Source organism: Dendronephthya gigantea, unplaced genomic scaffold (genome assembly GCF_004324835.1).
Source record: "Dendronephthya gigantea isolate DGI-Jeju-01 unplaced genomic scaffold, DenGig_1.0 000255F, whole genome shotgun sequence".
Classification (NCBI taxonomy): domain Eukaryota; kingdom Metazoa; phylum Cnidaria; class Anthozoa; order Malacalcyonacea; family Nephtheidae; genus Dendronephthya; species Dendronephthya gigantea.
Genome location: NW_021163265.1, coordinates 74,175 through 207,623, shown reverse-complemented (window position 1 = coordinate 207,623; position 133,449 = coordinate 74,175). Strand labels below are relative to the sequence as shown.

Sequence of the window (133,449 nt, the reverse complement as noted above, 5' to 3'; positions counted from 1 at the left end):
ACAGTTGTAACCATTGCCTTCATAGCCCATGTTGCAAGTACAATTATATGAGCCATCCAGTATTGGTACCAATTTGCATTTCCATCACAAGGATTTGTTTGACATTTTCATTGATATCTAGAAAAATATATTACAGATGACGTTGGCAAGGACTCCATTAAGATTCATTTTTATCATCGTACAATTTTTTCTTTTTTTTCCGGTTAATAAATATTATTATTAAATATTAACAATCTGATTTAGCGGAGTATATGGAATGGCGAACAATTGTTCATGAAAAGAGAATGTAAAATGTTCTATTTTTTTGTAACATAGGCACGTTGGAACGAAGATAAAGACTAATTAATGTTCTAATTATTCAACTATTAGAGCAAACAAGGAACTAAATAATCCTGTGAGCTAGATAGCTGTCGGAGAAACAACAATAAGAAATATCGCTTGGGGTTCACAGCTTGGATTTGCGATATGAGAAAGCAAAAAAAAATAAATATAAGTGTTGACAGTGGACATAACAGATAATTTTGTGTATGCCGAGTATTCTGTGTTCACCTTACCTGTACAGTTGTAACCATTGCCCTCATAGCCCATGTTACAAGTACAATTATATGAACCATCAGTATTAGTGCAATTGCATTCACACAAAGGATTTGTTTGGCATTCTTGATATCTAGAATATTACAGATTAACGTTCGCAAGGCTTATAAATATTAAGTTTGATTTTTTTGATAATCTGTAGAAATCTTTTTCTCTACTTTTCCCCAAAACAAAGTATATTTTTGAAAAAACTTTTGACAAGCTGCGTATGATGACATGGTGAACAATTAGAAATGAAAAAGAATCTAAAATCCTCTTTCCAACTTCAACTTAGGCATTCTGGAAGGAAAAGCTAATTCATGGGTATAATTATAAATACAACTACTAATGCAACAAGGAAATCAAACTGATCCTGTGAACTAAATAGCTGTCGGGGAAAAAGCAGTAGAAATATGGCTCGGGTTCAGAACTTGGATTTGCGATAAAAAACCAGAAAAAAATAATGTTTACTGTGGACATAACACATAATTTTTCTATGCCGATATTCTGAGTTCACCTTACCTGTACAGTTGTAACCATTGCCTTCATAGCCCATGTTGCAAGTACAATTATATGAGCCATCAGTATTGGTACAATTTGCATTTCCATCACAAGGATTTGTTTGACATTCATTGATATCTAGAAATATATTACAGATGACGTTGGCAAGGACTCCATTAAGATTCATTTTTATCATCTGTACAATTTTTTTCTTTTTTTCCGGTAATAAAATATATTATATAAATATTAACAATCTGATTTAGCGGAGTATATGGCATGGCGAACAATTGTTCATGAAAAGAGAATGTAAAATGTTCTATTTTTTTGTAACATAGGCACGTTGGAACGAAGATAAAGACTAATTAATGTTCTAATTATTCAACTATTAGAGCAAACAAGGAAACTAAATAATCCTGTGAGCTAGATAGCTGTCGGGGAAAACAATAGAAATATCGCTTGGGTTCACAGCTTGGATTTGCGATAGAAAAGCAAAAAAAAATAAGTGTTGACAGTGGACATAACAGATAATTTTGTGTATGCCGATATTCTGTGTTCACCTTACCTGTACAGTTGTAACCATTGCCCTCATAGCCCAAGTTACAAGTACAATTATATGAACCATCAGTATTAGTGCAATTTGCATTCACATCACAAGGATTTGTTTGGCATTCATTGATATCTAGAAATATATTACAGATAACGTTCGCAAGGCTTATAATATTAATTGATTTGATAATCTGTAGAATCTTTTTCTCTACTTTTCCCCAAAACAAAGTATATTTTATGAAAAAACTTTTGACAAGCTGCGTATATGACATGGTGAACAATTAGAAATGAAAAAGAATCTAAAATCCTCTTTCCAACTTCAACTTAGGCATTCTGGAAGGAAAAAGCTAATTCATGGGTATAATTATAATACAACTACTAATGCAACAAAGAAATCAAACTGATCCTGTGAACTAAATAGCTGTCGGGGAAAAAGCAGTAGAAATATGGCTCGGGTTCAGAACTGGGATTTGCGATAAAAAACCAGAAAAAAATAATGTTTACTGTGGACATAACACATAATTTTTCTATGCCGATATTCTGAGTTCACCTTACCTGTACAGTTGTAACCATTGCCTTCATAGCCCATGTTGCAAGTACAATTATATGAGCCATCAGTATTGGTACAATTTGCATTTCCATCACAAGGATTTGTTTGACATTCATTGATATCTAGAAATATATTACAGATGACGTTGGCAAGGACTCCATTAAGATTCATTTTTATCATCTGTACAATTTTTTTCTTTTTTTTCCGGTAATAAAATATATTATATAAATATTAACAATCTGATTTAGCGGAGTATATGGCATGGCGAACAATTGTTTATGAAAAGAGAATGTAAAATGTTCTATTTTTTTGTAACATAGGCACGTTGGAACGAAGATAAAGACTAATTAACGTTCTAATTATTCAACTATTAGAGCAAACAAGGAAACTAAATAATCCTGTGAGCTAGATAGCTGTCGGGGAAACAGCAATAGAAATATCGCTTGGGTTGACAGCTTGGATTTGCGATAGAAAAGCAAAAAAAAAATAAGTGTTGACAGTGGACATAACATATAATTTTGTGTATGCCGATATTCTGTGTTCACCTTACCTGTACAGTTGTAACCATTGCCCTCATAGCCCATGTTACAAGTACAATTATATGAACCATCAGTATTAGTGCAATTTGCATTCACATCACAAGGATTTGTTTGGCATTCATTGATATCTAGAAATATATTACAGATAACGTTCGCAAGGATTATAATATTAAGTTTGATTTTGATAATCTGTAGAAATCTTTTTCTCTACTTTTCCCCAAAACAAAGTATATTTTATGAAAAAACTTTTGACAAGCTGCGTATATGACATGGTGAACAATTAGAAATGAAAAAGAATCTAAAATCCTCTTTCCAACTTCAACTTAGGCATTCTGGAAGGAAAAAGTTAATTCATGGGCATAATTATAATACAACTACTAATGCAACAAGGAAATTAAACTGATGCTGTGAACTAAAAAGCTGTCGGGGAAAAAGCAGTAGAAATATGGCTCGGGTTCAGAACTTGGATTTGCGATAGAAAACCAGAAAAAAATAATAATATTGACTGTGGACGTAACAGATAATTTTTCTATTCCGATATTCTGAGTTCACCTTACCTGTACAGTTGTAACCATTGCCTTTATAGCCCATGTTGCAAGTACAATTATATGAGCCATCAGTATTGGTACAATTTGCATTTCCATCACAAGGATTTGTTTGACATTCATTGATATCTAGAAATATATTACAGATGACGTTGGCAAGGACTCCATTAAGATTCATTTTTATCATCTCTACAATTTTTTTCTTTTTTTTCCGGTAATAAAATATATTATATAAATATTAACAATCTGATTTAGCGGAATATATGGCAAGGCGAACAATTGTTTATGAAAAGAGAATGTAAAATGTTCTATTTTTTGTAACATAGGCACGTTGGAACGAAGATAAAGACTAATTAATGTTCTAATTATTCAACTATTATAGCAAACAAGGAAACTAAATAATCCTGTGAGCTAGATAGCTGTCGGGGAAACAGCAATAGAAATATCGCTTGGGTTCACAGCTTGGATTTGCGATAGAAAAGCAAAAAAAAAATAAGTGTTGACAGTGGACATAACAGATAATTTTGTGTATGCCGATATTCTGTGTTCACCTTACCTGTACAGTTGTAACCATTGCCCTCATAGCCCATGTTACAAGTACAATTATATGAACCATCAGTATTAGTGCAATTTGCATTCACATCACAAGGATTTGTTTGGCATTCATTGATATCTAGAAATATATTACAGATAACGTTCGCAAGGCTTATAATATTAAGTTTGATTTTGATAGTCTGTAGAAATCTTTTTCTCTACTTTTCCCCAAAACAAAGTATATTTTATGAAATAACTTTTGACAAGCTGCGTATATGACATGGTGAACAATTAGAAATGAAAAAGAATCTAAAATCCTCTTTCCAACTTCAACTTAGGCATTCTGGAAGGAAAAAGCTAATTCATGGGTATAATTATAATACAACTACTAATGCAACAAGGAAATTAAACTGATCCTGTGAACTGAATAGCTGTCGGGGAAAAAGCAGTAGAAATATGGCTCGGGTTCAGAACTTGGATTTGCGATAGAAAAAAAAAATAATAATATTGACTGTGGACGTAACAGATAATTTTTCTATTCCGATATTCTGAGTTCACCTTACCTGTACAGTTGTAACCATTTCCTTCATAGCCCATGTTGCAAGTACAATTATATGAGCCATCAGTATTGGTACAATTTGCATTTACATCACAAGGATTTGTTTGACATTCATTGATATCTAGAAATATATTACAGATTACGTTGGCAAAGACTCTATTAAGATTCATTTTTATCATCTGTACAATCTTTTTCTGTTTTTTCCGGTCATAAAATATATACATTAAGATTCATTGTTATAATCTGTACAATTTTTTTGTATTTTTTCCGGTAATAAAATAAATATATCATTAATATAAATCTGACTTAGCGGAGTATATGGCATGGTGAACAATTAGAAATGAAAAAGAATCTAAAATCCTCTTTCCAACTTCAACTTAGGCATTCTGGAAGGAAAAAGCTAATTCATGGGTATAATTATAATACAACTACTAATGCAACAAGGAAATCAAACTGATCCTGTGAACTAAATAGCTGTCGGGGAAAAAGCAGTAGAAATATGGCTCGGGTTCAGAACTTGGATTTGCGATAAAAAACCAGAAAAAAATAATGTTTACTGTGGACATAACACATAATTTTTCTATGCCGATATTCTGAGTTCACCTTACCTGTACAGTTGTAACCATTGCCTTTCATAGCCCATGTTGCAAGTACAATTAATGAGCCATCAGTATTGGTACAATTTGCATTTCCATCACAAGGATTTGTTTGACATTCATTGATATCTAGAAATATATTACAGATGACGTTGGCAAGGACTCCATTAAGATTCATTTTTATCATCTGTACAATTTTTTCTTTTTTTTCGGTAATAAAATATATTATATAAATATTAACAATCTGATTTAGCGGAGTATATGGCATGGCGAACAATTGTTTATGAAAAGAGAATGTAAAATGTTTTTTTTTTGTAACATAGGCACGTTGGAACGAAGATAAAGACTAATTAATGTTCTAATTATTCAACTATTAGAGCAAACAAGGAAACTAAATAATCCTGTGAGCTAGATAGCTGTCGGGGAAACAGCAATAGAAATATCGCTTGGGTTCACAGCTTGGATTTGCGATAGAAAAGCAAAAAAAAATAAGTGTTGACAGTGGACATAACAGATAATTTTGTGTATGCCGATATTCTGTTTTCACCTTACCTGTACAGTTGTAACCATTGCCCTCATAGCCCATGTTACAAGTACAATTATATGAACCATCAGTATTAGTGCAATTTGCATTCACATCACAAGGATTTGTTTGGCATTCATTGATATCTAGAAATATATTACAGATAACGTTCGCAAGGCTTATAATATTAAGTTTGATTTTGATAATCTGTAGAAATCTTTTTCTCTACTTTTCCCCAAAACAAAGTATATTTTATGAAAAAACTTTTGACAAGCTGCGTATATGACATGGTGAACAATTAGAAATGAAAAAGAATCTAAAATCCTCTTTCCAACTTCAACTTAGGCATTCTGGAAGGAAAAAGCTAATTCATGGGTATAATTATAATACAACTACTAATGCAACAAGGAAATTAAACTGATCCTGTGAACTAAATAGCTGTCGGGGAAAAAGCAGTAAAAATATGGCTCAGGTTCAGAACTTGGATTTGCGATAGAAAACCAGAAAAAAATAATGTTGACTGTGGACATAACCGATAATTTTTCTATGCCGATATTCTGAGTTCACCTTACCTGTACAGTTGTAACCATTGCCTTCATAGCCCATGTTGCAAGTACAATTATATGAGCCATCAGTATTGGTACAATTTGCATTTACATCACAAGGATTTGTTTGACATTCATTGATATCTAGAAATATATTACAGATAACGTTCGCAAGGACTCCATTAAGATTCATTTTTATCATCTGTACAATTTTTTTCTTTTTTTTCCGGTAATAAAATATATTATATAAATATTAACAATCTGACTTAGCGGAGTATATGGCATGGCGAACAATTGTTTATGAAAAGAGAATGTAAAATGTTCTATTTTTTGTAACATAGGCACGTTGGAACGAAGATAAAGACTAATTAATGTTCTAATTATTCAACTATTAGAGCAAACAAGGAAACTAAATAATCCTGTGAGCTAGATAGCTGTCGGGGAAACCGCAATAGAAATATCGCTTGGGTTCACAGCTTGGATTTGCGATAGAAAAGCAAAGAAAAATAAGTGTTGACAGTGGACATAACAGATAATTTTGTGTATGCCGATATTCTGTGTTCACCTTACCTGTACAGTTGTAACCATTGCCCTCATAGCCCATGTTACAAGTACAATTATATGAACCATCAGTATTAGTGCAATTTGCATTCACATCACAAGGATTTGTTTGGCATTCATTGATATCTAGAAATATATTACAGATAACGTTCGCAAGGCTTATAATATTAAGTTTAATTTTGATAATCTGTAGAAATCTTTTTCTCTACTTTTCCCCAAAACAAAGTATATTTTATGAAAAAACTTTTGACAAGCTGCGTATATGACATGGTGAACAATTAGAAATGAAAAAGAATCTAAAATCCTCTTTCCAACTTCAACTTAGGCATTCTGGAAGGAAAAAGCTAATTCATGGGTATAATTATAATACAACTACTAATGCAACAAGGAAATTAAACTGATCCTGTGAACTAAATAGCTGTCGGGGAAAAAGCAGTAGAAATATGGCTCGGGTTCAGAACTTGGATTTGCGATAAAAAACCAGAAAAAAATAATGTTGACTGTGGACATAACACATAATTTTTCTATGCCGATATTCTGAGTTCACCTTACCTGTACAGTTGTAACCATTGCCTTCATAGCCCATGTTGCAAGTACAATTATATGAGCCATCAGTATTGGTACAATTTGCATTTCCATCACAAGGATTTGTTTGACATTCATTGATATCTAGAAATATATTACAGATGACGTTGGCAAGGACTCCATTAAGATTCATTTTTATCATCTGTACAATTTTTTTCTTTTTTTTCCGGTAATAAAATATATTATATAAATATTAACAATCTGATTTAGCGGAGTATATGGCATGGCGAACAATTGTTTATGAAAAGAGAATGTAAAATGTTCTATTTTTTGTAACATAGGCACGTTGGAACGAAGATAAAGACTAATTAATGTTCTAATTATTCAACTATTATAGCAAACAAGGAAACTAAATAATCCTGTGAGCTAGATAGCTGTCGGGGAAACAGCAATAGAAATATCGCTTGGGTTCACAGCTTGGATTTGCGATGGAAAAGCAAAAAAAAAATAAGTGTTGACAGTGGACATAACAGATAATTTTGTCTATGCCGATATTCTGTGTTCACCTTACCTGTACAGTTGTAACCATTGCCCTCATAGCCCATGTTACAAGTACAATTATATGAACCATCAGTATTAGTGCAATTTGCATTCACATCACAAGGATTTGTTTGGCATTCATTGATATCTAGAAATATATTACAGATAACGTTCGCAAGGCTTATAATATTAAGTTTGATTTTGATAATCTGTAGAAATCTTTTTCTCTACTTTTCCCCAAAACAAAGTATATTTTATGAAAAACTTTTGACAAGCTGCGTATATGACATGGTGAACAATTAGAAATGAAAAAGAATCTAAAATCCTCTTTCCAACTTCAACTTAGGCATTCTGGAAGGAAAAAGCTAATTCATGGGTATAATTATAATACAACTACTAATGCAACAAGGAAATTAAACTGATCCTGTGAACTAAATAGCTGTCGGGGAAAAAGCAGTAAAAATATGGCTCAGGTTCAGAACTTGGATTTGCGATAGAAAAAAAAAAATAATTGACTGTGGACGTAACAGATAATTTTTCTATCCGATATTCTGAGTTCACCTTACCTGTACAGTTGTAACCATTCCTTCATAGCCCATGTTGCAAGTACAATTATATGAGCCATCAGTATTGGTACAATTTGCATTTACATCACAAGGATTTGTTTGACATTCATTGATATCTAGAAATATATTACAGATACGTTGGCAAGACTCTATTAAGATTCATTTTTATCATCTGTACAATCTTTTTTCTTTTTTCCGGTCATAAAATATATACATTAAGATTCATTGTTATAATCTGTACAATTTTTTTGTATTTTTTCCGGTAATAAAATAAAATATCATTAATATAAATCTGACTTAGCGGAGTATATGGCATGGTGAACAATTAGAAATGAAAAAGAATCTAAAATCCTCTTTCCAACTTCAACTTAGGCATTCTGGAAGGAAAAGGCTAACTCATGGATATAATTATAATACAACTACTAGAGCAAACAAGGAAATTAAACTGATCCTGTGAACTAAAAGCTGTAGAGGAAACAGCAGTAGAAATATCGCTCGTGTTCAGAACTTGGATTTGCGATAGAAAACCAGAAAAAAATAATGTTGACTGTGGACATAACACATAATTTTTCTATGCCGATATTCTGAGTTCACCTTACCTGTACAGTTGTAACCATTGCCTTCATAGCCCATGTTGCAAGTACAATTATATGAGCCATCAGTATTGGTACAATTTGCATTTCCATCACAAGGATTTGTTTGACATTCATTGATATCTAGAAATATATTACAGATGACGTTGGCAAGGACTCCATTAAGATTCATTTTTATCATCTGTACAATTTTTTTCTTTTTTTTCCGGTAATAAAATATATTATATAAATATTACCAATCTGATTTAGCGGAGTATATGGCATGGCGAACAATTGTTTATGAAAAGAGAATGTAAAATGTTCTATTTTTTTGTAACATAGGCACGTTGGAACGAAGATAAAGACTAATGTTCTAATTATTCAACTATTAGAGCAAACAAGGAAACTAAATAATCCTGAGCTAGATAGCTGTCGGGGAAACAGCAATAGAAATATCGCTTGGGTTCACAGCTTGGATTTGCGATAGAAAAGCAAAAAAAAAAATAAGTGTTGACAGTGGACATAACAGATAATTTTGTGTATGCCGATATTCTGTGTTCACCTTACCTGTACAGTTGTAACCATTGCCCTCATAGCCCATGTTACAAGTACAATTATATGAACCATCAGTATTAGTGCAATTTGCATTCACATCACAAGGATTTGTTTGGCATTCATTGATATCTAGAAATATATTACAGATAACGTTCGCAAGGCTTATAATATTAAGTTTGATTTTGATAATCTGTAGAAATCTTTTTCTCTACTTTTCCCCCAAAACAAAGTATATTTTATGAAATAACTTTTGACAAGCTGCGTATATGACATGGTGAACAATTAGAAATGAAAAAGAATCTAAAATCCTCTTTCCAACTTCAACTTAGGCATTCTGGAAGGAAAAAGCTAATTCATGGGTATAATTATAATACAACTACTAATGCAACAAGGAAATTAAACTGATCCTGTGAACTGAATAGCTGTGGGGAAAAAGCAGTAGAAATATGGCTCGGGTTCAGAACTTGGATTTGCGATAGAAAAAAAAAAAATAATATTGACTGTGGACGTAACAGATAATTTTTCTATTCCGATATTCTGAGTTCACCTTACCTGTACAGTTGTAACCATTTCCTTCATAGCCCATGTTGCAAGTACAATTATATGAGCCATCAGTATTGGTACAATTTGCATTTACATCACAAGGATTTGTTTGACATTCATTGATATCTAGAAATATATTACAGATTACGTTGGCAAAGACTCTATTAAGATTCATTTTTATCATCTGTACAATCTTTTTCTGTTTTTTCCGGTCATAAAATATATACATTAAGATTCATTGTTATAATCTGTACAATTTTTTTGTATTTTTTCCGGTAATAAAATAAATATATCATTAATATAAATCTGACTTAGCGGAGTATATGGCATGGTGAACAATTAGAAATGAAAAAGAATCTAAAATCCTCTTTCCAACTTCAACTTAGGCATTCTGGAAGGAAAAGGCTAACTCATGGATATAATTATAATACAACTACTAGAGCAAACAAGGAAATTAAACTGATCCTGTGAACTAAAAAGCTGTAGAGGAAACAGCAGTAGAAATATCGCTCGTGTTCAGAACTTGGATTTGCGATAGAAAACCAGAAAAAAATAATGTTGACTGTGGACATAACACATAATTTTTCTATGCCGATATTCTGAGTTCACCTTACCTGTACAGTTGTAACCATTGCCTTCATAGCCCATGTTGCAAGTACAATTATATGAGCCATCAGTATTGGTACAATTTGCATTTCCATCACAAGGATTTGTTTGACATTCATTGATATCTAGAAATATATTACAGATGACGTTGGCAAGGACTCCATTAAGATTCATTTTTATCATCTGTACAATTTTTTTCTTTTTTTTCCGGTAATAAAATATATTATATAAATATTACCAATCTGATTTAGCGGAGTATATGGCATGGCGAACAATTGTTTATGAAAAGAGAATGTAAAATGTTCTATTTTTTTGTAACATAGGCACGTTGGAACGAAGATAAAGACTAATGTTCTAATTATTCAACTATTAGAGCAAACAAGGAAACTAAATAATCCTGAGCTAGATAGCTGTCGGGGAAACAGCAATAGAAATATCGCTTGGGTTCACAGCTTGGATTTGCGATAGAAAAGCAAAAAAAAAATAAGTGTTGACAGTGGACATAACAGATAATTTTGTGTATGCCGATATTCTGTGTTCACCTTACCTGTACAGTTGTAACCATTGCCCTCATAGCCCATGTTACAAGTACAATTATATGAACCATCAGTATTAGTGCAATTTGCATTCACATCACAAGGATTTGTTTGGCATTCATTGATATCTAGAAATATATTACAGATAACGTTCGCAAGGCTTATAATATTAAGTTTGATTTTGATAATCTGTAGAAATCTTTTTCTATACTTTTCCCCAAAACAAAGTATATTTTATGAAATAACTTTTGACAAGCTGCGTATATGACATGGTGAACAATTAGAAATGAAAAAGAATCTAAAATCCTCTTTCCAACTTCAACTTAGGCATTCTGGAAGGAAAAGGCAAAATCATGGGTATAATTATAATACAGCTACTAGAGCAAACAAGGAAATTAAACTCATCCTGTGAACTAAATAGCTGTCGGGGAAATAGCAGTAGAAATATCGCTCGTGTTCACAACTTGGACTTGCGATAGAAAAGTAGAGAAAAATAAATGTTGACTGTGGATATAACACATAATTTTTCTATGCCGATATTCTGAGTTCACCTTACCTGTACAGTTGTGACCATTGCCTTCATAGCCCATGTTACAAGTACAATTATATGAACCATCAGTATTGGTACAATTTGCATTTATATCACAAGGATTTGTTTGACATTCATTGATATCTAGAAATATATTACAGATGACGCTCGCAAGGACTACATTAAGATTCATTTTTATCATGTGTACAATATTTTTGTATTTCCCGGTAATAAAATATATTATATAATCATGAACAATCTGACTTAGCTGAGTATATGGCATGGCGAACAATTGTAAATGAAAAATAATGCAATATCTAGAAATATATTACAGACGACGTTGGCAAGGATTGCATTGAGATTGAATGTGATAATCTGCACAAATATTTTTGTACATTTGTTGATAATAAAATACTTATTAACAAGTTGTTATTAACAAGCTGCGTTTATGGCATTGTGAACCATCGTAAATTAAAAAAGAATATAAAATTGTCGTTCCTTCTTTAAATTGGGCACGTTGGAAAGCAAACACTAATTCATGTACAAATAAGACATCTACTAGAGCAAACAAGGAAATTAGAGTAATCGTGTGAGCTAGGTAGCTGTCGATACAGCGGATAAATATCGTTCGGGTTGAGATCTTGATTTGCGATAGAAAACCAGAGAAAAATAAATTTTAACACTGGATATAACAAATAATTCTTAATATGGTTATATTATTATGGTTATATGGTTATATTCTATGTTTACGTTAGCTGTACGGTTGTAACAATTGCCCTCATTACCCATGTGACAAGTACAATTATTATGCATTACTAATGCAATCTAGATTGTGATTGGCTAAAAACCTACAGATAATTCTCAATGTCTTGCCACCTACACGAAATTGAAAATTATCCGTAGGTGACGTAATTTTTTGCCGCTAGTTTGTTGTCAATAATGGGACAGCTTCCTCTCTAAAAAGGAAATACATAATAAAACAAATATTGAATTCGGTTTTCGCATGATATCAAGAATTATCAAGCCTCAGTTTGCGTTATACGCCTCAGCTTCGCTTCGGCAAATAACGCAAACTTCGGCTTGATACTTCTCGATATCACACTAAACCTCATCCAATAATTGTCAATTATTTCAACCATAAGTATTGTTACATTTGCATTTACATGAGAAGGATTTGTTTGATATTCATTGATATCTAGAAATATATTACAGATGACATTCGCATGGATTATATTGACATTCATTTTCATCATGTGTACAAACCTTTTAGTTTGTTTTTCCCCCATATTAAAACATTGTTTCTACATAAATTGACATCCAAGGTCGTCTATTAAACCTTACCCATGCAGGTGAATCCGTTTTATAAAAAAATTATATACTCTTACCTGTGCGATTATTTTATAATAATTTAATTTGATGAAAACTTAAATTTTTTAGCATATTTCGCATAGGTTTAAATCCGAAATCGTTATCTGCCCATGTGTGGGCAGATGTAAGATCCGTATTTGTTTTTGCATGTCGCATTGTTTTGACATGGAGAATCTGTTTCGCATTCATTTATATTTTAAAATTTTAATTTCATTTCATGACGTTTCTCGTACGTTTGGTTACAACCTAATGCATGTTAATTTTCAGTGCAGTTGAATGAGGTGCAGAATGGAGGTTTGTATTGTTATTTTTAACCATGGTGTCGTACATAAGCCGTAATAAAATTTCCCACAGCTTCGAGTCTTGCAACTTTCTGGCTTGTCATAATCCTTAACCTTTGTTTTGCTAACAAATGGAATTAAATTAAAACTCAGCGTACCTTCACAATTAGTTCCTGTCCCAGTATAGCCTTCCTTGCATGTGCAGAAATAACTTCCTGGTGTGTTTGTACACGTTGCATTATCGTGACAATAACCGCCAACACAACATTCATCCAAATCTGAAAAAGTAAATTGTGAGGTGCGTCAGTCAAGAATCTATTCTTCCTTCTAAACTTGTTTAGGACCGAGTTACGGATTTTGATATGGATCATACCAGGCTTATAATTTCTACACTTATTACTTTCCAAAATACTTAATGATTATTGTTTAACTGTTAAATTTTTATAATATTAATATATATACAGTATATATATATATATATATATTATATATATATATATATATTTTATATATATATATATATATATATATATATATATATATACACCCATTTGCAAAAACGTTGGCCGCAGATAGATAGATAGATAGATACTCGAAGTCTAATTAGAATTGCATATGATTACATTTGCATGGGATTTCTATAATATTGCACAACATATGCAATTCTAATTAGATCTCGAGTATCTATCTATATATCTATCTGCGGCCAACGTTTTTGCAAATGGGTATATATATATATATATATATATATATATATATATATATATATATATATACACTCATTTGCAAAAACGTTGGCCGCAGATAGATAGATAGATAGATACTTGAAGTTTAATTAGAATTGCATATGATTACATTTGCATGGAATTTCTATAATATTACACAACATATGCAATTCTAATTAGATTTCGACTATCTATCTGTATATATATATATATATATATTATAATATTATATATATATATATATATATATATATATATATATATATATATAGTATATTAATAATTTTAATAATATTAAAATATAGCCATACAGGTTACATGTTAAAATATTCAATATAACCAGCGTGGCAGCATTTTCAAACAACTTAGCATCAAATGTGGTAAAACAATTATTGATTGTGGGCTAAGAATAGCCCGCAATGAGGGAAGCCTGATCAGCAACAAAAACATAATACAGGGTGATCAGGCTTCCCTCATTGCGGGCTATTCTTAGCCGACAATCAGGCGCCTCTTAGGCAATGTAATGTATTCCCATTTGTTTTGATTTTTTGTTTTCTATTGGCCCATTTTTATCACGTGTTTTGCCCCCACACAAAACATGTATTCTCCCCTATTCGTTTTCATACAAACTCTCCTGAGGAAGGCCCTCAGGTCGAAACGTCGAGAAGTGTTTTGTCTATTTACGCAGTTGTTATAACACATTTGATGCCATGTTAAAATATTATGTAACTCGATTTATTGGCACGAAACAACACGGCTAAATAGGTACCGGTATACATTTCATCCTAGCTTGCGACCTTTGTATTAGGAGCCTGAACGCTAATAAAATTAATACGGCACCCATTTAAGACGCATTAAATTGACGGTAGTGTAAATGGATTTTTCCGTGTCTATATAACAAATGAGCCTGCCGCAGTTTTTTATACGAAGTTTCACTTGCCTTCAACAACTGTAATTTCTTGTGGCGAATCACTGAGTGAAAATGAATCTTGGAAAGTAGCAGTGCGTCTGTCAAACACATCTATACGTTTCCTTGTGCTATCCATTACATAGAAATTATCTTTCCCTTTTGCAACATTTACTGAACTTGTTTGATCAGGGTAGAACTTGACTTGAGACGTTGAACCATTGAAATAAGTCTTCATAAGGGAATACCTATCGCTAGAATCGATATAATCAATCCAATAAATAACTTCATACTGAGGATCAACTATCAGGTATTTTGGTGATGTGTCGTTATGGTACACAACTTCATTTGTGTCTTTGTCGAGAAAATAACGAACAATGTCTCCTCTGGTGGCGTCAGCCAATACAAGGGAACTAAAAAAGAGAGACATTAATGCAAATTTAAAAGTTATGGTAAAAGGCATGTAAATCCTAGCTATGTGATTATGATAATCACAGTATTTCTTTCTTTTCATTGAAGCATTTTAGTAAATTATGAAATTATAAGCCTATCGGACGAGTTATAGAGCTACTCGCTGAGCAATATATCGATACAGGACACAATATATATATATATATATATATATATATATATATATATATATATATATAATATATTATATATATATATACATATATAGTGTCCTGTATCGATATATTACTCAGCGAGTAGCTCTATAACTCGTCCGATATAGGCTTATAATTTCATAATTTACTGAAATGCTTCAATGAAAAGAAAGAAATACTGTGATTATCATAATCACATGGCTATATATATATATATATATATATATATATATATATATATATATATAACCAACAAGTATTCCCACACTGCTCGGTAGCAAAGACATATAAAAAACAATTGTAACTACCACGGCCAGAAGTAAAACTAAAAGATTTTATTAAAAATATACTATACTTAAATTTTCGGCCACATGCCGCAGCCTTCTTCAGAAATTAACTAACTAATACAAATAAGTCCAATATATAAGGAGAAAAACATGCATAATACATAATACAGATATAGCCTATTGTTGAGAAAAGTCATGAGTGCTATTCAAACCACCCAAATTAGTCAGTAACATTCCTATCCAAAAGTTCTCACACTTTCTTAAGTTTATGTTGATTGATCAAAACAAAGAGGATTTAAGAAAGTGTGAGAACTTTTGGATAGGAATGTTACTGACTAATTTGGGTGGTTTGAATAGCACTCATGACTTTTCTCAACAATAGGCTATATCTGTATTATGTATTATGCATGTTTTTCTCCTTATATATTGGACTTATTTGTATTAGTTAGTTAATTTCTGAAGAAGGCTGCGGCATGTGGCCGAAAATTTAAGTATAGTATATTTTTAATAAAATCTTTTAGTTTTACTTCTGGCCGTGGTAGTTACAATTGTTTTTTATATATATATATATATATATATATATATATATATATATATATATATATATATACACCCATTTGCAAAAACGTTGGCCGCAGATAGATAGATAGATAGATAGATAGATACTCGAAATCTAATTAGAATTGCATATGTTGTGTAATATGATTGAAATCCCATGCAAATGTAATCATATGCAATTCTAATTAGACTTCGAGTATCTATCTATCTATCTATCTGCGGCCAACGTTTTTGCAAATGGGTGTATATATATATATATATACCTAATGAGTTTGGCAAGCCTAACGATATATATATATAAATATATATATATAAATATATATATATATATATATATATATATATATATATATATATATATATATAATATTATACAACAGCACAACGACTATATACAAGAGACGCATAATTAATTAGGTCATGTTACATGTAGGTTATACGTTACTAGGTGTTACTTAGCAAAAACTTCTTTCGATGCCGGCATGTGGAAACAAGTTCATTACGCTTGTTCAAAGAGCTTAATTCAGGATGGCATATGACTATAGATCCTCGGATAGGCATAAATTACAGCGTTTAGTTTTGTTGCAGTACGGTTGTGATTTCTTAATGATTTTCCAACTGATAGTGTACGGTGTATTAGAGTCCTTTAATTTCCAAATATGTTTGCTTAACTCGGCGGCGTTTTTCTTTGATTTTTTGCGGAAAGAGCAAGTATGGTTGAGGTAGCGTGTCTTACACGTGTTCTCAGTAAGGCCAACGTAGGTTTGGGGTTTTTTGGTGCTTTAATTCTTCACTGTCGCTTGGTAGACTATAGCTTTTGTTAGGCATTCACCTTGCAGGGGACAGGAATCTTTCGCGCGGCAGTTGCAATTCTTTTCTTTGTCGGTATTGCTGTTGGCTTCATTACGTAGGATAGATTTGTTGTTTGCGGAAAAGTGCTCTGGACGCTTGGCATACAAATGTAACTTAGCTTCAATGTGTTCCGGTTGAATATTTTGTGTAGTGGGTGGTCACGGGGAAAGGAATCGTCTGCGGCTTTTAGAAATTTATGGCCGATGTTAGTTTTTGCATTTGAGGTGTACGGGGGATTATACCAAGTGACATTACAGGATCTGTGGCGGTTTTTTTTGGGTGGGTTGAGGATCATAGTGTAAGTTGTAATTGCAGCCGCTCTCTTTCTTTTTGGCACGGCTGCATGTTTACTTGAATCGAATGCTTGCATGCTCATCTGAGGAGATTTTTGAAAGGTGTTGGTTGATGGCTTCCGGGATTCTGCGTAGGATAGATGGGGGTGATTACTTTGGACCTGCACGTACTGCGGGACGTTCCCTGGCTTCGTGTACGGTCGATATGTGCCGGTCCTAAGGTCGAAAGTAATGTCCAGGAAGTTGACGCATTTCTTATTGGCCTCGATCGTTAGCTCTAGATTGTTGTCGCTGAATACTTTGCAGATTTCTTTCTTTACTCTTTCAATTTCTCTGGATCGGACGTTGAATGCGCTGAGGCCATCTTCTCGGTAAAGTCCAATGTCCTTTCGGTATGTGGTTGGAAGTTGGGACAACAGGTATCCACCCACCAATTCGCATGTTTCCGCGCCGTCAAAACTGCCAATTGTAAAGGCTGCTTTCCACTTTCGCGTTTTTAGCACGTACGTACACGCACGTAAAAGTTTAAGTGCTTTTAAATTTTTATTATTTAACATCCAGGTCAGAAAATGCATACTAAGCTACGCGGAAAACTAAGTTCTTTCGATTTATTCATTTCGTTTTTTTAAAGATAACTTATATAAGCATTTAGACTTTTACGTGCGTGTACGTGCGTATGAAAAACGCGACAGTGGAAAACAGCCTTAACATGGAAATTCGAGCTTGAGCACATTCTGCACCAAGCTTCACTTTCGCTAAAGAGCAAGGAGTTCTTAGCTTGAATTACAATGTGTCTTTCTTCTTCTGTGACGTTATCACACTCTAAAGCGAATGTAATAGCTTTGTCGTCGCTGTTCTTCCATTGCATGACCCCTGTAGCTGAAACTATGTTCTTGTTGATTCGTTCGAGGATTTATTTGCTTAGAATTCCGATTTCGGATTTCGCGGGGTTGATGAGGCGCGATGATGGGTTGTTATTAAAGTTCGGTTAATGATATTTCAGTGTAATAAAACATTCCTTCTCAGCCACTGTGTCAATTCTGTTGTCTAACATCAGATCTCTCGCGCAAAATTCAATGATTTTGGCAGTGCTGTTTGCTGGCGTTTTTTTGCAGGTTTTGGTGATGTTGTTGCGGAGTAATTGTTTTTAATGGTTCGGGTTTCAGTCGGTAGAAATTTGTTGTCTTGTCTGCGGGTACGAACAGTTCGTTGTCTTTCTTTATTTTCTTGATGTCTTTGTTTAGTTTGGAAGGCGGATGTTGTCGGTTGGAATTCGATGTTCTGGATTACCTTTAGTATTTTATCTTCAAAATCGTTGAGTTCGACAATTGGTGGTGGCGAGTTTGTTGTCTTGAATCCAAATGTTTGTCTCGTGTTTGATGTGTGGGTTGGATGAAGGTAGTGGTATGCTTTCCATCTTAAGCGCTGTAGAAAGGATTGCGTCTTTTCAATTAGGCATCTAAGGTACATGTTCGGTTGTGCTGTTAGGATATTCTTCGTGCAGTAGCCAAGGGTTGATTCCATGTCGACTTTGTTAGAGTGCTCTTTCCGCAATCAATCAAAGAAAAACGCCACCCAGCTAAGCAAACATATTTGGAAATTAAAGGACTCTAATACACCGTACATTATCAGTTGGAAAATCATTAAGAAATCACAACCGTATTGCAACAAAACTAAACGCTGTAATTTATGCCTATATCCGAGAAATCTATATAATCATATGTCATCCTGAGTTAAGCTCTTTGAACAAGCGTAATGAACTTGTTTCCACATGCCGGCATCGAAAGAAGTTTTTGCTAAGTAACACCTAGTAACCTATTACATGAAACATGACTAATTAATTATGCGTCTCTTGTATATAGTCGTTGTGCTGTTGTATAATATTATATTATTTACCTGATGAGTTTGGCAAGCTTAACGCTTGTCATACGAATTATATAATTTGATTTATAAACTCCGTTTTCATATAATTCAAAAATCAAATCAAATTATTCGCGTGCAAAAACCAGTCGAGGCGTAACATAAAACTTCTGAAGTTGTATGAGACGTCTGATGTTATATTTCACGTTAATTAATATTTAAAATAAGTAAATGTTACCATAAGCATATAGTTGAGTGACTTAACTTCCAGAAAAAGGTAAGAACATTGTCGTAGTTTTGCCATTTTTTCACAAAAATATGAGGGTAAACTTTGATTCTTTGAAAATATACGGCCGTTGCGAGTCGCTATGACTACAAATAACAGTGCTTCCACGCCCAGAAAAATATTTTCATACTTCTTTTCTCACATACCACGTACCCTCCAAACCCTCAACCCACACAAATTTTCTATCATGTTCCCATCCCTATGCTTAACTAATTTCGTTCAACTGAGGCGAGGGGTTAATTGCTGCATGCATGTATTTCTAGTTAATTTATCTATTAGCTGATTGCCGACAAGACGCGTAACACTGACTATAAAGTGACGAGCAACAAATTTTGAGCGAGTATATCAAAATTTATAGAATTTTTTATTTATTCACGTGTTAATTATTTGCGCACCTGTTATCTGGATCACTATCCAAGTCGTCAACATTAGCAATATTGGTTGGATTAAGCTCCGCTGTATTTCCAGTATTCAAGTCAATAACATGTATTGATTTGAATAGTCCAGTAACGTAGTAGACCTTTCTTGTTATATGATCTACTGTAAACCTAGAGATGGTCGTGAGAGATGCTATCGTGGTTGCATTACTTCCGTCCAGTTTAACTGTGGTAAGACTGGTGCCATCGTAGTAGAGGAGTCTTTTAGTCCCAGAATCATAATTTAGTTTCACGTCGGTTGCTGATAATATGGTCACAGTCGTGTTACCGTCAGAGAATACGCCTTTGATAGCATCGGTTGTTGCATAGTATATGGCTTCCACTTTGCACGTCAACACTACCCAAATTACAAAAAATAATTATTATAGAGAATACATAGGCAAACCCTCACTGTACTCTTAAAATACCTACAACACTCGCCGTTAAACGTTAAAAAGACTTTAATAACCCATATCTATAATTATTATTCACTATAATTTGTATACAATCTCTGCTTTGATATGTTAGCCATCTAGAAATAATTATGACGTCAAATTTGCAAATTATTATAACTCCCAGTATTTGTAACTATGACTATGTAATTTTGGCGTCAAATTTACAAATAATTTCTGGCATTCTGTAATTATTAAGTCATAACTACAAATAATAGTTTCTAAAATCAATATTAAATCAATAAATAAGAAAATAATCACTGAATAAAATAGTTTTACCGTATAAAGGCAAGCCCCCCAGGTTAACGGGATTCAGGGCTAGGCAGAATAAATTACCAAACTTTGAAAATTGTAATCGCATTGGCAGATTATTTTAAAATATTTTGAATTTAAAATTAAGTCTTTTAATTCATTCTGCCTAATCCTAGATCCGATTAAATCTCAATCTCACGCTCAATCTCGTCCAATAATTTTCTCATAAAATTATGCATTTTACATTATTCCGAGGATACCCCTAGATCACATGACAGCTGAACATCGGCCCTTATGACAGCTAAACCCTTGCGATTACCTTCACAAAAGAAGCCATCACCACTGTAGTTTGCTTTGCAAGCGCAGTAGAAAGATCCAGGAACGTTTGTGCAAGTTGCATTTGTATGACAGGAAGCATTTCGTTCACATTCGTTGATATCTATATTCGATATAATTGTACAAATTTACGAAATGATCCCCTTGAATAAATAAATCCCATTAAATTAACCTGTATTTCTCTCTTGAAGAAATAAAAAAAGATTGAAGCAGATATGACTGTGTAGCTAGTTAATGGATTTAGCATTTTAACATCGTATAATTATCATACACAATGCGGACGTTTATAAAGTGGTCTGTAACATCAATCTTTGTAATGTGTTCTAAAACTTTGATGCAATTGAAAAATGTTCAAAATATGACCACCCTAGAACTTGCCTGTGCAATTTGTTCCACTCCCTTCAAACCCAGATAAACACTCGCACGTGTAAGAACCATTAGTGTTCATACAATTCGTATTGAAACCACATGGATTACCCTCCGCACATTCATCGATGTCTGTCGAAATTTAAAATGATGAAGTTAAATTAGGTTGATATGAATGGCAATACATCCTTCTTCCCCCCAATCAATTTTTTCGTATTTAAGACATTAATAATGCTATTATCTAAATATTTAATTTAACGTTATTGATAATTTTTACTTACTATATATATAATTCCACAGTAAAGGGAGTTCTAGGCTAGGGATGTATCCCGATGGAAAACCTGTGAGTTTGTAACGTGCCCAATGATATCATTTAAATTTTACTATTGCGAATTTGATATTTTCTGTCAAAGCGTCACTTTTTGAACTGCACATGCATTATAGGTGTAAAAACAACCTATTTTCCGTTAGAACTGCTCACTTCGGAAAATAGGCGGCGCGCTAAGATTTCTGGGTGTCCAAATATTGCAACAATATGAAGCTTCGAGCAGTGACAAACTGACACTGACTGGCGATCTCTTTTTGCATTCTAACCTTATATCACAAATCATTATGACGAAAATGACGAAAAAATTATGTTAATATTATCTAATTATAGGGAAACGTCGCTTGAACATGTACGAGACGTACAAATCGAGACGATTTGCATCAATTGCGACAGACATACAGTCATGATTATACAGTGCCAAACCAAATTTATCTCTATCAGGGCTTACTGCACGCTAATTTAATTCAGATCAGTGCCTGTGATACTTTAAAAGGTATAATGGTACTCTATTATACTACATCGAGTACATTAACGTGACTGACCGCATTTCGTACACATGTAAAATTATTTAGGTGTAAGTTGACGCTATAGCATTGAAATCTTCAACAAGATGATTACATAAAGATACACATAAAATTAAAGTAATTCCAAAAAATGAAAGCATAATACATTTTATTCTGTATATTTCGAATCAAGAAATCTGCTTTCATTTTTCGGAATTACTTTAATTCTATACGTGCTAAAACTATCAGCTGGTAAAGGATAAAAATACACCTTTAGCAAGTAAATTTACAATGATTTTGCTGTTTATACCCGAGTGTTTACTTTGCACCAAGTGCACCAGATTTAGGTATATTGACATACTTTGGTATTTGATTCAGATTCAGGTATGTTGAGTAATCATACAACAACTTATGTGTAGATTTTCACTGTTCGAGTGTAAACATATCTACCCTTATGAAAATTTCACATAATGATTTCATATATGAAATGTTTCATATATGAAACCTTATGTGGAATTGAAACACTTCATATATGAAAATTTCACATGTGAAATTGTTTCACATAATTTATATGATTTTTATCCAAGAATATTTCATACATGAGATGATTTCAAATATGAAATGTTTCACATATGAAATAGTTAGAAGATAATAAAATGGCTGCATGAGTGAATTTCAATGTATGGATTGAAAATTTATTGGATTAAAACTTAAGAGGTTCTTTATGATAAAAATTTAAATACAAAAGATAACCATTTTAAATACATAGACATATCAACCTGTAAAATTTAAAAAAAAACAATTTAGCTATAACATTTCAAGAACAACACTTATCAAGTTCATTTTTATTTTTCTTTGCATGCCATTTTTCATGATTTCATCCTTTATCTGTTTGCACATAGCATTCCTTTTCACTATCTTCTTTGCTCTGCTCTGCCTGTCTGCCTCACCCATTCTAATAAAAAGTATAAATATATCAGTTTATTCAAATGCACTCATGTTATCTCACTTTCATTATTATAAATTAATTTCATCATACAAGGATATAATACTACACAAAACTTTATCGCATTTTTATCCATAAAAATGTGGGTACAAAATCTCTTTTTTTTAGGCACATGTTAGGTTGATTTTGTCTATTTTGTTACAAGGTATAAAGTTTAATCTCCAATTGACAAATTTAGTGACCTTTTAATAAATGTTTGGACAGGGTTTTAAACAATATTTGAATTTAATGATACAGATGAATCATATGGTGTTTTTGAATATCGTGTTGATTATCATGTTGAATGTTGTGTTGAATGTGGTGTTGAATGTGGTGCATACTTCACAGTAGTGATTAAGTTGTTTGTCTTTATTTTACTTGTCAGATGATTCCTGGTCTGTTTCAAAATCGATGAATGCCAACAGTATATTTGTCTATTTTTATTCATTTTTGGCTCTGTCCATCTCAACCAAAGCAGGTAGTGTTGGCGTGAGGCGTCAACTAATAGCAGAAAAAAGAATTGCATTACTTTTCTTCTCAACATTATTTTGCAATAACAGTACTCTGGTCAGTTCATATTGACCAAATCTTAATTTTCAGCTAATTGAGAACCACAAAATTTTAAAAATCTTATTCCACTGATTGTTAATCGGTTAATCCATTGGTTAATCCTGGTCCTGGAGATTGATGACTGTATGTAATGTAAATAATTTCAAGTCAGTCTGAGTCAGACTCAGACAAGACAGTCATATATATGTCACATAAGGAAAATTGAACAATATAAATTCCCTCCTATTTTCATATTACTGTTATATAAAAAAGAAATAAGATTATAAGAGTAATCAATATAAATTGAACAAATTGCCCGTGATTCATCTGCGATTATCGTGATTTTGAGCGACGAGTTATAAGAGCGAATATATATAAAGATTAGCACAAACAATATTAATTAAATACCTGACTAACTTCTTTAATTAAAACCATTCTTTGCTAGACCACATGAACACATCATCAGCACAGAATGCTTCTTAATCCACAGATTTATATCCATATTTCGACTATTCCATACGGATGTATATTAAATGTTTGATACAGCCAGCAGAACGTTTGACTGTTTGAGACGTGTTGTAATATGAGATGTTCTTCCGAAGCACAGACCGTTTAGAAGCAATACCGATTATACCGATCGAGCACTCACCGGGTAGCAACGGACTGAGGGTCCATAGCATAGCTATGGCTAAGGCAAATCTGTGCCCATAGTAATGATAGTATCCGAAAATGTGTTTGTTTTTTCATGGCATTAATCCAAAATTAGCATTTTGATCCGTTATAATTTGCATTACATAAAGTAGCTCACGCACTCATAATTAAAAAATTTCAACTCCTATTTCATATGTGAAATGTTATGTGAAATTTTTGTAAAGGGTAACACTGAATTTGTTTCAGTGTTACCCTTTACAAACAAGGGAAACACTAAGTTTGTTTAGGCATAGACAGCCCAGACATGTTTTCGTTCTCCTGGCGCAAACATGTCTGGGCTGCCTATGGTTTAGGTAGAGTATTTCTCTTTTTACACCAAGAAAGTGTTATAGGAATGCTTGCATGGTGTATGCATAGCACACTCTTCATAACACTTCGGACAATGCAATTCCGGATTTTTAATGAAATAACCAAGTTTTTAGTTGTACTGATATGCTCTCGTATATCCCAAGGTTTACCTGTACAGCTAGCGCCGTTTCCAGAATAACCTTTTTGGCAGGTACATACATATGAGCCATCTTTATTAGTACAATTTGCATTTCCATCACAAGGATTTGTTTGACATTCATTGATATCTATAGGGAGATACTGAATGATTTTAGTGCAAGAAGCCATTTTTAATAATCAATCATATAAATATGTCTCCGTAAAAACAATATAATCGCACAGGCCGAGGGAAGTTCTTTCCACATTGTGCATGAAATGTTAACTACATAATTGTACAAAAGGCAATGCACCTAGCTTATAATTATATACCTGTACAATTTGTTCCATTTCCTGTATATCCAGTCTTGCACTCACACTCATAAGAACCAACAATGTTGGTGCAATTTGCATTGTAACCACAAGGGGATGACTGACATTCATCTATGTCTGAAAAAAAAAAATTCTTTAAATCATGCAGTTTTTGCGATACCTTGTAATTACACATTGTATATATTCATTGAAACGAGATAATTTTTTGCCTATCCTGCATATGTAAATAGCTCTGCATCAAGTAGCAAATATGCTGCTGTCTTTAAACGTCAAGAAGTGCATTGTTTTGCCTTACTTTAATCGGAAAGTGGTAAAAACATGGCAATAACCTTACCCGTACATCAAAACCTTTAATAAATCATGTGAATAAAGTCTTACCGGTACAATTTATTCCACTTCCTTCAAATCCAGTTTGGCATTCACACATAAACGAGCCATTGGTGTTTGTGCAGTTGGAATTAAAACCACATGGATCCATTTCACATTCATTGATATCTGAGAAACAATGTATCACAAGATGTAGAAAATGCAGGCATTTCAGCAGTTACTTATTAACTTAACGCTACTTTTCACATTAAAAGTGGCTTCTGCGATAATGAAACCGTTTTGAATTGTTTTGCCTCTATCACCCTTTCCCCCCTACCAATGTCTCTTTTTCTATTTTACTTCTATTCGCTTTTCATCATGTTTCACTGTTTGTATAGTTCGAGCGTCGATCTCTTCGCTTACATCTTTGGACTATTCTTATACCGAAACGGCGTCTCTAGTAATAGTATCCTGATTTGCTTTTAAAAGATTATTGGATGAGGTTTTTGTGCAGTATGCAGAGTTATCATGGTCGAGGTAAGCGTTATCAGCCGAGCCGAAGGCGAAGATCTTGATAACTTACCGAGACCTTGATAACTTTGCATACTGCACAAAAACCTCATCCAATAATTAACTAATTAAAAACCACGTGTTAATTGCTCTATGAGGGAAGATAATTACAAATAATATAGAATGTATAATAATAATAATGTATCACTTAGAATATAACTCATTAATAATGCATAAGCATTTAAGCCTCTGATTTGAACCATAAGAAGGTCACGCGAGGTGGGCTGATAGATGGTAAAGCATTATATATTTTAATTAAGATGACACGTCATATAATTTGCCACGCTCATTAGTATTCTTTATACAATGTTTCGTCCTAATAAGCATTTGTATACAACACATGGAGCAAATTTATTGCTCGACAACAATGTGGCGTATAAATATGATAAAACGTTCTTTTCGTGTTTTAAATATACATACTACAGAGTAAATTATCGAGTTATATCGCGTTGTAAAGTATTGTATTTCATCCTGTCTGAAAATAGTTTGAAATAAAGTCGAAAATTTACAATCTCAACCTGTGTCTTGTTTGATTCATATTTTGACTCACAAGATATCCCGCTTATTCGGAATTTGTTTTTTACTTTACTTTTCGGCTGGTTTATGACTAAAATGGTGGCTGAATAATTACTGAATGCACCCCGGGACATGTCGCAGTGCTCGGACGCTTTCGTCCAATTCGATAATGCTTTCCTCTGCTTTCTAAAGAACGAAGCTATGCTATTGGTTGAAACAGAAATGTATTGTAAAGTTCAGCCAATGAAAATCATTCTTGCGAGGAGCTGCGACCCTACCCTGGGGCGAATGTACGTATAAAGGCCGGCGTACACTAGAGCAATGCGGTTGGCAAAAAGCAGATAGCTTTCATTTAGACGCACACGGAAAGATTTCGGCACGCGAGGCGGAGATTATCAAACATCAGTAGATATTTGTCGTAAGTGGCGCGAATAACCAAAGTCGCCCGATTATCAGTGATAATCTAAGATGCGTATACGTGACAACCCTAAATTTTAAAAACGGTACGGGGGAATTTGCTGACAGAGAGAAAAGCTCAAGAGATTATTTAAAAACGCATCAAAAGGTAGAAAGGTCACCGCAACCTCTTTGAGATTTTTGTAAAGTCTGCCCTTTTCTATATAACATTTGCCAGCATTGGTTTTTTATCAAGTTTTAAAATGATTTACCTGAACAAATTGTGCCATTGCCTTCGTATCCCACATGACAAGTGCAGTCATACGAACCATCGTTATTGGTGCAATTTGCATTAACATCGCAAGGGTTTGCCAGACATTCATTAATATCTGTAAAATATTAATATCTGCTTTAATATAGCTTGGGCGCATATAAACGTGCGCAAGTGCGCTTGGGCAGTGCGCTCTCATTGGCTGGCGTCAAATGTAATCGGAATCGGATTTAGAAAATCGCAATTGTTAGCCAATCAGTGTTGACTATCCGACAAAAAATAAACAATTGTTGGCCCAGGACGTAATGAAATGTTGCACTAATATGGAGACGTATAAATCCGAGCCACAATTACGTCCTCTACACCCGCGAGGGCTTTGTTACGTACGCGCCTTGTTTTTATGAAGTGGGTGGTAATGGAGAATCGCCTTTATCCTCTAGACGTGTCAGCGCGCGTGCAGGATAGTTTTGGAAGGCCATTTAACTATATGTCGAACATAATAAATATTTTTGTGATAGTGAATGCCACTTAGCAGGTGGTCGCGACTTCCATCTAAGGGTTTAATTTAATGCGAAAATAATTGCAAATTACTTTCTGTTTTCATACGACTCAGTGCAATAAGAATACCATTTTTCTTGTTTTTTAAAATTTTCGGCTTGGTTTAGAAATATGGGTGTTCAGGAATCATGTGAATAATTGTTGAAGAAGAATACACTGAACTTGCGCATAAGCTTTTTAAAGAAAAAAAGTGGCAATGAACGGCATACCTGAAAATGCCTACTAGTAAATGGAAAATATTAATTGATAACCAGATCTTACCTGTACAATTTGTTCCATTTCCTTCATACCCGGATATACATTCACAAAGGTACGAACCACCAGTGTTTGTACAGTTTGCGTTGAAACCACATGGGTTAGCCAAACATTCATCAATATCTTTAAAAAGGAAAAAAGGACGAAATTATTAATCGCTTACTTTAAATATTACTCTACTAAATCTATTTTTCAGCCTACACGCCATTAATCAAACGATGTCAGATAGTCCAGTCCTGGAATTATACGAATTTATCTGGATAATAACTGATTATTGACCGAGCGTGAGGTGTGATTAGCCTTGGTCTGATATTTCATAGTACAGATCGAACAAGCGAGGGCAATAATCTGTTTATTATATGGCTGAACCGCATGAGACATCCGGGATATTGGTTCAAATACGGAATATACGGACCACGGTCCGGATATGGGTCTTTACGCACCGCTTGTCAACCAATCAGAATAGAGGACTTAGAAAAGCCATATAATATAACCTGTTATACAGAAATTGATATCATCAAAATTGCCAAGCAAGTCTGTTAGATTTTCATTAATCACTGGTCTTAAGGTAACGCCAGTGTTCGGACGACTTGAAAAGTAGTTTGTTTTCATTCAGGAACAGCTTTTAGATGTTGATGTCTTGATCACTTCACTCATGAAAATGCTCTAACCACAAGTTCCGTAATACGTAGTTACAATTTCATTTCAATAATCCTAATTATTTCTCTTGTTTGCAAGTATTTACGAACCAGCAATTACATATGTTAGTCACAGGTGTGGATGATATTCGGCTGATCATTTTGGTTTATTAATGGCCCTTTTGCATAATAGACCAACTTTTGATTTAGGCAACAAAAAGGAAATTTCCGAAAAATGTACTAAATTTAGTAAAATTGCCAAGTTTGGCTGCAAAATATTGTAAAGTACCGAAAATATAGCCATGCGAGGTTGGCAATTTTGTATACCTTTTTGTATACAAATTTCGGTATGTTCTTTCTAGCTATGGTGATTTATTTCCTTCTTGTTACATAGATCGCAAGTTGATCCATTAATAATCATGCTACATTGCTTCAACGAAGATGAGTCTCAGTGTTGCAATGCTGATTCCATACTCTTGCCTCTGAGCCACAGAGGTTGCTGAACTGTTATTCATTGAAGTTATGACCCTTAATGACCTTTATTCTACATGGAGTGAAGTGTCACATAATCTTAAAAGCCGTAAAGGTGCGGCTGAGTATTATGTTAAATGAATCTCCACAGAAACTGGTGCTATACCTGTACAATTTGTTCCATTTCCCTCATATCCTGTTTGACATTTACAAATGTAAGAACCAAAGGTGTTTGTGCAGTTTGTATTGTATCCACATGGATTATTTAAACACTCATCGATATCTAGGAAGTTTGGACAAAAATGCGATGATTAATTTATAAGAAATAACGAAATCACTTCCGTTCAACTCTAAAAACAACCAATATGTTCCTCATTAATTAAAACGCGGCTGAAAATGTTGTGCTGCTCATGGACTTGAGCGTCAACAAGTAGCATAAACTAGTAGAACTTTAGGCGATTTTTGTAAGGTGTTAACAACCGTGCGTAAGGGTGCATGCAACTGACTCATTTTTGTTACCGAAAACAACCTTATATTGAAATCAGGGTAAGGTAAGTCATAGTGATCATGTAGTTCTAATCCTTGCTGCAATTTTGGAAATTTCAAAAAATTAAGACTTGTCGTCTAATGGAAACTCATATAGAGAATTCTTGTAAAAATAGGCTGGATAGAATTTCCATTATAATCGGTATTGTCTGGTGCATTCCAACTTCCACTTTCTGTATACCTTGGCAATATGTTTGATTTCCAGTGAATCCAGTGTCACATGAACATACAATGGTGCCAGGAGAGTTCGTACATGTCGAGTTTGCAGGACAGGAATTATTCAAAGCACAATGGTCTTTATCTAAAGGAAAAAAACAATTCAGGTCCTGTTTACATGAGCCCAGTTACCCAAGTTGAGCAAAACGAAAGATAAAGGTTATTAAAATAAGTCCATTTATGAAACCAAACAAGCGCATGAAAACTTCCATGATTGCATGGTTATTTTAGAGCCTAAAAACCATCTCAGGCTTCGTTTTGGAAACGCAATTTGCTGAAAATTTGGAAATCACCTAAAATATTATAATTTTATTCCTCTAGATATACCTACTCGTCACGCAAACGCCATTTTCAATCACAAATAGTTGCACGTAAATGAAAAATTATAGAATTTTAAATTGGAACGGGCAAATAGCTGCTAATTTCCGAAACAACGTGAGCTAGAGGTAAGCGAAACTCGTTATCAGTTAAAAGACAAAAATACTTGCAAAAGCGCGTGCAAAATCATATACTATCATTCTATCAAAATTAGTCGAAAAAGAACTCAAAAGAATATATATGGAGTGAATTTCTGCGGGAACTTACCAGATACAACAATAATTCTTGTTGCTTCAGTTGAAAGTGAAATCGTAGTAGCCAATGTATCTGTCGATTTATTATATTTATCAATTTCTGATGTTGTTTTTTTATCGAGAATATAAAAATATCCATTTCCAACTGCAATGTCCACTGTTGTAATACTTCCTGATTGATCTGTTCCTATCTGTGTAGTCTGACCATCGTACGTTGTTTTTAATATCTTGTAATCTTCCTCAGCAGTAAATAGAATCCAATATACGGTTTTATTCACGGTATCGAGCGCAAGATGAGTGCCTATTCCAGGAACACCAGAGTGAAGAGTTTGATCAGTTCCATCAGCGAGACTGTACCGGATGAGATTTCGACTGTTCGTAAGATCAGTGGTGAAAAATATTGATCTAGGTTGAAAAAATTTTGACATCAAATTATTTGATATTGATGCATTTATGATCCAGTTATGTGATCATTGTTACGCAGCTCTAAAATTGCTACCTACATACATACACACATATTATATAAGACGCACTAACGTATTTATATTATTATATCATAATTATATAAGACGCACTAGTCTCATCAGCATAGTTGTTTTTCATAAGGGGCGTGTTAAAAGATAGATAATCGTTACATAAAAATACAAAAAATTACAAGCGGACAGGATATATACAAAAAACAATTATTAGTAAATATCATCAACGAATAAAATCAGCTTCATCTCGCCGTAGATTTTATAATTCTCTTAGAGAAATGAACCTAATCAGCGTTTTTTGTATCAATAGGCAAATTATTCCAATGAATAGCTCCATTATATTGGAAATTTCTTTTAAGAAATTCCCTCTTTGGTTGTAGTAGTATTAATGAAGTCAGTTTCACGACTCCTAAGATCATAAGGGGAATCACCTTCATTAAAAATCATAGAAATAACTGTTTTAACTATTTTATACATGTAAGTAGATTTAGAATAATTGCATCTATATATATATATATCTATATATATATATTGCAAATTGGTATTGAATATTTATAATGCCGAAGATCCTAGAACGTGGAAGTCTATATGTTTGTCTTGTAACGTGTCTCGTAACCTGTCTCGTTCGACTTCATCTTGCTTAATCTCCTGTAAACGTGTCTTGGTTTTGTCTTCTGTGTTGTATTATTGTCAAGGGCCGCTGTAATTGACGTAAGCTGTAGCGTATACACTATCATGTAATTGTCGATCATTTGTGCTTAATATTGTACTGTATAAGTTTGTGTGTATCTTACAAAGCATACAAAATAAATGAATATATAAGTAAATAAATAAACGTCCTGACTGATTAAGAGATTTTATATTGAGAACGTCAGCACATTAGGTCAATGTTTTCTTATTTTAAAGATTCAATTTTTAACCATTACTCAAGTAACTATTACTTTAACAATTGCTCGGAATAAATAGTTATATTAAATTGAAAATGAAATTTAATTTACCTGTCATGGGTGTCGATTTGCAAATCCCTGAAATCATTGTCTGGTGATACACCAATATCTGGTAAGTCGTTCCCATCATAGTCAAGCAATTTAAGGTTAAAATCAGACTTCGTGAGATAATAGACACTTTGATTCGCTGCATCAACAGCAAAGGGACCGAAATTTGATGGAACCGAAACATTTTTCAAATCACTCCCATCCAAATTTGAGTTGTACAGTTTCTCACCGTCCTTATAATACCAAAGACGGTAGTTAAGTTTGTCGTAAGAAAGGGTCGCGCTTGGTGTCTTCACCAAGGCTTTAGATTCTCCACCATCAATAGAAACATAGGAAATGTGAGTGGCGTTTGAATAGAAGATGTATTCAATTTCCTCTCCATTGTTTCCTATAAAAAGTTAATTTTATGCATCATTTCAAAGAAAATTGGGGCAAACTGGAAAAGTACAGGTTTATCCGATTTCCTTATCTAGCGTTTGAATTACATTCGACGCCACCAAAATGCGACGTATAACTTGGCAAACAGCAGAATATATCAGTTTCGGTAACGTGTAAGTTTAGCAAACAGAAAAGCAATTCCTTGTAGGCAAAGCATCTTTTAACCTGTAGGCAAACTTTGCCGATTATAATAACTGCAGCAACAATGCTTTATTATACGCCCAAGGTTTAAACATTTGTTTTGCGTGAAATAGAAGTGCGTTTTTATTGCTTTGGTTATTCGAAGGCTTAATCAAATCAGGCAGCGGTGTTTCTAGATTTCGCAGTGATATTGCATTATAATATCACTGGTAGCAATTATTTGATGAGGCTGAGCATGATGTCAAGAATTATTAAGACCGAGGTCAAAGTTATCTGCCGAAGTGAATGTTTATTATACAGTTTAATTTTTCCTCGCTTAATGTGGCGAGTCTACTCAACGCCATACGTTATGATTTGGTTTTGTAATTCTAAATTCTTAACGTTGCATTGCATTCATTAAAAACATAAATTGGGAATAATATATTCGCCTATAAGTTGTTAGTATGAGTATTTTTCGCATACATGTCAGACCCTTTCTAGCTCAGAATTTAGCCTGATATTTGGTCACGAATATTCAAATCACGTCGTAAAATTTCTCTCTGCAATATTTTTTTTCCAATGAAGCGTGAAAGCTTGTATTTTTCATTCATCTTTGGAAATTTGAAGCCCGTTTTACACAATATAAACGTTTCTGTGTTCACAGTTGAAAATTTAAATTGGTCAATCTCAAGTTCTTAATGTTTTGCAGAGAGTATCAAGGCTCAAATTGTTGTCACGTATAATCGCGTGCTCGATTTTGTTAGGATTTTATAACAACCCTGGGCTGAAACTCAGTCCGCGCTGAAAACACTGGATGCAATCAGCCCCTAAATGTTTTGCATGTTTTGAATATCAGGATTATTATTTAACTCAGTGTTAACCACTGTTTTAGTTCCTTTGAATATTTCTACCAAATACTTTCAAACTTGGGGCATTTTTCCACTGTCCTGTTTTTTGTACGTACTTATGCGCACGTGAAAGTTTAAAATAACTTAAATGATACTTAATATGAAACAAGCGATTAAATAGCTAGAGATGCCTATGTTGGCATTATAATAAACTATATATACCGCAACTTAAAAAGTTTTAGGCTCTACGTGCGTGCAAAAAACGCGACAGTGAAAAGCAACCCTTTGGATCTGTCGTTAAAAAATGCCAACTGCATGCATGTGATAACAGAAAACTTGACATTGTAAACTGTGTCTTAAGCCACGATTTTTATTCTGTAATGGCAAAATGAAACACTGATTTCATAAACAACACTGAATTATTGAAGAAAAAGAAATATTGCAGAACTGTGTGCAGTGACGTGCAATAGACTTGCGATATAGATGTAGCTACATCGACTAATATGTATAATTGTATTGTACGTTACCTTCTACTGGAGACAATTGCCAAAGAGTGACGATGAGTAGGGTGAAAACCCCAACACCGCGCATATCTAAAAAAAACAGGGGATATATTTATATTTGTCATCACTCTCTTGCATTAAATGGCAATTGCTTGCTGGCACAATACTGTCTTCTGCAATATGTTTTGCGAAATATTAAGGTAAAAATATTACTCGTAAATGGTCGTACCGTAACTAGACCACTTAATAGACACTAAGAGGTACTACTTCACACAAGTTTCAATCCATGAAAAATGAGGTTAATTTTTCCTACATTTTTTTCCACATTGCATTGAAATTTATTGTTTGACAGTCGCGTGACGTAAGCACCTCTAAGGTCTATTGGGGAGGTTTATATTCATATATTTTTGTTAACATATGATAGGAACAATAACGTGCAAAGGGAATAAGTCCGGCATAAGACGAATGTATGAATATGCCTCCCCCACAATTAAGCTTTTACAATCTTGGCCAGAAGTTGATTGGACTGCATGTGCAGACTAGCACTATTTCTCATAAGGTGATAACAATCCTCCCCCTTCTCCTTTGTAATGTTGGTCTCTAGTAATGCTTTAATACATTATTGTCATTAATGGACGACTTGCGACTTCTTTATTTCTTTCCTTTTTTGTTCTTTCGTTGTCTCGAGCTTCTTTGTGTCTATTAATGACTTTCTTCCGCGTTATCACTGGGATCTTTCCTTTTACAATTCCATTAAATAATAGTTCTGATGGTGGTACACCTGTGGTACAAAACGGGGTTGTCCGATATTGAAGGAGAAAACGATATAAGTCATATAACTCTTGTTTCCATGGTCGTCCTTCTAGCTTTGCTGTCTTTAATCCCTTTCCCAACGGTTGCATGAATCTTTTTAAGGTGTCGTTCCCTTGAGGCCAATAAGGGGTTGAGAACTTGGTTTGAATGCCAATGATTTTCATATATCGTGCATATTTGTTTCCATTGTAGTGATGTCCATTGTCAGATATGATTGTATCTGGTATTCCATGGACAGAGAAAATCTTGTCCAGTTTCGGAGTTACAGTTGAAGCTCGTATCGAATGAACAATCTCTACTTCCGGGAATCTTGAGTATCTATTCACTGCGACTAAGAGATATTCCGACGTAGGTCTAGGTCTAGGAAAGTCTACGTGTACGACACTCCCTGGTAATTCTGGCATTTCTGTCATGCGAAGAGGTTCCGGGTGTTTTGGTCTACCTGCAGCCTTGCATGCTACGCACTGATCGATTGTGTCCATTACTCGATTATCAATTTGGGGAAACCATATTTTCTCGCGAATTAGTGATTTCTTCTTTTCAATGTCTAAGTGCGTCTCGTGTGCAATGTCTATTGCCCGTTGTTGCAAAGTAGCAGAGACAACAATTCGCGTTCCTCTCAATGTTATGTCTTGTGTGGCGGTTATCAATTCATTCTTCACTGTTTTGAATCGTTTGATTACGTTTTGATTACGTCAAGCAATTCTTTTAATGCCTCGTCAGCATTAGTTGTATCAAGTATTTCCTTTAAGGTCATTGCCTTAGGAACACTGTTTTGAGTTACGAAATTGATGTACGGTTCTGTCATCTTCTCCCGTTTTTGCTACTTTCGTTAATTGGATGACGAGAAAGATAATCCACTGGATTATTTGCACCTGATTTATGTATTATCTTGAACGCATGATTGGAGACGAAGAACCCATCTTTCGATACGTGCCGATGTTTTAGCTGTCCGCTGTCTATATACTGTATAATTTCTAAACGTTTATGGTCTGTTTACTAATGTAAATTCACTACCAAATAAAAATAGATGAATTGTTCAACTGCCCAAAATATCGCTAACGCCTCTTTTTCTATTTGAGAATGTCTTTTCTCAGTATCGGTCAACGTGTTGAAAGATTTTATTTTCTATTTACGCGAGGTTGTAGATCTTTACAATAGGTTAACTAATGTTCTTAATTTTCTTTCCTTGGTCTTCTCTTGCTCTCGAATCTTCGTTGCTTTCTGTCCTTTCGGATTCTCGTTGTTTTCTGCCCTTTCTTTCGTCGTTGGTTCAGTAATGTTGAGCTTCTCTAACGTTTCATATGGTTTTTACTCCGCTAGTCCACTGAAGGTTCGGGTGTTGTGCACGTCCTTTTATAGTTGAGGGAACGGTTGAGAGAGACTTGCACACGTCATCAACCAGAGTGAGCTGATCTTTATCCAACCAATCAGCGTTGTAAGTTAGAAATGTGGGTTGGTCTTAGAAGCTCGCTTCAACTCTTATATCTTGTTTGTTAAAGGCGTTGTCGTACTAGCCGAGTTGGTCTTCTGCTCAATCGATTAATACTTAAAAATGTTCACAACTTAAAATATTTACTATCAACAAGTAGTAAAATTTACAAATAATACCTCTGTGAACAATATCTTTCAACTTAAACTATTTTCACTCTTATTTTATCGAATTGACTTTTGTTGACGTAATCTGTTACATGCATGACCGTGCAACATTTTTAACACAATTGATTGACATAAGAACTTGAATTGCCTACAGCACGCACGTTTTGTTTAAAAAATGCGAGAATTGAGATAAGTGACAATTAAGACTGTAAATACTTTCACCTTATTACTCATTTAATCCCACGATATGTCATACATGAAAGGGAAAAGCGATTAATGATGGCGAATGGGCCAAAATTTTATTTACTCGTCTTGTACGTGGCGTCTGGTTGCAAAACTGAATCATGTAACTAATCCCGGTCATGCAGTTGATATTCCTATTATTACAGCTATTTTTATATGTATAAACACAATAAAGCCTTGTGTAACAAAAGCTTGCCTGGCGTACGCAATGATCTGCTGGTTGTTACTGTCACCGTTTTGGGTTTTTTTGGACAAAATCGCCGAAACTCCAACTGGGATTGCATTAACGACCATAAATGTCTCCATCGTTTTGTCGATGTATGCCATACATGGCGCAGTGGTGAGTGTGTTCTTTAGCTTTTTAAATGCTGTTTAGTGTTTTGCGTCCACTCAAATCCAGCGTCTTTTCTTGACAGTTCACGCAGTGGAGCGGTCAGGGTTGCAAAATCTCTAATGTATTTACTAGAATAGTTAGCCATACCAAGAAGGCTTCTGGTTTCATGCGCATTAGTTGGCTGAGGTGCGTTTAGTAAATCACCAACTCTCTTAGGATCAGGGCTCGTTCCTTCCTCCGAGAAAATTTGTCCGAAGAATGACAATGTGTTTCTTAAGAAATCGCACTTGCTTTGGATTAGTCCCAAACCTTTTTTTTGCAAGGCGTTGCAGACATCTATCATGATTGGCGTCGTGCTCGGCCCTTGTCGACCCAAAGACAATGATATTGTCCGTTATGTTTTTTACGCCTTCAAGTCCTTGAAGTGCAGTTTGGAGAGTGCAATTGGAATATTTCCGCGGCAGGGTTTCTACCGTAGCCGAGTCTCTTGTATCGATATAATCCTACGTGCGTGCTGAATGTGTATCGAAAGAATTTAGCTCCGTTTAAGGCGAAACTCACGTCATTAACTGTCGGTATCGGATGACGTACTCGTCTTATAGCCTCGTTTGCGAGTCTCATATCAACACCTATTCTAGCCTGCCCGTCTTTTTGGGAACTGCCACAATGGGAGAAACCCATAGTGTTGCTTTGTTTTTCGGAACTTTCTCATTTATATCTTTTTTTTAAGCTCGGTTAGCGCGTTTTTCACTTTTTCTCTAATATGTTATGTCGTTGTGAATGGCGTATGTGAATGATTTGAAAATCTCTCGCATTTGAGGTCCGGCGTGGTGAAGTAACAATGCTCGTTTTCTAGTTGGATCCGTAATGCCACTTGCCCTTAAGCACTTACTAAAGCCAGTCGGATGCACTGCATATAGACAGCCCCATCTGATTTTAATCATACCACACTTAAAACAGGAGGGGAACTTAATTTAACTAGATTTGAGCAGGTTTGGAACAAATGAAATTATCACCATAAGTTCATTACCTTGCCTAATTAGAAGAAAGAAACCAAAAGCCAGCCTATAACAATGTTTGTCCATGAATTCCTCGCCCAAATTTGAATCCCTTTACACCCATATTAAATTAATGTGACAGTTCAACAACCTTAGGGTTTGTTGTATTGTTGACAGTTGAAATGTCATATATACAACAAAGTGAAGACTTGTCAACATGTTCGGAAAACAAATAGCTAGTGACAAACCAAGTGCTGTTTTTTTAACAAAAGGCCATGGTAAGTGCTGGATAAACAAGCTAAATTAACATTGTTATACGTAGGCCTTTGATTTCTTTCTTCTAAAGAATTGTTAGGGTAATGCCATTAGGCATTAAAATGGTAGTGCAGGGGAGGAAGGGTTTCAGTGTTTTTCAGTTTATACTAGAGCTAGAACTGAGTGCTAGCTTCTCCAAACTACTCTCAATAATAGTAGTAATACTAGGTTTCGTTTTATAAAACTTACTTTTTATCAGCTTTAATCACAGAAGATATGATGCCCGTGACTACACAAAAAGATGGTTCAGTTTGTAACGTTTTTCATGGCTGTGGACATGTATTCATTTTATAATTCGATCGTATTGAATGACCTCTGCCACTTAATTGTCTTGTATTCCAATGCGGGTGTAAAACCAACACAACAATATCATAAATTGACTGTTTTTTACGCATAAAAGTGATATCGAATGACACAACTTGCTTAATATATTTATAGAATGAGATATTATTTTATCAGTAAAATATCACTCTTTCTGTTTACATGTTTCTCATTCCGGGTTTTAAAGATTCCGGAGATTCTCGTTCCGAGTTTTAAAGATTCCGGAGATTCTCATTCCAGGTTTTAAAGATTCCGGAGATTCTTGTTCCGGGTTTTAAAGATTCCGGATATTCACATTCCGGGTTTTAAAGATTCCGGAGTTTCTCATTCCGGGTTTTAAAGATTCCGGACATTCTCATTCCGGGTTTTAAAGATTTCAGAGATTCTGATTCCGGGTTTCAAAGATTCCGGAGATTCTAATTCCGGGTTTTAAAGATTGCAGAGATTCTGATTCCGGGGTTTTAAATTCCGGAGATTCTGATTACGGGTTTTAAAGATTCCGGATATTCTTTCCGGTTCCCTGTTCCTGGTTCCCCATTCCTGGTTTTAAAGATAGCTCGAAAGTGAAATATTTATGACTTTTTTTTTCGTCGACGGAATTTTTCCCGTAAGCAAACTGGTAATTGCATATCTTCCATGGCGCTCAACGGGCCTACCTCGGTAACTCAGCCTTACCCCTTTCCGCTCGCTCGACTATTATCTGGAACTCAGAATTCAATTCTCAGAAAAACAAACATGTTTATTTGTTATTAGCCGTATCCATTGCAGACTACACGCATCATTTATTATAATCGGCATCCTCCCCCCGCAGAGGTGAACAATGTCAATGTTGATTCATTTGTACATTTTAATTTGCAAATATTCATTTTGTTTGGGCATAAATGAAATATTTCAACGATTTTTGAACAAACTTTAAAGTAATTATTTTGATAATATATTAGGCTTTAGAATATGGTAGGTACCTTATTCTGCTTTTAAATTTTCCCCTGCGTCAGTTGAGTTTTATCAAGCAGGAAGACTTTACGTCATGCAGCTCGTCATGCACGCTCTCACTGAGAAAGAGAGTCATAATAAATTTATACATTTCGACCGTTTGAGTCAAAAGAACGAACCCTGAATCAGAGTACAATTATTAACTGTAATTGATGAGCATTCGGCAATTCAAATTTCCTAATTCCTTTACTAAACAAGACGCAGTAATAATCGTTTTAAAAAACCGACGCGGATTCCCTACTGGTAGTGCTAATTGTTATTTAGTTAAGTGCTAAGCTTTTAAATGAAACCTCAAAATATATTTGGTTGCCATAATATTAAAAAAGATTTTAGTAATATAATTATAAATATTAAAATCAAAATTATAACTTCCACTGCGACTATGAGTACGAAATTTATCATTCCTGCCAAATCCGGTTCTGTTTAGTTCGAAGTTTATCGAAGTTGATCAACAAACTTGTTCAAAAGACGTACGTACTTCTATTCGCATTTCTAGTCATCGATTCTAGTCGTCGATTCTAGTCATCGACAAAAATTTTTACCAATTTCCGTTCATACCGTTGATGCAATATTCGGTCCGATTTTTTTCTTTTGAAATCGCAATCTAGCGAGTATAATTTAAGATGCTCTTAAATGCACACGCCCCTGTAAATTTCCGTGACTTTTTTACTCGTTTACACCGATCAAAAAGGGAAAATTTCGAAAAGATTGCGAGTGTAAACGAGCAATTAGCTTTTATACACATTACTGGCAATTCAGAGTAGTATAAATGTTTTCGTTCTGTTCTGTTTATGTCACAATAACAATTAATGCGAGTGAACCGTACACGCAATATAATATACTAAGTTATCTATTTGGAGCATTAAACTCGTGCTGGTTTCGTTTAAAAAGGAGGTTACAGACCTCTAACTAATTGGTTATGATACAAGCAGTTTGAAAAATGACCTACCTTTCTAATTTCTTTTATCGCTGTTTTTAATCTTTGATTCAAGTAAAACACTGCACAGCAAAATGAAGACTGCACACGTACTTATTCATTTTATTGACTATTGTGCACGTATATCGAAAGCAAGAATCCCCTGCTGGTTCATTTTATTGTTTGCATGGTATCCATGGCAAAATATAAACATGTTGTGATTTCAAATTTCTAAAAATACCCCATCTATATAATTATATATTTATACGTAATTATGGTCGATTACTGGCTTTCGCCTGGCGCCTGCGTTTTTAAAGTTGCTTGCCATATTGCATCTTCTAATGGCTGCTGTGATCTGGTTACGAAGGTAAATAGTGATCTTGAAAATATACATAAATGGATGATACAAAACAAACTTCAGATCCATCCCAATAAAACCAAACATATGTTCATTGGATCTTCCCAAAATCTCAAGAATAAAGTATGTAGTAATCCTATTTTAATTGCATGATAATAAACATGCAAGTACCGAAATATTTAGGCCTCGGCGTGAGCCTGGAAGAAAGATTGTCCTGGTGTAAGCATATCGAATCTATTTGTTCCAAGGTTAGTGCCGGCATTGGTGCAATCCTTTATCCTTAATTAACCTTTTGTGCCATTGTCGACTGCAGAAATGTTATATATGCAATGCTATAATACAGCCATATTTCGATTATTGCATGCAGTCCGACTTTGCGCGACTGATCTTAAAAATATAGGTTGTAAAAATACCAAAATCGTGCGGCAAGGGTAATTGCTGGGGCAACTTAACGATACTCGCTCTTTTGAATTACTCGAGAACCTAAATTGGAAATCTCTGGATGAAAGAAGAAACAATCTTAAAGCCACTTTTATTTATAAAATTCTGAATGGTCACAGCGCTCCCAATGTAAATGAAATATCTCGATTTAACAATGAAAGAAGTAATACATACAATCTCAGAAATAGGAATGCTGATTTAGCATGCAGTACGAATGCCTAAAAAATAATTTGGCAAAAGGTGCTTTAGATATAATATGGCGCCTTGCATTAAAATAAATAAATCTTCCTCAAGAAGAAAAAACTGCGGAGTCTATAATCTCCTTTAAAACAATTTTGAGACAAAAAAGTTGAAACAGGCATGCTATCAACTGACTTGCAAATTAAAATTCTTAAAATAGTTTTTTTGTATGCCACATTTCTTTTGTAAACTTTCCCCTTCCTTATGGAAATCAGCCCATGCAATCGGGTTGTCTAGGCTAGCGTGATTAAATAAATTGTATTGTTGTATTATGGTATTCCAAACATTTAAATTTCGCTTTGTTGCAACTCTAATAATCAATACTATCTTAGTCTGTTTAATTGACTGACAAATATCATATAAATCTCGTTATAACATGCAGCCTCGTTCAACAAAATCGAACCAGGGCTGCCAGATTTCTAAATAAATTAGCCAAATATTATTACAATGCATAATCCTTGCATGTTTTCTCTTAAAGATGTCTGCCTTTTTTATGCAATTATCTGACAAACCTGACCCGAACGAAAATCGGGTTCCTGAATAAAGAATTTGAGAGAAGAAGCTATTCCAAAGTGAGTTTGTTAACATTCACTGGTGGAATCGAATGACGAATGGTGGCGAAGAGAATCAACTTAATTTGCTTACTAGGAAGTTTACAATTCATAGCGAAGCAATGCAGCTCGATGACGCAGTTGCAAAACAAAGAAGCTGGTATGCATAACTCGTGGTTTAATAACAGCGTTGTGATTCTTACGACGCCTTCAAATGAGGCATTTTCAGGGCCTCTCGATGACCTGAAAGTAGCGAGAGCGTGATAGCTGTTTGATAGCTTATATGAAACTGCGATATAGCACAATATTTTTGTTAATTTTTTTCGAATTTTTTAATTTTAATTTTTTTAAATTTACAATTAAAACATTTGTATAATTATTTCAAACTGCTAGCAGCGTAATTAATTTCCCGCAGCTTATTTCTGGCAAAATATCATGAGTGACTATTATATTTATAGGGACGTCGAGCTAACGCGTCGTAGATCGCAAACTGTCTAGTGTTGAAACGACGACGGTTATGTGGGGGTGGTGCTGATATTCATATTTTAATTCATTTTTAGCAATGATCAGTACCTTTTGAAATTCAAATTGAAATTGATTGTTTTTACGGTCTGCTAACATTGAATATATAGGATCTTTCGCAGTCATCAGATACACTTCAGACATAAACATATACATACATCACTTTATTTTCACACGTTAGCCCCACTGAACTTTAATAAGAGTTGAATAATACAAAAGTTGAGAATAGCATATAATATTAGTAAAGTAAAGTAAAGATAAATATGAAGAATTTGACATGCACGTTAATTATCTTACACTACAAGTTACATGAAAGGCTCGCGAAACAACGCTTCAGGTGGCTAACTGAAGTAGCTTTTTTGACTTCTGTCGGAAGACTATTCCACAGGATTGACGCATTGTAATTCAAACTCCGTTCTCAAAAAATTGGTCTTTGGTTTAATTTGGTAATTAAAATCGGTGTCACAATTTCGCAGATGATAGTATCGCTCTAAATCTCGGAGTCTTACAAAATTATCAGTCAGGCACGAAGCCGAAAACCTATTGAGGACCTTGTACAATAGAAAACTCTTCAATTTAGCACGTCTGACATTGAGAGTGTCCAAATTGGTTCGATTTATATTATAGACGGATATACACGCGATATACATTCTCCAGACGACCTATAGCTATGTAGACAAATATGGTAGTTTTCGTAGTTCGTCCTAAACCCGTATTTCATACTAACAGACGGATGTTGCGTCAAGGCGAGCTACCCATTCAACTATGTGGATAACTCGTGGTGTGCATGTTTACATACATACGAATTAGAAGACGAACTATCTTTCACTTGCCCAAGTTCGTCCATACGGATTATTCGTCTCAAGTATAAATCGGGCCATTTAGAGCTTACCTTACTGCTAGCAATAATTATATATAGCACTGGATTGCTGATATATAACCACTAGATAAACGATCGACTATTCATTCTTTTCAAAAGTTATTTTTTATTATTTTGTAAATGAATTGCCATCCTCCTATGAGACAGTCGTATGCAAACCATGCACTCGAAGAATTGCTGGTTGGGTCAAACTGTACGCGGGGGCGATTCGATTTATCAGCTGTGAATTTTTTAAAATCGGTCAGGATTAAGAACAAACATGCCTTGTTCTAAAAGCAGTGCTTAAAACATGTGTTTTCGGAAACAGAACTTTCAACGACGAAAAGTAAATATTGTATACGTCATTCATTTTAAGTAAGTCCATGTTTACGTTAAATTAGGCAAATTAAGCAATCTGATTGGCTGAGGAATGTTTCACAGAACACTCTATTCGAGCTAGAGGTATGGTCGGCGTTATATGGTTGGTCGCCTTCGTTGTCTTTTTCCTGGCCTTAGTGAGGTTGATCTTCAACGTGATGCCCGATTTAATGATAACACGGTACATTGTCGCATTTTACCTTCACTGACGTCGTATTCCTCGTCATGATTCTGTTGCGAATGTTGCATGTTAGGGCCCTGTTACACGGTGCAATTTTTCCTGCAACATGCAATGTAATTCTTCTTTTCAGAGATATAAATTTGGAAACTACCAAACTTTTGTCTTTATTACACTCCATGACTCTTCACTAATTTAAATCTCTTAAAAGTAGACTTGCATCGCAAGATGCAAGAAAAATTGCACCGTTTAACATGGCCTTTAGCAACAATCACAATATCCATAATTCGTCAACTGCCTCTTTAAACTTTTCATTGACGAACGGAAGCCTTTACTTCGAAAATAATATACGACAGGATCGATGATTGTGTTTAAAAGTATCAAGGGTGCAGTAAAACAAAATGCACGATAAAACACAACAGGATCTTTCTCTTTGTCGATAGTTACAGTTACAATTGTTGTTGGCAACCAACATGCCCCAAAACTTCCAGCGATCATAAACAACGAACGTAGTGATCTAAACTCATGTGAGGCCGCCTGCAGTTCACCGGTGACAGCAAACGCCTGTTGAGCAATGCGTTTGGCGTGTTTCCTGCCCAAATCGTACATGTACACGCTCAATACAATGGATGACACAATGTAAAATGCAATGATAAACCGAGTTATTTTTAATTCGGGTATCAATCGCTTTGAGAACAAGCTCACTATAGCCTGGACAAACACAATGATGGCGACCAACCATATAACGCCGACCATAGCTCTAGCTCGAACGTAGGTAACAATTCTTGGATACTGTAAAGGTTTTATTGTTGAGATTGAACGGTTCAATGTCAAAAGGAAAATACTTCCGGATGTCGATAAGATAAAAACGCTACTTGCTGGAAAAAAGACGTCAAGTGCGGAGTGATATATCGTGTAGATGGAAAGAGGAGCGATTGCACAGCCTATCAAGGCATCTGCCACAGCTAGACTCAATACAAATAGATTCGCTGGGTTATCAGATAAGCCGTCAGTGAGCAAAATTGACACGATCAAGAGGATATTTAACACGAATCCGAAAAATCCAAATATTACAATAACAGCAGCAAGGCAGATAGTTTCTTCTTCACTTAAGTATTCGGAAAACATTTGATTTGGCATGAAACTGGTGAAATATGTTCAAAATATTTTTAAAGTTTGTCACCTGTAGATATTCCTCCTCTTTCGTGCATGAGAATTCAGTCACATGTTGAACTCTCGGCTTCCCGGCGATATTTATGGACAATTATCGCTTAAGACGCTAATTTATCGTTTGGACAAAATTAGATTCAAGCGCTCTTCTAAATGGGATTCAGCTGCATTCTCTTTTGGATTTTCAATTTTTTTTTGCTGCAGGCTAGTTCACATAGGAAATATTGCGGCTACAAATAGCCACCCGAGAAGAAAAAAAAACAATCAAAATATTGAAGTTGTAAAGATAAGACGTAGTGTATCAATAATTTCAATGAAATGTCACCATTGAAAATTTATGCTTAAATTTGGAACTTATTGCTAGAAATTTCTTGCCCTTAATCGTTTGAGCAAGACATCAAAACGAGTAAGATATTTATAGGCAGAGCTATCAGCGTTACCTTTCAAGCACCAGTAGGGCCAGATTTAATAACATCTGTTTTCAAGGATATTTACATAATAGAGAAATTATTTTTTCGGCAAGATTCATTGATGATCGCTAAAAGTGTTTAATAGTGCTGTATATATAGTGAGTTTGAATTGCATATGCTTATTACCAAAGTGTAAAGACAGTCGATTTTAAAAGAAATTTTTTATGCTGACAAATAATGAATATATAAATTCCCTTCCCCTCCCCAGTCATCACCGAGTCACTGGAGAGGTTCATGATGTATATTTTGCAAATCGAATTTACAAATGAAGTGATGTTGCCTTAGGCTTAGGGCGGGGCTTATTTCGGTACTTCCTTAGGCTTATTTATTTTGAGGTCTGAATTTAGTTTGTAGTTTGATTTAATTAATTTAACACTTTTAACGACTAACAAAAACCTTTACTCCCAAAATAATATACACGACATGCAGGTTCTATAATTGTATTTAAAAGTATCAAGGGTGCAGTAAAACTGAGTACGCGATAAAATAAAACAGGATCGGCCTTTCTATCAATTGCAACAATGAACCGGGTGATCTTCAAATGATAGCGATCAACCAAATAACACCGATTATAGCTGTAGCTCGTCTGAAGGTAACAATGGTGGGATATCTTAATGATTTTACTATAAAAATAAAACGGTTCAATTAAAGCCAAAAGAAAAATGCTTCGGGTGGTCGGTAAGGCAAGAAACTTAATTATTGTTTGGAAAAAATCAAATTCCGTGTTGTACATATCATGAAAGTGCATGGAAAGCGCAAAAGATACGAGGATGAGAGGGCATCAGCACAGGCCAGGCACTATACAAACGACTTAAAAATTGCCGTCCAAAGTTTATTCTCCTAAATTTAACCTCGCTTGTTAAATACTTGTGAAGAAACCCCTTGTCTTTGGCAGGTGGTTTGAATTAAAAGAAAAAAACTATATTTATAATAACCTTAAAATCATTAAGCATATTCGTTTAAGCGGCTTAGTATTTCTTTGTATTTTTCTTCGCAGTTAATTACTGTTTTCGATTTTCTTTCACTTCACCCGCATGAATAATTTGAAACTCGATTTTGCAAAGTAATTTTTTATGACCTTCCTCTTTGGCATACCGCCTCTCGCACTTGAGCCAAGTTATCCGACTAGGTTTTTCTTCAAACTTTGTTTTCCTGAAACAACCTCGCCCGTCTTCCTGAGATTTAATTCTTACTAAATATTTGTCAATAATGGTGTAGTATATCTTCTGAGACCGTATTTAATGGATGCCACGCCCCATGAGGAAATTTAGACATATTGTCTTGAAATTAGATCCTTAAATTTCGATGTAAAACGTTCTTTTTAAAATACAGCACTGTGCAGAAATAACTTAACACAGCGGTTGCGGTTCGGCTACGGTTAGGTCGCGGTTCGGTCGCAGTCGATCGATAGAAACCGCAAGGGAAATAATATACGATCGCGGTTGCCGTTCGCTTTCGAACGGAATGTTATGAAGCTGAGAACAACAACACAATAATCATATCGATAACATCTTAAGAAATGTCTGTCAGACCAAGTTAGGCCGAGGTTAAACCTCCGTCTCTCCACGGTTCGACCTCCGACTGCGATCAGCCGAGGTTCGACCTAGGTTAACCTTGGTTTTTGTTAGGTTATTTGCGCACAGTATGCTGTACGTGGGATATTCGGATAGGTTTATTTGGCTAAATACACTTATTTTGCTTTATGCTCCAAATAGAATTTTAAAACCATGGTTGTGAAAAACAATGCGCAAGATTTTATTGCTTGCAAGATTATTCCATAGAAAATTAAAGAGAAAAATGCTGATGAAAAGGAATATAATCAGTAAATGCATGAATATAGCGTGTTCCTTTGCAATTCTACAACAGTAAGAACTCATGCGCACTATCTTCAAGCATTTTGCTGACTTTCTAAGCATCACAGAACAAAAGATTATCACCAACAAGTTCGCCTGAATTCGTGAGAAGGAAACGCTTGTAGTAAAAAACGAAGAAAAGTTCATTTTGGTAGCACGGAGGCATGCTAAAGTAACACCACTTTGACAAAGAATGGCGGCGTCTCTGAGTTGGCTTTTCAATTAAACAGTCAGCGTAATGATTAAAATGGATTTTTGCAGGTGGTACGTACACAATAGATCTTTCAAAGCAATCTGAGTAATTCGAATAATTATATTAAGAGGAGAGTTTTTATTATGTCGCGTATTTTGGAGGGAAAACGCTCAAAACCTAAAATCTTTTTGGCGTACCACTCAAAATCCATTTATTTTACCGTTATTCTTTAGATTATGTTGTGAACTAAGTTTTGAGCTGTATTTGGTGAATGCAAAACACCAAAGAAAGGAGTTATTATAAAATATAATGCGGCGGCCATCCACAATGTTATAATGTCAACGCCATTATAACTGAATGAATACAAAAGAAGCTTCGATTCAAGTGTCATTTTCCTCTCGGCGTACCCCGGGAAATCTTTTCATTTTCACAATATTTTGAGATTATACAGTAAGCATACTTTGTGGATGCTTTTCAGGTTTGCAACACATTTTTAATGCTGAAAATTTTAGTGCTGTTCCATGAAGATATAACGGAGGTTTTGAGCATATATTACGCGATATAGAAAAATATCTCCTAGCTCTTAAAAACAAAAGTTTTGCTTTTTAATATTCTCAGTATTTTTCTTATTTTTTTGCGTATTGATAATTTTAGGTCGTCCATGCAAATAGGTACGTTAAAATTCTTCCCAGCCGGGCTCTATTACTACTTTGTGCAATTTTATTGTGCAATGATATATTCTAACGACAAATGGATTCCAATTTTGAGAGAAATATAAGACAGTTAAAAATTTGATTTCGCAGTTGTTTAAAACTCAATTAAAACTTCTGAAACATTAAAACGTTTTTTAATCAAGCCGATGTGTAATTACTTACAAATGTACGAAACTCGATCGTGTTAAATTTAGCATTTTAACCAAGAATTTTCTCGTTCACTCGATATATATATTATATATATATATATATATAATATAATATATATATATATATATTATATATATATATATATATATATACACCCATTTGCAAAGACGTTGGCCGCAGATAGATAGATACATAGATACTCGAAGTCTAATTAGAATTGCATATGATTACATTTGCATGGGATTTCAATCATATTACACAACATATGCAATTCTATTTAGATTTCGAGTATCTATCTATATATCTATCTGCGGCCAACGTTTTTGCAAACGGGTATATATATATATATATATATATATATATATATATATATATATATATATATATATATATATATATATATATATATATTTATTAAAAGACTAGCTTTGCTACTCGGAGTTTCACGCTATAAAGCGATCATCAGGCTAATGACAGGTCTAGTTGCTATTCTCTATATATACATCGTGATATAGATAATAGCAACTAGACCTGTCATTAGCCTGATGATCGCTTTATAGCGTGAAACTCCGAGTAGCAAAGCTAGTCTTTTAATAAATAAATATATCTTCGCTCTTCAACCATTGTCAAGTTCTGTGAACTCTTCCATACAGTTAATTCTTTGGATATATATATATATATATTGACAATTTCTGTATAAAGTTTATACGAATTAACCCACAAACTAAAAACGTCTGAAAATTTTATTGCATTTAACCGGAAATCTAGGTAACCATAGCATCTGACAATTGAACAGCATAACCTGTCGGTAGGTTAGGCAAGAGGTTTAAACTTACCTAAAACCTCAAACACTCCTAACAGAACGGTTTTTCACGGCGATATGTAATTACTTTCAAAATATCCTCCATCGTATCTTTTATTATTGCCCTCTTTAATAATAATTATTTATAACTTGTTAAAATATTCGCTATAAAATTTTCTGAACTCTTTGCAATCTTGGTCAAGTTTGTCAACTCACGAAAAAGATTTTCAAACGGGCAATTTTCTTAACAAGAGAGAGTTAGCGAGGCACCCGCGTACAGTGGAGGAACTAGAACGATAATTGTGAGGTGAGTATTCATGTATACACAGTTCTGCCCTACGAATTTATTTATAAGTGCAATAGAAATCCGTTGGGCACAACTGAATATATGAATATCCGGTTTGCAACTTTGAATACCACAGTAAACCGAGTTTTTCGTTGAAAGCAAGAGTGAAGATAAAACTTTAATATACCCTGAAAGTAAGACAGAATCAGCAAAGATTAAACAATAAAAATGTGAAACTCTGGAGACACGGAAGTCCAAGATCCGCCGATCGAACTCGGTAAAAATTACCCAACGGCTCAGTTTATGGCCGCTTGATTCGCCGGTTAGAGGTAGGGCCTAAATTGCGTTCGATTTTCAAAGATATTGAAGTCGGATCTTTCTTCTTTATTTCAAGATAAAAATCTCTTTGCCGCGTTTAAAAATAGGGAAGGAAAGGAAATAGGAAACGTTCAAAATTGATCCATTAAGAGTTTCCTTTCGATTTCGGCTGAAATATAATATTAACGTTCTAACGGATCCTAAGGCTCACATCAGTACGATAGCACACCAGCTCTTACACTATATTTTTGCCCGCTGCCGATCGGTAGGGATGGAGACGGTATCCGAGCGAAACGGTCGGGCTAGGGGTGAAACGGTGTTTCTTTTGAGTTTGCTGTTTTCGGCGCAGATAATAACTCAACGAACCATGCTATTTTAACGGTACCTCCTCCATCCCGTGATCAACTGTCACACGTGAGTCACTGAAGTGAAACCGTGGAATAAACGATACGAACATCAAAGTACACACACACAAAACAAAAAAAATACCTGTAAATGTGGCGATCATTAATGAATTTACCTTTACCCCAAACACCCATTCCACGACCAAAACGGGTGTGAAAAGAACTGTGCTTAATCCTGCAAAAAAACTAACAAAAAAAAACAAACCCCAGCGAGATTAATAAGACGCTTCTCCCGTAGAGTTCACAACATCGCGTGAAGTCGTTAGGGAAAGGGGCGGGATGGGTCACGCAAGCAACTAACAACTCGATCAGGCAAACTGGACTCATATTTGTACTCACCGGAGGGGGCAAGTAGCCGACCGGACAAGCGTCCTAGGACCCGCGACAACGTTCTAACGGATCCTAAGGCTCACATCAGTACGATAGCACACCAGCTCTTACACTATATTTTTGCCCGCTGCCGATCGGTAGGGATGGAGACGGTATCCGAGCGAAACGGTCGGGCTAGGGGTGAAACGGTGTTTCTTTTGAGTTTGCTGTTTTCGGCGCAGATAATAACTCAACGAACCATGCTATTTTAACGGTACCTCCTCCAAGTATGTCTCCAAGCCAGATGAGGGGTTGGAGTTAGGTTACCGTTAACCTTCTCCACCAGTCTCCAACCCTACAGCAGCGGGGCAACGTTGAAAAATGACTGCAGCGATGTGCGAACCTAGCGAAGGTAAGCTTAGCTAGTCCAACGTCCAAGAGCTTGAATTAGATGATCCGGAATCCCAGCCGCAGCGGCGGAAGTAGCAGCCCCAATGCGAAAGCTGTGAGATGAGTAGTTCCCCAATTACGCCGGCTCGCCTCAAGATTTTGCGAAGGAAAAAATTGACTTGTTGAGCAGTTAAGGGGAAGCCATCCGACCACAGGAATAAAGGACCAAGGCCGCTGCCACGCATATCAAGGTACGCCTGAAGCGCGAAGACAGGGCAGAGATGATTGCTTGAAGACCCGATGTACAGGACCAGTCCGACGCCAAGAGGATCAGTCTTAGAAAGCCAGAAAGCACGCAGACCAAAACATAACTGCATCGTAGACGCCAAGATCACCAACCGTCGACGAATGAATAACATCCAATAGATCGCGGGTTATGGGGCAGCGTAACGAGGAAACGCCAGACCGATAACGACGGATGCCCTGAAGCAGACGACGAAACCGTGGTTTCTCTTTCGTGGGATTCGGGAAGCCAAGGTCAATATGATAGGAACGGACAGCAGCTAGGTAAACATTAAAGGAAAAAACTCCGTATTGAGCCGAATAGGGTGGGTAGGTGAACGAAAAGCGCAGAGCAAATTAATCATACGCCGGAGGAACGTGCGACCGGGCGGAACAACTTTCGTAACGTGGTGAAGCGAGCCGATAAAGGATTCTAACTCTCGACGAGTGCACCAAGACTTACGATTCCATTTTTTAAGAAGCTCTACGATGGCCACAAATTTTAGCGGATGGCAACCGAGCAGACTGGGTGAGAGAATTTAGTTCCACACCTAAAAAGACTAACGTAGTAGTAGGACCCTCGCACTTTGACGGATGGAGAGGCAAACCCAAACGGAGGAATAAGCACCTGGCGATGGCTACATTACTAGCGCACTCGGTGGAGTTGCCGGGGCCAAGGGTCAGGAAATCGTCGAGGTAGGAGAAAACGAACGCGATAATTAGCTTTAAGAATCCATTCCACCATTTCGGCGACGGAGTTGAAGATAAATGAGGCGGAACGCAGACCAAACGGAAGAGCCAAATCGACGAAATATGACTCAGGCCACCACATGCCAAATAAGAAACGTTCGTCAGGTCTGAGAGCGATGTTACGGTACGCACATTCTACGTCAAATTTGGCCATAAGAGCACCCGGACCAAGCTGTACAAACGAGCAATGGCATGATCGACGGAGATGTAAGTCAACGAGAAAGGATCCTTGGGGATGCCGTCATTAACGCTATGGCCTTCGGGTGACGACAAATCCTGAATGAGACGCCGTTTACCAGGCTGGCCTTTCTTTGGAATGACCCAAAACGGGCTGCACTGTAGATTAGGAAACGGTGGCGAGGCAAAAGGACCCACGACACGACCATGCGAAATTTCATTTGCCAAATATTTGTCGATAACATCGGGATGTTGCAAGGCCGATTTCATGTTTCGGTGCGATGGTCGTAAAGAGACTAGTGAAGGATCAAAACCCGACGGAAAGCCGTGAGCTATACCATCCAACACGTAGCGAACCATAGCTTGATTGGGATGGTTGATTAATTCCCGATGAAACTCGACGTATTGAAGCGGCGAAACGCGGGAGACCAACGGAAACAGGATGCGGGACTCCGGCAACGGTGGATCTACAGCACGAACGAAAGCACCTACAACGGAGCAGAAAAATAGCAAGAACAGCGAGCGGAAACGAACGGAGCGACCGGTGCGAACGGTACGAACGGTGCGACCAGTGCGATCGGTACGAACGGTGCGACCAGTGCGATCGGTGCGAACGGTACGAACGGAGCGACCAGTGCGAACGGTACGAACGGTGCGACCAATGCGATCGGTACGAACGGTGCGACCAGTGCGATCGGTGCGAATGGTACGAACGGAGCGACCAGTGCGAACGGTACGAACGGTGCAACCAGTGCGATCGGTGCGACCGGTACGAACGGTACGAACGGTGCGAACGGTGCGATCGGTGCGACCAGTGCGATCGGTACGAACGGTGCGACCAGTGCGATCGGTGCGAACGGTACGAACGGAGCGACCAGTGCGAACGGTACGAACGGTGCGACCAGTGCGAACGGTGCGAACGGTACGAACAGTGCGCAACTAAATCACAAGTGAAGCTAGATAACTATTTTAATCAGCAAATTCATAACCGAACACGAATTACAAAAAAAAACTAAAATAGCGCACAGAACAATGTTAACGTCCGGAACAACGGGAACAAACGAACCGACCACTACGTATTAACTAACGACGCGAGGTGTCTGATGATAGACGCTACTTCGCGGGTTGCGAGCGAGATGGTGAACGAGGACAACGTGTAGACTGGTGGGCCACGCTACGACGATGGATTGCAGGACAACCCGGAAAATCACAGGCATGACGGAACCGACACCGGAGGAATTGCGATGAGCACCGACCAGCGTTCCAAGAGTGACAAATAATGGACGACGACGGGGTACCGGACGCTTCAAGGGAGCTGGAGGACGAGGAAAACGAAGTAGATACCCGCGAAGCAGGAGTAGAAGAAAACTCCCGGCGCCGAATATATGAAAATTATACAGCTCCGGGTGGAGTTGTAACCAATCGGTGAGGCGGAGAGCAGCTGCATGGCGACGAAAAGCGCGATCGTACGCGATCCCCCGAGCCAAGATGCTTCTGAGCGGAACGCAAAATAAGTAGCTGGTAGCGAAGCAAATCCGGGGAGCGAGACGGCCAAAAATTCGTCATCACGAGGATATAAACAGAAAAGGCTGGGAGCCAAGTCATAATATCTGTAATTTCCTTAGGGCGCTTTGACGGTCGCAAAACTAATTCGTTATCCCCGATGGTAAACGAAGGAGCGTCATGAACTGAAGTTTCTTCGATAAGAGAAGGCCAACTCGACCAACTTGCCGTTGAAAATTGATGCCATAAGCTTTGGGGATACCGGAGGAAACCAGGCCCGACCACGAAGGGAGAAAAAGCCGATACGGTAAGCGTAGAGAAGCGAGGGGGCGAGGCAATACCACCAGAGGCTAAAAACACCCGGCGAAACAAACCCCATCCCGGGGCCCGGGGACGTAGACGAAGAAAACAAATATGGCGTACCTGAAGGGACAGACTATCAGCTAAATCCCGAAACTTTACAGTTGACGCCATCTTGAATTTAGCCACGGAGAGGCGTGGATACTAGTAAGTTTACTTCCTCTTTTCAACGTGTAGGCAAATATATTTATTAAAAATAAACCTGTCCCTCACCGTAAACTCTAAAACTAACCAGAAGGTATTGTAAATTCTATTATTTCAATATTGAAAAAGGTTTAAAAAAATTCCAAAAAATTGTGAAAATAAAAAAGACCATACCAGGGATCGAACCGGGATATTCCGCACACAGGGAAAGCTCATTACCTTTTGACCACTTGAACGCTGCTAAAATTTTCCGTATTTTAGCTGTATTTATATTGTTCACAAACGAAAAATAGATCAAACAGACGTGGTTACAAAGCTAAAGTGTAAAGTTTCGGGATTTAGCTGCTATTTTGGATGACTCGATGGCCAAGTAGAAGCAACACTGACGATTTGTTGATTTGCAATAGCCGGCGATGGAACACGAGTTGGGAATAATGGTGAAGCAATATGCTGGTGTAAACTTGGCTGAAATTGCCGAGATGGCGACGAGCGAACGGCAAGGGGAGCCGTAGCGATCAACTGCGATGCCACTGTTGAAGTTGTAACAGCAGACACGACTGGTGAGCTAGTTAGCGTTAAACTCAAAGCAACTCCTTGAAGAGACATATTTTCCTGAGCCATTATAGCGAAATGATTTTGTTGGACAAGGTTGTGACGGCATCGATTCACGCAAGCAACTAACAACTCGATCAGGCAAACTGGGCTCATATTTGTACTCACCGGAGGGGGCAAGTAGCCGACCGGACAAGCGTCCTAGGACCCGCGACACTACGATACGAAGACCCGTATAACATTAACTTCCTTTATTATTTAATAATAAATACATTTATTTTTTATTCTTTTGTAATGAATTGCCATCCACCTATGAGACAGTCGTATGCAAATCATGCACTCAAAGAATTCCTGGTTGGGTCAAAAACTGTACGCGGGGGCGATTCGATTTATCAGCTGTTAATTTTTTGAAATCGATCGGAATAAGAACAAACGTGCCATGTTCTAAAAGAAGTGCTTAAAACATATGTTTTCGAAAACAGAACTTTCAACGACGAAAAGTAAATCTTGTATACGTCATTCACCTTAAGTAAGTCAATGTTTACGTTTAATTAATTAAGTAAGCAATCTGATTGGCTGAGGAATGTTTCAGCCTTAAAGCCTGTCGCCCACGATAGGTATAGACCTTTTTTATAATGACGTCAAACGCGAAAAGTCTGATGTAACACGAATATTGATTGCTGCTTTTTGTCTCTTCAACATTTCCACATTTTTCGAAAGGAAACATTATTCGAATCGTCCACGTATATAGCAATAATTACGAATCCACTTTACCACTTTCGGATAAAACAGACTTGATATAGACGCACGGATCTGCAGCGCTCTTCTTATAACCGTTAGCGAGTAGATAACCATCGATGGAATTATGCCAGCATCTTGCAGCTTGTTTAAAACAATGATGCTTTTCTTTATTTGCATACATAATCTGGCCAATCCTCATCAGTGAAACCATTTGGCTGCTTAAAATAGATGTTTTCTTCCAATTCCCCTTGTAGGAAAGCGGTCTTCACGCCCATCTGGTGAATTTCCCACTCACACACATTCGCGACTGCAAGCAATGATCTGATTGGATCGTAACGAGCAACAGGAGTAAAGACTTCTTCATAATCAGTTCCTTCTGATTGACAATACCATTGTGCAACTAATCACTAACAACAGCGAAGTTGTTACTCGAAGCACATTATATTTTCGTCACAAAAACCTTCTTCCTCAATGCGCGCTTGCGAAAGAGACCCGAATCCCGGTATCGTGAAAGACCAGAAAAAGCTTCGTCATCACCTTCATGGCTGCTATTTATAACGTCGATATTTGAACATGTTCTTCTATTTCCGTTGTGAAAGAGATCTGTTTACTCGAACTTGACTCATGAGAAATCTTGCAATAATTATTTGACTTTAAACGCACAAGTCTTGTAGTTCTTTTCCCTTTGTTGACTGCGTATTAACACGAATTTTACATGCCTTAATCGCTTGCAAAAATCCGCCATTTTGGCAAACTTCTATATTTAGAATTTATAATACACAACAAGAACAATAACCTGTTCCCAGTACAGCAAACAGCGACCGCGTTAGATGGCTCAGATGGTCATCCCATGTCACATATATCCGATATTCTAAAACTTAGAATTCTCAATATATGTGTGATTTAGAACATGCGGGACGGGTTGGTTGCAGTTGAGAGCTCTGGACTGCGGAATGCCCACGAGTTCGTTAGCTCACCTGATAGCTCTCGTGTGCGACGGGCTTTATTCCTTTACCCTGCTTGTGATTCTCTCGTCTCTCAATATGTTGCTTTTTTATCGATTTGCAATAATTTAATGGCTATGGTAACATTATTTGCCATTATTTTGGCCTGGCTAGGATATGCTTTGCAGAGAATTTTTTCTGTATTTAAATTATAAAATGGCTTGTACAACTCTCAACTTCGTGATCTAGTTTACAAATTAAATGTTTAATTTCTATGCTGGCTACAAACAATAAATTTCTAATTTCTATAAATTTCTCTACAGATAGACAACTGTATTTTTGTATTGTGTTTGAAAAAGGCAATAACTTCACGGTTAGAAAATTAAACGCGTTATTACTATATCTTCATTTCGGAAACATACAGAAAACTGTTAAATAAATTTATAAAATAAACAAACTTTGAGGGCATAACGAGGTTTGGAAGTTAGGGTGGATTTCAGCACAGTTAATAGAATGTACATGGTTTGGAGAGCAAATAAAACCACAATAGAACTCATTAACTATGTTGAGGTAGATTTATGCAAAAAATTGTTCCTTTCTCATCACATGTCTATTGTACTTTGCACAGATAAACCAATAGCAATCTTTTAATTAACATATTATTCAAGTCATGGCTGAGGAGCTGAGCAAGACGAATGCCATTGGTAAATTTGGCTAAAATACAATAGACACGTGACGAGAAAGGAACCATTTTTTGCATTAACCTGAACAATAACATACTTAATGAGTTGTATTGTACTTTTATTTAGTCTCCAAACCATGTACATTCTATTAACTGTGATTTCAGTCAACTAGCAGAGAAAGAGTTCCCAGTCAACAGCAAAAATAAATTAGTTCAGTTTGACCACAGTTAACAGAATGTACATGGTTTGGAGACTAAATAAAAGTACAATACAACTCATTAACTATGTTATTGTTCAGGTTAATGCAAAAAATGGTTCCTTTCTCGTCACGTGTCTATTGTATTTTAGCCAAATTTACCAATTGCATTCGCCTGCTCAGCTCCTCAGCCATGACTTGAATAATATGTTAATTAAAAGATTGCTATTGGTTTATCTGTGCAAAGTACAATAGACATGTGATGAGAAAAGAACATTTTTTTGCATAAATCTACCTCAACATAGTTAATGATTTCTATTGTGGTTTTATGTGCCCTCCAAACCATGTATATTTTTTTAACTGTGGTTTGACTGACCACATTTCAAAAGAAAACATGCAAATATTTTGCTAGCGAACCAATTTTTTGGAAAGTGGAAATCCAGCCTTAATGTAGAAAGTCGAATGCTAAATCGTGCTCATTCAGGTTCATTCTCGACGAATGATTCTTGTTAATTATTAATCAAAGATGGCAGAGATCTTCATTACGTTTAACCAAGCGCTTATCTAATATAAGCGCGACTATTTTATTAAAGTTAAGATCGTTGTGCAAATAATTATACAGCCTGACATCCTCCCGAACTGGACTGATGGATAAAAATCTGTTGGCAATTCTCAGTGGCGGATCTGGGGGTTTGCAGAATAAATTACAGAGCTTCGTTTTAAATTCAAAACACCTTAATAACAACGCTCTTGGTTATAGATTTGTAAACAACATTTTTACATTGAAATCTGCCAATGCGATTTCGATTTTAAGCTGTAGTAATTTATTCTGCACACCCCTAGATCCGCCACTGCCAATTCTTATAGTTACTCGTTTTCTTCATAATAGTTTTCCATGACAGGGCGTGTTCTGTATACTGGAGAAGTGACAGTATCTGGTGTGGAGTTCAATTCTGTCTTAAATTGCATTTGATGTTTTTTGGTGCACCTCATGCTAAAGACTACACGATTATTATCGGCTTTAGATTCATAATGCTGCCATAATGATTTTTTGGTTCATTTATTTTATTGAAAGTTTTCAAGGTTTAAAATAAAAAAATTGAATAGCCACATTGTAATTAAGTGCCTTAATGTCTTAGCAAAAAAAAATATATTGAAAAATTAAATTTAAATATGACTCTCTTGACGAAGAAAATTTGTATTTAGTTGAAACGCCAAATTTTTGTACATCGTCGCACAATTGTTAAGCCAAATTTAAAAGCTTACAGGTTCATCGACGCCAACGGAAGAAAATATTCCAATCGAAAAGAATGTGTACCACCTTTGGCAGGGCCGAAACTAGAACGACAATTGGGGAGTGTTTTTTTATATATTTAGTTCTGCCAGACGGATTTTTTTGTAAGCTATTTCATTTACAAAAGAAATCTGTCGGGCAGTCTGACTATATGAATTAATCCCCCTTCCCTCAATTATCGTTCTAGTTTCGTCCCTGACTTTTGGTTGAAGTCATAAATACGGTCTTGAAGGAAAGCAGACGAAAAAAAAAGTTTGAATTACATGACCTTACCAATATCCAGCAATAAAAGTAAGAATTACAGCGGTCGTAAGGCACACACAAATCCATACAAGGACCACAATCATCAGATTCCTGACGACATTAACGTCATCTTTTTTTACTGTATTGAACGCTTATAATAAAAGAAATAAGGTTAGTTAGTTATATTGCTGCAAATATTTTACGAAACTAGTATCAAAGTCTTGTACGAAAAGAAGTTAATATGTAAAGAAATGGCTCGTTTACAACGTTCAATGATTACGCATGCTAACAGCTTGATGAAAATACATATAATGGCGTGCAAAATGATGCGTGCTTGTGATTATTCTTGATGTACAACACTATATAAAAATTATGTTACCGATCTCCACATGCAAAGAATAGTTCGCTAGCGAAATATTTGCAGTTGTATACAAATATTCTTTTGAAATGTATTAATTAGCTAATTTTTACTTATTCTGTCAAAATTCAGTAAAAATAAGCAAATTTAAACAAGCCAAGCATGTATGTATATATTTATCATCCTTTTAGTTGGAATTCTGCTGTTTAACACATTATAATATTAACACAATTTTCAGACAGAAGAGAAGGCCGTGTAAGTATAAGATTTACACTTACATGATAAACAATCAGTGCCATTCTTGCGAAAAAATCCCTCAACACAGGCACAGTAATAACTGGTATTTGTGTTGATACATCTTGTGTTGTTCCCACAAACAGGTACATGGATATTTGCTAAAGAGCACTCGTCGTAATCTGAACGGACAAAGAAAATATTGTGTATAAAATGCTGCAAGCTGTTGAGTTGATTTCATACCCAATAAATGGTCTACAATTTATTATACATGCATTTTTTATGGATGCTTTTGGAGCAATAACTTTGCAGTTAAAGCAATATCTTTTCTTTGCCCAAGTTTAAGTACTAAAAATCGCTCTCATGCTATATCATAGACAATTATTGACGTATTAAAGCTCATTTTCTGGTGATTTAAAGTTCATCACCCCTGTATAAGAAACAAGAAGGAGTTTTGTTTTAAACTCAATCGGCACGATTTGTTTACTTTTCATGCAAAGCCAATCAGAATTGCTATATTTTAAATACTTCATGTGGCGAATAGTGTATCTTTGTACAGGAAGTAATCAAGATTTGTGCAATGGGTTTGGTTTACTGAAATTGGTTAACTGATTGATAAACTTGCTAATTGGTCTAAAAGGAAATTCCCCCTTGTTTATATAAGGTAGTTAAGTCACAGTTGAATACCCTCTATGTAATAGAGACCAGTGGCGTAGCCAGCCTGACGATTTTGTCCCGTTGCGTAAATTTCGAGTTATTTATGATTATTCATGTCTTTAGAAATCTATTGTTTTCACTGTCAGTGAATACCAAAATATTAGAATAGCGGGACAAATCGACAGGCTGGCTACGCTACTGATTGGAATTGCAGCTAACCTTTAAACGTAAAAAACTCTGCTATTTGAGGTTGCAATTGCGCGAGAGTTGTCTTCTCGCTAATCTTGAGGTCACTGCCAAGAAATGCGCCTCTGTTTGAAATATTCAATGCCATCGACATTTCCTGTTGTAATTTTTCACTACTCAGTCCTGTTGCGCTGTTGAATCCGGCAACGTAGTCTATACCAACAGATCCATTGCTGCAATGACAATGTATTAGACAAAGAATTAAACAAAGGCTAAAAAATGGAAGCATTCCGTAATTGAAGCCATCCGTACGCACGGTTGAGAAATATCTACTACCATTTCCATTCCTACATGTTTTCCTTAAGTTTTAAATTACAATTTTTGCATTATTTCTTCACATTAAGACCCTGTCTACACTAGTGCGTTTTCGTTTGAAAACGCATACATTTCGATGCGTTTAGGCCTTCCGTTCACACTAATACGCTCGAATACGCTCAGCGTATTCACCGAAAACGCATCGATTTGAATACGCTGTTGAAAGTGAATACAAATGAAAACGCATACATATCGTATTAGTGTGAACACTTGAATACGATACTTTTGAAAACGATTACATCACACGCATCGATTGCCACCAGTGATTGCCACTCTTAAGTCAGTTATCCGCGGCATAATTCTAACCAAACATGGCGGACGAGCACGATATGGAGTTTCTCATGCTTCTAGCAAACATAATTTTTTGTTTGTAGTTAAATGTTGCGTTGTATAACGCCATGATGGCTTCACACCGAAGACAAATAGCTGTCTCACGAACATACATTTTATCTGGGCCTCTCCAGGTCCAATCGAGCAAAAAATCGGTCTTGCAGACCAACTAGAAGATTTAGGTATTTAGGGATAAAAATTATAAAGGAAGTGTGTACTGCCGAGCATGCGCAAATTACCGTTTAACGTCAGACTACGATCCGATCATCGTATTCAAGCGTTTTAGTGTGAACAGTCGAATACGCTACGAAAACGGTAGTGTGAACGCGAATCGATCGAAGCGTTTTCGGTCTTGCGAAACCGCATACAAACGAAAACGCACTAGTGTAGACAGGCCCTAAAACCAAGGAACTGTTCACATGATCCCGGTTACCAGAAATTTAACGAAGCGTGAGATCATTTTCAGATACTCAATAACTATAAACATATCTTAATTTATCTCAATCACATGCTACTATTAGGATGACTACCAGAATCATGTTATTTGCTCATTTTTATTCTTCAAAGTCATAATTTTACTTCTCATTAAATCTCGGGTAACCGAGCTCATGCAAACAGAAAATGATACAAAACTGCATTGAACTGAAGCGTGTCGGCCCTAGACAATCTGGTAAAAAAAAAACTATAATGACTTTGAAACACAGGAATACGCCAATGTAGCTATGAGGCAGATACTAAAGTATGGTATAGTATGGCCTTAGTATCCAGGCAGATACTAAATGCTGGAAATGTCGAAGTCGTGTATTTTGAAAAGAGAAATTTCTTTCAGGAAACTAAAATGCTAATATTTGGAAGGCCTATAGGCAAACTTTGATGACGAATTCCCACAGATCAAAACGTCGAGATTTTTTTAATGCTTTATGCAGCATCTTAATACGGTATGAAAGAAAAGTATCAAACTTTTCTTTACTTTCTTTAGGTTCAGAGGTTAAAGTGAATAACTTAAATTGAATTTCCGCGTACTAAGAGTAGAAAGCACTCTCAAGCGTAATGCCTTGTTTCCTTTGAAACGCGCCAGTGTCGTGAACATGTCAGGGTTGATTCCATAGAGATTATAAAAAACACTAGAGGAGGCATTGGTATCGGAAATATCAGTCAACAAAGGGAGCGCGATAATGGAGGGCAAATTCAAGTCCCTGATGCTAAGCCAAGCGCTGATTGGCTAGATCAATGCCTCCTTAGCAACCATGTTAGCAACAATTCTAAAAAAATTATATTCGTTATTTTGGGCCGCTTTGCTGGTTTTTTAAGGAAAAACAGTGCTTTTTGAAACTGGTTTTACTAATTTAGACATTCTGAAACGATATTTTAGGCAAAAACATTTAGAAATAAAAAAAACTCGTTAAAAACGACTTATTTTGGCCTCGGACATCGTGAATGAGTGAACATCCGGGACTTGGATTTGCCCCCAATTAGCGCGCTCCCCAATTTCTCCTCGATGACTACTCTAATGTTATTTATAATCTCTATGGTTGCTTCTGTGTGTGCAGCCAACAATGACCGATTTGAATAAAAAAAGAAAGACAAATTTACGTCCTGAGTCTCCTGACTATTTCTCATTGGTGAAAAATGAAGATAATTTATTCACGACAATTTCAGGTGAACCTGGCTTGAGAGAGTCCAGTGACAGAAAAACTGGAATCACAACGTGCTCGTGTTGTCGAATAAAATGAATAAATAAAAATAATGTAAATAATTATGAAAATGTTAGGACTCACAATATTCGTGTAACGAAGGCTCCTTGGAATGTAAAGCGTAGTGTAGACGTCCTCATGAAAACACGTGTTAACTAAATTTAATATTCACTTTGTGAGTTACATGGTAAGTGAACGCAAATTATTTTTTGTTAAATAGTCACAGTAGCGTTATCCCAACGGTCGGGGGCCGGTTGTTCGAAAGACGTTTAGCTTAAATGGTGGATGAGCCAAAATTTATTGTATCTCATTCTTCTTGTGAGTGACTGAACCTGTATTTTATGCCTTGAATAATTTTGTGCTTCCATTGAAAATTTGCGGGTTTTGTACGTTATAATTATGCGCATACAACGCGAGTCGAATCTGGAAACTAGCAAATGTTTCGAATTTGTGATTGGCTAATTCTAAAATTTTGTTTCCCGTCAGCATAACTTAGCACTTTTTTAGAATATTTCAAACTTGGATCATCTTGAAAATCTGCAGAAAATTGACTCGTATAAAGCTGATTAAAAGGGGATTTAAAAGATGCTTTGGCAGAGAAAAAAGATTCAAATGGGTGGAAAAAAGGTACAAATTCGAATGGGTATAATATTTGTATTTTAAAGCATGAAAATTGGAAATTTAAGGTGGCTCGATACACTTTTATTATAGGAAGTCCTGGTTTCTAGAGTAGTGCGATCGCGCGGGACGTGCTACGTGTTTTTTGCGGGAACTTTGTCGCACGCCAGAGTTGCAAAAAAGCTGCGGGTACGCGGGTGACATCCGGAGGAAGGTTTGCTTTGAATGAAGTTTGTGAGGAAGGTTCAAAGTTGAACACTCTAATTGATCACATGCATGTACCAAAAAACCAAATATTTCGTTATGTTGGCTGCCATTTGACTCAGTGTCGTAACGTAATTTTGAGGAAAGTTTTCAAAACTTGAAATCCTACCGGAGGAAGGTTGAACTCTTTTTGCAACTCTGTCGCACGCGTGTTTTAAATGCCAATGGCTCGCGGGAAATTTAAAAAACAAAAATAAACAAAATGAAATCCTTTATACGGCTTTTCCGTCCTCTTCCTGTCAGTTTTTATTCTCTTTGTAATATTAAATATAATCGAAGTTTTTTGGTGATACTTAATTCTATTAGAACGAAAGGTTTATCAACTCTTCAGGAGCTTTTTAGTGAATCAGTACGCCAATTTTCCTCAGTATAAACAACATCGTAAACAACATTTGTAAACAAATTTTCGCTGAAGTGTTAAAACATTTTGTAGGCTGGACTTTTATAGCTGAATTCGATCGTTCGAGCTAGTTGTACTATATAGGTAGAGAATATTATTTATTCCACTCGAAGGCGATTATACAATATAGTTACGAGAACGAATGCTTTCACTACTTTTGAACAAAAACCAATGTTAATTGCTTTACATAGGCCCGGACATTTTGCATGCATTTATTTCTAGTTGGTACCTGTATTCATGTGAAAATAAATTCGTACCTCCTCAATGAATTCTTTCTCAAATTCGAAGAACTCCAAGCTTGTCAAATCATTGTAAGCCAGGATGAAATTACGATTTATAATCCGCATTCGACCTTGAATAGACGCTGCGATGTCTAGTAAAGATTCAGAAATAAAAAACGTAGCATATTTAAGGATGCAGTAAAGACAGTTACTTGTGTACAATCATGTAATTCGTCTAAGTTTTTTTTTATATAACTTCGAAACTTCAAAAATCGAGCACGCCGGTCATTGTCTACAACAATGGACCCAATGCTTACATCCTGACCATCTTCCATAAAAACGAAATTTCTGTATAGGAGACTGCAGATGTTCGGGCTTAGATAGTGGGGAAATTTAGCACGAGGACGTGCATGAGCGTCAAAGACGACGTGAAAATGACATGTCCGTATGTATAGTCCCACGACGTCATTTATTCGCCATTTTAACGTAGTTTTTGACGTTCACGTCCTCGTTTTAAATTTCCCTAATATTTTCGATGGGACAGAGAATGAATTGGCAAAAAATACCCTAGCCATGAGTGCCAATCGCCCGGCTTATCACTGATATTAGCAGAAATACCGCGACTCTTGGTAGAATTCAATAAAAACATGCCCAATTTTTCAAATTTAAACAAGACGCCGTTCTGGCGTTAACTCCGGCGCACGTGCCAGTCTTCAATATAGAGCTTCTGAACATAAACAATACAGTTCGCGTATTGTTTCGCATACATATTCGCATTTAGATGCCTTGCGAACCTAAATGTTCGATCGCGAAATTCAGAAGAACATCGCAGTATAGAAGTTCAATTGTTCAAAAATGTAAATAAACCGCATGATACATTCGCTTCGTCTTACACTTTGCCTTTGGAATTCGCGCTTATATAGTTGTATTAAATCTTCGATCCTGTGCAAACTACGCGACGTGTCAACGCGCCCATACACGACCACATCATCTTGTTAAACGGCAAAATAGCAGCGATATTATTAAAATAGGACCGGGTCTACATGTATTAAATATATTCTTACCCCAATTCAATCTAAACGTAATCGAACAGCATGAAAAGAACGGTTTATTTGTTCCTCTTGGAGGAATTGCCGTATCATGCGAGCGAAATCGAATCGCGCATTGGAAAATTAGCCAAAGCTGTGCACCACAAGTCTTGGGAGATAAGACTGGGACGTAGATAAATACGGTCACATACTTGTTTTAAATACTAGTATATTTCGCGCCATTACAGACTTGCGACGACGAAAAATAATAAAAAAAAAAAAAAAAAAAAAAAAACAAAAACAAAACAAAACCGGGGCGAATTTTCAACTCCGTCGCTGACGCCGGAGTAAAAAATTATCATTGTGAGATAACAATCATTGATTACCGAAAAATAAGGAGGCCAGAAAAATATTTCGAAAGGTTTTTTTCCTGTTAAGATCGATGGTTTTCCTCGGTATAAAACCACGGAATAGCTATCCGGAAACATATTATTATACAGTGTACATACATACCAACACATTTGTCATTAACAAACTGTTCTTTCGGACTTGTGCAGCGACACTTGTATGCTCCTGGATAATTGATACACGTTTGACCTTTATTGGTACACTTGGTTGGAGGATCAGAACACTCATTTATATCTAGAGAAATAAAACTTGATAATTAGTTCCAATCATTGAGAATATGATAAATTCATAAATCTTTATTTTTATAATGAAGAATACATAAAATGGTATTGAAGAAACTACTTTTTCCAGATATGTTATGTCAGTGACGGCCATCTTGGTTTTTGGTTTGGATGTGTTCATAGCAACTTATGGATTCAGTTAATATAATTCAAAGCCAAACCTTCATGCAGTTACATTTAGTCACTGCTAGTGCTACGTTTAGTTAACAATGCCATATTCAGTTAAGATTGTCTCTTTTTTAAACTCGTGTATAAACATACCTGACAGGGCCGAGACTACGACGATAATTGTTTATTCACATATTCAGTTCTGCCGCACGGATTTCTCTTTTTTAAGATATTGCACTTACAAAATGAATCCGTCGAGCAGAACAGAATAAATGTAATAAACAACATCCCCCCCAATTATTGTTCTAATTTCGGAACTAATACCAGAACATATAATTTTAAGTTATTAGTCCAAAGGCAATTGTTAGTAGCTGTAAGATACTACATACATGCCCACCTTCACAAAACTTTCCGTTGCCGGTATACCCAGAATTACATGTGCATTGAAAAGAACCTATTATATTTCCACATGTGGCAGCAGAATGACAAGACCCACTGTACTCCAAACACTCATCGACGTCTAGAAATAATAAGAAAATACCTAATTTGTAAATATCTATAATAAGCTACGGTCTCAACATAACCTAGATCTATTTTGAGAATAGCTTAACTTCCATTCTAATAAATGGGCTTTTCACCCTGGTAATTTATTACAAGACCTGATAGGACAAAATACATTCTACGAAGTGGTAGGAAATAAAACGTTGTAGCTAATTGCTGAACAATGGAGTCTTTCCCCAGTATTGTATTTTTTACAAAGGTTCACAGGCACGTTGACTTAAAAAATCGGGTATATGCCAGTTCACAAAAGGCACGCTCGGTTAAAGCACGTACTTTCATGTTTCATTTAAATAGTTCGTGATGAAAATGAATGGCAATAATTCTAAAATCAACTGTACTAAAACGCAATTCATGTAGTCGACGCCTGATTCCAGGTGTGCTAGACAATGACACATACTGCAATCCGCAATTAAAAGTTCAATTTTTAGCCTACATCAAAAACAGTGAACTGACCTTTACAATAAGTTCCATTTCCAGTGAAACCGATACTACATATGCAGTTAAAAGAGCCGTCATTATCAGTGCATGTTGCATTGCTGTGACAATTGTGATTCCCTTCTGCACATTCGTCAATATCTAAAACATTGAACCGCCAGCGAAGGCTCACTCGTCAAAAACCACGCTCGTTCAATAATAATGCATGTGTTTATAGTGACAAGACAAATAGTAATTTGAAAATCAGAAGATTAGGGACTTAGGGTTGTTAGCTGCATGGTCAAGGTATGGCTGGTGCAATAATACACGAATGAGAATAGATTCTAACATACCCTCGCAATAAGATCCATTTCCACGGTATCCCAAATTACAAGCACAATGGAAAGATCCTATGATATTTGTACATGTCGCGCTTCCATGGCAAACACTTTCGCTTTCAGAACACTCGTCCACATCTTAAAATTAGTGTAACTTAATTATTTTATAAACATGGTGGCAGCGCACCACTCCATTATTCTTTCATTCTTAAAAGGCAAAATGGAAGTGTACCGATAAGCAGTGGACTGTTTGAATCATAATTCACTAACCTTTACAGTGAGTTCCATTTCCTGTGAATCCAGAATCACAAATACAGTGAAACGAGCCATCATTATTTATGCACGTTGCATTATCGTGGCAATTGTGATCCTCATGAACACATTCATTCTTATCTAAAAAGGTGGTTCGCTTTACTTTTACCGTCCAAATCTCAACCGGGTTAAATAGTACTTTAATATAGTCATTGCGTTAAAATCGTGGTATGTGTGAAAAAAAAAACCTTGGCAATTAGTTCCATTTCCATGATACCCTGTCTTGCAAAAACACTTGAAAGAGCCATGATAATTAATGCAAATAGCATTTTTATGGCAATTGTGAGTTCTTCTATCACATTCGTCAATATCTTAAACGTAATTTGAATTACACCTTTAGTGTACAGATCATTGGTCTGGTATTTATGATGTGATAATTTGGTTAACAATTTCTTAGCTGCTTTTGAGGTCACGTCATCACATGTTATAATGTTAGCTACCTACCCATACAACCGGTATGATTTTTTTCAAACCCAGAATGGCAAACACAATCGTAGCTTGTGTCTGTGTTTATGCACGTTGCATTGAAACCACAGTCTGGCGTATGGATTTTATTTTGTGGATTGCATTCATCATAATCTGACATGTAAAAGAAAAAGAAATCAATGTATCCTGCCTGGTGTCCTAAAAACAGTACTCCTGTTTGATTGATAAGAACTTTGTAACCAGCGTTGCACTAAAATAAACTTAATTATATTGTATTATATAATAGGAACGTTAACTTAGATTTTGGTTTATTACAATTTTATTTTACCTAAAAATTCACGGAGATATTGGCGTTCAAAGTTAATAGCATTTTTATAATTATAGACATGTCCAAATTTTCCTCAGAAATGCAACGATCAATGCCGGAGTGCTTTTTTTGTACAGTAATTTTCTGATTTAAATTTTCGTGCAATACCACAAAAGCGTTTTACCTTTGTCAAACTTTCTCAAACTTTTTACTATTATTTAGGGAAAATGGCGATGTCATTACCGGTGTATTTGTAATATTGGTGATTTAATACGAACAACATTAATATTTACCTATTCACGCATTTTACCTTTAACAGTGAAAAGGCTTTTCACTTGAGTAATATTTGTGCTCTTGCTAATTTGAAGGTTTTTCCCAAGAAACGTGCCACTTCCTGTAACGTTGAAAGAACTGGCCAACTCTTCCCGAACATTTTCATTGTTTATTCCTTTTGTATCATTGAATGTTGCCAGATAATCGAAGCCAACGGAACCCGGACTTTGTGAATAAAAAAAACAACTTGACAATGCGATTCATATATATTGTTTTTTACAAACCTCTTTTCAACCTATTTCATTTTTAACTTAATAAGAATTGATAAAATTTAGCATGCAATCCTTCGAAATATTTAGACTTCTTCTCTTAATTGGTTATGCTCAAGATCAGCACTCAAAATTGGTGAAATCCAGATAATTAGAAACGTACATTTTACTCTTTAATTCAGTTTTCATTGTTTTATACGATGTAAATGACATTCTTACACACCATTAGGAAAACTACACCTGATTAACATAATTCGCGCAAACGCTAACGCCGGAAATGCACCATACGTGTTGACTTTAAGGAAAATAATAAAGAAAAGTTTGAGAAAGATGAACACTTACAATAATCGTAAAATTATGATTTCCTGGAAGATAAAACGTAGCTTCTCTGTCCTTGTGTACAAATTTGTCAGCTAAATAATTAATATCAAGTACAGTATCAAGCATCAAAGCTAACCTAAGGAAACACGTACATGGCATATATTTAACAATTATTCGCCAATTATTCAGCAATATTCATCGAGCCAGATGTGAATATAATTGTTTTAGTATAATTACAAAGGTGATTTTTTGAAAAATCAAATCTGTTGTAAAAAATACATGTTTTACAAACGTCAACAAATATCTCCATCGTTTCACAGTGATTCAAGTAAAACATTTTTTGCAAAATAAAGTTGAAAAGCGTTCTACATAGTAGTTTTTACTTTGAAAATAATTTTATGCCTAATTATTTCACATCTTTTATATGTATATTATTTTTGTCAAAATAACGCATTCCTTCATCTTTCACTTTGACAAAGACAACTCGCCGCCATTTCAAAAAATCCGCTTAGGTGATTATCGCGGAATAATCCGAGGTCTCTCGACCAATCAGAGGCAAGTGATTTCAATAATCACTTTTGCGATATTATATTCATATGATATTATAGCTGTATCTTAAAATTAGGTCTTAAAATTTTAGGCCCAATATTTATAATGGGACAATCGCTTCAGGTAGTACAGTAGCTTCAAGGTAATAGTGCGTGCCTAACATTATCACATTATTTATTCAAAACGTAAACGTCTTGCGTACCTGGATGATTAATTCTTGAGTAAAATCATAGTATTTCCTGCTTTGCTGATTATCGTAGGACGAATCGTATTTGAGATTTATAATTCGAAATTGACCTTCAATTGAAGCCTGAATATCTAAAAATAATACAAGGTTAGTTTCATACGAAATAAGTTTAGATTTACACGTTTAATTGCAACGCGATGATTTTTATTGTAGCACGTAGTATATAGTTGGCAAATGGCAATTCTAATTACATAGTAGATATGATTATAGTATCGTTATAACAGCGCACAATAGTCAAAGATTTGCCTATTTTCTGAGATGTCATTATTGGAACTGCATGATGGATGCTTCAGGAAATGAAAATAAATGCTCACACATCCCCATAAGTCTGTGGCAATGTCGTCAATATGCGTTGGTTTATCTGCAGTAGCGGTGAACACAGAGGCGAAATATTTTGTGCAACCCACTCAACTCCGGTGAATAATGATATAGCAAATGGCTGATGTTATAAACGACATTAAATCATTGAAGACCTACCGACACATTCGCCATCGATAATTTGTTGTCTTGGACTAATGCAGTGGCAACGATAGGCTCCTGGAAAATTGGTACACGATTGACCAGCACCTGTACATCTCTGTGATGGTCCAGTACATTCATCAATGTCGTCTGCAGAAAGAGAAACAAGATGTCCAATGATTTTTCATGTGGTATAGAATATGTTAAAACTTGATTGCCAAAAGAGGAATGTAGCGAGTAGGCATATTCGGCCAAACTATATATTGAAATTTTGTAACGCATAACAATTTTGTAAATATAACCCTGCAACTGAAAGTTTGTTCCTATACGTCATACATGTCAATGATTCGTTATTTTCTTCGTAATATTATATAAACGCTGTTTTGTCGGAACCAAGACGACCGGTTAGCACAATTTTAGATTAAGCACATGTCCAAGGAAAACTCGCAAATCGTATTATAAATTATATTAAACAATTCGATCTAGAATAAGAACAAATTAATACAAAGAATATTAATAAAAACATGCATATATAGTTCCGATCAAGTTCGCACGTGTGATCTAAATTACCCCTAATAATATTACATAAACAACAATTTAAATTCAATAGCTTACTTCTGTGGCGAGGTCCTCTAAGCATATACTTAATAATGGCGCAGGTTAGCTCGTCGTAGTCTCTCAAACAGATACTTCACATACATACATACATTTACACATTTTCCGTCTCGCTTGCTCTATTTTCCTATCTCACTAATTATGTGCTGGTGTTAAATGTTAATACATGCCCTATATGACGTCATGGTCAAAGTTCATGTCAAGCCTGCTCACATGTCCATCATGCCTAGAGAAGCTAGCGCTGTTGATCCAAACGCTCTATTCTTTGCTGACTTGTAATTAAATAGAACAAAGCATTATAATGCACAATACAAAACATCATACTAACCACATTCGGTTCCACTTCCCATATATCCCTCATTACAAGTACACTCATATGATCCGATATTATTCTCACAGGCAGCATTTGAAGAACAATAATTTTCGCCAGTACATTCATTAACGTCTTAAAATAGGATCACACAACTTATGGGTATAACGATCGACTGCTACGACTAACAAATGGACTATCAACAAAACCATTAGAGGAAATTAAACCAATCAATAACAGTATGTGCCTAAAATAACTAACAGAAAATCATGGCTTAAACAGGTAAAAAACATTAAAAAGTTCAGCTTTTTGCATTCGTTTGTTGCCATCAGGGGCCGCAGAAGGGACATGTCGCAGTGCCCGGAAGCTTTCGTCCAATTGGATAATACTTTTTTATGCTTTCTAAAGAGCGAAGTTATGCTATAGGTTGAAACAGAAATGTATTGTAAAGTCAGCCAATGAAATTTATTTTTGCGTGGAGCTGCGACCCTACACCGCAGAGTATCGTTATGTGGGGGGGGGGGGCAAATATTCATGTATTCATGTTAGAAGATCGTAAAAACAAAAGAAACTAATAATGCTGAACGTGAATATATTAATATTTGACCACCCCTCCCACTTTTAAAAAACAGAAAATGCACGAGAATTTGACCATTCCAATCAGTTAATGCTTTTCGGATGAAACTAAGACTTACCTGTACAATTTATTCCGTTTCCTTCGTAACCATTCCGACATTCACAAATGTACGAACCCACAATGTTTGTACAGTTTGCTTTTCGATCACATGGGTCATCCAGGCATTCATTGACATCTGTGGAAGTGAGAGGCACATGTGTTAAATTTGTTTTCAAAATGTTCATTTTTGTGTGGATGGCTAGTTTTATGTAATGTTCCAAAATACAACCTATGGGAATTCATATCTAAAATATGCTTTATATTTCAACCGCTGAAAGTAATCCGAGGAGATTGTATACAATCACATAATACAATGAAGATGATATAAACTACCATGCCACAAAATGGATAAGCTAAAAGAAAATCTTGTTCTCATAAGAAATTCATTTCAACTTTGCAAAATAAACTGAGATGCTAAAAAACAATTTGAAAAAGCGACTGACTCGTTTGTCACTTACCGGCCGCAATAACGATTCGTGTTGCTTCTGTCGAAAGCGAGATCTTAGCAGCCATTGTATCTGTCGATTTATCATATTTGAAAATTTGGGATGTTGTTGAATCGAGGACATAATAATACCCATTTCCATCTGCAATGTCCACAGTTGTGATGCCTCCTGATTGATCTGTTCCAATCTGTGAAGTCTGACCATCGTACGTTGTTTTCAATATCTTGTAATTTGAATCGGATGTAAAAAGAGCCCAATATACGGTTTTATTCACGGTATCAAGAACGAGATGAGTGCCTATTCCCGTGATACTATCGTGAAGAGTTTGATCAGTTCCATCTGCAAGACTGTACCGGATGAGATTTCGATTGTTCGTAAGATCAGTGGTGAAAAATATCGATCTAAATTTGGGAGAGTGACTTTAAGTGAATGGATGTTAGGCAGATATATTATATCCATCTAGTTTACGTGCTTACTGATCACTGCTTAAATGCTCACTGCTTTTGTACACAGTTAGAAATAGTTCATCAGAAAATTCATTATTTTTGTGATATTGAGATGCAGATTTGCCGTATTTCTTTAGATTTAGGTCTAATTGTACTACAACTGCGTTACCACAAAAGCAGAATACCTTTAAACAGCGTCGCACCATAACCTGTCCCTACCTGTTATAAGTGTCGACTCGCAAATCCCTGAAATCATTGTTTGGTGACACAGCAACATTTTGTAAGTTATTTCCGTTGTAATCAATCCATTTAAGGTTAAAATTATCATCCGTTAGGTAATAGATACTTTGATTCAATGCATCAACCGAAAATGGGCCAAAAACTGAAGGAACCGCAACAGTTTTTAAATCACTTGAATCCAAATATGAGTTGTACAGTTTAACATCTGCTCTATACCAAAGACGGTATTTTATTACGTCGTAACCAAGGCTCGCGCTTGGTGAAGACACAAAAGCTTTAGGTTTTCCACCATTAACGGGAATATACGAGATATGAGTGGCGTTTGAATAGAAGATATATTCAATTTCTGCTTCACTGTTACCTATATGGATGGGTTATTTGCATGATTTAGAAGAAAGAAGAATTTTAGGGGAAACATTGTTTGGAAACATTGTCAAAGAGTGTTTTCTTGCACAATAAAATATGAAACAAATCACGTCTTTTTTGACGTTTCTATCCGGAACCAAATTGATAAGGAAATAGGATAAATTCAAGCATATGCTCTACAAGTTTTTTAGGAACTTTCATAAAATTGTAATAATCAGTTTCACGAACTGCCAATTCATTTTCCGACAAAATCCGAGTAGATAACATATTTTTGCTGATTTACATATGAAATTTTTTTTTTACAAACTATTCTTACTCTTGGCATAGGGAAGTATTTAACCCATATCAAGCCTTTCGTTTCCTATAATTTGCGGGAAGCGGGATATCGAAGATTTTTTTAATAAGAGCATGAGAAAAGCCACCAAGTGCTGGTCAAACCGCACCAATGGCAATACATATATTTCGACAATGAAAAATGTCGGAATAATCAAGAAATTTTAGCTAACATGATGCTCGATCATGCTCAATGTTCTGTACATCACCAAGAAATAAAAATAGAGCTGCATTGACCGACTGCATTGATATGGATCAATCAAATAAACATAATTTTTACGATTAAATATTTCCACATCAGAACAATTGTTGAAATGTGGACTACGGGTTATGTATACCCAGTATGGAGGAAACTTTTTTACCTTTATCATATAATGTATACACTACCTTTTAGATGAGGCATTTGCCAACTTGCGAGGATAAGTAGAACAAAAACTCGGCTAATTTTGCCCATGTCTGTATAAGACAAACGGAAATTTATTAGTACAGGTATCAAGCGACGGTGTGTCATAATTTCTGCATATACTGTATAATTTAATTTAAGGACTTTTCTCCGACGTTTGGGTCACTAAGAGTCGAGAGATTTAAATATTTTTGAAACTAAAGGCCCGTTTACACTTGCGATTTTTGCTGCGATTTTATTATTGTGCGATTTTCCTCTTTTGACATCTGTGAACGAGTAATTAGTTACGGATGTTCTGATGTATAAGAGCTCTCACTTGAACAACAGCAACTAATTTACTTGTTCACATCCATGAAAAGAAGAAAATCGCAAATAAAATCGAAGCAAAAATCGCCGGCAAGCGTAAACGGGGATTAAAGGGATATAGCAAAAAAATTATTTCTGTTTTGTTGAAAAGGAGATTTATACTTCTTGCAGAGCCTTTTTACAAAATTTGTTTATCTTTCATACTTCGCAAGATATTAAGGGCGATCAAAAACATCGGATATCGAGATATATCCGCCATCTCTCACTACAAATCGTAGCTGCAAATTTATAAAAGGATGGCTCATTTATTTTATAGAATAAGCGGTAATTCTAATAAATCATAGCTTCAGGTTATTTGAAATACAAGGGCAAAAGATGACCCAAAATATGACCACATTATAATGCATTGTGTTACGATTTTTCCTATACCTTCTCATCTGCGATGATCTTTCAAAATCTACAATAAATATGTTCCGGCTTTAAGACACGTTATAGTGGGCGTAGAGTATTCAGTTTCCTGTATTACGCACTCCATGCTTGCAATTATACAAATCACACCCCCGCACATTCAGGTTAAGTCAGTTGTGCATAATTCATTAACCTAAAGGGGGTAAACAGTGCTCGTCTCTGGTTAAAATTTCAGTTATTTTTGTCCTGTTTAGCCTTTCTAATTGCAGAAAATTGCATACATTTTTTGTATAATTATTTTCATCGCGCCGTCAGTCCATGTAGCTTTCGGCCAGACAAAAATAATGTGGTATTTACCCGTATTTACCTTCATAAATCATGAAACTAACCGTTTAAATTGTGTAAACATTCTGGTAAACTACCAGGGGGTTTTTAGAATTCAACACTTTTCATCCTACCTCTGCCGATCTCTGCCTTACTTCCGTGGCTTGAAAACGGAGACGTCTATCTTGGTTATTTACTTTTCCCATTGATATACAAGTAAAAAAATTTACAGTAATAATATACATGCGTACATTACTTATATATAACGGGAGAAATAATATTTGCAGAAACATTGACCATGCATACGTTGAAAATAGGCGAGATTATTTAAAGCTCATTAAGAATAGTATGATCTGTAGAGTATTATTGTTAGCAAAGACCAAAGATCGCCCGATCAATGATAATCTTTCGTATATTAATTTTCATGTAAATTACAGCACTTAACGTCTGGTAGTTTCACATTTGACATCAACAATACGAACGATGATTTTAAGATTTCGCACGTGAAAATTAAATAACTCCTTTGCACATATAACACAAGGACAGAGTTACAGACAAACTAACATTTAACGGATTATCAAACAAATTAATGAGATGATAAGTCTTTAGGCATATATTGTTATATATAAATCAAGCCATCGTATACAAGTTATAATTGCAAATATTTCCCTCAAAAGGTCGCATGATTTCAACAAAATAATCTAAAATCATTCTTAATATTTTCTCGCAATCTTCTCCAGGATATAAAATCTGTTTCCGCAAACAATCCTAGTTATTATATTATAATAATATTATATAGATAAACGTTCCTGTATTTAAGACGATCATATATGTTTGGGTGAAGCTGTCGTAATGATTTTGCATTGCTAACGAAGGAGGAAGTAAATACTACACATAATATTGGTCTGGACTAGGATATTCTTTTAGGCAAATTCGGAACTAGTACAGATTCAATGAGCATCGAATAGGATGATACATGTACAGTCAACAAAATAACGATTGAAGTATGACTTGAAGCTGGAACTCACCTTCGCAAAGCTCGTGATATAGTTTCGATACGCTAGAATGTTTAAAGTATAAAAGAATATAAGCTTTTGAATTTTATGCATTGTATTAAGACCGATACGTCGAAACCCTGCTGGTCAAATTCATTCGCATTTGAATTTCGACGGGAATTGCTATAGCTTGACTGGCGTCCTTAGCATGTTGTATAGATGTGATATTATTGCATGAATTGCTCTCAATATTTTCCCGTTATTTAATATTGTTTAGTATTTGGCCTTTGATCCGTATAAAATTGTGGAAAATCGCAGACTCTGAGCTCTGAACTATTGTGTTGGTCAATATTCTCTTTTATATACAGGGTGTTTCAAAAAAAAACGCAACAACTTAACTGATATGCAAGAATATTAATATTGTTCGGGTTTGCACCATAGTTCAGCTAAAATGACTTTTAGCATTTGAAATAAAGGATTAGGAGCCATTTTCAATTCAATGGTTGCGTTTTTTTTGAGACATGCACCCTGTACAGGGTGAGTAAAAAAAACCTGACGCTTTTGAAATTCAAATTAGTCGGGAACTTATGGCTGGAATTTGACAATTCCCATTGCGTACAATCAACAAGACGTGGTTAATTAATGCGAAAGTGTTTAAAACAATTAACCAATCCCACGTTCTTTTTTATTACAGAGCTTAGAGTGCATTTTAACTCCCAAAGGGAACAAACTTTATGTTCTACTTAAATAATGGGTTCACTTGTTTGATAATTATGCTTCGTATACCCATAAGATATTTTAGGCAAATTCCGTCTCATTACAGCCGATTACAGACACATTGCAGCTAATTTAAATTTCACAGTTTTTTTTACTCACCCTGTATAGGTATAGACAAAGTATGTTGGACTAGGATATTCAGCTGTTTGCAGGTAATGAAATTAGCATGGTCCACATTTGATCTAATACAGTAGAACCACACAACTTGCAACGTGATCTATATATTTGAGATTGCAAAAAAAATTAAAAGGTCCATGATGGATTGTTGAGAAAGTCAGTCCACGGCATGCTATGCCTATGGCTCTGTCCACGAGGAAACACGCGAAAAGCTTTCCATTGACCATTATAAGGATGAGGCAGCTAGTATTTCGATATCTGTTGTCCAAACTTTATATCAAATGCCATTTCTGAATTTACTAAAATAGTCGTCTTGAGATTTAGTTGTAAACCCGATTCAATTTCCTTCATGTGAGATATAATCTTGCTCTTAAACTGTTTGAAGTACGTTTGTCCTCCAGTTACTGCAAATGATAAAACTCTAAATAAAGGATTACCATCACCCAGAATAGAATGGTTTGCTTTGTGTTCTTACACGATTCAATTTCCTTCATGTGAGATATAATCTTGCTCCTAAACTGTTTGAAGTACGTTTGTCCTCCAGTTACTGCAAATATTAAAACTCTAAACTAGAAATACATGCATGCAGCAACCCCTCGCCATTTCAAACGAAGCAAAATATTTCCTGAGCTAGCCAGACCTAACCTTCAATATTATGAAATGCCCTAAATGTAAAGCCGATAGCTGATGTTTCAAATATTTCGGAAACAAACACAGTCGTAAAGGTGAAGTGAAATCACCCGTTTTCCTGCTGCTTTCCGTTGCATTAAGTTATAGACTTTCACAGTTTAAGTGAGAGTTAATACTTCATTATAGCTAAACCTTCAAAACATCAAAACAGCCCAAATAATATAAATAACCAAGCAGTGAACGTCGAATGTTGTTTTTCGATTCTTAAATTCATGCAGTGATTGCAGTCGACTATATAAACCTTTAAAGTGATATTTGTTATATTAAAACACTGAATTACACTTTTAAGAACTTTTTTGGAAGTTAAAACGATGATGTAAAGCCTTAAATAGTCGGTCACGTCTTCGCAAAACCGAGCAAAACGACATACTGTACCAAGGTCATAAAATGTATTCGTACAGCAAACACGAAATAAACCTCGAAATAAACAAAATAGACTCCTACCATTTCAAGAATTATAATTGAGTTGTTCCTTTTCACCGCTAATCCCTCCAGTTCTGATAATATTTTAAACTCTTTCTATGGTTTTTTTTCTGTTATTTGATTCCACATCTCATATTTTGTTTTCGATACATTTTTTTAAAAAATAGTTTGCAAAATGACAGTTAAATTGCTGACGTTTTCACTGAAACACAAACGTTTCGTCTTAGCCAATCAGGAAGTTGCTGATTACCAGTCTACACTCGTTCGCATTTCGCGCATGCGCACAAGTACCATGACCATTGAACGTCCATGACATTTGGGCAACTTTGGATTCCGCTATGTTCTCCCGGGTCCCGGGTGTAATTCCTAATCTCCGGGCGGAATTAGTACCCTCGCACGGTGCTCCGCACCGGCTCGGGGATTAAGGGACTACCATCACCCAGAATAGAATGGTTTGCTTTGTGTTCTTACATGAATGGTGTCAATCAAAGAACATAAACATGTTAGGCCTAGTTAATACGTCGCATGTTGATCGCGGCCAGTGCAATTCAAACAATAAATAATGCGATGGTCAAACTTATTATAAAATAACATGTATATAACGCGGGTTCTGATTGGTTAAAGCCCGTGTAAAGGATCAGGTCATCCAAACACGGAAACCATTAAGTAATTGTATATTAAGCCTCATTATCATGTCATATCTATTGTTTGAATTGCATTCGACTCGACCAAAATGCGACGTATGAACTAGGCCTTATAGATTTCGTTTAAATACAGTTCTATATCTTAGCAGTTGAAGTGTGCCACACAAACACTAAAGTCCAAACGCGAGCCACAAACACGAACAATTATATTATAGGATAAATAATCGAGCAATAAAAATTTCACTAACTTAAAGTCTAAGAGACTACAACCTGAAATAGCTAAATATTGTTACATACACGTATTCCATTATTCATTTACATATAAAATGTTTGCATGTATGGCATATTATACTAAGGGGCTGTTTACATGCCCGGTTACCCGTGCTTAAGCGTGAGAGGACTTTGAGGTATTAAAATAAGTCTTTATGGCACCAAACAAAATTAAGTACATGCTATTGTTGCGGTGATTATACGACGACCAGGATCATGTTATCGGCTCATTTCAATACCTCAAAATCATCTCACGCTTCGTTGAATCTCGGGTAACTGGCCTCATGTAAACAGCCCCTAAATCTGGTTTTATCGAAATTTTATCGATGTCTAAGCACTCAAAGAAGACACGCAACACCCACACTAAACTCAGGGACAAGAAATCATAAACGCGCATAACAATTTGTATCCGACCGATTAACTAAGAAATGCATAAAATTTCAACATTTTCAGCATAAAATCAAGCTTACGCAGTCTACCGCCTGGAATTTGGCTATCAAATAGCCATAATGTATAGATATAGATATATATGAACAACTTACCTCACTGATCACAATGATTGCTTAGCGATTCTATATAGCAATCCAAATGTCTACAAGAAAGTAAGTAAGATATTATCTCTAGCAATTATAGTTAAAACTAGCAGAAAAATGTTCAACTGACATTCAAAAAGCTTCCCCATTTGTTAAATAGTTCTTACCTTGCTCGCTTCTTTTAAAAACTGAGCGGCTTATGAACAAAGCAACGAAGTAAATAAAGCACCTTCCACAATTTATTATACAATTTCCATAAGACAAATGAAAAAATTGGAAAAGTTCCCATGGAGACACTGCCACCTCAACAAAGCTTCTTGGGTCCAACACGCCAAGAATTCTGCATGGTTACCACAAAAGTACAGTGCATAGTTGCGCTTCTCAACTCCTAAATTAGACTTGCTGACTTGTCGCTCGCGCTTCAGGCTCGCTGCGCCAGCAATTAGGCTTAATGCAAATTAGGTCATATGTGTAACAAAATTATTAATACTAATTAAGATGTTGTATCAAAGTTCATATAATTATGAATTACTAAGTTATAACACCTTTATGGAGAACTACAGAGGTATACATGTGACCTAAAATACTGCGCAATGATTGGAAGTTAGACTCATTAATTTTTCATGCATTTCAAAAATCTTGCAATCACACGGTTATTAATGTTGCAAGCATTAATTAAAACGTTCTGTTGCACATATTTCAAAAGAGTGGCACAATGAATGTACAAAAGCAACTGAGAGATCCTATCCAGGTGATCCTATCCTCCTGGAACTAGACTAAGTTGTGAATTTGAAATCCATTTCTGGATTAAGGAAACCTGACATCACTTGAAATGTAATTTATCTCGTTTCAAATTTATGTCAGAGCTATAGTTCTATAGTTTAACAAGTTTCATAAAGTCAAAGAGAAAAGAAAGATATAATCGGTTAAAAACTGAAAAATGGATTTCTATTCGGACAACCCCTTCTTAGCGCTTATTAGCTAAAATAAAAGAGCGAGATTCCTGACATTTGACATATTTATCAAGAAATAAATAATTAATAATTATTTATGAATAATTTATTAAGCTAAAAAAAAATTCAAAAGCTACCATATATTTGGAAATATTTTAGTTAAACAATAGGTCGTGTGCGACACATTTCCTAATATACCGGAGGCTGTGCGAATGTTATCTTAAAAGGATTACTGCTATCACACCATAGTTTTTCCAGTTCAGGCATATTTAACTCTTAATTGATCACCCCACAAATATCCGGAAATGATGGAAATATAGGTTTTAGCACTAAAAAGCCTCATAAAAAGCCTCTGATGTTTCACAGTACCGACCTCACGCTCGGTCAATAATCAGTTAACATCCTATAATATACATATGTACGGCTCCTACAATGAACACAGAAGGACATTGAACGGAAGAAAGTTTGCCTGTAGCTGTATTGTATGTTTGTTCCGTTTATAAGTTGAATTGTACACTCTCTTCCCGCCAAATAAAATCTTATATAGTCTTGGGTACTATGGTGTGACATTAATCCCTGTATATGTATACTTTCCTATTTAAATACTATTCTTACATTTCAGTAATATATTGATTTTTCTTGTTCCAAAAAATTGTTATGCTGAATAAAAATACGTACATATGGGTGATAAAATTGTTATAATTACAATGTTTGTTTATTGGCTAATCGTAGTAATTATACATTGCAGCACTTCTTCGATGAGTGGGAGCTGTTATTGAATCGGAGTACTCACTTTGCATTTCAACACGTTCAACCTTTTTGGTCAATTGATACAGTTTTCTTCTTTCCAAAATTCTTAAATTAGAATAAAAATGAACAATGCGTGAAAATATAACTGCATTGAAGTAGTTTTTATCTGCATGTAACACCGAATTTCCCCCAAGTTGCATTACTGCGAAAATTAAATTCGACCGCAGGGGCAGCAAAACCAGGGCACTGGGACACGATTTTGAAAATACTAAAATGTGCCTTTTTTCAAGCGAACGTGTCCTTCTTCGAGTCATTCAATGTGCGTTATTGTTATTGTACATCTTCTCAGATTCAGTAGAGATTTGTATGTAGCAAGCAAGATGTTGCACTACAGAATAAATAATTACGTAAAGTAATTATATTCAGTGAATTTCAAGCTCTTTGCAGATGTAAGGGGTTGAATGTGATATATAGTTCGATATGCGAAAGTGTCATTTTTTGCCCGTGCCCCCCCCCCTCCCCCCTCGCTCTCCAAATTGTTTCGCGGGCCTTGAATCTGGGAAAATTGAGACGGGGGCTAGGGGCTTTACGCTTTTTTACCCTTTATATTTTGGAAAGAAGGTGCAACCAATACCACTTGAAGATCAATCGAAAATATTTTAACTTACTGACAAACTGAGAGTAGTATGAACACGATTGAGAATATGATGCACAGTGCCAGAAATACTAGCATGGTACTAAACATATATTTCACTTTTAAACTGTCTTCTTTGTCCACTAAATGTAAGGGAAACATAAAATCAGTTGTTAACTCACTAAGCCAACATTAAATTTTAGAAATTACTTGGGAGCAGTTTGACAGCTTTTTTAATTAACTTGCGGTTAAATATGGAGGAACTCAAATGTGGCATCTTTTTTGCATATTTTATATAGCAGCATTATATAGATCACCTAATAAGTTACTTTTGTAAATATAAATATAAATGCAATCCGTGGCGTGACTAAAACGATAATTGGCGTGACTAGAACAAAATTTGAATTGGAATTTGAACAAACGAATATATAATTGAATAAACGGCACGGCAATCTCACCTTCCAATAGCGGTGGGAGTGCTAGAATGAAAGAAAAGAAGTAGCTTAGACACATTTTATAACTAAATTTTTTTCAAAATTCTCAATTTTTTTTCATATTTTGAAACGATCTCAAGGCTTCTTCAAACATATAAGTTGCCACCATGTTGGCCCAGTAATTAAGTCCGGCCCTTTGTGATAATTAACGTTTAAAAAAAACGTTAATAATTCCTTAAAACCTTGGACGATCTCACGCTCAAGTTTGAAACCTGATGGCGCCCCATGGCTCAAAGGAAATAAATTCCTGAAAGAACCTTCATTACCTATACAAGTTACACCATCGCCTGTATACCCTTCATTGCAAGAACAGTTGTAAGTTGCCTCAAGGTTAACACAAGACGCGTGTTCTGCACAATCTGGAATATGAATGTCTTCAGCAGGATTACACTCGTCATAGTCTGTTAGGAAAAAAATTTAAGAAAAGAATTAAAGAAAATACAATTTAAACTATTGCTGTAGCTGTTGCTGTTGCTGTCACTGCCGCTGGCGTTGCCGTTGCCGCCGCTGTTGCTGCATATTGCTGCTTGTTGCTATTGCCGCCTGTTGCAGTTGCTATTGCTGCCTGTTGCTGTTGCTGTCTTTGTTGTTGTTGTTGTTGTTGTTGTGGCATGAATTGCATGAATTTGTATTAGTAGCCGTGTAAGCATTTGACAATAACGAAAAAATATATGAAATTATTTAGTTTACATAAACTGTCTGGATACGTTTTATTAATTTCAAAATAAATTAAATTTCCTCTTTAACATTTATTTGTGTCTTTTTCATTCAGAATTTCTCTTTTTTTCATCTCGTAATGGATACAGTACAAGTATATAATACTTATAATATAACTGATGAAGAATAGTGATTATGCATGGTCATATACGGCTTTCAACAAAAATCGCAGCTGATTGGTCAATTCTAGTTTTCCTTAGCAACAGGATAGCAACGGAATCAGCAATGAAAATTGAGTAATTATTTATCGTTGTCATGTTTTTTTAAAAAGTCGCTATTGTGCATTTATTTCGATGTTTTCTACTTGTTTTTTTTTGAAGCGAGAGCAAAGTGTTATATTCCGATGTTTTTTGCAATCAAAATTGTGAAACTAAAATTATTCAAATTATTATTGAATAATGGTATCCTTTTTCGTCCTTGACTAAACTAAAAAAGTACGCGTAAATAAAACAATTTATTGTTCATAAAATTAAAAATCGCAAAGAATGTTCAAAAACGTCGCAAAATGACACAAATGTTAGTAAGTATAAACATGTTTAAATTATACAGAATTTTCATTGCCGGTTCTGTTGCTACCCTGTTGCTAAGGAAAACTAGAATTGACCAATCAGCTACGACTTTTTATTTCTTACCTATCTTACCCACCTGAAAAATTTAGAGCATTCTCTCCAGGGACTCTTGTAAGTTGGAGTGGCCCAATATATTTCCCGCCACTTACTAGGTCTAACTTTGGCTCTAATTCCTGACTCAAACCACTTGCCGTGATTCCAGTTGCTGCTGGATCAAAAGCTGATATTGTATCAACCCCAACAGATCCTGGACTAATTAGAAAAATTCGATTTATACGTTAAACAGTCATGCAGTGAGAAATAAATGAACATACGACAAGTTAAATTTTAGTTGGAAAAGGTATACATACTAAAGCTTGATAACCCGGACTCCTACAAGGTTGGCGGCAAACTTAGTCTTCAGGTAATATTTTTCCACCTTAATGAAAAATGAAAAATGTGTGAGGAACATTTAAATATAAAAATAGTACGTACGAGAAAACAATTTATTTAACGCGGCTCAAAGCGAGGTTAATATCAATAAATAAAGTTGTTATTTATACACATATCAGGACAGTATCACAGTATATTACTGCATGTCTACAGTATTATTCGCCAAACTATTTGTTTGACTACAAAATCTATTTTTCTAAATGTCATCAATGCAAAATTTCGGTTTCATTCTACGATATATTATCAGCCATTTTTGAAGGGTAGATAAAGACTTAAGGTGGATTTCCACTTACAGCGAAATCGTTCGCTAGCGAAATGTTTGCATATTTTCTTTTGAATTTTAACAGCATAAATAAATTAGTTCGACTTGACTGTTCTCAATTCAAAAGAAAATATGCAAATATTTCGCTAGCGAACGATTTCGCTGTAAGTGGAAATCCCTCTTAACATTCACTTTAGGTCGCAAAAGTTTAGTTGAAATGACTTGAAATTAAGAAATTAGATGTACATAATTATTTACCCAGGATGCCACTTCTTCACTGAATTGCAAATACTCAATGCTATTTTTATCATTGTACATAGGTGTATAATTGCGATTAATAATGACAAATCCACCTTCGTATGACAAAATACCTGAATCAAACAGAAAAATGCATATTGGTATTCATTTTTTTACAAAATGCAGCGGGCGGAATCCTAGATTCTCCTGCAGTCTGAGTGGCTGTAACAGCACAGTTATTAGAAAAGACATAGTTTGGAGACTAGATGCAGTACAATACAAATTATTATATGTTATTGTCCATGTTAATGCAAAAAATGGTTCCTTATCCGTCACATACCTATTGTATTTTTGCCCAAATAACCAATAGCAATGGCTTGGCTTAGCTTTTCAACAATGACTTGAACAAGATGTTAATTCAGACCTTACTATTGGTTTATTTGTTCAAAATACAATGGACACGTGACGAATAAGGGACGTAGATAAATCCGATCACATACACATCTCAAATACTATATTTCGCACACTTGCGACGACGAAAAATAATAATAAAAAATTAAAAAAATAAAACAAAATCACAGCAAAACAAACCGAGGCGAATTTTCAACTCCATCGCTGACGCCGGAGTAATTAAACGAATAAGGATTTGATTGTTTATGCTTTTGCCCGAACGAGTGCCGCTTTTTGTAAAAAATACTATTATATTTACCGTTATTAGTCGGTCCGGATAGAAAAAGATTTCCTTCGCGACCCTCGGGTCGTATCTTTCTCTCCAGACATCGTAGCCGGTAAATAACATGCATCTTATCTACCGGTTTCATGATCCTAGATTCATGCAGTTAGCCTGGCGATAACAAATGGCGATGTTAGAGATTCAAACTTCCCTTTATTCAAACATTTTTACCATTAGTTGGCACCCCAATTAGCAAAAACAATGAAAGAATAATTACCGTTGCAGGTTTCTCCAACGAGATATTTTCCAGGACTGATGCAATAACAACGATATGTGCCGGGATAGTTTTCACATTTCTGACCATCACCGCATATTGCTGGGTTTCGGGAACACTCGTTTATGTCGACTAAAATATCGAAGAATAACTAACTAACCGGACAGTTCCTATAAACGGCCGGAGAAGACCAGACTGTGAAGTCGGAATGGCCTAAACTATACCCCAAAAGGAGTGATTTACCTGATCGAATTCACCTTTAAAAATTATGAAGTAGTTTTTACCCAGTTAAAAATGCGCTCCACGTACCTCCACTGTACCAGGGCCGCCGTAAGCAGTTTAAATGGGAAAGGGTAAATCAATTTATTCGTCCAATGCCCGACCTTGCATGATATCAATTATTTATACTTTCGTGTTAATGAGAATGTGGAAATTTTGAAAAGTAAAATATTTTATATCCAAATTTAATTTGAATTGATAGAAAGTGCTGTCCTAAAGCGATCGAATTACGTGCTTAGACAGGCAGATTTCACAGTTTTTGCTACTCTGCAATTGTACGTTATGTCTTACCGACAACATTGCCAAGGGACGGAGAAAAGTTTTTGCCATCTGAGCTTTTAGCAAGAACATAATCATTTCCAAGAACACGCTTTAAGATAACACCCACTGTTTGATCGTTTAACCCGCTGTTAAAAGCGGTTCCAAGCACAGTTGGAGTAGCATCAAATGCAGTGTTGTTAATAAATATTGTAAAGTTGACAACTACACCACCAGAAGACTGGGCGTTATCAGGGCTGAAAGAGACGAGCAAATATGACTTAGACAATATTCACACCTTAAAGTTTTCGAGCGTGTCATTTTCATTTTCATGCCGCGACAAACTCAATAAAAACGATTTTGATAACGCTCGCAAACGCCGCTCGTGTGCACAAAGCCTTAAGTGCTAATTAATAGACAATTGCAGTCAAGTTAGGTGAGAAATATTCATGACGTTAAAAAAGAATTCTTTTAAAAACCCGACGTCTGTGAAATAAACATTATAATTGCCTACCTGAAACTTTCCAAATATGCACCAAAGAAATTCGAGGACTGAGATGATGCTTGAAAATTAGCTTCAACCTATAGTTAGGAAAAATATGCTTCATTTTTCTGTAACCTGTTGCAGTATACATGATTGTCTTGAAAGAGTATGTCTTTAATAGACATCGAATTTATCAGTGTTGCATTTTTCTTTGAATTATGACGATGGCACTTTTTTCCTTTACTAACGATTTGTAGACTAAGCAAGGTTGTAAATATTAACGTGTGTAACTAATTTATTGAGAGAATTAGTACTATGGTCAAAGGTCTAGAAATTATTCTATGACACCACTGGTTGTAATCATAATGAAAATAGAGAAAAAGCAGCCACATACATCGGCCTCCAGAGCTTTTTGTAATGCCATGTACGTTGGGGATGTTTTATCTTGCAGATCGTTCGAGTAAGAAGCACCTTCTATAATTGTGAACTCCAGCTGATACAAAAATGCTCCTAGGAATGGAAAAAAATTTAAAATTTGAGAAGGGTGCTGCGAGAGTTGGCGCTGGTAGGGCCGTAATCCTAGAGAGCTAGATTGCGCTGCTGGAACTATATATGATCCAATAGAGAACATAAGCTAACAGAATCATGTTCCTAAAGCGTTTATGCTGGTAGAATCATGAACCTGTAGAAGGCTTACGTTAGTAGAACAATGATCCTAGAAAGCCTATTATGCCATGATGATCATATAGAGCTCTTGCGCTGGTAGCACCATGATCCAATAGAGGGCATACCCTGTATATAGAACTATGATCCTATACAGAGCTTGCGCTGGTAGAACCATGCATGATCATATAGAGAGCCGCGTCCGCTGGTAGAACAAGTTTATTATACAGTAGCTGTTTATCAAGCTATAGATGCTCATTACAGCTAGAAAACTATTAAAACATACCCAGAAATTCAGGACATTATCATAAAAGTTCGTATGCTAGGATTTCGTAATCAAAGATGGCTGTCTTGTTATTATAGAATTATATAAGGCACGAGAAAAAATTTCAAATTAAAGCAACTTCTATCTTAGGTATTGCAGTTGCGGAGCTCGATTTAATACGGGCCTATAACAGGTTCCAGGTAATTTCATAGCTGCTTGAAATATAATGGCTAGCAAGTTGCTCAGATGACATTCCTGGAGAACCTGATGAAGGTAAAATAAAAATATGTAAAAATTGTGATAAAAGTACTGAGTTTCTGCTCGTCTTAAATCGATCTATAAGTCTACAATAACCAGATTAACTTTGATTGCGAAATCCTGGCATTATGAACTTTTATGGTAATTCATGTCCTGAATTTCTGGTTATGAGGATGAGCTGATTTTTTCAGTATATCACACAATCATCAACAGATGGGAAATTTGAAATTATTATTAATTGGGTAACGCAAAATGCATACAACTCCGATTTATAACACTTCCTAACAATGTATTAAATGTATGCCTCAGAAATTTACACCCACATTCGATGAACGACGAATTGATATTCGCGTGATTGAAGTAGGCTAAACAAAAAAAAAATCAAGAACAATTACCGACACAGGTTCCCTTGACAAGATGTGTCCCAGGGCTAGCACAATAACAACGATATGTTCCAGGAAGGTTTTCACATTTTTGACCATCACCGCATATTGCTGGGCTTTGGGAACACTCATTTATGTCGGCTAAAAATTTGAAGAATAAATAGCTAACTGGGGTACTCCTAGACAGCAACACTACATAGGCATTTGTAGCAAATTATCGAGTTAATATCATGAATAAATTTTAGAGCGGGAAAAATAAGAACTTACTTCATTCAGTTACACTTACATATCTAGTTACTTTACGTTGGGCAGCAAAGTAAAGATTTCGTTTAAAAAGGCATAAATAGGAAGCGTATATAAAATTTTTGGGTAGGGGTAGGGCAGGCAAAAGATTTCAGCAATAATGACCTGAATAACCGGTATATAATGCCTGACTTATCACTGATTTCAGTAACAATTGTCTAAATTTTGGCACAGACATTTTCGTATAAATGATAATTTTACGTGAAAACATAATAGCTTTTCGATAATAACTATCCCTTATCTTAAGCAAAGTGTCTGGATTTTGAATGATGGGAAGTTTTGGCGATTGCAATTACATTTTAAAACAAAAGCGTCCAATAAAAAGACGAGTTATCACTTATAACATCAGTGTTTTAATAAAGAAAGCCCAGGGAAGATTAGATTAGAATTAAAGACTGCGAACACTTTTAAAATACAGTATCGGTACTTTAAATTACCATCCTAAAGTAGAAATGTTTATTTCTAGGTTGGTTCTGCCCCTGTGAATGGAAGCTATGTAAACACTCACCGACAACATTATCAAGAGAAGGCGAAAAATCCTTTCCATTGGTGCTTTTAGCAAGAACATAATCATTTCCAAGAATTCGCTTTTTAATACCTCCAACTGTGTCGTCTTTTAGCCCGCTGTTGAAAGCTGTTCCAAGTACAGTCGGAGTAGCATTAAATGCAGCTTTTTCAGTGAAAATTGTAAAGGTAACAACTACACCACCAGAAGATTGGGCATCATCACGGCTGGAGCAAAAGAAATAATTTGAACTGGCTTGATAATGTAGGGGCTTCTTTCCAAAAGAACAATTATACCGTCAAAAACAAATTATTTTCAATAAGAAATTAAAAAAAAAAATTATTATTTTACCTGAAACTTTCCAAATATGCACCTAAGTAGTTGGATGACTGTGACGATGCTTTAAAATCAGCCTCGACCTAGTTTGAAAAAGTTCCATACTTTATCATCCATGGGATGCATTTACCGCATCCGGGTACTATTTACTGCACCACATGTTATTGTCATGTGTAAGAGAAAAGAAGTACATTTATATCACACCTGGAAATAATTCCAGCCTTTTCTATTCCAGTATTGCATTTTGCATAACACGATTTTAAATTCATAAGTAATCGGTTTGTTAGTAATAAAAACTGGCTAGGTTCAATTGAATCGTTACAATCATTGACATTCGTTACCATCATTGACATTCGTTACAATCATTGACATTCGTTACAATAATTAACATTCGTTGGACAATTGTGTGCTACGTCGCAACACTGTTTGAAGTTATACCGAAAAATATATAGAAGCACATACATCACTTTCCAGAGCCTTTTGTAATTCCATGTATGTTTTGGATGTTTTGTTTTGCAGATCGTCCGAGTAAGAAGCACCTTCTATGACGGTGAACTCCAGCTTATAAGACAATGCCTCTATATGAATGGAAAATATAATACGATCTTTTTTTTCCTACGTTTAATAAGAGGTCAAGGATTTATAATGAGTTCTTGAAAAATCACTTGTCTTGAATGACAATTATACCCAAGGAAACATGCAAACAAACAAAATTTCATATACTTAAACGTTTATCTTAATGTTGTATATTAACCTAGTAACACGGGAAAACCTACCTTCGCATTTATTTCCAATGTAGAAAAATCCGGTAGGACATTTGCACACGTAGGAACCAAATCTATTTTCACACAAACTATTTCCGCATATTCCCGGTGATGAAGTGCATTCGTTTACATCTAAAAAAATGCTCATAAATATACAAGGACTTGGAAAAATCGGCGATTTTGTAATGCAAAAAAATGCCTAAAAAACAGGCGATTGATTTACGGAGGCGCATAGGTATTTTCAATAGAAGGTGAAACGCTAAAAAACTTGAAATAATTTTTCAAATAAAAATTGCGATAAACCACTTCTGTTTAAAACATGTATGGTGTCGCGAAAATGTGGATATAATAAGGCATTGTAGTATATAGATCTCTGACCTTTCTTGACAAGTTATGGTAACACTATCCGGCAACATTATGCTTGAGTAATAGACATGTAGATATATAGCTAAGGCATATTTTGTCTGGGTTCGTAGTAAACGTGTGAACATATGAAAAGGCTTATTGTTATTGAAACGTGTTTAGTGTTTTCATTGATATTACAACAAATAATTATGTACAATACATACAGTAGGGGGCAAAAGTTTGAGTCCAGTCGTTGTAGAATACCAGTATTAAATCCTGGCAGTGTATTCGAGTTAAGACCTGCGTGCTAGTGTTTCAGAACAGTAAACCATATTAATTGCACACTGTTTCGGCCCTAATGATCTAAATTATCACAAAATAAAGTTCTTATTCCTTAACATTGCCCAAGATGAGTGGGAAAAGGGCAAAGTGATGGTGCACAAGAACAAATAGTTGCAATAAGTATTGAAGGATTCTTTCGTTGTAAGATCGCAGAAAAAGCGAGAATTTCAAAAGGTGGTATGCAACTAACCTTGGAGAGGTTCGAGGAAACTAAATCCTACTCAAGCAAACTTTTAGCTGCTTCGGTCATGCTGGGTTTGGCAATATTGAAAGATATAATGGGATCCTAATTAAAGAAAAGTATCATCCAAATCTTCAAGGACACGGAATTTCATCTGCTACAAAGATGATCGCGCGTCTAACTACATGACAATCACCCTAAGCACATGCACATCTTCTATGTGCCAGAAATCCAGAAGCAAACTCGTTTTGGTGATCTCTTTCTCATGGCTTTCCACCTCAAATTCCAGATCTAAAACCTATGGAGCACTTGTAGGACCATTTTAAGCGGAAAAGGGCGAGACACAGACCCACCAGCCAGGATGACTTGAGGCAAGTGGTCAACGAATGCTGGCAAGGTATTGAACGTGCGACATTAAAAAACCTATGGAATCTACGCCAGCAAGAATAAAGGCCGTTTCAAGAGAAAAAAAGAGGGATACTAAGCATTGACATGAAATGCATGTTTGCACATTAACATACGTTAAATGAATATCATAACACATCATAGTTGTTGTGCAGCATGTATTTTTCTGTTTACTTATTTACTTTTTCCTAGTTCACTTATCGGTAAGGTTTTCTATAGAATATTAATATATGCTGCTAAAACAATTAAATACAGTAACTGGACTCAAACTTTTGCCTCCTACTGTATGTGAAAAGATGTCGGAATAAAAAACCCATATTTAAAAACCTGGGATGATAACGGTTTGGGTGATAACGGGTATAAAAATTTTGTACCTGTACAAGTTTTTCCTGTGCCAGTGTAACCCGTATTGCAGCTACATGAGAAGGTATTCCCGACGTTTGTACAGACTGCATTGACATCACATGGATTTGTCGAGCAAGGAGCTATGTATATAAAAGTGCATATAATTATAATGTAGTTAAAATTATTTACTGTTTCCGCGTCCTGGGAGGAAACAAATCGCATTAGGTACAGAATACGCGTTGATTCATGTTCTATCATTACTAATGCTACATTTAACAGCTTATACACAAAGGGGGTAAGATCAAAAAGTTTTAAACTGAAGTGAATTTGGGGGACGCTTATAAGAGCATTGGCGAATTGAGGGTAAATTAAAATAAAGTACATGGCGTAATTTCAAGTACAACGCTATTGGTTATCGATTTCAAAAGAATATAATTAAAAGAAATAAAATCAACCAAAGTGATGGCAAATCAGAGCTGTCATAATTTTTTCCGACTTAGGTAGTTTTCAACATTTGCATAATTATTTTCTTTTGAATTTTGACAGAATGCATGAATACAATATTTCAGTTTGATTGTTTCGTTTTAAAAGAAAATATGCAAATAAGTTGCTACGAACAATTTTTTCTATCTGCAAGTGAAGAAAATCATGTATAATAATTTGTTTAAAAATTGTGTTAAATACCTGAACTCGGTGACTGCGTTGATGATACGATTTCAGCTCCTTGTGTAGTTGCCGTTGGTGCAATTGCAAAAGACGATGGTAACTTGACTACCAGGCAAAGAGAAAAATGAGTGATTCAATGCGGCAGTTATGATGTCGAGCTTTGATATTGAGAGAAGATTTTGTATAGTGTAGTAAAAAATTAGCATGTTCTCCAACAGCAAACTTGTAAAAATCGGATGCGCTGGTTCCAACATAACATAATTCATTCATTATCAAATCTCTATTGAAGTTTAGTGCACTCTTAGGACTTTCGTTTCATGCGATACTATGCATATAATTAATAAATATACTTTTTTAAAACAAAAAAATTGCGCGTTTAGAAAGTGCATGGGAATTGGGAAGATATTTATCTGGTGAAAAGAGTGCACAAGAGTCACTTGATGATTAATTTTTCGTGGTTTGTCCCTCCTCGTATCATACAACACACAAATGCTGCGTCAAGACGAACTACCCATTCAAATTCGTCGAATAGATAATATTCGTTTTGACGGATGATCGTCTGTTCGCCCGTGTTTACACACAGAGGAACTAAAAGACGAACTATCTTACGCTTGCCCAACATCGTCTAGATGAATCATCGGCCGTTTTTAGTATATCTAGCCAATGTGGAAGATGAAAGGAAAACTTTCAAAGCAGCATTTTCAGTCAGGGATGAATTATGCATGCGATACTGACCTGATGTTGTAGTCGGTGGACTCGGAAGAGCATCTGTAATATAAGTCGAATTTGAATTAATTAAATTTTCACAGATCATGTATAGCAATAAAGTTATGTCAAGTTGCGCATTGGTTTTTAAATTTGGCATGGCCGGAATTTCTCTGAGCCCGAGCATTAGTTTATTCTCATTCAGAGTTTACAGCATTACAGCATTACAAAGCTTTACAGCATTAAATACTTGCACGTGATGTACCTATACAAACTAATTTACTTATTGATGCCACCATGCAAACTTACAAGAATATTAAAATATAGCAGATTAAATTGCAAACAGAGCGTTTGTAACAGGAAATTACTGGTATATGTATAGCAGTGATTGTTATTAGTTATACCTGTTGAAGTGACCAGATTCATGATAAATTCTGGAAGGTAAAAAATATTTGTATAGCATAAATATACCGTGTATATCTATAATTATATACTCTCTTTCAAACTGGTGTTTATAATGCCAAGAATCTGAAGAATTCCATACAATTCCATAATAATTATTATCTATTGTTCGAATTGCATTCGACGCGTCCAAAATGCGACGTATAACCCAGGCCTTATAACACTGGAAATAAATGCTATATTTCCGCGTATCCATGTATATATTATTCTCTACACTTTACAAATTCAAAAGCCCTACCTTAAACGCTCAACCCTTTCAACACTCATTTTTAATTGCACTCTGATATTAGGAGCAACTCGTTTTTTTATGGGTGTCAGTATATGACAGTAAATAATGCAAGTAGTATCTATCGGCACTAGTATCTATAGACCAATAGTTATGCGACGCATTTTAGACGCGTCGAATGCAATTCAAACAATAGGTATGTACGATAATGAAGCTTAACGTGGTTTATCGTCTCAGATAAATTAACCACATCAAGCTTCATTATTATATATATCTGTTGTTTGAATTGCATTCGACGCGACAAAAATGCGACGTATAACCCAGGCCTTAACACTGAAAATAAATGCTGTATTTCCGTGTATCCATGTATATATTATTCTCTACACTTTACAAATTTAAAAGCCCTACCTTATACGCTCAACCCTTTCAACACTCATTTTTAATTGCACTCTGATATTAGGAGTAACTCGTTTTTTATGAGTGTCAGTATACGACAGATTTTTGTGTTATTGGCAATGAGACCTATATTTTTGAATGCATCAACTAAGATGTCACAATCTTATATGGTATGAAAAAACCGCAGTTAACATAAGTTATTAGACAGGTATGTATATATCCGTATTTAGTCTAGTATGGAGAGTATGTAGATAGTGTATATTTCTGGAAAGATTGGAAATAATTTTTCACTGACCTGTGGCGCTAGTTGCTTGAATTTGCATCGTGGCTGAGTCAACTATAACGTGCATGGGACATTTAAATAAATTACATAAAAAGGAAAGAAAAAATATTTTTGTCACGATGCATGATTTGGAAATAAACATTTCTTACCTGTGGGGTTGCTTGCTTGAATTTGACTAGAAGATAGCCCTTTTGCAGCTACAAACATGCATGCATTATAGAAATTATAATCAATATAATTTAAATTTTCTTTGGTACTGATTTGAATTGAAATTTTCAAAAGAACTCTAAAAGTGCGTTACTTCCTACTTCACAATCGAATTAATTTGATGCAACTGAATGTCATACTGTAAATACCTACCTGAGTGTATAATATGGAACACACTTAATTGCAATGGCCGTGTTTTATGCAATTTTTTAGCCAAAGATGACTTGATTTTTTAAGATTTTAGTTCATTTTACCTGAATAAGAATCCATGACAACAAATGACGTGGTATCTTTCGGCTCTACATTTTGAAAATAGCAAGCGCTCATGAAGTAAGAATAACGAATTTCGTTTAAATGAACATTAATGCGCTGCGGTTATCTTTTAATCACTACTAAAAGCACAACATCAATACTTTCGTCAACATCATGATGCCATAGATTAAAACGGAGTGATTATAGATAATAGCACGTAATACTATTTAGAGTTATTATTATACATTCTTGTGTATATCTTGTATATATACGTAGTGTATTTCAGTGGCGGGTCTAGAGGTAGTCTGAAAAAATTATACTATACAGCATAAAATTTAGACGTGTGCATGTAATTTATTCTGACTTCCCCTAGAGCCGCCACTGATGTGTTTCTGGCAATGATCAAACTAGTTTAGGCTATCACCTGCGGTGCTTGTTGCTTGCATTTGTTTCGTCGATTGGTCACCTATTATATGAGATATTTAATTAAATTCCATAAAAAAATATCAAACCCTGGTTTATGCCTAAAGCTATAAAGATTTTTCCTCACAAAATATTTTGAAAAAGAACATTTTCTTAACTGTGGGACTAATTGCTTGAATTTTACTAGAGATTTAATTAAAACAGAGAACAACATGCCTCTCAAGCAGCAATATTTTAAATATTTTTCATAACTGATAGGCTACTTAGTTGTTACTATTGAAATTTTTTTTCCACCATTGTTTTTTTGTTTTAAGGAGAGCCTGAAAAATCTTTAAGCGGGGTTTTTCCATTCATTCTCTAAGAACTCTGAATGTGCAGTATTTCAAACTTATTACCTCACAATTAAACTGATGCATGCATTACATGATCGGTGTATGGACCACGCTCAACCTCAATGGCGTATCATGATACTCCCAATAATATTACTTGTTTTTTGTCGATGCCACGTTTTTAAATATTAATACATTTTACCTGAAGAAGAGTCCATGACAACAAATGTCGCAGTATCCTTTCGAACTAAATATCAAAATAGCAATCGTTCATCAGGTAAGATAGTCAAGGCCTTATCACTTAAGCTTGATATTTTTGCAGGCATTATGTTGAAAAAATAATATGTTGCAAGTAGCATATGGCTGGATTTATTATACATGCTTGTATATAATATATATATATATATATATATATATATATATATATATATATATATATATATATATATATATACATATATATATATACATATATATATATATATATATATATATATATATATATATATATATATATATATATATACTTATGTATACGTATACGTGGTGTATTTCTGGAAACGTTGAAAATAATTTATCACCTGTGGTGCTTGCTGCTTGAATTTGTATCGTCGATGAGTCAACTATTACGTGATATGTGTAAATTAGTTCCATGAAAAGAAAAAAAGTTAAAAAAAAAGGAATTTTTGTGACAATTATTTCGCAAATGGTCATTTTTACCTGTAGGGTTGCTTGATCGAATTTGACTGGAAGTTAGCCCTGTTGCAGCTAAAAACATTAGAATAATATGCGTTTTAAAAAGTAATACAATATGAAATTACTCTGGCACTTATTCCAATTGAAATTTTCAATGATCAATTTTTTTCTATGAGAGCTTTAAAGGTTTTCAGGGGGAAGATATCTAAACATTTGTGAAATAATAACTATAATTGTGGGATCTCAAATAAATTACTTCACAATTTGAAAACTGATATTCATGCACATCTGTATAATTATGGAACACACTTAATTTGAAAATTTGGGTATCATGGTATTCTTAAGAAAAAAATGAATTGATTTTTTATTGGTGCTAGAATTTCAAATTTCAATACACTTTACCTGAAGAAGAATCCATGGCAACAAATGATGAAGTATCTTTTGGCACTAAATAGTAAAAAAAGGGACCGTTCATTTGATCATCGATCGTTTGCGATCCGTTTATAAGATAGTCGTTTAAACGAGCAGTGCGAGTTGGTTATTTTGTTAATTAGCACTGGAGTCTAATATTTTTTTAAGCGATATGATGAAAAAAAAAGAATATTTTTGAAGGCGATATAATGAAAAAATAATATTTTTGAAGGCGATATGATGCAAAAAAAATATGGTGTGATTAGCATCTGGCTGGATTTATCATAATTTATATCCTTATATAAATAGTGTATTTCAGAAGACGTTGGGAATAATTAATCACCTGTGGTGCTTGTTGCTTGAATTTGTATCACCGATGAATCCATGACAACGAATGACGTAGTATCCTTTTGCACTAAATTGCAAGGTAGCAAGTTCGTCAGGAATGATAATAGTTTCAACGACCATTGCGAGGCGTATTTTTGTTAATAGCACTGAAGTCTAATATTTTTGAAGGGATTGTGATGCAAAAAATATCCTTAAATATCCTTATGTACGTGGTGTATTTCTGGAAACGTTGAAAATTTATTACCTGTGGTGCTGGTCGCTTGAATTTGTATCGTCGATGGGTCAACTATTACGTCAAATATGCAAGTTAGTCCGTGAATAGAAAAACGTTTCAAAAAAAGAAAAAATGTTTATGACAATTATTTGGTAAGTAGATATTATTACTTGTAGGGCTGCTTGCTTGAATTTGACTGGAAGTTAGCCCTGTTGCAGCTAAAAACAATAAAATAATATGCGATTTAAGATTTTAATAACATTTTCTTGCTTTTGTAGGAGAGTGTGAAGGGTTTTTAGGGAGGGGGGCCCAAACATTCTCAAACATACGTATGCATCATGAATGTATATGTTATTTATATTGTGTATTCCGAGAAACATAGAAAAAAAATTTTTACCTGTTGTGCCTATTGCTTGAATTTGTATCGTCGATGAATAATCTATTATGAGATACATGTAAATAAGATTCAAAAATCAAAATTTCCAGGGAAAAAAATTTTTTTGTGACAATTATTCATCAAATGGTAATTTTTCACCTGTGGGACTTGCTTGAATTTGTATCGTCGACGAGTCTCCTATTACGTGAAATATGTAAATTAGTCCCAAGAAAAGAAAAATTTTCAACAAAGAGTAGTTTTTATGGCAATTATTTCCAAACGGACATTTTTACCTGTGGGGCTGCTTGCTTGAATTTGACTGGAAGTTAGCCCTGTTGCAGCTAAAAATAGAATAATATGCGTTTTAAACAACAATATGATGTAGAAAGCACCACAAAAGACTAGATTTTTTCGGTAGGTTTAAAACTTTCAATACATCTTACCTGAAGAAGAATCCATGACAACGAATGACGTAGTATCCTTTTGCACTAAATAGCAAGAAAGCAAGTTCGTTAGGAAAGATAGTCGTTAGAACGACCATTGCGAGGCGGTTATTTAATTAAATAGTACTGAAGTGTAATATTTTTTAAGGCATTGTGATGCAAAAAAATATTATGCTGCGATTTGCATATAGCTGGATTTATTATAAATGAATGTATATATCCTTATGTACGTTGTGTATTTCTGGAAACGTAAAAATTTTCCCCTGTGGTGCTTGTTGCTTGAATGTGTATTGCCGATGAGTCAACTATTACGTAAAATATGCAAATTAGTGCGTAAAAAGAATAACGTTCCAAAAAAGAAATAATGTTTATGACAATTTTTTGGAAAATGGATATTATTAGCCTACCTGTAGGGCTGCTTCCTTGAATTTGACTGGACGATAGCCCTGTTGCAGCTAAAAACAATACAATAATTTGCGATTTAAATTTTGAAAAGCATTGTCTTGCTTTTGTAGGAGAGTTTGAAAGGTTTTTAAGGGGTGGGGGTCCCTAAACATTCATGGAGAAGAGCTTTGAATGTGCGGTATAACAACTTACTTCGCAATTTAACTGATGAAATACATTCAATTTCTATGGCAGTGTATCATATCCATCGTAGTTTTGAGTAAAGAATAAATTACTATATACGTATGCATCATGCATGTATATGTTATTTATATAGTGTATTTCTAGAAACATCGGAAATAATTTTTTACCTGTTGTGCCCGTTGCTTGAAATTGTATCGTCGATGAATCATCTATTATGTGAGATATATAAATAAGATTCAAAAAATAAAATTTCCAGGAAAAGAAATCATTTTTGTGACAATTATTCATCAAATGGTCATTTTTCACCTGTGGGACTGCTTGCTTGAATTTGTATCGTCGACGAGTCTCCTATTACGTGAAATATGTAAATTAGTTCCATGAAAATAAAAAAGTTTCAAAAAAGGAAAGAATTTTTGTGACAATTTTTCGCAAACGGACATTTGTACCTGTAGGGCTGCTTGCTTGAATTTGACTGGAAGTTAGCCCTGTTGCAGCTAAAAACATTAGAATAATATGCGTTTTAAACAACAATATGATGTAGAAAGCACAAAAAGAGACTAGATTTTTTATCCGTTCTAGGTTTTCAACCTTTAATACATCTTACCTGAAGTAGAATCCATGACAACGAATGACGTAGTATCCTTTTGCACTAAATAGCAAGGTAGCAAGTTTTTCAGGAAAGATAGTCGTTTGAACGACCATTGCGAGGCGGTTATTTTATTAAATAGCACTGAAGTCTAATATTTTTGAAGGCATTGTGATGCAAAAAAAAAGCTGCGATTTGCATATAGCTGGATTTGTTATAAATGCATGTATAAATTCTTATGTACGTGGTGTATTTTTGGAAACGTTAAAAAAAATTTATCACCTGTAGTGCTTGTTGCTTGAATTTGTATCGTCGACGAATCAACTATTACGTGAAATATGCAAATTAGTCAGTGAAGAGAAAAAGGTTTTCAAAAAAGAAATAATTTTTGTGTCAATTATTTGATAAGTAGATATTATTACCTGTGGGGCTGCTTGCTTGAATTTGACTGGAAGTTAGCCCTGTTGCAGCTAAAAACAATAGAATAATATGCGTTTTTAATTTTTAATAATATTGTTTCGCTTTTTTTTGGAGAGTGTGACAGGTTCTTAAGAGGGAAGGGGGGAGGGGCAACATTCATGGAAAAGAACTCTGAATGTGCAGTATAACAAACTTACTTCGCGATTTAACTGATGAAAAATATTGAATTTCAGTGGCAGTGTATCATGGTAGTTTTGAGTGAAGAATAAATTACTATACACGTATGCATGTAGCCTATATGTTACTTATATAGTGTACTTCTGGAAAAATCGGAAATAATTTGTTACCTGTGGTGCTCGTTTCTTGAATTTGTATCGTCGATGAATCATCTATTACGTGATATATGTAAATTACATTAAAAGGAAAACCCCAGGTTTTTTAAAGAGAGAGAGAGACATTTCCTGACAAGTATTTTGAAAATTAAAAACCTTTTACCTGCAGGGCTGCTTGTTTGAATTTGACTGGACGATTGCTCGGTTAGAACTGCAATTAATAGGTGAACATACATTTTAAATAGGTATATAAATATTTTTGTTACTTTCTCCAATTAAAATTTTTAAAATAACTTTTGCGGTTTTGAAGAGACTCTATTATTTATGGTTTCGGGTATAATGTTTGGCTAATTAGCGCTAAAGCCCAATTATTTTGATGGTATAAATTAATATTGTGTGATTAGCATATAGCTACATGTATGTATTCATGTCAGTGAACTCAAATAAGACTGGAACGCTCACTCTCTGACTTTCCCTTATTAGGAGTGCAGCCAAGATTGCGGATCATGAAGCCTATCTTGTAGGCATGATCCGTAATCTCGAAAATTTTAAAGGTAAAATCATAATTGCCGCCATTTTACCTACCAAATCTCCGCGTGGTGGCCTGGATCATACCTACAAGAAAGGCTTCAATGCCGCCATCTTGGCTAAAACGTCCGACAAAGTGAGCGTTCCAGTCTTATTTGAGTTCACTGATGCAGATAGTATAAACATTTGGAAACATTTGGAATAATTTATCACCTGAAATGCTTGTTGCTTGACTTTGTATCGTCGATGATTCGTCACCTGTAACGTGAGATATATACATAAATATAATACAAAGGTAAAAGTCCTATTTCTCCATTAGAAATAATGTTATAGACATTGCCCTAAATTTACCTGTGAAACTGCTTGATACGATTTGACTTGAGGATAATTCTGTCATCACTACAAAACGTTATGATAAACATCCTAAGATACTGAATGTGAAATAATTGCACAGTATGGTAACGTAGCTCTTGATGATTTCATGAATCATGCAGCAATATAAAACCTAAGCAATATGTATTGTATCCATGCAATTGAGTGTGAAAACAACCTACTCATTTACCATGTAAACAATTAACGGTGGAAAAACTCGGGAGAAACTTGTAAAAGTTGCGAGAAAAATGTTCTTCCTTTTTATCTTGCATTTCGCATAGTTGTAGCCACTATGTATACCCATGCGTAGAAAGCGTATTGCAGTAAACAGCGTAAGTAAAAAATTTCTATTCACCTGTGGCACTACTTGCCTGCGTTGCCATCGTTGATGTGTCTCCTATTACAATGTATTTCGAAAAATTGATTATCAGATGCAAAAAGTTATGCAACAAGCTAAGACAATCAACATTTTTTGTTTTTCTTAAAAATTCATACAAGTTTACCTGCGGAACTAGTGGGGTGAATTTCACTTGTAGACACAACAGTAGGGAACACTATAAAAGTAAATTTGCGTAATCGTCTGAAGTGCTGTCATTCTCTTCCAACACAAAAAAAATAAGGTGGGGAAAATTTAACGAATTCAAACATTTCCTCTTCAGCCCATACTCCAAGCATAAAAAATAATCGATCGCTAATTTAAATTCATTTTACCTGAAGAAGAATCCACTGAAACAAAAGATGAAGACAGTATTTCTAAATGTGAAGATAAAAGGGGAGTTAAGCCGGTGTCTGGCAGTTATAGTCTGGTCATTTTATTCATTTATTTTAGAAATAGTTTGATCTGGAAAAACTAAAGGAAATTGGCCATTTTCTGCTTGCTTTAGACGGTAGCTAATTTTAACCATTTTTGTGGTGTCCACACGAGACATAACCCAATGTCGGTAACCGTTTCAAAATCGGTTATAGAAGCAGCTTGATCGAGTTAAAAATTTTGTCATATGCATAATCTATTTTGAATTTCCAAGTGTTTATCAGCACACTCATTCATAGGAGTTATGTTAACTGTATAAATATGTTGATATAATAATAATGAAAATAATAATTTAACCAGTTCTAAAAAAAACAACTCTTAGTTTTTTGCATTAAAACACTATTTATGTTTCGAAATGCCACGAGTTGTAACAGCGATGACGAAAAGCATGAAGCATCGTGAACTACGTATTCTTTTCTTGTTAAAGCGCTCTCTCTACGTATACAGAGGTTAAATGTTCTTTTGTATTCATACAGTACACATTATTATAAAAAAGAACAACAAAGACTCGAAAATGACTGTTTAGTTTCAAATAATATAAAGCAGACCCGTTTTAATTCATTGAATGAAGTGTTGAATAAATTATGTATCAATAAGAAATGTTTTTCCACCAAAAATCACGGGGAGTATTCTCTAGCTCGATCCACTTACCACTGGTGCTATTCGCTTGAATTTCTATCGTTGATGAGACGCCTGTGACATTCAGTTTCAATATGTAAATATTTTTTCAAGGTCTGGTCGTAAATTATACAAAGAATTTTCTAAATGATTGGTCAAATTTATACCTGCGGAACTGGTTGCTAAAATTTGAGTGGAAGATAATGACACGACTGTAAAAGTGATAAGGATTGAAATTTTTAACCATTAAGAAACAGCGGATTATGAAATTTATCTTATTTTATGATTCTGAAACGCTTTGACAAATAATGCACGTATTTATACCAATCATGCAAATAATAATGCATGCATTACACGGAAGAATTAGGCATAAAATTGTAATGACTTTACCTGAAGAACTGTCCATTGTAATAAATGTGGTAGACGATTGAGACACTATAATTATGTGTAAGAAAAATCGTTATCATAAGGAGGTGATTTACATAAAGATAAAATGATAAATGCTGCCTTCAACAAACAAATGCACCCGCGATATTGGAAGTGTGCAATTAACATGCAATAAATTAACAATAGCAAAATTTTGGCAATTGATGTATTCCACACACTCTCCTAAAAGTACGGTTAATAATATATTTGGCTGAATTATTTACGTTGCCTTACCTGTGCAGTTAAATCCATCTCCAGTGTATCCAGAATCACATGTGCAAATATAAGATCCATCTGTGTTATTGCACGTAGCTTTGGAATGACATGGGGGAGATGTTATGCATTCGTCAACATCTAAAATATAGCAGTTTCAGTACATTTTTTCATTAACTGTGTTCTCCTGAAAGATTTAATAAATTAAATTATTTACGTCGCCTTACCTGTGCAATTAAATCCATCTCCGCTGAATCCAGAATTACATGTGCAAATATAAGATCCATCTGTGTTATTGCACGTAGCATTGGTATGACACGGAAAAGACGTTTGGCATTCGTCTATTTCTGAATTAGCAAGATCAATAAAGCTATTTATTTTCAGTTGATTCTTTTCGGAAGATATGGTAAATTACAATATTTGCACTTTCTTACGTGTACAATTGAATCCATCTCCAGTATATCTAGAATTACATGTGCAGATATAAGATCCATCTGTATTATTGCACGTAGCATTGGAATGACATGGCGAAGACGTTTGGCATTCGTCAACATCTGAAATATAGCAATTTCAGTACATTTTTTCATTAAATGTGTTCTCTTGAAAGATTTAGTAAATTAAATTATTTACGTCGCCTTACCTGTGCAATTAAATCCATCTCCGCTGAATCCAGTATTACAGGTGCAAATATAAGATCCATCAGTGTTATTGCACGTAGCATTGGTATGACATGGAAAAGACGTTTGGCATTCGTCTATTTCTGAATTAGCAAGATCAATAAAGCTATTTATTTTCAGTTGATTCTTTTCGGAAGATATGGCAAATTAAAATATTTGCACTTTCTTACGTGTACAATTGAATCCATCTCCAGTATATCCAGAATTACATGTGCAGATATAAGATCCATCTGTATTATTGCACGTAGCATTGGAATGACATGGCGAAGACGTTTGGCATTCGTCCACATCTGAAATATAGCAATTTCAGTACATTTTTTCATTAAATGTGTTCTCTTGAAAGATTTAGTAAATTAAATTATTTACGTCGCCTTACCTGTGCAATTAAATCCATCTCCGCTGAATCCAGAATTACATGTGCAGATATAAGATCCATCAGTGTTATTGCACGTAGCATTGGTATGACATGGAAAAGACGTTTGGCATTCGTCTATTTCTGAATTAGCAAGATCAATAAAGTTATTTATTTTCAGTTGATTCTTTTCGGAAGATATGGCAAATTAAAATATTTGCACTTTCTTACGTGTACAATTGAATCCATCTCCAGTATATCCAGAATTACATGTGCAGATATAAGATCCATCTGTATTATTGCACGTAGCATTGGAATGACATGGCGAAGACGTTTGGCATTCGTCAACATCTGAAATATAGCAGTTTCAGTACATTTTTTCATTAACTGTGTCCTCCTGAAAGATTTAATAAATTAAATTATTTACGTCGCCTTACCTGTGCAATTAAATCCATCTCCGCTGAATCCAGAATTACATGTGCAAATATAAGATCCATCTGTGTTATTGCACGTAGCATTGGTATGACACGGAAAAGACGTTTGGCATTCGTCTATTTCTGAATTAGCAAGATCAATAAAGCTATTTATTTTCAGTTGATTCTTTTTGGAAGATATGGTAAATTACAATATTTGCACTTTCTTACGTGTACAATTGAATCCATCTCCAGTATATCCAGAATTACATGTGCAGATATAAGATCCATCTGTATTATTGCACGTAGCATTGGAATGACATGGCGAAGACGTTTGGCATTCGTCAACATCTGATATATAGCAATTTCAGTACATTTTTTCATTAAATGTGTTCTCTTGAAAGATTTAGTAAATTAAATTATTTACGTCGCCTTACCTGTGCAATTAAATCCATCTCCGCTGAATCCAGTATTACAGGTGCAAATATAAGATCCATCAGTGTTATTGCACGTAGCATTGGTATGACATGGAAAAGACGTTTGGCATTCGTCTATTTCTGAATTAGCAAGATCAATAAAGCTATTTATTTTCAGTTGATTCTTTTCGGAAGATATGGCAAATTAAAATATTTGCACTTTCTTACGTGTACAATTGAATCCATCTCCAGTATATCCAGAATTACATGTGCAGATATAAGATCCATCTGTATTATTGCACGTAGCATTGGAATGACATGGCGAAGACTTTTGGCATTCGTCAACATCTGAAATATAGCAGTTTCAGTACATTTTTTCATTAACTGTGTCCTCCTCAAAGATTTAGTAAATTAAATTATTTACGTTGCCTTACCTGTGCAATTAAATCCATCTCCGCTGAATCCAGAATTACATGTGCAGATATAAGATCCATCTGTGTTATTGCACGTAGCATTGGTATGACACGGAAAAGACGTTTGGCATTCGTCTATTTCTGAATTAGCAGAATCAATAAAGCTATTTATTTTCAATTGATTCTTTTCGGAGGATAGGGGTATATCAAAATATTTGATATTAAAATATCTTACGTGTACAGTTGAATCCATCTCCAGTATACCCAGTATTACATGTGCAGATATAAGATCCATCAGTGTTATTGCATTTGGCGTCTGAGTGACATGAGGAAGCTTGGCACTCGTCAATGTCTAGAATAGAATTTTTTCTATTCAACTAATTATTTTAAAGATTTGGATCTTTCTAAACACTGGCTTTTCCCGAATGAGCAAAGCAGCCTATGAATTGTCGTTCCAAAAAACAATACCCGCTTCGTCCGAATTATACGCCCGAATGGGAAAGAAGACGTAATGGAAAATCGTAATGGAAAATTCATTAATACTTTTGTAAGTTTACATCCCCTTCTCATATAATGAAATTAATGCATTTATCTACGCATAATGGCTCCATTTATTACCATTAAAGACATTTTGGCAGTGAACTCAAATTAGACTTATTAAGTAAGTCAATCAAATACATTGAACTCAAATAAGACTGGAAAACTAGTTCTCTGACTTTCCCTCATTAATGAGTGAAGCCAAGATGGCGGGTGATCAAGCCATTTTTGTAAGTATGATCCCAGTAAAATAAAAATTCAGCCATTTTACCTGTGAAATTTCGGCGTGGAGGCCTGGATCATACCTACAAGAAAGGCTTTATGATCCGCTATCTTTGCTTGAAACATTTCACAGAGCTATCGTTTCAGTTTTATTTGTGTTCACTGGTCAAGTATGTCTTATTTCAGTTTACTGCATTTGGGCACAGTTTAATGAGATAACCTCTCTGTCACTTGGGCGACTTTAGCTTCCTCTATGTTCTACCACGACAGCCGGGTGTAATTCCTTATCTCCGGGCGGAAATAGTACCCTCGAACGGTGCGCCGCACAGGCTCGGCAATTATGAATTACCCCTGAGCAGTAGGGAAAACCGATATTTATACCTTCTCTTACTCCATTAAATAAGAATATACTCCCTTAAATAAGAATATCTCCGCCGGCTTACCTGTGCAATTAAATCCATCTCCAGTATATCCAGAATTACATGTGCAAATATAAGATCCATCTGTGCTATTACAAGTAGCATTGTGATGACATGGTGAATATACTTTGCAATCGTCAAAATCTAAAATTACAATTTAACCAAACAATTATTTTGAAGGATTTAGAATACTAAATTTTCCTCCTACTTACTTGTGCAATTAAATCCATCCCCACTATATCCAGAATCACATGTGCAATGGTAAGATCCATCTGTGTTATTGCATGTAGCATTTGAATGACACGGGGAAGATGTTAAGCATTCGTCAACATCTAAAATGCCATTTGTACTATTTTTATTTCTCCACTTACACACTGTGATCGACTCAAATATTACGTATTTTAAATTATTTTCGTTGTCTTACCTGTGCAGTTAAATCCATCTCCAGTATATCCAGCATCACATGTGCAAATATAAGATCCATCTGTGTTATTGCACGTAGCATTGGAATGACATGGCGGAGATGTTATGCATTCGTCAACATCTGAAATGGCAGTTGTAGCATTTTTATATTTCCGTCACTATTCTATCTCAAATATTTTTAAAATATATTATTTCGTTGTATAACCTGTGCAGTTAAATCCATTTCCACTATATCCAGAATCACATGTGCAAATATAAGATCCAATGGTGTTATTACAGGTCGCATTGGAATGACATGGGGGAGATATCAGGCATTCGTCAAAATCTGAAATGACAGTTGTAACATTTTTATTTTTACATTTATTGTGTACCTCTAAAGCATTATTTAGGTTGTCTTAGTTGTGCAATTAAATCCATCTCCAGTATATCCAGAATCACATGTGCAAATATAAGATCCGTCTGTGTTATTGCACGTAGCATTGGAATGACAAGGGGGAGATGTTACGCATTCGTCAATATCTGAAATGACAGTTATGACATATATTTCCCACCTAATATTTTTTTAAATATTTATTAAAAAAATTGTTCCCAATGAATAATATAGTACTTGTGCAGTTGAATCCATCTCCAGTATATCCAAAGTCACATGTGCAAGTATAAGATCCGTCTGTGTTATTGCACGTAGCATTGGAATGACACGGCGGGGATGTTACGCATTCGTCAACATCTGAAAGGACATTTGTAGCATTTTTATATTTCCATTTCCTCTTTTTTACTATAGACACTTAGTAAAAACATTATTTGCTTGACTTACCCGTGCAGTTGAATCCATCTCCAGTATATCCAGCATCACATGTGCAAATATAAGATCCATCTGTGTTATTGCACGTAGCATTGGAATGACATGAGGGAGATGTTAGGCATTCATCTGCGTCTAAAATGACGGTTGTAAAAATAATAAAAATAAGTCTTTCAATCACAAGATAAAAATACATATCTTATGTTACATTTTAAAGAAAGGAATCCTATCCTATATACCAATCTTACACTAAATTATATTTAAAAATTAGTCTATTTACAAATGTGGTCTTAAAACGCTGCGTGTTAATTTTGGGATAAAGGCATCGTTTCTTACGTAGATTAAAAGGTACTTCTTTTTTCTTAGGTATAATTACTGTGAGAGGATGATCATCAGAGGTAGTAATTGTGTTGAAAATTTTCATATCCTGTTTTTGTAATAAGTCAAGCACTCTGATCGAGTATGAGATATATAACTACGTTTGTAGCATTTATCTAAAAAACTCTGAACAACCTTAAGATCTGATTCCGAGGCGCCGTAAATGGAGAGCCCGTAAGTAATACTAGGCAGTACTAAAGATCTAAACAAATTATCTATTTCTGTCTGATTATATTGTTCTTTTCGTAACGTTCTTAAAACATATAGACATTTGTTCGCTTTCATTAGCTTACGCTTCACATGCTCGTTAAACTTACAGTCACTCTGTAACGTAACTCCCAATAATAGTAAATTCTCACATTGAGGAATATCTCTAATCTTTGCGTAATTTTCATCGTTATTTTTCTTTCTAATGACCAGTTCCTTGCATTTGCTTGGATTGCATAACATCTGGTTGTTTTCAGACCATGTTTAAAATTCATTGACTAAATCAGCTGAACTATCATAATTCTTCCATACAGGAGCAACAATATTTGAATCATCCGCATTTTTAAAAAGAGATTGAATGCCATAAAGTTCCGATTCAAGATCATTCAAAAAAATATTGAACAGATATGGCCCGCTTACGTTCCCCTGAATTGTTCCCTTATTAACTTCTTTCCAGATACAGCAGTAGTTATTAAAGTAAACACGCTGCTGCTTGCCAGACAAGAAACTATGGTACCAATTCACAATATAAGGGTTCACTGGTAACTGTTTCAATTTGTCAGATAAAAGGTTGTCCTTGACACAGTCAAAAGCCTTACTGAAATCCATTGCAAATAAACGCACCGCTTTACAATCATTTTCATCTAAATATTTGCAAACTTGATATTGGATGGATATAAGGGCATTTGTACAGTTCCCCCCTGTTCTATAAGGAAACTGAGTGGTACTCAAGCGTTTTTCTAGGATACTCTCAACATGTGTATGATACACAGCCTTCTCAAAAGCCTTTGCAATAACTGGAGTAATGTTAATACCACGAAAGTGTGAGTTCTCTACAGGTAGTATCACTTTAGGTAACGGCTTGATGTTAGCTCTCTTCCAAGAACTTGGCCAAGAGTGAGTAGACAATGAAAGATTCCAAATATGCGTAATTACTGGCTTTAGAATTTCTGAATGGTCCTTCCAAACCCAGAATGGTAGCATATCTGGTCCAGTAGCTGTTCTCTTAAGTTTGGATAGTATATCCCAAACATACCTTTCTGAGATTTTGGGAATTTCCACTCCCTGTGTTATCATCATATCTCTAGGTGATATATAGTTATCATCATAACATGTTTGACCAAAGTGGTCATTAGGTCTATCCAGCAAATCAGGGTCAAGGGAAATTTGAGAGGAACTTCGACGCTGTGATATACTATCAACATTTTCCCACCATCTCCGACATCCGATCATAGCCCGAGGATTCCTCCGATTTTCACTAATTACTTCTGAAATTCTGCCATTAATCAATTTCAGACGTTCTTCATTATTGAGAGAAATTCTTGATTTTGCTCTAAACAGCGATTTAACCAATGGAGCCATCCAAATAGGGTCCCTAGTTGACATTCTAACATATTCTATAGGCATACACTTGTCCATAAGCTTTTTGATTTTGTCCTCCATGAGATTAACTGCGACGTTAACATCCTCTGCTGCAAATACTTCGTTCCAGACCTCTGATGCTAATGCTTGATAAAAAGCTTGCTTTCGATGTTTTCTGCAATCACGAAGTTGAAGCTTACGCCTAATGGGCTTTAGTTTAGTTCCAGCTGGTAGAACAAATGGTGTGATCGGTTTTCATTAACATATGAATAGGATATGCCTTTCCAAAAAGATCGGGCCGATTAGTTAAACAGTTATCGAGGTATGAAGCAGCTCTTGTTGGAAAATCAACTAGAACGTTCCATCCTGACATTGTTTCAAGTTCATGCACGTCCAATTGATTGAGATCACCACCACATAGAACCACCCTATCAGGATTTTTCTCTAATACACCATCAACAAAATCAATCAAATAATTTATCAAATCTGCATCCTTATATGTGTGCTTGGGCGGATTGTAAAGACCACATATCAACAAGTGATGACCAGAGGGCAATAACAAAGTCAAGCATATTAACTCATATAATCTAGAACGATAAATATTAAAAACTTTCAGATTCTCCCTCACGTATACAGCCACACCACCATTTTTTTTTCTGTCTAGATCAGACCAGCCTCTATCTCGCCTGAATGAACTATAAATTTGAATATTCACAATCGAATCAGGCATATCCGTTGCGAGATGGGTTTCAGAAACTACAGCAACATCGATATCGTGACTTCAAAAGTCCGCCTCCAGCGCAACTGGAGCCCGTACTCTGTTTTTAACTTTTGCTAAGGCACAGATATTGGTAAACATACACTTAGGGACAGCAAACTCATTAGTTGCGGGGGCTGTAGTGTTGTTAACACAAGATATGCGAATTAAACTGCTATATACGATTAGTTCGTTGTCGATTACTCTCAACTAAAGGTCGACGCCCATTCACTACAGCTATTTTGTTGATTATTTGTCTATCTTGTCTTATTCCTCCACCACGTCGGCCTCTATATTTTAAGATTCCCTCTGATGTAAGATATGTTAGTATAGGTACTGACGGCTTCACAGTGCAATTACGAAAGGACAGGAGCTTCCTTCGATCTATACAAATGTTGCTATTTCGTGCTTCGTTATTACTCACTGAATTAACATTCCCGCTACAATTTTTCTTTAACACCTCAATAGGCCCTGGATGAGTTTGTACGTCCATAAATACAGTTATATCCATCAAAATTGAGTGCCCTGGAACGGCTAATACGGTCAAACCATGCCGGTCCCATGACACGATAGGTCGTCGCAATCTCTGATTAGACTTATACGCTGACAAAATATGAGTTTTCAACAGCAGAGGGATCTTCAAATCTCTACCTTGAGTTTCCTCTTCGTTTAGTTTAACTTTTAAGAAGTTAAAATCGTTTATAAAACCAAGGAATACAACCAAACATACATACAAACTAAGAGCTCTAAAATTCGTGGCAGCCATATTTGCGCACAACACGTGTTGAAGCACTTTTATTTTGCAATCTCTTATTCTTTTATAAAGATTTGTTAAAAAAATGATTTCTGATGGCTTACCCGTGCAGTTGAATCCATCTCCAGTAAATCCAGAATTACACATGCAAATATAAGATCCATCTGTGTTATTGCACGTAGCATTGGAATGGCATGGGGGATATGTTAGGCATTCGTCTGCGTCTAAAGTGACGGTTGTAGCACTTTTATTTTGCAATCTCTTATTTTTTTATAAAGATTTGCTAAAAAAATGATTTCTGATGGCTTACCCGTGCAGTTGAATCCATCTCCAGTTAATCCAGAATTACACGTGCAAATGTAAGATCCATCCGTGTTATTGCACGTAGCATTGGAATGGCATGGAGATGATGTTAGGCATTCGTCAACATCTACAATGACAGTTGTAGCATTTTTTTTCAATCTAATATTTTGTTTAAATATCGGTTTTGTTGAAAAAATTATTTCGGATATCTTACCCGTGCAGTTAAATCCATCTCCAGTATATCCAGCATCACATGTGCAGATATAAGATCCATCTGTGTTATTGCACGTAGCATTGAAATGACATGGGGAAGACGTTAGGCATTCGTCAACATCTAAAATGACAGTTGTACAATTTTCACTTTTCTATTTCCTATTTTTAAACTCAACACTTGGCCGAAATATTATTCACATTGTCTTACCAGTGCAGTTGAATCCATCTCCAGTATATCCAGAATTACAGGTGCAAGTATAAGATCCATCTGTGTCATTGCACGTAGCATTGGAATGACATGGGGCAGATGTTACGCATTCGTCAATATCTAAAATGACAGTTGTAGTATTTTTTCCCATCTATTATTTTGTTTAAATATTGACTTTGTTAAAAAAAATATTTCCGATATCTTACCTGTGCAGTTAAATCCATCTCCAGTGTATCCAGCATCACATGTGCAAATATAAGATCCATCTGTGTTATTGCACGTAGCATTGGAATGACATGGGGGTGATATTAGGCATTCATCTGCGTCTAAAATGACAGTTGTAGAACTTTTATTTTGCAATCTCTTATTTTTTTTATAAGGATTTGTTAAAAAAATGATTTCTGATGGCTTACCCGTGCAGTTGAATCCATCTCCAGTTAATCCAGAATTACACGTGCAAATGTAAGATCCATCCGTGTTATTGCACGTAGCATTGGAATGGCATGGAGATGATGTTAGGCATTCGTCAACATCTACAATGACAGTTGTAGCATTTTTTTTCAATCTAATATTTTGTTTAAATATCGGTTTTGTTGAAAAAATTATTTCGGATATCTTACCCGTGCAGTTAAATCCATCTCCAGTATATCCAGCATCACATGTGCAGATATAAGATCCATCTGTGTTATTGCACGTAGCATTGAAATGACATGGGGAAGACGTTAGGCATTCGTCAACATCTAAAATGACAGTTGTACAATTTTCACTTTTCTATTTCCTATTTTTAAACTCAACACTTGGCCGAAATATTATTCACATTGTCTTACCAGTGCAGTTGAATCCATCTCCAGTATATCCAGAATTACAGGTGCAAGTATAAGATCCATCTGTGTCATTGCACGTAGCATTGGAATGACATGGGGCAGATGTTACGCATTCGTCAATATCTAAAATGACAGTTGTAGTATTTTTTCCCATCTATTATTTTGTTTAAATATTGACTTTGTTAAAAAAAATATTTCCGATATCTTACCTGTGCAGTTAAATCCATCTCCAGTGTATCCAGCATCACATGTGCAAATATAAGATCCATCTGTGTTATTGCACGTAGCATTGGAATGACATGGGGGTGATATTAGGCATTCATCTGCGTCTAAAATGACAGTTGTAGAACTTTTATTTTGCAATCTCTTATTTTTTTTATAAGGATTTGTTAAAAAAATTATTTCTGATGGCTTACCCGTGCAGTTGAATCCATCTCCAGTAAATCCAGAATTACACATGCAAATATATGATCCATCTGTGTTATTGCACGTAGCATTGGAATGACATGGGGGAGATGTTATGCATTCGTCAACATCTGAAATGGCAGTTGTAGGATTTTTATATTTCTATTTACTATTTTTTACTCAACACTTGGCAGAAATATTATTTGCGTTGTCTTACCCGAGCAGTTTAACCCATTTCCAGTATAGCCAGAATTACAAGTGCAAGTATAAGATCCATTTGTGTTATTGCATGTAGCATTGGAATGACATGGGGGAGATGTTAGGCATTCGTCAACATCTAAAATGACAGTTTTAGCATTTTCATTTTTCCATTTACTGTTTCTCACTAAATTTTTAAAGCTCACTTGGTACGGGGAGCTGCCACCTCGGCAGCAGCAAACGCATCAGTTACTTTAGAGAAAATACTGAAAATTTTGTAATCTCATATATTTCAACCGGAGTTCATGAAATATAATTCCAATTATACAAGGGCTATGAAGTCTGAAGTATAATTGGGGTTATATGAGTGAATGATGCGAGAAATATATGTGTCCCTCCGGTTGGTGTTCTTAGGACACACTCTCCCTACAACTCTTTGAATTTCTCCTTTCTTGTTTGGTGTCAAAATAGACGCTTGAGGATCATGGGACACCGTTCGTATAGCAACTATAGCGATTTTACTTTCCACCTCACACGGGGTACCCTGGTGTTAAAGTTGTGGTCCAAAGCACGGTAAAGACTAAGTCATACCATTTGCAATTTCATTTATTTCTTCCTCGTTCACTCATATATGCATATAACCACAATACATCAGTCTCCTCTACCCTTGTATAATTGGAATTAACAACCACGATAACACCAAGCCTGTTGCCAGACACTTTACATCTGGTAATCATTGTGTCAGGGACATGAAAATTAGTAAAACAAAATACAAAACATATATTCTCCTCTATTTTTTTCATAGTAACTCTCCTGACGAACGCTCTCAGGTCGCATCGTCGAGAAAGTTTTTTGTCTGATTAGGCAGTTGTTATACCACATTTGGTGCCATTGATTAGGCAGTTGTTATACCACACTTGAAGACACTGCAGCGCTGCTCCTTAGTTATATTGGATATTACCTGTGCAGTTAAATCCATCTCCAGTATATCCAGCATCACATGTGCAAATATAAGATCCGTCCGTGTTATTGCACGTAGCATTGGAATGACATGGGAGAGATACTACGCATTCGTCAACATCTAAAATGACAGTTGTAGCATTTTCACCTTTCCATTACCTCTTTTTCACTCAAATATACGTTAATTTTCTTTTTTCGTTGTCTTACCTGTGCAGTTAAATCCACCTCCAGTGTATCCAGTATTACATGCGCAGATATAAGATCCACCTGTGTTATTGCACGTAGCATTGGAATGACATGGGGGAGATTCTACGCATTCGTCAATATCTGAAATATTTTTTTTATCATTTTTATTTTTCCAATTCCTCTTTTTTACTCAACACTTGTCACTTGGCAGAAATATCATTCGCTTTGTCTTACCCGTGCAGTTAAATCCATCTCCAGTATATCCAGAATTACACGTGCAAATATATAAACCATCTGTGTTATTGCACGTAGCATTGGAATGACATGGAAGAGATACTACGCATTCGTCAACATCTGAAATTGCAGTTGTAACGTTTTCATTTCTCCATTTACTATTTCTTGCTGAAAATTTTGGTAAAAACTTTATTTTTGTTGTCTTACCTGTGCAGTTAAATCCATCTCCAGTGTATCCAGAATCACATGTGCAAATATAAGATCCATATGTGTTATTGCACGTTGCATTGGGATGGCATGGGGGAGATGTCATGCATTCATCAACATCTAAAAAGACAGTTACATCATTTTCACCTTTTAATTTCTCTTTTTTAACTGAACTCTTAGCCGAAATATAATTTGGTTTGATTTACCTGTGCAGTTAAATCCATCTCCACTGTACCCAGTATTACATGTGCAGATATAAAATCCATCTGTGTTATTGCATGTAGCATTGGAATGGCATGGGAGGGATGTTATGCATTCGTCAACATCTAAAATGACAGTTGTAGCATTTTCACTTTTTCATTTACTAATTTTCACTCAAACATTTGTTAAGAAAATGTTTCCAAAGTCTAACCTATGCAGTTAAATCCATCACCAGTGTATCCGGAATCACATGTGCAAATGTAAGATCCATCTGTGTTATTGCAGGTAGCATTGGAATGACATGGGGGAGATACTACGCATTCGTCAACATCTGAAATGGCAGTTGTAGCATTTTCGTTTCTCCATTTACTGTTTTATACTGAAACATTTGTTAAAAACTGTTTGTTGTTCTCTTACCTGTGCAGTTAAATCCATCTCCACTGTACCCAGTATTGCATGTACAGATATAAGATCCATCTGTGTTATTGCACGTAGCATTCGAATGGCATGGGGGAGATGTTATGCATTCGTCAACATCTAAAATGACAGTTGTAGCATTTTCACTTTTTCATTTACTATTTTTCACTCAAACATTTGTTAAGAAAATATTTCCAATGTCTAACCTGTGCAGTTAAATCCATCACCAGTGTAACCGGAATCACATGTGCAAATGTAAGATCCATCTGTGTTATTGCAAGTAGCATTGGAATGACATGGAGGAGATACTACGCATTCGTCAACATCTGAAATGGCAGTTGTAGCATTTTCATTTTTCCATTTACTGTTTTTTACTAAAACATTTGGTAAAAAATTTTTTTTGTTTTCTTACCTGTGCAGTTAAATCCATCACCAGTGTATCCGGAATAACATGTACAAATATAAGATCCATCCGTGTTATTGCACGTAGCATTGGAATGACATGGGGGAGATGTTACGCATTCGTCAACATCTGAAATGGCAGTTGTAACGTTTTCATCTTTCTATTTACAATTTTTTACTGAAACATTTCGAAAAAATTTTTTTGTTGTTGTCTTACCTGTGCAGTTAAATCCATCTCCACTGTACCCAGTATTACATGTGCAGATATAAGATCCATCTGTGTTATTACACGTAGCATTGGAATGGCATGGGGGAGATGTTATGCATTCGTCAACATCTAAAATGACAGTTGTAGCATTTTCACTTTTTCATTTACTAATTTTCACTCAAACATTTGTTAAGAAAATATTTCCAAAGTCTAACCTGTGCAGTTAAATCCATCACCAGTGTATCCGGAATCACATGTGCAAATGTAAGATCCATCTGTGTTATTGCAGGTCGCATTGGAATGACATGGGGGAGATACTACGCATTCGTCAACATCTGAAATGGCAGTTGTAGCATTTGCATTTTTCCATTTACTGTTTTTTACCGAAACATTTGGTAAAAACATTTGCTTTGTTTTCCTACCTGTGCAGTTAAATCCATCACCAGTGTATCCGGAATCACATGTGCAAATGTAAGATCCATCTGTGTTATTGCAGGTCGCATTGGAATGGCATGGGGGAGATACTACGCATTCGTCAACATCTGAAATGAAAGTTGTAGCATTTTCATTTTTCCATTTACTGTTTTTTACTGAAACATTTGGTAAAAACATTTGTTTTGTTTTCCTACCTGTGCAGTTAAATCCATCACCAGTGTATCCGGAATCACATGTGCAAATGTAAGATCCATCTGTGTTATTGCAGGTCGCATTGGAATGACATGGGGGAGATACTACGCATTCGTCAACATCTGAAATGGCAGTTGTAGCATTTTCATTTTTCCAATTACTTTTTTTTACTGAAACATTTCGAAGAAATTTTTTTGTTGTTGTCTTACCTGTGCAGTTAAATCCATCTCCACTGTACCCAGTATTACATGTGCAGATATAAGATCCATCTGTGTTATTGCACGTAGCATTGGAATGACATGGGGGAGATGTTATGCATTCGTTAAGATCTAAAATGACAGTTGTAGCATTTTCATTTTTCATTTACTATTTTTCACTCAAACATTTGTTAAGAAAATATTTTCAATGTCTAACCTGTGCAGTTAAATCCATCTCCAGTGTATCCGGAATCACATGTGCAAATGTAAGATCCATCTGTGTTATTGCAGGTAGCATTGGAGTGACATGGGGGAGATACTACGCATTCGTCAACATCTGAAATTGCAGTTGTAGCATTTTCATTTTTCCACTTACTGTTTTTTACTGAAACATTCCGTAAAAACTTTTTTTGTTGTCTTACCTGTGCAGTTAAATCCATCTCCACTGTACCCAGTATTACATGTGCAGATATAAGATCCATCTGTGTTATTACACGTAGCATTGGAATGGCATGGGGGAGATGTTATGCATTCGTCAACATCTAAAATTACAGTTGTAGCATTTTCACTCTTTCATTTACTATTTTTCACTCAAACATTGCTTAGGAAAATATTTCCAAAGTCTAACCTGTGCAGTTAAATCCATCACCAGTGTATCCGGAATCACATGTGCAAATGTAAGATCCATCTGTGTTATTGCAGGTCGCATTGGAATGACATGGGGGAGATACTACGCATTCGTCAACATCTTAAATGGCAGTTGTAGCATTTTCATTTTTCCAATTACTGTTTTTTACTGAAACATTTCGAAGAATTTTTTTTTGTTGTTGTCTTACCTGTGCAGTTAAATCCATCTCCACTGTACCCAGTATTACATGTGCAGATATAAGATCCATCTGTGTTATTGCACGTAGCATTGGAATGACATGGGGGAGATGTTATGCATTCGTCAACATCTAAAATGACAGTTGTAACATTTTCACTTTTTCATTTACTATTTTTCACTCAAACATTTGTTAAGAAAATATTTTCAATGTCTAACCTGTGCAGTTAAATCCATCTCCAGTGTATCCGGAATCACATGTGCAAATGTAAGATCCATCTGTGTTATTGCAAGTAGCATTGGAATGACATGGAGGAGATACTACGCATTCGTCAACATCTGAAATGGCAGTTGTAGCATTTTCATTTTTCCACTTACTGTTTTTACTGAAACATTCCGTAAAAACTTTTTTTGTTGTCTTACCTGTGCAGTTAAATCCATCTCCACTGTACCCAGTATTACATGTGCAAATATAAGATCCATCCGTGTTATTACACGTAGCATTGGAATGGCATGGGGGAGATGTTATGCATTCGTCAACATCTAAAATTACAGTTGTAGCATTTTCAATCTTTCACTTACTATTTTTCATTCAAACATTTCTTAGGAAAATATTTCCAAAGTCTAACCTGTGCAGTTAAATCCATCACCAGTGTATCCGGAATCACATGTGCAAATGTAAGATCCATCTGTGTTATTGCAAGTGGCATTGGAATGACATGGAGGAGATACTACGCATTCGTCAACATCTGAAATGGCAGTTGTAGCATTTTCATTTTCCATTTACTGTTTTTAACTAAAACATTTAGTAAAAAATTTTGTTGTTGTCTTACCTGTGCAGTTAAATCCATCTCCACTGTACCCAGTATTACATGTACAAATATAAGATCCATCTGTGTTATTGCACGTAGCATTGGAATGACATGGGGGAGATGTTACACATTCGTCAACATCTGAAATGGCAGTTGTAACGTTTTCATATTTCTTTTTACTATTTTTTACTGAAACATTTCGAGGAAATTTTTTTTTGTTGTTGTCTTACCTGTGCAGTTAAATCCATCTCCACTGTACCCAGTATTACATGTGCAGATATAAGATCCATCTGTGTTATTGCACGTAGCATTGGAATGACATGGGGGAGATGTTATGCATTCGTTAAGATCTAAAATGACAGTTGTAGCATTTTCATTTTTCATTTACTATTTTTCACTCAAACATTTGTTAAGAAAATATTTTTAATGTCTAACCTGTGCAGTTAAATCCATCTCCAGTGTATCCGGAATCACATGTGCAAATGTAAGATCCATCTGTGTTATTGCAGGTAGCATTGGAGTGACATGGGGGAGATACTACGCATTCGTCAACATCTGAAATTGCAGTTGTAGCATTTTCATTTTTCCACTTACTGTTTTTTACTGAAACATTCCGTAAAAACTTTTTTTGTTGTCTTACCTGTGCAGTTAAATCCATCTCCACTGTACCCAGTATTACATGTGCAGATATAAGATCCATCTGTGTTATTACACGTAGCATTGGAATGGCATGGGGGAGATGTTATGCATTCGTCAACATCTAAAATTACAGTTGTAGCATTTTCACTCTTTCATTTACTATTTTTCACTCAAACATTGCTTAGGAAAATATTTCCAAAGTCTAACCTGTGCAGTTAAATCCATCACCAGTGTATCCGGAATCACATGTGCAAATGTAAGATCCATCTGTGTTATTGCAGGTCGCATTGGAATGACATGGGGGAGATACTACGCATTCGTCAACATCTTAAATGGCAGTTGTAGCATTTTCATTTTTCCAATTACTGTTTTTTACTGAAACATTTCGAAGAATTTTTTTTTGTTGTTGTCTTACCTGTGCAGTTAAATCCATCTCCACTGTACCCAGTATTACATGTGCAGATATAAGATCCATCTGTGTTATTGCACGTAGCATTGGAATGACATGGGGGAGATGTTATGCATTCGTCAACATCTGAAATGGCAGTTGTAACGTTTTCACTTTTTCATTTACTATTTTTCACTCAAACATTTGTTAAGAAAATATTTTCAATGTCTAACCTGTGCAGTTAAATCCATCTCCAGTGTATCCGGAATCACATGTGCAAATGTAAGATCCATCTGTGTTATTGCAAGTAGCATTGGAATGACATGGAGGAGATACTACGCATTCGTCAACATCTGAAATGGCAGTTGTAGCATTTTCATTTTTCCACTTACTGTTTTTTACTGAAACATTCCGTAAAAACTTTTTTTGTTGTCTTACCTGTGCAGTTAAATCCATCTCCACTGTACCCAGTATTACATGTGCAAATATAAGATCCATCCGTGTTATTACACGTAGCATTGGAATGGCATGGGGGAGATGTTATGCATTCGTCAACATCTAAAATTACAGTTGTAGCATTTTCAATCTTTCACTTACTATTTTTCATTCAAACATTTCTTAGGAAAATATTTCCAAAGTCTAACCTGTGCAGTTAAATCCATCACCAGTGTATCCGGAATCACATGTGCAAATGTAAGATCCATCTGTGTTATTGCAAGTGGCATTGGAATGACATGGAGGAGATACTACGCATTCGTCAACATCTGAAATGGCAGTTGTAGCATTTTCATTTTCCATTTACTGTTTTTAACTAAAACATTTGGTAAAAAATTTTTGTTGTTGTCTTACCTGTGCAGTTAAATCCATCTCCACTGTACCCAGTATTACATGTACAAATATAAGATCCATCTGTGTTATTGCACGTAGCATTGGAATGACATGGGGGAGATGTTACGCATTCGTCAACATCTGAAATGGCAGTTGTAACGTTTTCATATTTCTATTTACTATTTTTTACTGAGACATTTCGAAGAAAGTTTTTTTGTTGTTGTCTTACCTGTGCAGTTAAATCCATCTCCAGTATATCCAGAATCACAGGTGCAGATATAAGATCCATCTGTGTTATTGCACGTAGCATTGGAATGGCATGGGGGAGATGTTATGCATTCGTCAACATCTGAAATGACAGTTGTAGCATTTTCACTTTTTCATTTACTACTTTTTACTCAAACATTTGTTAAGAAAATATTTCCAATGTATAACCTGTGCAGTTAAATCCATCACCAGTGTATCCGGAATCACATGTGCAAATGTAAGATCCATCTGTGTTATTGCAGGTAGCATTGGAATGACATGGGGGAGATACTACGCATTCGTCAACATCTAAAATGGCAGTTGTAGCATTTTCATTTCTCCATTTACTGTTTCTTACTGAAACATTTGATAAAAACTTTTTTGTTTTCTTACCTGTGCAGTTAAATCCATCTCCGGTATATCCAGCATCACATGTGCAAATGTAAGATCCATCTGTGTTATTGCAAGTAGCATTGGAATGACATGGAGGAGATACTACGCATTCGTCAACATCTGAAATAGCAGTTGTAGCATTTTCATTTTACCATTTACTGTTTTTTACTGAAATATTGGTTAAAAATTTTTTATTGTTCTCTTACCTGTGCAGTTAAATCCATCACCAGTGTATCCGGAATCACATGTACAAATGTAAGATCCATCTGTGTTATTGCACGTAGCATTGGAATGGCATGGGGGAGATTTTATGCATTCGTTAACATCTGAAATGACAGTTGTAGCATTTTTACTTTTTCATTTACTTTTTTTACAAACATTTGGAAAATATTTCCAATGTCTAACCTGTGCAGTTAATCCATCACCAGTGTATCCGGAATCACATGTGCAAATGTAAGATCCATCTGTGTTATTGCAGGTAGCATTGGAATGACATGGGGGAGATACTACGCATTCGTCAACATCTGAAATGGCAGTTGTAGCATTTTCATTTCTCCATTTATTGTTTCTTACTGAAACATTTGATAAAAACTTTTTTTGTTTTCTTACCTGTGCAGTTAAATCCATCTCCAGTATATCCAGCATCACATGTGCAAATGTAAGATCCATCTGTGTTATTGCAAGTAGCATTGGAATGACATGGAGGAGATACTACGCATTCGTCAACATCTGAAATAGCAGTTGTAGCATTTTTATTTTACCATTTACTGTTTTTTACTGAAATATTGGTTAAAAATTTTTTATTGTTCTCTTACCTGTGCAGTTAAATCCATCACCAGTGTATCCGGAATCACATGTACAAATGTAAGATCCATCTGTGTTATTGCACGTAGCATTGGAATGACATTGGGGAGATGTTACGCATTCGTCAACATCTGAAATGGCAGTTGTAGCATTTTCATTTCTCCATTTACTGTTTTTTACTGAAACATTTGGTAAAAACTTTTTTTGTTGTCTTACCTGTGCAGTTAAATCCGTTTCCACTGTATCCAGTGTTACATGTGCAGATATAAGATCCATCTGTGTTATTGCACGTGGCATTGGAATGACATGGGGAGGATGTTTGACATTCATCAACGTCTGAAATGCGATCGCAAATATAATTCTGTATTGTCGTGATATATTGAACTCTGTTTTTGGGGCTGTGAACATGCGAGGTTCTTATGTTCTGATTATTGTTGCTTAACAATATCATTTCATGTCTGTGTTACAATTGTTAATTTTTAATTTTACCTTGACAATATGTTTTATTTCCGGTAAATCCAAGTTTACAGGTACAGAAATAACTCCCTGGAGTGTTTGTGCAAGTTGCGTTATCATGACAATACCCGCCTTCACAACATTCATCTAGGTCTAAAAAGAGACATTTGATATCTTTTAGGGTTTTTTAATAACATAATTATTATTCCAGCCTGAACGCAGCTTCAGTCTTATATGTTTCTGTGGTTTTGCGTTCATTTCTACAGTTTGTGTTTTCTGGCTTTTGGTAAACTAAACGTTGCATAATGATTATACACTTTATTTATTCATTCAGGGCATCCACTTCCTTTGAACATTTATTGTAAGAATGAACTAAACTTATTTAACTTGATTATTACATTTGTAAGCAAGGGTACCGTGAAATGCGTTAGTGCCACCTTAATAGTTTCAACACACGAAAGAATGAAATTGTAAAATCCTTCACTCGACCTCATTATACCAGAAGGAATGATTGCCTTAGGATTCCTAAAGTATTTGCAAGAACTTGTAACGATTAGCAACAAAAGCCGGTTGTCTTTTTCATTAAATTTTGTACAATTAAACACGATGCCGGTGATATTGTGTCCGCAAGTTGCCACTGTGGTATCAAAATACAATCCTCATTCCAGGCGTTCTAGTTACGTTCTTACCTGATGTAATACAGTTCAGGGCCAACTACGAAACTTAAATATCATCATAAATATAAATAATATCATCATAAATTTCTGAATTTTTCTTGAACATATCATAGCATCAGAAATTCCTCAAATACATAATTTTATATTTTTGTCCTTTAATTACTACAAAGTTCGTAAAGGTTACCCACCTTGAACAACAGTGATCTCCTGTGGTTTGTCGCTGAGATCAAATGAATCTTGAAAAGTAGCAGTGGTTCGGTCAAATCTATCTATACTTTGCCTTGTGCTATCCATTGTATAGAAATAATCATCTCCTATTGCAACGTTTACTGAGCTTGTTACACCAGAGTATAACTTGATTTGCGAAGTTGAACCATTAAAATATGTTTTCATGAGAGAAAAACTACTGCTGGCACTGATATAGTCAATCCAGTATATCACTTCATATTGAGAATCGACGGCAAGATATTTTGGGGACGTATTGTTATGGTAAATAATCTCCTGGGTATCTTTGTCGAGATAATAGCGAACGATATCACCGTTTTCGATATCAGCGAATACAAGAGAACTAAAAGGGAGAAAAAGATTGAATATTTAGTCTGTGTATTGCAAAATATAGCTTGTTCTCAATTATCTTCGTCCAATGAAGAAGTGTTTTCAACCACATGTTGTGCTCTCATGAAAAATAGAAATAATTTGAATGAAATTTTTGATGGAATTAAAATGCTAGACAGAAAATAATAAAGAATTAGCCAAATATGCAACAACAAAATAATATGAACAATTGTATCGCAAGATAATTTCAAACTTTGAAATTTCTTGAAAATATGCAAAACCATGCCGTCGTTTTGGATTGTCTTGATAATTAATCTAGTGTATCCCTAATGAGCTGGAAAATTATTCTCACAGTAACACCATTATATCTTATACTTTTTATAAAGCTGTCAATTTCTTACCGCGTGACACAAAAATATAAAAAAAATGAAAACTCCACGCGGCCAAGTTTTCAACATTTTACGGCATTTCTCAAAAGGTTCGAAACTTAGTCATTTTCCCCTTCTTTTGGGGTTTACTATATTTATGCGTCTTATTCATCGAAAACAATTATCGTTACCACACTTTAGGTATTAGCTAAACCTCGGACTCGAAATTTTGGTTGTCGGTAATCCTCTATACCCTTTTTATAAGCAACACAAAAGTTATTAAAAATATCTGTTTTGAATTGCCCAATTTAAAGTATTTTTGGATTTCATTCTGTGATTCCCATTTTTATCAAAATTTTAGTAATATATGTACCTGTTAGTTGGATCACTGTCCAAATCATCGGCATTGACAATGTCGGTTGGATTTAGATCAGTTAAATTTCCGGTATGCAAGTCAACGATTCTCACTTTCCTGAAAAGATTAGTAATGAAGTAAACCTTTCTCTTTACATGATCCACAGTAAACCTGTCAAGAGTCGTCAGAGATCCTCTGATTGTCATTTTATCACTCCCATCCAGTTTAACTGTGATGAGATTGCTTCCATCGTAGTAGATGAGCCTTTTGGTGCCAGAATCATAATTTAATTTCACGTTGGTTGCTGATAATATGGTCACAGTCGAGTTACCGTCGGAGAATACGCCTTTAATAGCACTGGTTGTTGCATAGTATATGGCATCCACTGTACACGTGAGAACTAACAATATCAACAAATAACAATCAATAGCATAGTACCGTTGTTTATCTTGTGACCACGGCTGTGATTATGCAAGAAAAGGTTTTTTTTTAAATTCGTTCTTAATGAAAGCGAAGAAGTAACTAGAAACCGTAGCTAGATCGCTTATAAATTGGGGGGCTGTAAGTTTATTTAATATATGGTTTACACAAAATAGGGAAAATAGAGCTCGGTTATAGGAAGAATGTATGAATATGCATCCTTCCCCCTTACTACGACTTTTTGATCTAGCACTTTTTGTAGGATTGTCGAGTTATTAGCATTCTTAAATTCTTTCCTCGGATGAGAAGACGGTTGAAATTTTCAGAAATCAATGTGAAACATAATAGTGAAAGTCCGAAGCGATTTTCTCCGTCTTACAAAATTTCGCGCGGGATATTTTCTACTATTTTCAAAACCGCGGTACAGACTGTTTTCTAGCCATTTATAGCTTACGAAATACGCACCGTGTCACTCACATTCAGATCTAAGTTACGCCTGCGCTTGGATATAATTGGAAGCTATGCTATCGGGAGAAGTAGGGGTTATTTATATAAGCACAACCTTCACAAAAGAAGCCATCTCCACTGTAGTTTGCTTTGCAAGCGCAGTAGTATGAACCATCCACGTTTGTGCAAGTTGCATTTGTATGACACGGAGCATCTCGTTCGCATTCGTTGATATCTATAATCATAAATTATCATAAATTATTCAAATATTAAAATAAAATAATGATTTCGAATTTTCTATAATTTATATCGCTAAGACGGCCTGAAACTTTGAAAACATTGAATTAAATAAGTACATATAATGGTGCATGTTAGTATAATTATTTTATTTACACATCATTATACTAACATCATTATGGGAATCTAGTAACGTCGTATGCCATAATTAATTATACAAATAAATTTAATATTTAAGCAATTAAGTATACCAAAATCATGTTAAATGATATAACTTTCACTATACTTAAATTTTTGACAGTATTGAACCCAAACTAACTTACTAAGTAATGGCGTATGTATTTCAAATGGTGTATATGTATTTGTTAGATATAATTATTGAGCGACCACCATGAACAATATTAAATTATTTCAATTTTTTTACTGCATGATTTATAAACACAATTGATGAAATTTAGACATACTTATTGTTATTAATTGTCTTGAAAACAACAGAGCGCCACAAAAAGATAAGTAAATCCAACTTTAGCACGCTAATGTGCGCTAGAGCCCCAATAACATATATGCTTGACGTTCACAGTTCACAGGATTAAAAATTTTGGTTCATTTTACATAGTTTGAGATAAAATCATCTCATTCATGATATGTCAATAGCTTCAAAATAATACAGTTTATTATGATTAGGCAGTATCGTACACAAAGCATTTTAATGGCGTACCTGTGCAGCTGGTGCCGTTGCCTTCAAAGCCTTGATTGCAAGTGCATGTAAACGAACCATCGCTATTCGAACAGTTTGCATTCATATCACAAGGACTACTCTGGCATTCATTTATATCTACAAAAGTCAATGGTATCTTCATTAAGTAAGAATATCGCTTAAGTCAATGTTTTTTTATTTGGCATGTTATTTTTGAGGAGCAATGACATTTTCATTGCTAACATTCTTTATAAAGTAATCATCCGTGAGAGAAAATTACATTTTTAGGTATGTATATTCTCTGTCACTGAGTATATACGTAATTTTATTTGTTGAGCTTTGCCCAAAACTATTAGTGGGAAAGGCTATAAAAAATCAATGAAAAACCTAAAGCTCAACGTTGGCGCCCTCGTACATCGAATAATATCTTACCTGTACAGTTTTTGCCATTTCCGTTGAAACCAGTTTGGCATTCACAGAGATACGAACCGATTGTGTTTGTACAGTTTGAGTTTAAACCACATGCCGTTTCCGCGCACTCGTCTACATCTGTTGAAATTAAAACGAAGTTAAACCAGAAGAAATATAACATCAGATTCCTTAAACTTTTAGAAGAACTTGCAAAATATCATTCCTCAAAAAATAAGCATGAAAAGATAGCACTCAATTTCAAACAAAGAATGTTGGGATCGATACGCGTTTTAACACTACAACAATGCTCAACGTCTTGACTCCAGAACCTTTGGTTCCGGCAGGATCTTCTGCGATCCCTGGTTGTGACGTAACTACTGGCCGATCGAAATATCAAGAATCAGGCGGCACTTCTGTACGGGTTTAATGTTTAAAACAATGCTATATCATATATTTTAATTAAATAGACCACGCCTTAATAGTTTAGAATGAGGACCATCTGCATCTATGTTCATAATAATTATTCTTATATTACTAAACATGATAAAGTCGTTTAATTTCGTTTAATTCATTTCATACCTTCACAAATTGTTTTATTCCCAGTGAATCCAGTGTCACATGAACAGACGTTAGTACCAGGAGAGTTTGTACACGTTGAGTTTTCAGGACAAGTATTATTTAAAAAACAATAATCCTTATCTAGAAGAAAAAAGGTGAGAACGGTTCTTTATATTTAAACTATTCTGCTACTAGAATTTCTAAAATTTCAATCTGGGACAAGTCAAGCCATCTCAGATCGATCTCATTTTACGATTTTTCACACTTTCTTCGCTCGCTTTACGTTCAATCTATAAATTTGAACCACCAGTGTTAACAAACTCCAATGCCCAATGAATATTCATCAGCGTTAGGCGTGTAGATTTGTCGTTAAGTGCCTATACCATAGTAAGAGATTTTGAATATATCAAAAGTTAAGGTATTTTAACTTTGAAATAGATTTTCTTATCGAAAAATTCTGTAGAAATATCTTGAAAGATTTATTAGCCTTTAATGTTACCACACATGACGTCAAATCGGGAATTGCAAATGAAATTCCCGATTTAACGTCATGTCCATTTTAAAGGCTAATAAACCACCAAAAGTACCTTAAACTTTTGATATATATATTCAAAATCAGCAACCAGGGTATAGACACTTTAACAGATACAGACCGTCCTTAGTGATTACTAATGCATCCAATTTATTACAGATTCTCTTTCGTTACATGTATTAAAATATTTGGGTTTAACAATATTTACATGGGCTTAAATACCGTATATATTCCTTCGTGAATTTTAATCACTTACCACTTACAACAATCATTCGTGTTGCTTTAGTTGAAAGTGAAATCGTAGTAGCCACTGTATCTGTCGATTTATCATATTTATCAATTTGTGATGTTGTTGTATCGAGGATATAATAATACCCATTCCCATCTGCAATGTCCACGGTTGCAATACCTCCTGATTGATCTGTTCCTATCTGTGAAGTATTACCACCGTACGTTGTTTTTAATATCTTGTAATTTGTGTCAGTTGTAAATAGAATCCAATATACGGTTTTATTCACGGTATCGAGCGCAAGGTGAGTGCCTATTTCATTGACACCAGAGTGAAGAGTTTGAACAGTTCCATCTGCAAGACTGTACCGGATAAGATTTCGACTGTCCGTATTATCAGTGGTGAGAAATATTGATCTATTTGGATAAAAATTAAAAGCGCACAAATATATATTGGAAGATAAAGTAAGATTAAAGGAAGATTACATATATTTACCCACACTTCATTACCTTGCTCTATGGGGGGAGGGGATAATTTACGAAAAATATTATTTGCTCAAATTTGTCAGTTGGCTTAGGGAGTACGACAAATATTTAAGGAAACTTCTTGAAAAACTCATAACTTCCGGTTTCGAATTGACCAATTAATAAAACAAATAGATGCATATGATTGAAAAAAAAAAGTTAGGAGTTTTTCAAATATTTGAATAATTTTGCCTCCGTGAGCCAGCTAACTGATGAATTTGAGCAAATGAGTTACTCGATATTTTTCGGAATGCTTCTGTTACCGCGAATGTAAATTTTGAGCAATCAAGTCGTCACAATTCAAAAGAAACGCCGAGAAAAACCGCCCGTGTAATCAGGCCCTCGATGCAATTCAAACAATAGATAATGAGATAATAAAACTCATTAATTAAGCTTCATTATCATCTCATTATCTATTGTTTGACTTGCATTCGACGTGACCAAAATGGCCAGGGTTACATACACAGTATGTCGCATTTTGGTTGCGTCGAATGCAACTCGAACAATAGATAATGAGCTGGTAATGAAGCTTAATGAGGTGGATCATCTCAGTATCTATTGTTTAAATTGGATTCGACGCGACTAAAATGCGACGTATCAACTAGGCCTAACCTAAGCCCACTCCGGAAACAATCCGCATTTTTCCCGCGAAGCGAATTTTTTTTTCTATTTGTTTTTGACAGCTCTGAAACAAAATAAAAAAGCTTTGCCCAATGTAATTTTATTACCAAAACGTAACCATTCATTTAAAGACTAAGGTTGACTTTTCTCCCACGTCTGACAACAGGTTTTTATATTAATAATAAACGTGTACTATGGGCTATTAAAGATTCTCTTTTGCCCGTATGTAGTTTAAGAAAAAATTGTTTTCAGTTCTTTGCCTACCTGTCGTAAGTATCAATTTTAAAGTCCCGGTAATCATCGCCATCTAACCCAATATCTGGTAAACTACTGCCATTGTAGTCGATTGATTTAAATCCTAAAACTTCTTTCAGGTAGTAGATAGTTTGATTGGCTGCGTCAACGGCAAACAATTTGTTAAAAGCTCCCACGCTCAGTAAACTTCGCAAGTCACTTCCATCCAACTTAGCGTTATACAGATCAACATCTTTCATATACCAAATCCGATAATTCAGTTCGTCATAATCTAACGTGGCACTGCCAGAAGATGCAAACGCAACAGAATCTCCACCGTCAATGGATGTGTAGGAAATATGAGTGGCGTTTGAGTAGAAGATGTATTCAGTGCCTTCTTCTGCATTTCCTGCGGGTGAAATTAAACATGTTTGATTCAATCGATGATATGATACTGAGAGACTCAGCAAAGCTATAAACAGTATCATAAAATAAGGAAGAGTTTCGTTTTAGGCCAGTGGACATATTTCTTTACATTTCCATCAAATGCATGCTTAAGCCAATAAACAAATATGCGACAGTTATATTTTGACAGAAATTGCCAATATTCAACACCTAATATTTATATATGTTTAGCAACAAGTGATGTTTTCAGCATTTTTTCAGCATTAAGTGGGATACACCCTGTACAGGGTGAATAATTTTATAGTCATGATTTCCAATGTTTTTCAACATAAAGGACAAGGCTGACAAACTATTGTAATCCCAGTCCCAGAGGCGTAAAATCTATTGTTCTTAAGAACGATATGAATTTTAGAATATTAAATGTTGCCTTTTTTGATACACCCTGTACACGTGCTAAACACATTAAAATCAATGAAAAATGAATCATTCTAGCAATAGCTGGGTTTCAGTCACGTGACAAATTTAGCACTTGATGGTCAACTCCAGATGGAAAAATATTTATCAAATCAAGTAAAATATTCATTGTAGGTTTTAACCTAATGTTGAGTAGATGTTATGTGCAATTTAACGAAATTTGCTCACTTCCACGAGGCATAATTCGGCAATATGTGTGAAGTTGACCACCAAGTGTTTCACTATGTATTAGTCTTGAGTGAAACCCACCTATTAATGGCGTAGCTCGTGTCGATAATTCGGGGCCGGGGGACAAATATTCATATATTTATGTTAAGTAACTGTAAAGGCAATAGATTTCAAAAATTATTAATCATGCAGAACATGAATATATGGAAATCTCCGCCTCAAAATTATGGATGCCTAGGCCACTTCATTCTAGCTGTTATTACTTGTCTTTAATGTAATCAACACATGTAAAATACGTATCACAACGTATTTATTAAAAATACCTAAAACTCTATCTGCAGTAGGAACAATGACTCGGTCGTAATCGCTGATGCAAATTTGAAGCCGAATTTGGGCGCCAGTGCCAGTCCTTTCCTACCGTTTTTGTCTTCACGGTCGACGATCGCGCTGATAGATAAGTACTGGCACTGGCGCTCAATTCTGCTTTAAAACCACTTGAAAGATGGTGGGCAAATAACCCAATGCGATTTCCGACAGCTTATGTCCTATATATGGGGGCAAAGTCCATTGCTATCAGCGGAGTATAATTGGGAAGAAGACAGAATAGTTTTACTTGGTTGAGTGTAACAAGCCCATTCTTTAAACTTGGCGTAAAAAAAGCCTTGTCCAGTTGCATTAAATTTAAAATCTTTATAATTATTCATTCAATAGAACTTTTCAGCTTACATGCGAATCAACGCATTTCAGATGTGGTGACCATGGAATTGCCAATAAAACGTAACCATTTCAGACTTGAAATAGGTTAATTTGCATGCAAGCTGAAAAGCTAAGCTCTAGAATAATTATGCTATTATGAATAACTGTTAGACATCCCGTTGTCATGAGCTTATAACCATAGCAACAATAAACAAGGGTGATATTATAAAGGCATACGTCGTCATGGCTAATTAAGTTTTAGTGATCGCCTTTTGTGCAGCTAATATATCGCTTATATCCTACAATTATTTTGTTATATGTACATGCTATGTACATGCAGTTAAATTTCTCAACTCAACAAATCACATCAGTTATACTTAGGGTTAATTAACTTACCCTTGACTTGAAAAAATTCCCAACTTGTGAAAATGAGTAAATAGAATGCGCATAAACGATACATCTGTGTAAAACAGAAAAAAATGCTTAGCAAATTTAACGGGATAGATTTTTTCAATATGACATAGGTTTAACTAGTTTTAAAGGCCTGTGAGATGCTGGGTTCTGTCGTGGGATTACCCTAATTTTCTGTAAAGTTCACAGGATCCTTCCAAAAAGCGGGGTGCAGATTATTTACTGCATGTGAATATGATATTTTTTCTCTTTCCCCTGCTGTTGTTGTTGATTTGTCTCTAGAGACCGTAGCTAAAACAAAGTTCCCAAACAGTAAAAGAGTAAAAAAAAACACCACAGCACTCGTGAGAGGTCAGTTAGAAAAAAAAAACAGTTTTAGGCCGCAGTATAAAAGTTGGCGTAGAATAATTTTGTTTTTAGGGCTGATTTCATGTGCACATGAGGGCTACACTACAAAAAACGAGAGATTTCCAAAAATCTATTATGTGAACCAGTGTTGTCAGGAAACACGGCTTTACAAATCATATCCAGCTGAGGTACCCTCAAGTCGTCAAGTTTAGCTTACATTTCAAAAATTACAATTATTTTTCATGCTATGACATTCAGCGAGAACTTGTTAAACGGTTGTTTAAAACCCCGTACAGATGGGCAAGTTTTCCTAGACAAATTTTATTTGCTCGTGTGTACGCGAAAAAATTGACAAGTTTTCCTTGCATGACAATGAGCCTTGTTCAAAAACTAGTCAAGTCAGCTTTTTAATAAGAAAAATGCTCGTGTGCACGGCCGTCAAGGAAAACTTGACAAGGAATTACGCAGTTGTGAACAGCGCAACAATTAATCTTCGAGCCAATCGAGCGGTTTTTTGAAGTATTTCAATTTCTGTTGGTTTTTGGGATTCGGTCGTATACTCATTTTATCATGGCTCGATCATATTATCGTAAAATATACTCATATTATCGTAAAATATACTCATATTATCGTAAAACTTTTCAAGAAAAAGTTGTCATTTTTCGCGTACACACGAGCAAATAAAACTTGGCAAGGAAAACTTGTCAACGAAAACTTGTTCGTCGTACACACCAGCTTGTACGGGGCTTAAGGCTCTTCTGCGCGTTCATGTTTGTGATAATTTCCATGAATCATCAAAATTTTGCTCTTTGTTTCATTTTCAGTTGTTATATAACAATGCTATTTGGTTAGCTAAAGCCCGTACAGACGGGCAGTTTTCCTTGCTAAGTTTTATTGACTCGTGTGTGCACGAAAAAAATTGACAAGTTTTCCATGACAAGGAGCCTCGTTTAAAATTTAGTCATGCCAGCTTTTCAACAAGGAAAATTCTCGCGTGTACGGCCGTCAAGGAAAACTTGACAGTGAATAGCGCAGTAGGGAACAGCGCAACAATCTTCGAGCCGACCGAGCGGAGTTCTCATGTTTTTCAATTTCTGTTTGTTTTTAGCTTCAGCTGTTACTCATTTTCTCATGGCTCATATTATCGTAAAATATACACATATTATCGTTAAACTTGTCAAGAAAAATTACTTATTTTGGGTACACACGATCAAATAAAACTTGGCAACGAAAACGTTTTCGTCATGCACACAAGCAAGTGAATTGGTCAAGAAAACTTGACCTCTGTACGGGGCTTAAGTCTGAGGTTAACAAATTTATACAAACTTAAATTATAACTTAGATTAGGTATTGTAAATTAAATTGGTACGATTAGGTATTGTAAATGGATACTGCATGATGAACTTCCTGAAAAACGTGAATATCCACCGCAATCTGAAAATACGATTGTCTGATTACGTTACTTCATATA

General features: G+C 35.3%; 4 protein-coding genes, 3 long non-coding RNA genes and 2 pseudogenes across 10 annotated transcripts; 1 reads left to right on the top strand and 8 right to left on the bottom strand.

Moving 5' to 3' along the window:
* Positions 1–15,174: 15,174 nt before the first annotated feature.
* LOC114540922 lies at positions 15,175–21,120 on the bottom strand. The gene is made up of 3 exons (XR_003689160.1): positions 21,006–21,120; positions 19,962–20,340; positions 15,175–15,238 (listed from the first exon to the last, which is right to left on the bottom strand). It is a non-coding gene; the product is annotated as an uncharacterized LOC114540922 (long non-coding RNA).
* Positions 21,121–21,424: 304 nt separating this feature from the next.
* On the bottom strand, positions 21,425–24,463 carry LOC114540924. Of its 2 annotated transcripts, XR_003689162.1 has the most exons (4): positions 24,162–24,463; positions 23,546–23,705; positions 23,034–23,174; positions 21,425–21,520 (listed from the first exon to the last, which is right to left on the bottom strand). It is a non-coding gene; the product is annotated as an uncharacterized LOC114540924 (long non-coding RNA). The 2 variants fall into 2 exon arrangements; XR_003689161.1 differs by lacking the exon at positions 23,546–23,705.
* Positions 24,464–24,652: 189 nt separating this feature from the next.
* On the bottom strand, positions 24,653–40,568 carry LOC114540935 (fibrillin-1-like). The gene is made up of 13 exons (XM_028560932.1): positions 40,481–40,568; positions 33,940–34,005; positions 32,010–32,394; positions 30,686–30,940; positions 30,549–30,640; positions 29,929–30,048; positions 29,368–29,484; positions 28,099–28,215; positions 27,281–27,397; positions 25,599–25,715; positions 25,221–25,337; positions 24,923–25,039; positions 24,653–24,657 (listed from the first exon to the last, which is right to left on the bottom strand). The coding sequence occupies exons 2-13, from the start codon at positions 34,001–34,003 to the stop codon at positions 24,653–24,655; spliced, it is 1,623 nt and encodes a 540-aa protein (XP_028416733.1). The 5' UTR covers positions 34,004–34,005; positions 40,481–40,568.
* LOC114540934 (uncharacterized protein K02A2.6-like) lies at positions 34,527–35,210 on the bottom strand. Its single transcript, XM_028560931.1, has one exon. It carries the CDS (start codon positions 35,208–35,210, stop codon positions 34,527–34,529), a length of 684 nt encoding a protein of 227 aa, XP_028416732.1.
* A 166-nt stretch (positions 40,569–40,734) lies between the features above and the next one.
* LOC114540921 lies at positions 40,735–42,336 on the top strand. The gene is made up of 3 exons (XR_003689159.1): positions 40,735–40,814; positions 40,989–41,053; positions 41,965–42,336. It is a non-coding gene; the product is annotated as an uncharacterized LOC114540921 (long non-coding RNA).
* A 15,845-nt stretch (positions 42,337–58,181) lies between these two features.
* Positions 58,182–76,526, bottom strand: LOC114540920 (fibrillin-1-like). 3 transcript variants are annotated; one of them, XM_028560916.1, is made up of 25 exons: positions 76,441–76,526; positions 75,547–75,608; positions 75,110–75,137; positions 74,359–74,427; positions 73,252–73,633; positions 72,599–72,987; positions 72,160–72,276; positions 71,483–71,599; positions 70,558–70,689; positions 70,036–70,151; positions 69,306–69,376; positions 68,732–68,919; positions 68,133–68,267; positions 67,877–67,999; positions 67,647–67,769; positions 67,392–67,514; positions 67,078–67,200; positions 66,461–66,583; positions 65,780–65,908; positions 64,275–64,390; positions 62,820–62,890; positions 60,370–60,569; positions 59,538–59,675; positions 58,932–59,052; positions 58,182–58,358 (listed from the first exon to the last, which is right to left on the bottom strand). In XM_028560916.1, the coding sequence occupies exons 4-25, from the start codon at positions 74,423–74,425 to the stop codon at positions 58,232–58,234; spliced, it is 3,231 nt and encodes a 1,076-aa protein (XP_028416717.1). In that variant the 5' UTR covers positions 74,426–74,427; positions 75,110–75,137; positions 75,547–75,608; positions 76,441–76,526; the 3' UTR covers positions 58,182–58,231. The 3 variants fall into 3 exon arrangements, with proteins under 3 accessions (XP_028416717.1, XP_028416718.1, XP_028416719.1); XM_028560917.1 differs by lacking the exon at positions 75,110–75,137; XM_028560918.1 differs by lacking the exons at positions 58,182–58,358; positions 58,932–59,052; positions 59,538–59,675; positions 62,820–62,890 and having other exon boundaries at positions 60,423–60,569.
* A 4,388-nt stretch (positions 76,527–80,914) lies between these two features.
* On the bottom strand, positions 80,915–107,194 carry LOC114540919 (agglutinin-like protein 7). Its single transcript, XM_028560915.1, has 53 exons — positions 107,177–107,194; positions 103,055–103,099; positions 102,832–102,876; positions 102,698–102,739; positions 101,947–101,988; positions 101,739–101,789; positions 101,591–101,632; positions 101,215–101,262; positions 101,077–101,121; positions 100,499–100,546; positions 100,351–100,392; positions 100,006–100,053; positions 99,866–99,907; positions 99,602–99,646; positions 99,444–99,491; positions 99,304–99,345; positions 99,165–99,206; positions 98,817–98,864; positions 98,410–98,454; positions 98,260–98,307; positions 98,126–98,164; positions 97,988–98,029; positions 97,761–97,808; positions 97,621–97,662; positions 97,372–97,443; positions 97,020–97,064; positions 96,642–96,689; positions 96,503–96,544; positions 96,124–96,168; positions 95,594–95,635; positions 95,172–95,216; positions 94,860–94,907; positions 94,723–94,764; positions 93,748–93,777; positions 93,374–93,406; positions 92,657–92,743; positions 92,002–92,112; positions 90,367–90,486; positions 90,053–90,168; positions 89,606–89,673; positions 89,258–89,481; positions 88,459–88,587; positions 87,272–87,387; positions 86,908–86,975; positions 86,427–86,650; positions 85,860–85,988; positions 84,931–85,043; positions 84,329–84,396; positions 84,055–84,230; positions 82,959–83,093; positions 82,657–82,677; positions 82,233–82,341; positions 80,915–81,669 (listed from the first exon to the last, which is right to left on the bottom strand). The coding sequence occupies exons 2-53, from the start codon at positions 103,068–103,070 to the stop codon at positions 81,537–81,539; spliced, it is 3,639 nt and encodes a 1,212-aa protein (XP_028416716.1). The 5' UTR covers positions 103,071–103,099; positions 107,177–107,194; the 3' UTR covers positions 80,915–81,536.
* Positions 107,195–108,218: 1,024 nt separating this feature from the next.
* On the bottom strand, positions 108,219–108,802 carry LOC114540933 (annotated as a pseudogene).
* A 21-nt stretch (positions 108,803–108,823) lies between these two features.
* LOC114540932 lies at positions 108,824–110,651 on the bottom strand (annotated as a pseudogene).
* Between the last annotated feature and the right edge of the window lie 22,798 nt (positions 110,652–133,449).

Coding starts and splice junctions, on each gene's coding strand:
- LOC114540920 (XM_028560916.1), bottom strand. CDS start 74,425: ATGGGCAAAATTAGCCGAGTTTTTGTTCTACTTATCCTCGCAAGTTGG. Junction 71,600..72,159: donor AAACGGAATAAATTGTACAG/GTAAGTCTTAGT, acceptor TCCTATTTTAAG/ACGTTAATGAATGTACTGGC. Junction 67,201..67,391: donor AAATGGATCTTATTGCGAGG/GTATGTTAGAAT, acceptor TCAATGTTTTAG/ATATTGACGAATGTGCAGAA.
- LOC114540919 (XM_028560915.1), bottom strand. Junction 86,976..87,271: donor AAAAAGCTCTGGAGGCCGAT/GTATGTGGCTGC, acceptor TCCTAACTATAG/GTTGAAGCTAATTTTCAAGC. Junction 82,342..82,656: donor ACTCCCACCGCTATTGGAAG/GTGAGATTGCCG, acceptor CCTTACATTTAG/TGGACAAAGAAGACAGTTTA.
- LOC114540935 (XM_028560932.1), bottom strand. CDS start 34,003: ATGCGCGGTGTTGGGGTTTTCACCCTACTCATCGTCACTCTTTGGCAA. Junction 27,398..28,098: donor AAATGGAACAAATTGTACAG/GTAAGATCTGGT, acceptor AATATTTTACAG/ATATTAATGAATGTCTGGCA. Junction 25,716..27,280: donor CAATGGCACAATTTGTTCAG/GTAAATCATTTT, acceptor ATTGTTTCTCAG/ATATCAATGAATGTGAAATG.
- LOC114540934 (XM_028560931.1), bottom strand. CDS start 35,210: ATGGACACAATCGATCAGTGCGTAGCATGCAAGGCTGCAGGTAGACCA.